The sequence below is a fragment of the Schistocerca nitens genome, chromosome 9 (genome assembly GCF_023898315.1).
Source record: "Schistocerca nitens isolate TAMUIC-IGC-003100 chromosome 9, iqSchNite1.1, whole genome shotgun sequence".
Taxonomy (NCBI): domain Eukaryota; kingdom Metazoa; phylum Arthropoda; class Insecta; order Orthoptera; family Acrididae; genus Schistocerca; species Schistocerca nitens.
In genome coordinates, this window is record NC_064622.1 from 302386507 (window position 1) to 302508402 (window position 121896).

At 40.4% G+C, this 121896-nt stretch overlaps 1 protein-coding gene across 1 annotated transcript; it reads left to right on the plus strand.

The window, feature by feature from the left end:
- The first annotated feature begins 69011 nt into the window (after positions 1-69011).
- LOC126203675 (protein odr-4 homolog) lies at positions 69012-121653 on the plus strand. The gene is made up of 9 exons (XM_049938041.1): positions 69012-69210; positions 69287-69454; positions 73981-74186; positions 85016-85193; positions 99622-99798; positions 101523-101642; positions 110511-110601; positions 113820-114002; positions 121380-121653. The coding sequence occupies exons 1-9, from the start codon at positions 69115-69117 to the stop codon at positions 121586-121588; spliced, it is 1428 nt and encodes a 475-aa protein (XP_049793998.1). The 5' UTR covers positions 69012-69114; the 3' UTR covers positions 121589-121653.
- Positions 121654-121896: the final 243 nt, after the last annotated feature.

Here is a 121896-nt window from a genome sequence, read left to right on the forward strand (position 1 = left end):
TTTATTATTGTCAAGAAAAAGTTTAACTATGAATTACCTAACTTCAGTCAAATTAATTAAAGAATAATGTCAGCTTTGTTATTAAAGAATAACGTCAGCGCCGGCCAGAGTGGCGGAGCGGTTCTAGGCGCTACAGTCTGGAACCGCGCGACCGCTACGGTCGCAGGTTTCGAATCCTGCCTCGGGTATGGATGTGTGTGATTCCTTAGGTTAGTTAGGTTTAAGTAGTTCTAAGTTCTAGGGGACTGATGACCACAGCAGTTAAGTCCCATAGTGCTCAGAGCCACTTGAACCAATAACGTCAGCATTGGTAATAAATACAGCCACTTATTAAGACAGCCCACCAGCAGCTAATAGAGTATAGTAAAACACAGTAAGTATATTCATGTCGCAGTTCGATGTAGCAGTCAGATGGCGATCCAGTAACAGTAAAAAAGGTAAGGAACAGTTTTGGGTTATTGCAGGTAACGACTCAGGGCCACGACGTCAACACATTCTATGTTTCGTCGAAATAATCAGAAAATCACTTTTAATAAGCAGCATTTAAATTTGTATACGAAGAATGAGAAAGAAAATTAATTTCAAAGGGAATATTTCATTTGTTATTATTAAGCAAGAGATAGAAATCCTAAGCGAAGGTTTCGTAGGTTATTGTAGAAGGGAAGGTTGCGTAACCAAAGAGACATAGAGGAGACGGGAAGGTTTCAAAGTGTACTACGGGTTTCTGCTGTTAAGCCTGAGGCGTCAGTTATTCCACACATCTTTAATCGCCAATATTTAAACTTTGTGCTATGCAGTTTTTCGATGTTTTCGTCTGTGGTTGAAGTTTGCTGACGTCTTTCACGAGTACCATCCACAACACATGCACAACTACGTTTGAATTTAGCTACCCATTTCTTAACTGTTGAAATCGAAGGCGCAGAGATCTTGTAATTCTTTACCAGCTTTCCGCTGACAATAAACGGAAAAAAGAAACATTTTGATGGAATTGCATTCTGTTTTATCTATTTGAACGAAAAACACGCGTCGTGATACCATGAACTCGTCTATAAAGAAAAGTATTCTACATATCACGCACCAAAATAACCAATACAAAATTTCTTGGATATCATCGTCATCTTTGCGCCATGTCGGGAAGTTGCCACCCGTTCTTATAGCTCAATCGAAACTTTTATACAGACACTCAGGGAAGTTCAAAGGTAATCGATTGAAAGAACAGAACTTATTGTTCTCCCATACCAGGAAGCCATTTCGCGAACCACCGTAGCAAAATTTATTAAAATACAGACTCGATAAGACGATCAAGCGCAATACAAAACATAAAAAAATAGCTGTGGCTGTCGCTTCTTTTGCTATAGCAGTATTAGCAGTATATGAACTGCTTTAAAATAAAAGAAAATCTGAGATCTTACACGGTGAACATCGAAACACAGAAACGCTGATAACGAATTCTACAATGAAAGACACCATGCTTGTACAGTTTGATTCGAATGGTAAGACTCTAAATTTACTCAAGAGATTTATTCCTTAGAAGCTTTAAGCGAGGTTCATTCCTGAAACCGAATGCAAATTATTAAGCTGCCTATGAAACACGTGTACTAAATCCACGATAATTTTACAGGGGATATATCTCTACTAGCGATGTAATAACATTCAAAATTCACAGAGTGGTAATGGACAAACCTCTACGCCGCTCCATATTCATGCGATTTTTGGAGCCGATACATGTTGACGACGAAACTTCAGTTGTGTGGATTTGAATGCTCATTCCATACGAATTTCTACTTTATGGAACTCCTAGGGATCATGCGAATAACGTAAGAGATATTAGAGTGCTTACGGAGTCATTTAATTCATTTTTAATTTGCTTAATGTCTAGGCGGAGTAGGCAGAGTTTGGCTATCAGCATTATAAAGCATCCTCATCCATACACTGCAAAGACGCTTACGGAATATGTGTGCACATATGAAGAGCAGAAACGGAAAACGTTACAAGCGCCACTTTTTTCACAAAGCAGGTTTTCCGTGCTATCGTGTTGTCGGTGTTTTGCTGCATATCCCTATACTTGTTCTAAGTGTTGAGTCATAGAGAAATTGTTGCAAACGTTCGTTACTAGCTGGTCCTTGGTATTTCCACCAGGCAAAGCGTTCCATGTTCAAGGTTAGGGTGACCATATTTACTTCGGACAAAAGTGGAACTTTCATACATTTTCTTGGCCAAAAAGTGGGACAATTTTTATTTCTCGTTAAATATCACTTTTAATGCTAACATTTCTTCTACCTCTGCAAATATAACCTTCACTGATATTTGTGTGTGTGTATGTGTGTGTGTGTACAAAACCAAACAAAGAATGGAAACATCCTGGCAGTTTTAATCTGCCATGAAGTTTCATATCAGCGCACACTCCGCTGCAGAGTGAAAATCTCATTCTGGAAAGAATGGAAAGACTGGAAAGAAGTTCATTTCAAGTTTTCAGAAATTTACTTATTAATAAATGTAACATTTATAACACAGAATGTAGAAAGATATACAGTGTTCTTAGTGAACACAAGGAATTTATGGTTTTGTGGATTCCACAATGCGATCATATTTCTTCGAAGATGAAATTTCATTCAGCAACTAAAGTTTGCCTAATAGGTATGGTTCAATTGGCTCTGAGCACTATGGGACTCAACATCTAAGGTCATCAGTCCCCTTGAACTTAGAACTACTTAAACCTAACTAACCTAAGGACAGCACACACATCCGTGCCCGAGGCAGGACTCGAACCTGCGACCGTAGCGGTCGCGCGGTTCCAGACTGAAGCGCCTAGAACCGCTCGGCCTAATAGGTATGAACAGAAGTCAGTGCATCTGTATTTACTGAAGTTTAAACAGGTCATTAAAATACACATAACGCTCCTCACCGTAAATCTATTCCTCTCATATATCCACTGTGACGATAGTAAGATGAAAACTCTTTCAACATTTGCATTGTGGGCAGGGAGTGAAAAGAAGTACTGCGCTATATTAAGCGATTCTCTGAACTGTTCATTACACTGGCAAGATCTGAAAAACCTACACCATTTTTCATGTGCCATCAACTGATTCCATTGTTCACTGTCTGTTTCCACTTGTTTTACAAATGACTGTATATGAACTATTTCATCAAATAAGAGGCTGTCATTTACTAGAATGCCCTTTTCATTTAGCCACAGTAAAGTATTTTCAACTACTGACCATTCTGGTGGTTCTGTGAGCATCATCCATGAGAATAGAGAAAACTCAGCTATTCCCTGTAACCATGAGGATAAATAGTCTACTGAAGCATCATAAAACGTTGATACTGCTGTGTCAAATTTCTTATCAGACTGGTCATCACAATCATTCAGCAGTTTTTTTACACTTAGTGGTACAAAATGTTCATGTTTCCTTGAATTTAGACTTGTCAAAGCTTTATTTAAGACTGCTAATACTTCACATATGGAAATATTCTGTTTCTCAACGCTCAGAATGGATTGTTGGAAAACACTCATTTGTGAATGTACAAAAAGTAAATAATATTCATTTATAGGATCACTGAAAAAACTCTTTAAGATTGCTGGGCACTTTGAATTAGACTGTGACAAAAAGTAAGATTTCAAAGGTTCATACATTTTCAAGATCCTTTCTATGGCTGGCAACAATGAAAGCCACCTTGTTTTGGAAAAGGAAAAGAAGTTTTTGCAAGTGACACCAAGAAATTCACAGAATTCAGTTTCTGCAACACGAATAGAAAAAATATGAAAACGGTTGAACAACTTCATGACAATGCAGTCAATGTCAACAGGTAAAACATCACAAGCACTTTGAAGTGTGTTATGAACAACATGTGCTGGACCCGCCCAAAGATGTAAACAACCATGCATGAGCAGCGCCTATTAGACGGAGGGGTCCGCCAGCCGATCAGTTCCAGTCGTTCCACCAGGAAGGAAGTACACGGCTCGTGTTTTCTGTAGTTCAACCATGCCTAGACGGTCAATACCGCGGCTCGATCGCGTCCGCATTGTTACTTTGTGCCAGGAAGGGCTCTCAACAAGGGAAGTGTCCAGGCGTCTAGGAGTGAACCAAAGCGACTTTGTGTGGACATGGAGGAAATACAGAGGAACTCTCGATGATATGGCTCGCTCAGGCCGCCCAAGGGCTACTACTGCAGTTGATGACCGCTACCTATGGATTATGGCTCGGAGGAACCCTGACAGCAACGTCACCATGTTGAATAATGCTTTTCGTGCAGCCACAGCACATCGTGTTACGACTCAAACTGTGCGCAATAGGCTGTATGATGCGCAACTTCACTCCCGACGTCCATGACGACGTCCATCTTTGCAACCACGACACCATGCAAAGCAGTACAGATGGGACCAACAACATGCCGAATGAACCGCTCAGGATTGGCATCACGTTCTCTTCACCGATGTGTGTCGCATATGCTTTCAACCAGACAATCGTCGGAGACGTGTTTGGAGGCAACCCGGTCAGGCTAAACACCTTAGACACACTGCCCAGCGAGTGCAGCAAGATGGAGGTTCCCTGCTGTTTTGGGGTGGCATTATGTGGGGCCGACGTACGCTGCTGGTGGTCATGGAAGGCGCCGTAACGGCTGTACAATACATGAATGCCATCATCCGACTTACAGTGCAACCATATCGGCAGCATATTGGCAAGGCATTCGTCTTCATGGACGACAATTCGCGTCCCCATTGTAAACATCTTGTGAATGACTTCCTTCAGGATAGCGACATCGCTCAACTAGAGGGTCCAGCATGTTCTCCAGGCATGAACCCTATCGAACATGGCTGGGATAGATTGAAAAGGGCTGTTTATGGACGATGTGATTCACCAAGCACTCTGAGGAATCTACGCCGAATCGCCGTTGCGGTGTGGATCAATCTGGACCAAGAATGCCGTGATGAACTTGTGGATAGTATGCCACGACGAATACAGGCATGCGTCAGTGCAAGAGGACGTGCTACTGGGTATTAGAAGTACCGATGTGTACAGCGGTCTGACCATCACCTCTGAATGTTTCGCTGTATCGTGGTACAACATGCAATGTGTGGTTTTCATTAGCAGTAAAAAGGACGGAAATTATGTTTATGTTGATCTCTATTCCAATTTCCTGTACAGATTGTGTAACTCTCGGAACCTAGGCGATGCAAAACTTTTTTTAATCTGTTTACATTAAATGTCTTCAACCTCGGAAACCATTTGGAACAGGCCGTATATCCACATGACGCTTAATGCTTCAAATGAGCGTTCCTGTAATATCCATTAATACTGACCATTCCTCTTGAAACACCCTGTGTAAAAATTCATACTCTGAAAGCGAAGAAAGGAAAAATGTTGAAGTATTTGGAAAGAGGGAAGATCATGGCAGATGTATGCCATGCAGCACTTTATCTTATAGAGTAACCTTGTTTTTCATTTGCAAAACAGGAAGACCTATCGACGATGTTGCGATTTCTTCCTCAACAGCACAGGGAATTTTGCGGTAAACTTTGCAACATATGATCCCAAGAACTGAGTTGTGTAAGAAACAGAAATCAATAGCGAGAGTTCTTGAAAGGTCTTTGTTGTATTCCTTTCATGTTAATTTCTTAAATCTGTTGTCATTTACGGCATAAATTCCTCTTCTAAATTTACTGTGGTGTTTCTGACTATCTGGGAGGAGACTGAGCAGTGGAACGTGTTACTTTTACACATAATCAAGAACGATCTGTCACACTACTACACTTTAAAACACAGTTTATATGTAATTCATGTCACACAGTATCATACCGAACCTACATCCGCTATATTTTATATACTGTATATGATAGGATACTGTCATCCCCCTTCCCTTCTGTGTGAAAGGATGAATGAGCAAATGTATTTCTAGTTGCATGCTTGATGGTAGCAGACAAGCCTGTCTGCTAGAGAACAGTACGACCAAAGTCGGAACAAAGTCTGAAGTGGTAAGATCTCCGGCTAAGCACGTCTCTGCTAAGTCTGTAGGACAATGGATTTCTTAAGTTCAGCCTAACTGAAAATTTAATCACCTTTATTTCAGGTATAGATCTAAAATATAATGTTATCTTAAATTGCAACGCTTTATAAAAGCATAGAGGTTTCTATTCTTAGTATGGTCCTGTCCGTCCCTTGTCATGTTGGTACAGGAAGCTGCCTCTCTGGTCACTTCCGTTTTGTATCTGGAAGCACCCTTGGTAGGGACCCACGGGCAGTCTCTCTGCGGCGAGCGTCTGAAGTGGTAAGATCTCCGGCTAAGCACGTCTCTGCTAAGTCTGTAGGACAATGGATTTCTTAAGTTCAGCCTAACTGAAAATTTAATCACCTTTATTTCAGGTATAGATCTAAAATATAATGTTATCTTAAATTGCAACGCAGTGTAATTCGAGTGTGAAGTTCAGAATATCTTCCAGTAGTTGCTTTGTCACTATTTTGTGAGTAAAGTTGAACCACGTGTGGATAATCCGTAACTCTAACTAAGCTCATCAATCTTAAATGCGAATGTGCGTGAGATTATAACGTCTCGTCATGACAATATTTTTCAATATAGCAACTTTTCTTTATGTTCAACCCACGTGGGGTGTACTTTGTGAGACCACTACCGCGTGCTTATACAATTATTTGACCCATCAGGTTAATAGTAAGACGATAGTAACAAGTTCGCGGTTTTTCTTTTGTAATTTGTGTTTCGATGTAATTTATTTTAATCATCAAAATTATTGTGGAGTTACACTCTCTGTGTAAACCAAGTTGACCACGTGAAGCATGTAGTGTAATGATCAAAGTAGCCCTCAGCTATTCTTTTCGGGAAGATTTTACAGAGAGTTAGTATGAATTTAGTATACCAGTGTGTGGTAATTTCATGACGGACAGTATTGCGCTACGAACGTAACTTCGTTGGGTGAAAATTGAATCGGTTGGTTGTGGTTAATTTCCTCTTGCATATGTTTCAACGTTCTTCGTGTGTTATTTTATGAATGCAGTGTCGTATGCAGTCTCCCAATCTTGGCTCCATATTTGATGTGTTCCGTAAGATTACAAACTCACATTTTCACAATCCTAAATAAGGCACCAGTTTAGTTATGAATCAAGTTTAATATGCCGAAAATTTAACGGAACAATGATCAATGTTAAAATAAATGTCCAAATATAAACTGATTTATTTCTTTTTATTTAAATTGTCTTTTTATATATATATATCACCGGTTATCGTAAGATGACTACTAAAAGATTATAATTAATGTTAGTCTGGTTGGGAATTTGGTAAGCTACACTGGATGCCTGGTGAAACAGTTGCTCAGTAATGCAAGGTTAACTTCCCAGATAGCTCACAGCTTTTAACCCACTATTATTGTCTTGAATATCAGCACCGCTTTCAGAACAAATTAATGCATCAACATTACGTTCTTTCTCTTGAATTTAGTTACGATATTGTCTTCAAATGTAAAAAAATAAGAAATGTTCTTTGTTGATCACAATTCTTCTATTTATATATTACTATGCTTATACTAGCACAAATAAAACATAGTGCTTCTGTATTAATAGACTTTGAAACGAAAACTTCCTTATTGACAATTAGAATCAATCAGTTTCCTAATACGCCACAGAGAACGTACATAGTAAAGGATTTATTTTCTCATTTCTTTCATTGTTTGCCAGCCAGGGTGGTCGAGCGGTTCGAGGCGCTACAGTCTGGAACCGCGCGACCTCTACGGTCGCAGGTTCGAATCCTGCCTCGGGCATGGATGTGTGTGATGTCCTTACATTAGTTAGGTTTAAGTAGTTCTAAGTTCTAGGGGACTGATGACCTCAGAAGTTAAGTCCCATAGTGCTCAGAGTCATTTGAGCCATTTTCCATTGTTTTTTCCAGTAATGAGATGGGCGCCGTAATTCTGTGGTATTAGAATGCGTCCTCAATATTTTGAATGCTAATAAGATATGTAGATAAGAGATACGAGGGCAATAAATAAAAAGAAAAAAAAAGATATACCAGAGCCTGCTGAAAAGTAATGCCTCCTAATTTTTCATATGAACACTGGTAAAGCTTTTCAATAAAACAGACGTTTTTAAAATTCTAGATCTTGATCCTTCGTCTCTACGTATTTGGAGCCCTCTGCCTCTGCTTCAGCATAATACCAGAACATATACGAGCGCTGCAACATCTGCAACAATCCGACAGTTTCGGTTCTCTGTCATCAATCATCCTCCACACAGTCCCGAGTTGGCCCCATTCGATTTTCATTTGTTTCCAAAACTTAAAGAACACTTTCGAGTACTTCACTTTGATAGTGATGAAGCGGTGCAAGTAGAGGTTGAGTTGTGGCTCGACATTCTACAGTGGCTTTGTCAATAAATTGGGGTTTCGTTCGGAGAAATTTGTTCGCCGCCAGGGTGACTATGTTGAGAAATAAATATGTAGACATGAAGAATAAAGACGCAGAATGTTAGTAATGTTGGTTTTCATATAAAGAATTCGGAATCTTTACTTTCTAGCATGCAACGTATATGTGTTGTGGTCTTCAGTCCAGAGACTGGTTTGATGCAGCTGTCCATGCTACTCTATCCTGTGCAAGCTTCAATATCTCCCAGTACCTACTGCAACCTACATTCTTTTGAATCTGCTTAGTGTATTCATCTCTTGGTCTTCCTCTACGATTTTTACCCTCCACGCTGCCCTCCAACACTAAATTGGTGATCCCTTGATCCCTCAGGACATGTCCTGCCAACCGATTCCTTCTTCTAGTCAAGGTGTGCCACAAATTTCTCTTCTCCCTAATTCTATTCAATACCTCCTCATTAGCTATGAGATACCCATCTAATCTTCAGCATTCTTCTGTAGCACCACATTTCGAAAGCTTCTATTCTCTTCTTGCCCAAACTATTTATCGTCCACGTTTCACTTCCATACATGGCCATACTCCGTATATTGCTTTTTTATTATTGTGGCCAACGTGAGCTTTAGCGCTTAGAACTTTTTTCATTTACATTCTTCAGCTATAGACATTCTCGTGTGACAATTTATTCCATCATCTTACGAACTGCATACTCCTCGCACTTCACCAGAGTGCTGTCGAGCTGTGGCAATCTTGGCCACGTTGCGAGTGAAAGCTGATCGATAACACATCAAACTAATTATCTTTTCACAGTCGCAGACGTCCAAGAAGTGGATGAAGGCGATAAGCGAATCTATATTAATTAGTGGGACGTAGTCACTGAGCTGCACTGAAGGCAGTACTTCTGACGGCTTGTCTACGAGAGGGCCGTTCTGCTACTGTGTTTCGAATTATTTCGTGTGAACCCAAGAATTAAGAGCAATTATTAAATACTTGTTGACGGATGTAAGTTGGTTCGTCTGCGCTATACACGCGAGTGGCCAATAGGTGATCTAGAGCGTGATGCTATCTGCTCACCAAGTGGTTAACGTTAAACATAAGGGACAGTCATGAACAATCACAGACTACACAAATTCGTGAGAAGCGCATACTCGCTGAACAGAATTTTTGGTCTTATGCCATTCCAACTTGACGTCGTCAGAGGTCGTCTACTACCGATTCCTGTCTATACAGTGCAGTCTGCAGTATGTGCAGTGTTACCATTTATTGTTCTTTTTACGTGCTTACTTACCACGAGTAGTAAAGCATCTGTTGCCTTTTCGGTTCTTTTCTCATCTAATTTCTATACATTTTTCTTTTATGTCGTTGCAAACGGAACTGCAGTCTCACTAGATCTGTTTGCTAACAAGCGGAGGTTTGAAAAAATGTTAGGAATAGCTTTGTATCACGAGGTTTCCTTCATGAACAGTGGTTTCCAGACCGACAAGACTGAACGTATACTGAAAATTTTTCTGCCATTTTGTCTGCTTTCGTCAGCGGTAGGTACAATAATATGGTGCAGTGCATTAGAAGAGAAATATATTCCATATCCATTGGGAATGTTTGCGATTTACAATGATTTCACAGTAATTGTAGTGTTTTTCCGATTTATAAGTATCGTAATGACATCTGGACATGGGTTTAACTACGTGAATATCCAGCTGTCAGCCATGAGAGTATGTGAGTGCAGATGTCCTAGCAGTAGCACGATTCCTCTGACGCGGGACGAGAGCAGCGGAAAGCTGCTGCAGCTGAGAAAGAAATACAGTGACATGTGCGATCTGGTGGACCTCGCAGTTTCGACACACGATGTGGTGATCGTCATGTGCATTGTGAACTACGTGTACCTGGCTGCTATAGCGTGTTTTGTACTAGTCTCCTTCTCGAGTAGTAGCGCTAAAGTGCTCGTGCCATTCGTTTTAGACCTTCTCCTGTACGGGATCAGTATAGTGGCGGTACTCGTGGCAGCTGAAGGAGTTAGGCGCGAAGCGGCGCGGACTGCGAAGCTTGTGTCCCGCCTTCAGCAGTACAGTCGAATACAGGACAGACAGCTTCGCAGATTCGCCAGCCAAGTGAAGATGCGACAGCCCTCGTTCCAGCCACTTGGAACCATCACTCTTAGCCCCAGGCTGCTACTGTCTCTCGTATCTGCTTGTACCACCTACACAGTGGTTTTCCTTACTTTTAAGGTTAGTGGAACATCGGTCTCGCCACTTCATTTATGGTTCTGATCTAACCACTGTAGTAGTGAGAATGCGATCTGTTTCTGGAGCTGCAACAGCCCATTTTCGAATTGTGTGCTTCCGAGCACGAGCAACCATGATATTGTAAAAATCTGAATGAGACAGGTTGGAAGACCAGAGGGGAAGCATCCCATAGTACGTTGACGCCACACTGAGCTGTTGTAGCTAGTTGGGGGGGGGGGGGGGGGGACAGTCTCCCATCGTTTGGTCGGTGAGTCAGCGACAGAACCGAACAACGAACGAGACAGAGGACAAGGAAATACTCGCAAACTAAGTATAACATAGAAATGCTTCTAAACGAAATACGTACGTTTGACAAATGTACTTTTTTAATACAGTAAAGGAAGAAGCTACACAAGAACAATGAAAGCTACTACAAATAATTCGATTAGTGGGGTGACTAAGCTGAACTGGACAATCAAACTTAACATAGACAGTGCGAATTTTGCAAACTACCTGGGGACAGAGGTGACTATTACTCTTGGACACTACGGCGAGAAGACTAATCTGAACCACTTCACCTTTTGATGGAAAGTCGCTCAAGAGTTTGGAAATCAACATCAGAGCCATCGCTACTAACACCTGAACTGTTCCCTCTGGGGTGCAGACACGGTGAGAATTGCGGTTGCCTGCCTGCTATCCCGTGTAAGCACTCTCGTCTCGTCTTTGCGCTCTCTGATGAAGGCATTAGCCACAGCATGCCAATAAATTTCTGCCTGTCATTGTTCCATTTCTCAAAGTAACAGGTAACAGCTTGTAAAATGACACTGTGATATTAATTAACGTATTGAGATATTATTATTTTGTTTTTTAACCTTACTGTGTCATGGACAATAGTTAACTTGTTCAGAATAAATTATTAAGTAGACCTAACTCTTGTGAACAGTAGCCACAATAAAAATATAAAAATATAAGAATGTTGAAAAAAAGTGATTTTAATGCGTTCTGTTTACATTTCTGCAGGTAGCACACCTATTGCATTTGTTGTTAACTGCAATTGCTGCACTCCAATGTATTTTTTATAAATTATCAGTGTAATTACTGTAGATTAGCTTATCAACTATGGAAAGCATAATAAATCCACTAACATACAAAAAGTTTCCCAATTTGGAGATAGTAAATTATGTGCACAAAATTTTACTCGTCAAAGATATTTGCAATCTGTTTTGATCTGCGTGAACAGTCACCAGGGGACCTTAAAATTAAATCCAATGTGTGTACATAAGCATAACCACCGAGACAAAGGCGTCAACTATATGTTTTATGCAGAACGTTTTTGACAACAGAACATCAGATTTTCAAAAAATGTTCAAAAGTGTGTGAATTCCTAAGGAACCAAACCGCTTAGGCCATCGGTCCCTGCACTTACACACTGCTTAAACTAACTTAAACTAACCTATGCTAAGAACAACATACACACATAATGCCCGAGAGTGGACTCGAACCTCTGCCAGTGACGTCACTGGATGCAGTATAAAGGGTTGGGATCAGCACAGCGCTTTCTCTACCGTTGTCGGCTTCTTTGGCATTGGAGCCGCTGCTTCTCATTCATGAAGCTGCTCAGTTGGCATCACGAGTCTGAGTACACCCCATTTCAACCCTCCCATCGATGAAAAATCCTTAACAGTACCAGAAAACGAATCCCCAGCAGCCAGGAACGCAGACCACTATGCTCCAGAGGCTCACTCAGATGTGTGGGACCCACACTAAATAGGCCTTGTGGTCTATATGGAACATATACACTACTGGCCATTATAATTGCTACACCAAGAAGAAATGCAGATGATACACGGGTATTCATTGGACAAATATATTATACTAGAATTTACATGTGATTACATTTTCACGCAATTTGGGTGCATAGATACTGAGAAATCAGTACTCAGAACAACCACCTCTGGCCGTAATAACGGCGTTGATACGCCTGGGCATTGAGTCAAACAGAGCTTGGATGGCGTGTACAGGTACAGCTGTCCATGCAGCTTCAACACGATACCACAATTCATCAAGAGTAGTGACTGGCGTATTGCGACGAGCCAGATGCTCGGCCACCACTGACTAGACGTTTTCAATAGGTGAGAGATCTGGAGAATGTGCTGGCCAGGGCAGCAGTCGAACATTTTCTGTATCCAGAAAGGCCCGTACAGGACCTGCAACATGCGGTCGTGCATTGTTGTTGTTGTTGTGGTCTTCAGTTCTGAGACTGGTTTGATGCAGCTCTCCATGCTACTCTATTCTGTGCAAGCTTCTTCATCTCCCAGTACCTACTGCAACCTACATCCTTCTGAATCTGCTTAGTGTATTCATCTCTTGGTCTCCCTCTACGATTTTTACCCTCCACGCTGCCCTCCAATGCTAAATTTGTGATCCCTTGATGCCTCAAAACATGTCCTACCAACCGATCCCTTCTTCTAGTCAAGTTGTGCCACAAACCTCTCTTCTCCCCAATCCTATTCAATACCTCCTCATTAGTTACGTGATCTACCCACCTTATCTTCAGCATTCTTCTGTAGCACCACATTTCGAAAGCTTCTATTCTCTTCTTGTCCAAACTGGTTATCGTCCATGTTTCACTTCCATACATGGCTACACTCCATACAAATACTTTCAGAAACGACTTCCTGACTCTTAAATCTATACTCGATGTTAACAAATTTCTCTTCTTCAGAAACGATTTCCTTGCCATTGCCAGTCTACATTTTATATCCTCTCTACTTCGACCATCATCAGTTATTTTGCTCCCTAAATAGCAAAACTCCTTTACTACTTTAAGTGTCTCATTTCCTAATCTAATCCCCTCAACATCACCTGATTTAATTTGACTACATTCCATTATCCTCGTTTTGCTTTTGTTGATGTTCATCTTATATCCTCCTTTCAAGACACTGTCCATTCCGTTGAACTGCTCTTCCAAGTCCTTTGCTGTCTCTGACAGAATTACAATGTCATTGGCGAACCTCAACGTTTTTACTTCTTCTCCATGAATTTTAATATCTTATCCTGCTGAAATGTAGGGTTTCGCAGGGATCGAATGAAGGGTAGAACCACGGGTCGTAACACATCTGAAATGTAACGTCCAGTGTTCAAAGTGCCGTCAATCCGAACAAGAGGTGACCGAGACGTGTAACCAATGGCACCCCATACCATCCCGCCGGGTGATATGCCAGTATGGCGATGACGAATACACGCTTCCAATGTGCGTTCACCGCGATGTTGCCAAACACAGTGGCGACCATCATGATGCTGTAAACAGTGCCTGGATTCATCCGAAAACTGACGTTTTGTCATTCGTGCACCCAGGTTCGTCGTTGAGTACACCATCGCAGGCGCTCCTGTCTGTGATGCAGCGTCAAGGGTAACCGCAGCCATGGTCTCCGAGCTGATTGTCCATGCTACTGCAAACGTCGTCGAACTGATCGTGCAGATGGTTGTTGTCGTGCAAACGTCCACATCTGTTGACTCAGGGATCGAGACGCGGCTGCACTATCCTTTATAGCCATGCGGATAAGATGCCTGTCATCTCGACTGCTAGTGATATGAGGCCGTTGGGATCCAGCACGGCGTTCCGTATTACCCTCCTGAACCCACCGATTCCATATCCTGCTAACGGTTATTGGATCTCGGCCAACGCGAGCAGCAATGTCGCGATACGATAAACCGCAATCGCGACAGGCTACAATCCGACCTTTATTAAAGTCGGAAACGTGATGGTACGCATTTCTCCTCCTTACACAAGGCATCACAACAACGTTTCACCAGGCAACGCCGGTCAACTGCTATTTGTGTATGAGAAATCGGTTGGAAACTTTCCTCATGTCAGCACGTTGTAGGTGTCGCCACCGGCGCCAACCTTGTATGAATGCTCTGAAAAGCTAATCATTTGCATATCACAGCATCTTCTTCCTGTCATTAAATTTCGCGTCTGCATCACGTCATCTTCGTGGTGTAGTAATTTTAATGGCCAGTAGTGTACAAAGAAGGGCAACACGAATGATCACAGGTTCGTCTGACTCACGGCAGAGCGCCACCGAAGTGCTAAAATACCTAAAGTAAGAAGCACTGCAAGATAGGTTGCCAACTACGCCGCGAAAGCCTGCTTACATAGTTTCAAGAACCAGTATGAAGTGAGGAACCAGGGATATACTGACTCATTATAATTAAAGTGCAGCTACTCACAGAAGTCCAGTGTGTGCTGTAAATTATCGTAAGGCAGCGAAACTTGAAAGATATTCTACTACATCGGTGCGGAACATATTTACGCTGCAAAAAAATTGGTTCCAATTTTGGCCTCCATGTGAAACTCTGGCACTGCGAACGCAAGAAAAACGTATAGTAATGTTTTAATACACTCCTGGAAATGGAAAAAAGAACACATTGACACCGGTGTGTCAGACCCACCATACTTGCTCCGGACACTGCGAGAGGGCTGTACAAGCAATGATTACATGCACGGCACAGCGGACACACCAGGAACCGCGGTGATGGCCGTCGAATGGCGCTAGCTGCGCAGCATTTGTGCACCGCCGCCGTCAGTGTCAGCCAGTTTGCCGTAGCATACGGAGCTCCATCGCAGTCTTTAACACTGGTAGCATGCCGCGACAGCGTGGACGTGAACCGTATGTGCAGTTGACGGACTTAGAGCGAGGGCACATAGTGGGCATGCGGGAGGCCGGGTGGACGTACCGCCGAATTGCTCAACACGTGGGGCGTGAGGTCTCCACAGTACATCGATGTTGTCGCCAGTGGTCGGCGGAAGGTGCACGTGCCCGTCGACCTGGGACCGGACCGCAGCGACGCACGGATGCACGCCAAGACCGTAGGATCCTACGCAGTGCCGTAGGGGACCGCACCGCCACTTCCCAGCAAATTAGGGACACTGTTGCTCCTGGGGTATCGGCGAGGACCATTCGCAACCGTCTCCATGAAGCTGGGCTACGGTCCCGCACACCGTTAGGCCGTCTTCCGCTCACGCCCCAACATCGTGCAGCCCGCCTCCAGTGGTGTCGCGACAGGCGTGAATGGAGGGACGAATGGAGACGTGTCGTCTTCAGCGATGAGAGTCGCTTCTGCCTTGGTGCCAATGATGGTCGTATGCGTGTTTGGCGCCGTGCAGGTGAGCGCCACAATCAGGACTGCATACGACCGAGGCACACAGGGCCAACACCCGGCATCATGGTGTGGGGAGCGATCTCCTACACTGGCCGTACACCACTGGTGATCGTCGAGGGGACACTGAATAGTGCACGGTACATCCAAACCGTCATCGAACCCATCGTTCTACCATTCCTAGACCGGCAAGGGAACTTGCTGTTCCAACAGGACAATGCACGTCCGCATGTATCCCGTGCCACCCAACGTGCTCTAGAAGGTGTAAGTCAACTACCCTGGCCAGCAAGATCTCCGGATCTGTCCCCCATTGAGCATGTTTGGGACTGGATGAAGCGTCGTCTCACGCGGTCTGCACGTCCAGCACGAACGCTGGTCCAACTGAGGCGCCAGGTGGAAATGGCATGGCAAGCCGTTCCACAGGACTACATCCAGCATCTCCACGATCGTCTCCATGGGAGAATAGCAGCCTGCATTGCTGCGAAAGGTGGATATACACTGTACTAGTGCCGACATTGTGCATGCTCTGTTGCCTGTGTCTATGTGCCTGTGGTTCTGTCAGTGTGATCATGTGATGTATCTGACCCCAGGAATGTGTCAATAAAGTTTCCCCTTCCTGGGACAATGAATTCACGGTGTTCTTATTTCAATTTCCAGGAGTGTATATAAAAAAACTATCAGCCTCGATTGCGGCAATGAAACCAACCTTTACCTAGGTTTCAGCCCAAATAATTGAGCCTTCTTCAGAAGATATACCTGAATCTATAATTTGTCTAAGAGGGCATGGTCAAGAAATAAAAACTAAAACAGCCTGAACAGGCGTAGTCACATTTTAAAAATGAGGTACATAAGTATTAAATCAACACCAAACTTATGTACCGCATTTTTAAAATGTGACTACGCCTATTCAGGCTGTTTTAGTTTTATTTCTGGACCATGCCCTCTTAGATCTAGGCAAGGTACTGATTGTAACTCGTGGAAATAAATAACTAATTCTGAACCTGAAAGGTTCCCAGGAGAGCGTCTGTGAAGTTTGGAAAGTAGGAGACGAGGTACTGGCGGAAGTAAAGCTGTGAGGACGGGGCGTGAGTCGTGCTTGGCTAGCTCAGTTGGTAGAGCACTTGCCCGCGAAAGGCAAAGGTCCCGAGTTCGAGTCTCGGTCGGGCACACAGTTTTAATGTGCCAGGAAGTTTCATATCAGCGCACACTCCACTGCAGAGTGAAAATCTCATTCATGTGTATCTTTGCACAAAAATACACTTTGTAAGTATTATTACAGTTCTTGCAGAATAACACTACGAGCCCCTGACTACCAATCCATTCTGTGAAAACCGCACATCGACAGCACTTTCCATTTCCGTAATATTTGCGGAACGAGTTTTAGGTGATTTACCCTGCAATCAGGTAGGGCTACGAAACAGTAAGATCTCGCCTTTCTCGAACATGCTCTGAATGAATGCTTTCGTATGATATTAAATGTGAATTTTTCCTTAGTGGAACTAAAAGCAGAAAAGTAACAGTACACGAAATTCTAGACGTTAGTAAACATCAGTCAAAGAACCCTGACCTGGTACATAATAACCAAACATAGTCCCATTACTCATCCTCACTAAAGTTGCACGAGCTAGTTAATACTTCTCTCGCCATTAGACAATACACTTGTTACAATTGTTTCACATCCGCATATCATAGACTCCTTTCTCCCTTATACCCCGGCCCCCCTTTTCACGGTCTGTTTGTCACCTTCACTAGTTTGTCCATATAACATAGTAGTATGTACCATCACTTTCTTGTACAACTTATTTGGCTTATACATTCCTATACTTCACACTTTCAATATATTATAAGATTTTTGGCACTAGATTATGCGTGATTTTTTTTTTTTTTTTGTATCGACATACTCGTAAAATGTCAAGTATCTTTGTAAAACTGTCTTTGTATAGCTATCAATTCTCACTGAAGTTGTGGGGATTATCCGTTTAGTGCCGAGGAAGACGAAGGCCGGTTCATAACGAACTATTAAATAAATATTATCGTGGAACAAGAGTACTGTATATTCAAGTTTTCAATATGTCTATGTTCCTTCAAGTGCCGACGGAATGTTCCATAAACTTTGTATTGTAATTAAAAAATTAAATAAAATCGTATATCTCTCGTCGTGGTGGGTGAAACTTCATAAGAAAAAAAAATTCTTTTGTGTACTTAGTCACAAAACATACACTTCAGCAGGACTGTATGGGCCATACAAAGGAGACTTCACAATTGATTGAAATGCGCTGTAATAGGAAGAGATCAGGCCAGTACGTTCTCTCATGCCCATCTCAAAATCGTTGAATAACAGTAAAACTGAATCTAGTGTTCGAATAAGAGATTCATATTCTCATTGCTTACCACACTGATTTGCACCAGTCGTAATAATGTTACGTTAATCAGTATTAGAATGAACCTGCCTGCAATAGCCAGCATTGGAGTTGAATTTCTTGTGGAACATAATTATTAATTCTTTCTCCTCTATAGGTACTACTGTGTACAGCCTCGGATAGTTTAATGAATGGTTTATTAATCTGTATTAATTCTGTATTAAATACTCAAAAAAACCTGAACTTTAGTAAAGTCAGGAAAGTCAGATCTTGTACCAAAAATATCCTTATTTTCTACGACAGATCTCCCAAAATCAGACCAATAAATGTTCTTCATCTTTGCTGTCTTCTTGTACCCCCACGTGATTCAGTACCTCACTGTCAAACAGTGCTTTACCTAAAATAACTGAAAACAATAAAACTATGAATATGCATATATATTGACTAAGAGCGTGGACATAAAATGTTTAACATTTTTTCATCCACACCATCCCAGAGTCTCCCTCCAAAAATCGCTGATATTTCGGTGTCATTCAATATCGTAGCCAACAACACCTTGACTCAACGAAGACATGCTTGCTAAGGTCACACCATAATCTTCACCAACAAAGAAAGAAAATATCATTTAAGTATTTAATAATGGCTATTCACTAAATTAATAGGCACACGCTCACACATTTACGAAAACTATTATTATCTGGCAAAACCGCCGACGCCTCAGCCGCAATGAGTGTTACTACACCACTTAACAGCCCCTAAGCATATCGACCATAGACACTGGTGGCATCCCAACATATGGTGAAGGTTCCGAGAATGTGAAGACCTCATCACGAGCCTGAGTGAACCGAATTTAAAACCTTATCCCAACAGAAAATCTGTTCAGTCATTGGGAATGGATCGTGGTATCTCCGCATCAGCAGCCAGCAATGCTACCTACTAAAGGGCTAACGTGGCCCAGGAGGAACACTGCGTGAGAACAAAAGAAAAATTAATTAATCATATATATCTTAAGTCGTCCGTTAACCTACATGTCCATAATTCTATATAATTTTCATGAATCTCCTGCTCCCAACATTAAAAGGTCGACAGCTCGTTTTCGATTAATATGTGACTGATACCTTCTTACTAAAAGGTCTTACGTTCCATAATCTGGATTATCAGATTTTAAAAGCTGGTTCTGATATAACGTAACGTTATTATAACACAAAATTTCTTCGAATTTTGCTGTTCCTTTTCATACCAATCATTTTACATTTATTTACACTTTGAGTTGTCATGTCGACCAAGTTTACACTTTTGCTTTCGTTTTTAGAACTTTTACCTAAGTTTGCTTATGTTAGTAATAATCATAACCACATTTCATTTGGAGTTAGATGGTAGTCTTTGTTGGATAGTTCCCATGAGTTAATTCCACCAAACCGGATGTGAAAACACTATACAAATTAATTTTGGACATTTTTTAGAAATAGCCTATTGAAGTAGCTGAAATACCTCAGTTGAAGCTTTCTGTCATCACTGTACCATTTAACAACAAATTACTTCCCCCGAAAACTAGAACATCAGTATCATTTTTGGTGTTGAAATCCATATATCCTAACTTATACCTAATGATGTGTACTATATTTAGGCTGAAATTAACAATGTCTTGAAGAATTTAGAAAATATTGAACGTAATGCTACAGAAACATCCATACTAAGTTAAATCCCAACTCTTGTTTTTCAGTGGTGTTGTGTCCGAAAGATCTTCAAAATTATCGTAAACATTTCTCAGCGTAGATAAGATTCGACGAGTTAATACTCTTCCGGACAACTTACACTCTTCATGTTTCGTTAATTTGTCATTTAGATCCACAAATGATTTTTGCAGCTTAGATACACGTGTACAAGTATCTTCAGTTTCGTCGCGCCTGGACCGAAAAAAGGATTCTATTGGCCTATTTACACGTTTTGTGCTGGCATGTTCAGTTCGCGCACACAGTTTGTCCTATACTTCTTTAGCATAAATGCACGTTAACAGAAATTCAGCAACTCGTTTACTTAGTGCACATGCTATGAGCCCAGCTGCTTTCATGTCATCCTTTTGCGGAACTGCCTACGCTGCCTCTCGTTTTGTCGGCTCCTGTGTAAACACATGTTTACGTGTACTGTTAATAATGTCTTCGAGTCCATACGAACGAAGCATCATAGAGATGACAGACATTTCCATTTTGCCCAGTCGTTAGGTCTTTCAGATTTATCAGTATCCCTTTTATAATCATAACTGGTATCGAATTTGTTGTGGAAGGTGCCCAGCAATGTACGACTTGTTTCAAGAACAAAATTTCTTCAATGAGCATGAATTGGGTCTAGTCATACTCCTTTAAAACAGTGTTTTGTTCATTCTGACATGTCTTGGTTCATAATATGTTGCAAAAGTATTAATTTCGACCAATAAAGTTTCATTTATGAACGATTTATTCATAGGGTACAAACTATTCAGTAACTGGACGAATTTCAAAGAGTTCTTTATAAAAATCAAGGGTATTTCAAAATACCGTGGAATAGCAGTTTCCAGTAAACTAGAACCTTCGATATCATCCGTCGGCTTTGACTAGTTTTCCCATATCTAGCTGGGACCTCGTTGGGACCCTCTGGGATGAGGGAGTAGAAATGAAGTAAAAAATTTGTTTATATAATAATCACTTTTTATTTTGTAGACAATTACATGGAACTTATTGCAGCAAAAGTAGTTGGTACACCACATTTTTCTGAAGCTTTCGTCTTTTTCAGCAAGTCTTTTTCCTTTTTATTTATTTATTCATAAAACTCCTGAATAGTCAGCTTGTAGATAAACTGGCAATTTAAAGTTGATTCCACAGTCCCTGGCAGCAGTCGATTTTTTTCATCAGTCCACTGGGCCGACGCCAGCGAAAATACTCTTTCCACAGTGGCGTTGTGTTCAGGAATAGAAAATAAATATTCGCATAATTTTAGCAGATGGCATTTGCAGTAATGAATTTCGGTTTCCTTAAGAAGGTAAATATATCTTTTTTCCAAGGAGTGTTTATACTTCCATTCTTCCGAGTCACACTTAGTTTCTAAAAAGTTCTTCAGATTCATATATTCCCGAAAACAATTGTCACCTGAAATCTTGACACCATTTTTAGTCAGGTATATAATAGTATTTTCAATCATCACCAAATCGGGGGCTTCAGGTATCGTCATGCAAACAAATATGTGATATTTATTAATAGAAATAGCTCATTTTTTTAGTAATCAAATGCTATGGTACAGAAAACCATTGCCTCTTCCTCACATTTCGAAATGAAATTAATAATTTCTTGGTTAGGGTTCTCATTCTTTAATTTTCTCAAATTCATCTTGGTTTGCATACCCTATGAAATTGACAGTCTTGCTCTCATTCAGACATCTTTGAGTGTCGATTAATATATTTCTTATTTCAGTATTCGAGACTTTATTCTTCGCCACGCCTTTTATATTTTTTTTTTCCAAACAGATCCAAGTCTGACTGCAGAAACACGAAGTAAATTTCACTGACAGAACTACTGAAAAAATCTGAAATTATCTTAGATGGCCTGTCTTCGGCATCAAAAAAATTGTTTTAACGGAATCCAAAGCTTAAGAATTCTCTCAGCTGCGGGCATTAACGACAGCCATCTTGTTTTTGAGTCAAATAGGTGTCCGATGATTGACATCAACGTATAAGCAGAAATCGTTCAATTCCTCTGTCCTTACAGCAAATATTGCAAAATAATTAAATATTTTCTTGACGATTATTTCAATGTCGACAGTTAAAACTCCAGCAGTGCTTGCTATAGTATTGTGGAGAATATGGGCAGGGCATCCGATGCCTTCTACAGTTTTTCCTAGTTCTCCTTTAGTTTAGTGAATCACATTCCGCTGGTCGCGTCGATGAAGCCGTCCGAAGTTGGTGTTGGTATTTTCTCCAAAAAAACGATTAATTTATCTAGTGGAATTTGCAGTTGTCTTAAAGTGTCTGGATAAAATTTTGCAATTCTCTCCAATGTTTCGTTATTCAGCGAATCAAACTTCAGCAGCTTTTGTTGGATTCCGTCAGTTTCAGTAAAGTATTGAACAACTAAAGGAAACGTCTTTTCAGCCTTGTGATGCGATGCGTCGGCACCTATGCCGTTAAATGAAACTTCTTGCAACTCTTTTCATGCGTTCGGTCACGGAGTGTGTTGCGAGGATATTTTTAACAATCGCTGTAGCTTTGTTCCTGTCTGTGGATTGCTTTGCGGCTACTCTGGAGTCAGGATACATTGCGGCATTCAGGTTTACGGAACATTCAAGACAACTGAAGAATTGATGATGCTTGACAGCTTTATAAGCTGTTAGTTCTGCAGCAGCAACGAGCAACTCGTACTAGGTATCTTCTTTAATCATAAATGTAGCAACAGACTTTGATGTCGATGCTAGCGCGAACCTATTTGTATAGCTCTTCGTAGAAATGTGATGCCTCACCTCTGTGATTTACTGAGATGAAACAGCTATAAATGTCACACATGCTTTCTGATCCATACGTCCTTTCTTGACAAAAGACCACTCTTCTGTGTAATCATCCGAAAACTGACACTTCCTCTTTCCATCCTTTGGCATTTTCGTAAGCTATGATAATTTAAGTTTATTAGACGGTAAATAGTCGACAATAACACTTTAGTCATCGAAGTACGAGTCACTATAGACTTCACACCCTATATACCCGCAGCACACAATTCAGACATTACTAACTTGCATTCATTGTTCGTTTTATCTCTAGAAACAATTGTCTTATCAGATCGCTATACAAATGGGAACTACCTGATTTTTCGGCGTGGCGTTGCTTACACAGTTCCAGCCCCCGTACTACTGGAGAAGTCTGGTATTTTCTCGAACGATGGCGCTAGATCTGGAAGGTGTTTGCATCGTCAATACAGGATACACAACATGGCACGCCATCTGTGAGACGACCTTATCAACATTAGCTTGTTGACATAAATAAAAGTAATTGAGGCTCTATTTACATGCTGCGCTAACAGATGGCGCTACTTCAGTACTTGAGCCCAGCTCGTAACAGTATTTTGCGAAAACGGAACAAAATTATGCGAGCTAACATCCCAAAGATGTTCGGGCTCACATGCGGTTCCTCTTCGTCGAAATTCTTGGCTCAAACTCGTCTAGGGGTTGAATCTCACGTATCGCATTACACGACCTAAATTAGACATTTGTGACCCTTTGGTTAAATTGTCTGGCTGATGGCTAATTTGCGAAAACCAAAGTGAGAATAACATATAATAATAGTAATAATAATTTCGGGAACTAAATTAACGACCCATAAAAGATGTAGGCCACACAGTTGCGACTTGTTTAGAATAATGTTTATTCAGAAAGCAAACTAATATTGAAAATGGTCGTATTTAGAGTTACTGTTACACCCGAGCGCATATCCATTTGACACAGTTCAATTATTCACAATCTCATCTCGAAATACAAGTTATCTACGCGAAAAGTTAGTTCACACCAGGCGCGAGGCTGCTCACCGCTCAGAGGCTAAGACTCGCGATACCACAAAACGGGAAATTTTCTGTCGTTTCACTTCCTAGATGCCTAAAGACCGACTTTCCGCTTTCGCGTCTCAATCGCAACTGTACCCTTTGCTGTCGCCAGCCGAACTGTTCACTTTCACGTCTCCACCAGCACTGCCCTCTACCCGTCCCCGGCCGGGTTTCCAGCGCGCCGAATATCTTCGCTCAACTGACTAGGGCAGTTCCCTTTCCTGAAGTAGTCCATCTGATTGGCTACAGCTTACTCTACATTATTTTACAGTGTAACAAATTTAAATAATCAAAGCTTGACCACTTTCACGTTCTAAATAAAGTTACAATAATATCCATTACATAATAAACGTTAAATTCTTTTACATAAAACCAATACAATTTCCTTCTTAGCTTTGAATGTCACGGCCAGTAGCCTTGCACCAATGTGCTTTCTGATAAATAAATAAAGAACAAAAGTAACTATTATGCACTAAATTTTACAATAAATATTCTATTACCTAATTATTCAATAAGGTGGCACGCTGCCATCGTTCAATGAGTTTTGTGTGGAGGAAATGATGATCTGATGCTTAACTATAAATACTGATAATTTAAATTTACTATATGTTAAAAAAAGTTACAGAGTTGATATTAATAACGTTTGTCATTTTAATTATGCGCTTCTATATGAAATTTCGATACTTAAGATCGACCTAAGCGTTCAGATTTTAGCATTCAGGTCTTTGTTACAAAACTTGTTAATTTCACTTTAACAGTAAATCCTAAACTATTATAGATATGATCAGTATTCAAGTTTTATAGAGATCACCATGAAATTTTATGAAGGATGGTAGATTAAAGTTACTGTGGCTTCATTTCCTGCGCTACTACGGAATTAAATAGTTTTCATAAATGTTCCTCTTTATGGCCGATCATAGGTCCACCATATTAACAGTGCCACGTCCCCTAGGCCACACATGGCTTCTGCTGGTTTTCCTTATGACGTAGGTTCTCGTCGGTCTCACTCGCACACTACAAGGCTTAGGCCTCAATAGACAATAGACGTCTGTGAGATTCCCCATCTTGTGGTGAATCTGCGCCCTTTGTGGCACGCGGTCCTGGGCGACAGGATTCGTTTCACAATTCCTGTAGGCCGACTCTTTCGGCCATATACGAGGTGTGGCTAGAAAAAAAACCGGACTAGTACTGGTGAAACAATAAAACGAATGCAATAAGGCTGAAAGTCGCGTGGCCTGTCACGTGACTCTCGCTCCGCCTACTGCTCGAGTTTCATCTGCCTCCTGCACTCAGTCTGCCCGTGGCGTCTGTTTTAAGTAGTTGACGTTTTGTCTGTGCGTCGGAAAATGTTGAGTGTACAGAAAGAACAGCGTGTTAACATCAAATTTTGTTTCAAACTAGGAAAATCTGCAAGTGAAACGTTTGTAATTTTACAACAAGTGTACGGCGATGATTGTTTACCGCGAACACAAATGTTTGAGTGGTTTAAACGATTTAAAGATGGCCGCGAAGACACCAGTGATGACACTCGCACTGGCAGACCATTGTCAGCAAAAACTGATGCAAACATTGAAAAAATCGGTAAACTTGTTCGACAAGATCGCCGTTTAACAATCAGAGCAGTGTCTGAGTTAACAGGAGTTGACAAGGAAAGTGTTAGGCAGATTCTTCATGAAAGTTTCAACATGAACAAAGTGTGTTCAAAAATGGTTCCAAAGTGTCTCACAATTGAACAGAAGGAACGCCGAAGAATGATTTGTTCTGACATCCTGGAAAACATTGAAAGTGATCCCACCTTCTTACAAAATGTTATTACTTGCGATGAATCGTGGTTTTTTACTTACGATCCCGAAACTAAACGCCAATCGATGCATTGGAAAACTCCTGGTTCTCCACGACAAAAAAAAGCACGAATGTCAAAATCGAAATTCAAGGCAATGATGATTGTTTTTTTTGACATCAAAGGGATTGTGCACATTGATTGGGTACCAGAGGGACAAACAGTGAATCAGCATTACTACATTAGCGTCCTGGCTACCCTACGTGAGCGAGTACGGAGAAAACGGAACGATTTGTGGAGAAAAAAGTCATGGATCCTTCACCAAGACAATGCCCCAGCTCACAGTGCGTTGTCAGTGAAGACGTTTTTGGCAAAACACAACATTCCCATCTTAGATCATCCACCCTACTCACCTGATTTGGCCCCCTGTGACTTTTTTCTTTTGCCTAAAGTCAAGTCAGCTTTGAAAGGAACTAGATTTGAGACTGTTGAAGCAGTAAAAGAAAAAGCGACGGAAGTAATGTATGGACTTACCGAAAATGATCTGCAGCATTGCTATGAACAGTGGAAAATTCGTATGGAGCGGTGTAGAGACCGAGGAGGAGAGTACATTGAAGGAGATAACATGAAATTGTAAATAATTGTAAATAAATGTTTTTTCCAGCATCAGTCCGGTTTTTTTCTAGCCGCATCTCGTACAGGGTGGTCCATTGATCGTTACCGTGCCAAATATCTCACGAAATAAGAGTCAAGCGAAAAAACTGCAAAGAACGAAACTTGTCTACCTTGAAGGGGGAAACCAGATGGCACTATGGTTGGCCCGCTAGATAGCACTGCCATAGGTCAAACGGATATCAACTGCGTTTTTTTTAAAAAATAGGAACCCCGTTGTTTATTACACATTCGTGTAGTACGTAAAGAAATATGAATGTTCTAGTTGGACCACTTTTTTCACTTTGTCATAGATGGAGCTGTAATAGTCACAAACATATAGCTCACAATTTTAGACGAACAGTTGGTAACAGGTAGGTTTTTTAAATTAAAATACAGTACATAGGTACGTTTGAACATTTTATTTCGGTTGTTCCAATGTGATACATGGATCTTTGTGAGATTATCATTTCTGAGAACGCATGCTGCTACAGAGTGATTACCTGTAAACACCACATTAATGCAATAAATGCTCAAAATGATGTCCGTCAACCTCAGTGCATTTGGCAATACGTGTAACGACATTCAACAGCGAGCAGTTCGCCTTCCGTAATGTTCGCACATGCATTGACAATGCGCTGACGCTTGTTGTCAGGCGTTGTCGGTGGATCACGATGGCAAATATCCTTCAACTTTCCCCACAGAAAGAAATCCGGGGACGTCAGATCCGATGAACGTGCGGGCCATGGGATGGTGCTTCGACGACCAATTCACCTGTCATGAAATATGCTATTCAATACCCCTTTAACCGCACGCGAGCTATGTGCCGGACATCCATCATGTTGGAAGTACAGCGCCATTCTGTCATGCAGTGAAACATCTTGTAGTAACATCGGTAGAACATTACGTAGGAAATCAGCATACATTGCACCATTTAGATTGCTATCGATAAAATGGGGGCCAATTATCCTTCCTCCCATAATGCCGCACCATATATTAACCCGCCAAGGTCGCTGATATTCCACTTGTCGCAGCCATCGTGCATTTTTCGTTGCCCAATAGTGCTTATTATGCCGGTTTACATTACCGCTGTTGGTGAATGACGCTTCGTCGCTAAATAGAACGCGTGCAAAAAATCTGTCATCGTTCCGTAATTTCTCTTATGCCTAGTGGCAGAACTGTAAACGACGTTCAAAGTCGTCGCCATGCAATTCCTGGTGCATAGAAATATAGTACGGGTGCAATCGATGTTGATGTAGCATTCTCAACACCGACGTTTTCGAGATTCCAGGTTCTCCCGCAATTTGTCTGCTACTGATGTGTGGATTAGCCGCGACAGCAGCTAAAACACCTACTTCGGCATCATCATTTGTTGCAGGTCGTGGCTGACGTTTCACATGTGGCTGAACACTTCCTGTTTCATTAAATAACGTAACTATCCGCCGAACGGTCCGGACACTTGGATGATGTCCAGGTTACCGAGCAGCATACACAGCACACGCCCGTTGGGCATTTTGATCACAATAGTCATACATCAACACGATATCGAACTTTTCCGCAATTGGTAAACGGTCCGTTTTAACACGGGTAATGTATCACGAAACAAATACCGTCCGCACTGGCGGAATGTTACGTGATACCACGTACTTATACGTTTGTGACTATTACAGCGCCATCTATCACAAAGCGAAAAAAGTGGCCCAACTAAAACATTCATATTTCTTTACGTACTACACGAATATGTAATAAAAAATGGGGGTTCCTATTTAAAAAAAAAACGCAGCTGATATCCGTTTGACCTATAGCAGTGCCATCTATCGGGCCAACCATAGCGCCATCTGGTTTCCCCCTTCAAGCTAGACGAGTTTTGTTCTTTGTAGTTTTTTCGTTTGATGCTTATTTCGTGAGATATTCAGCCCTGTCACTACCAATGGACCACCCTGTATTTAAATGAAAGCACAATTAGGCCTTGTCGGGATGTCGGTACAAGAAGGCTCATAACGGTGACGGTCCCGATGTATCGGGACGGATGGCATCCCCAGCTTTGACTAATAACATCATTACAAGTTCCAAGATGATACACAAATATGATTCCAAAATAACGACCAATAACATTACTGGAGAGGGTCTAATGATTAGAGCGATGAAGTTAGGTAAAGATAGTAGTTTCACAGTAAGGGAGTTAGTTAAAATGTGAAGGAATATTGGGAGCCATATGTCTTATGTGTGTTACATTCTGCTTCGCAGCTCAGTGGTATGGTACCGTGACGTAAGTGGGTCGGCGGAGCGCTGAGTTAAGCAACACACAGGAGAACACTGTGTCACCGAGCAGCGGAGGACGTGAGAAGAAGCAGCTCGTCACACGCCAGTGTCAACATTGAGGGCAGCAATAGAGTCATTTATGCCTGCCGAGCAATACCAGAATATTCCATCGACATACTGGGGAGGAAGAACTTCAAAATGGTTCAAATGGCTCTGAGCACTATGGGGCTCAACTGCTGTGGTTATCAGTCCCCTAGAACTTAGAACTACTTAAACCTAACTAACCTAAGGACATCACACACATCCATGCCCGAGGCAGGATTCGAACCTGCGACCGTAGCGGTCGCACGGTTCCGGACTGCGCGCCTAGAACCGCGAGACCACCGCGGCCGGCGGAGGAAGAACTGTGAACATCAATAACAGAAAGCCATATTACCGGATCGGCAGCCAGTTCCTCATCACCGACCGACGTGAGGCGTCGGCGATACACAGAGACTGTCACTCAGCGTCGACACCGGTTCACGTTCGTCACCCTCATCGCAGTCGCCGTAATAGTCGTCATAACAATGCAGGTCGTCGCCTAGGAGGCGCCGGAGTAACGCTGCCGCTGTAGTAATCGACACTATCGTCGGACGCTGCCAGCATGCAGTATGGGAGTCATAGCCTGTTAAATGCGGAGGAGAGAGCGGATAGCTGGTAAGTCATATTAGAATTAGAATTTAAAAGAGCTTTGGAGGAATTAAGATCAAACAAGGCAGACGGGACGGATAACATTCCATCAGAATTTCTAAAATCATTGGCGGAAGTGGCAACAAAACCAATATTCAGGTTAATGTGTGGAATGTGTGAGTCTAGCGACAGACCATCTGGCTTTCGGAAAAATACTATCCACACAATTCCAAAGACCGCAAGAGCTGACAAGTGCAAGAATTATCGCACGACCAGTTTAACAGCTCATGCATTCAAGTTGCTGACAAGAATAATATACAGAAGAATCGAAAAGAAAATTGAGGACGTGTTAGATGACGATCAGTTTGGCTTTATGAAAGGTAAAGGCCCCAGGCAAGCAATTCTGACGTTACGGTTGATAATGGAAGCAAGACTGAAGAAAAATCCAGACACTTTCGTAGGATTTGTCGACATGGAAAAAGCGTTCGACAACGTAAAATGGTGCAAGACGTTCGAAATTCTGAGAAAAACAGGGGTAAGCTATAGGAACAGACTGGTAATATACAATATGTACAAGAGCCAAGAGGGAATAATAAGAGTGGACGGCAAAGAAAGAAGTGCTCCGATTAAAAAGGGATTAAGACAGGGATGTAGTCTTACACCCGCATTGTTCAATCTGTATATCGAAGAAACAGTGATGGAAATAAAAGAAAAGGTTCGGATTGTGATTAAAATTCAAGGTGAAAGGGTATCAATGATACGATTCGCTGATGTCATTGCTGCCTTCAGAGAAAATGAGGAAGATTTACAGGATCTGCCGTATGGAATGAACAGTCTAATGAATACAGAATATGCACTGAGAGTAAATCGAAGAAAAACGAAAGTAATGAGAAGTAGCAGAAGTGAGAACAGCGAAAAACTTTACATCAAGATTGATAGTCACGAAATAGATGAAGTTAAGGAATTCTTCTACTACCTAGGCAGCAAAATAATCAGTGACGGACGCAGAAAAGAGGACATCATAAGCAGAATAGCATCGGCAAAAAGGGCATTCCTGACCAAGAGAAGTCTACTGGTATCAAACATAGGCCATAACTTGAGAAAGAAATTTCTGAGAATGTGCGTTTGAAGCACAGCATTGTATGGTAGCGAAACACTGACTGTGGGGAAACCTGAACAGAGGAGAATCGAAGCATTTGAGATGTGGTGCTACAGACGAATGTTGAAAATTAGTTGGACTGATAAGGTAAAGAATGAGGAGGTTCTGCGCAGAATCGGAGAGGAAAGGAATATGTGGAAAACACTAACAAGAAGATGGGACTGGATAACAGGACAAATGGTAAAACGCCAGGGAATGACTTCCATGGTACTAGAGGGAGCTGTAGAGGGCAAAAACTGTAGAGGAAGATAGAGATAGAAATACATCCAACAAATAACTGAGCATGTAGGTTGCAAGTGCTGCTTTGATGCCACTGTCATTACCTCCCTTTCCTGTTCCTCTCTCGTATGGTTCGCGGGAAGAGCGACTGCCGGAAAGCCTCCGTGCGCGCTCGAATATCTCTAATTTTACATTCGTGATCTCCTCGGGAGGTATAAGTAGGAGGAAGCAATATATTAGAAACGCACCCTCTCGAAACCTGGACAGCAAGCTACACCGCGATGCAGAGCGCCTCTCTTGAAGAGTCTGCCACTTGAGTTTGCTAAACATCTCCGTAACGCTATCACGCTTACCAAATAACCCTGTGACGAAACGCGCCCCTCTTCTTCGGATCTTCTCTATCTCCTCTGTCAACCCGACCTGGTACGGATCCCACACCGATGAGCAATACTCAAATATAGGCCGAACGAGTGTTTTGTAAGCCACCTCCTTTGTTGATGGACTACATTTTCTAAGGACTCTCCCAATGAATCTCAACCTGGCACCCACCTTACCAACAATTAATTAAATATGATCATTCCACTTCAAATCGTTCCGTACGCATACTCCCAGATATTTTACAGAAGTAACAGCTACCAGTGTTTGTTCCGCTGTCATATAATCATACAATAAAGGATCCCTCTTTCTGTGTATTCACAATACATTACATTTGTCTATGTTAAGGGACAGTTGCCACTCCCTGCACCAAGTGCTTATCCGCTGGAGATCTTCCTGCATTTCGCTGCAATTTTCTAATGCTGCAACTTCTCTGTATACTACAGCATCATCCGCGAAAAGCCGCATGGAACTTCCGACACTATCTACTAGGTCATTTATATATATTGTGAAAAGCAATGGTCCCATAACACTCCCCTGTGGCACGCCAGAGGTTACTTCAACGTCTGTAGACGTAGCAGTGGGAGCATGTGTGAGCCTCCGCCAGCCACCTTTGTCATCACCAACAATATTATGAGCAGAAGCAAACCTCGCCAAGGGTGCCAACAACAAATGTATTGCAGTTGATCCATAAATGTTGTTATTCTGTCATCAGGAGCCATCTGTGGACACCCACCCACCATCCTCTTCCTCACCCCCAGCGGAGAAATCACATTCGAATCCGGCGACGGGCAGTGGACTCCCATGTCTGTTTACAGGGGTGTCAGGAAGACTGCTGAGCAACATGGAGGACGGACCTCGTGGCATCTGCAGTATGGAGCACATACAGCAATGATGTGCCACACAGAAAAGGTCGTAAGTGCCGATTTCAGTTATTTTGGTGTCGAGCCTGTTGGGTTGCCCCTTTTCCTGTCTTTCGCCTGGATCATTTTTGTATTCTTTGCGTATACTTTTCTCTTGATTAAATTGTAGTCATAGCGCAGGAACTTTCAGCCACTAAGCTTATTGAGCAACTTAGAAATCAGTAGATAAATAGCAGATAGAGGTTAATGAGCTCAGGGCTGCCGGGAGGGAAAAGTGACCCCCCCACCCCCACCCACCCACCCTGGATGGCACTGCTGCAGGATTGGTTACCCCGTTTTCAGGGAAACAGGGAGAAGATGTTTTTATCTTTTTCGACAATTTGGCTATAGTCGCGAAATTGGGAGGATGGTGTAAGGAGTATTTATTGGGTGTTGCTAGACTGAAGTTAAGGGGAGATGCTAGAGCACAGGTTATGTGTAATGAGAATCTGAGATAGGCTGAAATATTTCAGGATTTCCAGGAAAGGTTAATAGAGAGATATCGGAAGAAGTACGTGAAAAGATAGTGTCGCGAACACAAATCACTACGGCTTTTTGTAAACAGGATGAATCGATTTCAAGTTTCGCCGACCGTATTCGTAAAATCAGTGTAGGTACCTAAAAGCTCACGACTGATGATAGAGTTAACTGGGTAATTTTGTGGAATGACGAGCAGAGGACTTTTCCCACATTTTTGAGGGGTTTATAGCCGCAGATGCCAAGAAAGGTTCGTTTGGAATTTCCTAAGTATTTGAGTGAAGCAATGGATATTGAATTATCATTAGAGGAAATTGAGTCATTGGCTAGGTCTCGTGAATGTTCAACAGTGTTTATTTAGTATGGACATAAACTGTTTTCGGTGTGGACGAAAGAGCATTGTACAAAGAGATTGCAGGAGCAACGTTGCAAGTATTGTAAGAAATTTGGTCACTCGGATCGGCAATGCCGTGACAGAAATCAGCAACAACGGAAGTTTTAACCACGGGGCAGGTCTTATAGGCAGCAGTTAAACGGCGCAAGAGGCGGGATGTCCACTGTGCCACGCTCCGAGTTAGCGCATGTAAGAAAGCAGTGGCAGGCTTTTTTCTGAGCGGATATGTGGTGGACAAATTATGAATAATGTTGTTGGATACCGGTTCTCAGGTATCGGTTGCAAGTAAGCGAGTATTTGGAGCAAATAGGTCAAGTGGGCCACGCTGGACGATAAGTGGCGTAGGTGGAGGGCGTGTAACTTCACTCGCGCCTGGAGTGCTGGAGTTCCGAGTGGGGGAGGTTAACTTCAAAAGCAGCGCGGGATTAGCCGAGTGGTCTTAGGCGCTGCAGTCCTGGAGTGTGCGGCTGATCCCAGCGGAGGTTCGAGTCCTCCCTCGGGCATGCGTGTGTGTGTTTGTCCTTAGGATAATTTAAGTTAAGTAGTGTGTAAGTTTAGGGACTGATGACCTTAGCAGTTAAATCCCATAAGATTTCACACATTTTTAACTTCAAAGTGAATGCAGAAGTTCTTCCCGTAGTTAGCGATAGGTACGGCGTTATTCTCGAACTCGATTTCCTAGTTGCACATCATGTCTTAATTAACCTGGAACAGCATACAGTAGAACTGGAGGGAACTTTGTTTTATCTACGCTCTGCAGCCGCGATACCTTCACTGTCGCAAGGTCCGCTCCATGGTCAGGGAAACCAATTAAACTGTGTACAACAGTCCTTAAGGTCGATTCGCGGGATCGCATGCCGAAAGATAAAGGAGAGGTAGTGTGGACTGAAGCAGGTACAGACCTGCCAGTGAACTCGTTGTGTGTCGTTGAACATTCCGCGGATGTCGAAGTAATAGATGTAGTTAGTTGTTTTATACGACACAGCGTGGCCGATGTTCGGGAGATAGACAGCATGAGATGCCTGTCACCATCGATATACTTGGCCTCAAGGTAGTAAACTTGTCGCAGGGTAGCCTGGTTGCAAATTTAAACGTGTTCGATGACGATGAACTAGACCGTGATTTCTCAGCAAGTTACACGATGCCAGAAGGGTTTGTCGATTGCTCAGCACTAAGGAGTAAGGTAGCACATCTTGAACCACTGGAGCATTAGTGGAAAAACTGTTGAGTGAATACTTAGACTTATTTAGTCCATCGGGTCCATTACCCGCAACACCGCTTGCTCAGCATTGAATTCCAAGCGGAAGTGAAGCACCGATCTAAAAATGACTGTATCGAGTTCCAAGGCATTTACAGCCGATTGTGGAAGATTTTATAGATCAGCAACTTAGAAATGGCATCCCTGGTCTGCTCCCATTGTAATTGTAAGCAAAAGATCACCAGATTGTGGCAAAGCATATCGTTTTGTTGTGACTACTGGTTTCTCAACAAGAAAACGGTGTAGGATATCTAGCCTGTGTCTAATATAATAGAGACACTGGACAACTTGGGTCAGTGTCGGTACTTCTCACCCCCGGATTTGCGTGGTGGTTAACACCAGTTGGAAGTGACGCCAGAGTATCGACCGAAAACTACATTCTCAACGCCGACTGGACACTTTCAGTTTCGCCGCATGCCTATTGGACTTAAAAACTAGCTGGCAGTCTTTCAGTGTTTGTTAGGTAGTGTTTTGCGTGGATTAAAACGCAAACAGTGTATGGTGTACCTGGTCGACATAATCGTATATTCCAAGTAAATTCCAGAACATTTGGAGCGGCTGTGCGAACTGTCTGATCGTCTGCGCATAGGAAGGTTAACGTTGAGATTAGGAAATGTCATTTTGCGTTACAAGAAGTTAGATATTTGGGTCACACTATAGGGCAGGATGGAATTCCTACCGATCCAAAGCTAGTTGAGGCCGTTAAAAATTTTCCGGCACCCACTAAGGTAAAGGACTTACAATCTAATTTGCGACTCGTGAATTTTTACCTTAAGTATGTTCCAAAATTTCCAGAAATTGAAGACCTCTCGCGCAATTCCTACGGAAAGCAGTGAAGTTTCATTGGACAGCAGAGAGTGAGGCTGTGTTCTAGAGTTAAAAGATCTGTTGATATCTACTCCCGTTTTGGTCTATCTGGATTTTCAAAACCTGTTTATTCTTTCTTGTCATTCAAGCGATTTTGCGCTAGAAGTTATTTTGAGTCAAGAAGTTCAAAAATGGTTCAAATGGCTCTGAGCACTATGGGACTCAACTGCTGTGGTCATAAGTCCCCTAGAACTTAGAACTACTTAAACCTAACTAACCTAAGGACAGCACACAACACCCAGCCATCACGAGGCAGAGAAAATCCCTGACCCCGCCGGGAATCGAACCCGGGAACCCGGGCGTGGGAAGTCAAGAAGTAGATGGACAGGAGCACCCTATTGCGTACACTTCACAGTAGCTCAATAATTCTGAACGAATTTTTTCCACTATGGAGAAGGAAATGCTTGCAGTAATTTTTGGAACTGGGTACTTTCGTTGTTACATGTATGGAGACGATTTAAAGTGGTGACTGATCACGCAGTGCTTAAGTGGCTTTTAGGACTTAAAAATACGAGTAGATTGACGAGATGAGTCATACGTTTAAGCAAGTTCGATTACGAGATAGTACATTGGCCGGAAAGGTCGCACGCTAACACAGACAGACTCAACCATAAGGTACGCACTATGGAATGCATAGGCACTGACGTAAGTGAATGAAGGACAGCACAAACTGCTGACTTGGTCTGTCAGCAGTTTGCTAAACAATGGGAGTACTGTATCGAATGAAACGAAATGGGTCGTGGTTAGTGGTGCCACAGAGCTTGATGAGATGAAGCGTTGAGGGAAAGCATTATTCGATTTTGGTGGGACATTCGGGTTAAAGAACAATGGAGAGAAGGGTAGTGCAGAATTGTTGGATGGCGTGTAAGTAGGGCGTAGACCGTTAAGTGAAAAGTTGTGTTCCATGTGCTCCAAGAGCGGAACCTAACCGGCGGAAAATTAAACTACAGAGGTTACCAGAAACAGATAAACATTTCCAAATTGTAGGCTTGGACATCATAGGACCCCTAGTACAAACACCAGCAGTTTCCATGATAGCTTTACCAGACCAGCAAGCCGCATTAGTGGCTCAGGCACTAGTCAGACAGTGGATACTTCGGTTTGGGACACCTGAAAACATAATCGTAGGAGTAAATTTTATGTCAGAATTAATGCAGCAGCTACGCGAGCTGTTGGGCATTAAGAAATTACGAGCGAGTGCTCGGCATCCTCATGCTAACGATCGCATGGAACGAGTCACCAGAACAACTACAAAAATGTTGAGTTTTTAGATAAACATAACAATTGGCACGTGCTACTGCCTACGTCGTCGCTATATACAACTCGAAAGTTCACCAGAGCACAGGGTTATCCCCGTATGAAGTAATTTTTGGGCGCAAGATACCGTCGCCCTTTGAGTTTTGCAAAGCCTCGGCGAAATAAGACATCTCGTCAGTGATGAATTTCGCTAAGAGAGTGAAACTTATCTGGAGGCAAGTACAAAAAATGAATACGAAGGCTTTAGATAAACAGGAAAGGGCACATGCCAAAAGCGCTGTTATCTAAGTACCATGTGAGTCAATGGGTTGTGTTAGCGAATCCTTAAGTGCCAAAGGGGAAAACGAAGAAGTTTGTGTCGCAGTATAATGGCCCTTACAGGTAATAGGTAATAATTACATTACAGGTCTAAGTAGATGGTCGAAGTACAGAGAATATAAAATGTAGACTGGCAATGGCAAGGAAAGGGTTTCTGAAGAAGAGAAATTTGTTAACATCGAGTATTGATTTAAGTGTCAGGAAGTCGTTTCTGAAAGTATTTGTATGGAGTGTAGCCATGTATGGAAGTGAAGCATGGACGGTAAATAGTTTAGACAAGAAGAGAATAGAAGCTTTCGAAATGTGGTGCTACAGAAGAATGCTGAAGATTAGATGGGTAGATCACATAACTAATGAGGAGGTATTGAATAGAGTTGGGGAGAAGAGGAGTTTGTGGCACAACTTGACTAGAAGAAGGGATCGGTTGGTAGTACATGTTCTGAGGCATCAAGGGATCACCAATTTGGTACTGGAGGGCAGCGTGGAGGGTAAAAATCGTAGAGGGAGACCAAGAGATGAATACACTAAGCAGATTCAGAAGGATGTAGGCTGCAGTAGGTACTGGGAGATGAAGAAACTTGCACAGGATAGAGTAGCATGTAGAGCTGCATCAAACCAGTCTCAGGACTGAAGACCACAACAACAACAACAGGTAATAGAGATGATGTTGCTGGTTAACATTAAATTGCAGCTCCCAACCCACCTTTCGATTGTCCACATAAGCCAAATTCAGCTGTTTAAGGGGGATATTGACAATTTATCTCGTGTGACACCAGTTTCCATAGAAATGGTGTGGGGGGGGGGGGGGGGAGAGAAAGGAAAAAGCAAAGAGAAGGAAACAGGATAATATGGCGAACCATCAGTATGCGATAAGACCTAGAGCAGGGATGCGGGACTGACATTAAGATTTTCTTTCCTGCAAGATGCACATTCCTAACCCAGGGCAGGAGAAGATTGAAGCAGCATCCAGTAGCACATTCGGTCCATCGAGGAGTGATGGTGCATGGAATCTTATCGTGTTAGGCCTAATATACTACGGGTGTTTCGCTGAAGCAGTTCAGGTACGTTCTGTGTCGGGAGGTATCGTGTTTTCCTAGCAGACGGGCGTGATTATATCAGGTCGCCAGTAGACGTTAAAGGTAAATTGCAGCATTTCGGCACTCGGGTACGAGATTCAGAGACTGGAAGAAACATTTGAGAAATTACGCAGAATGATGAGTAATCAGTAAGGATATAATGATACACAAGAAGAGTATCGTCTGTTACAGTCGGAGTTCACAAAGCTACAGGTGCAACTACAACAGACTACTGAGTTGATTCCGCAGGTTAGACGGAAAAGAGGATGGGTGGATGTTGGTGGTAGGATCCTAAACACAGTTTTTGGTACAGCTGATCCAGATGACATAGTTAACATCAGTAATATCAATTGAAGACAGTCGGAAAATGCGTCCGTGGTCATATTTTGGCACTTTATTTGACAGGTCCGTCTTGATCACACAAACTTTTACACTTCACTATCACCGGTTTCGGCTACTGCCATCTTCAGATCATAAAATATTCTGATGTAGTATCAACGTCATACCAAACATGTAGGTACATAGCAAGTGCTCAATAAAGCATTATAGGAAGTTCGGAAGAACGCAGAAAGCAACCAGGAGGCAATGAATTTGCACGCAACCCAGCTCACTAGTTTGGAAAGCGATGTGCTGAACAACACTCTGCAGCTTCGTGAGTTGGCCGCTACTTTAATGTCGCATATTAGGTCATCTGCCAAAATCACCAATCGGGAATTGTGTGTTATTTGTAATCACTTGGACATTATTGATGCACAGCTAATGATTGCCGCATTACTACGCAATCTTACTGACAGCTTGGCGGATGTTCATATTGAAAGTGCGGAGCTGCAAAAAAGTGCGGAGCTGCAAAAAAATGGTTCAAATGGCTCTGAGCACTATGGGACTCAACATCTGAGGTCATCAGTCCCCTAGAACTTAGAACTACTTAAACCTAACTAGACTAAGGACATCACACACATCCATGCCCTAGGCAGGATTCGAACCTGCGACCGCAGCAGTCACGCAGTTCCGGGCTGAAGTGCCTAGAACCGCACGGTCACCGCGGCCGGCCACAGAGCTGCAGGAAGCATTGTTGCACACCATGCACGGACATCTTACACCAGTTCTACTACCAATGGGGCGATTGCTGACGTGTTCGAAATAAATCCAGACTGTCGTGACCGAGCGGTTCTAGGCGCTTCAGTCTGGAACCGCGCGACCGTTACGGTCGCAGGTTCGAAACCTGCTTCGGGCATGGATGTGTGTGATGTCCTTAGGTTAGTTATGTTTAAGTAGTTCTAAGTTCTAGGGGACTGATGACCTCAGATGTTAAGCCCCATAGTGCTCAGAGCCAACTGTTGTGACAGCGCCTTTGGAACTTACTAAACCAGCAAATGAGGAGTACTTGGCTGTGTACTACCGCTTGGCTGCTGTTACAGCCCAGCAGAGAGGGACTCACCTGAAAGTTACCGTAAAAATACCATTGCTTTGTAGACACTGCTATTTGAAGCGCTATGCGGTACACGCATATCCAGTAACATGCGAATCTTGCGGAAGTACATCCGGCTACAGGTGCAGGACATCGTACTAGTGGTAACAGACAATCAAAATCGTGCATTAATGTCTACACAAGAGTTGTTATGCTGTCGCACTGGACTGGTTATCATCTGCCTGTTGTAGTTAGTGCATGCATTGCTAAAGTCTTGTGAGTTCACACTGTTTCATTCCGAGAAGGGAGTCACGGAAGGCCTTAAGGAAGTATTGTCGGAGAAGAGGGAAAGCTTCCAGTGGGGAGGACAGCACTGGTTATATTCAGTGGCAGAGCCAGCAGTCGTTATTTGTACTTGTTACAAAGAGGGCAAGTTAGATGGCACACAAAGGTTGGTTCGTCGGGGTCAAGGATTAATACTCAGTGGAACTCGTTGTGAGATGTCTGGACCCACTTCCTGCTTACCAGCTATGATAACATGAACCATGACCACCAGTACGGTCCATGCCTTAATGTATGTACCTGACCTACATTCCTTGGTTTTGCCCCCAGAACACCTTTCGTGTCTTAACTGTACGATTGACGAGTAGGCCTACCTGCTCATTCTCTGGATCAGATAATCGCCACGCAACATGGTCATATTACATGGAACATCTCTTAGAGCATGTGAAAAGCTACAGAAGTAAGCAGCAGCAGCAGCAACCGGTAGTCATTGGTTCATCAACATCTGCCACTTGTCTATTCCTTGTGGTGATCGGAGTCATACATTTCTTGTTCAGGAGAAGAGTTGCCCAAATTCCACCCCTAGCAATATCCAGCCTATGACTTTAAACCGACCAGAACAGCCCTCCCCCCCTGACAAGGCAGTGTAATGAGTGAACAATCACGAAGGCAAAGACCAAGTGTGCACAAGGACCATAATGAGCAATGGTGTATAGCAGGGAGAACTGTGGTGTAATTAGTAGTGACAAGCCATAATATATAGTTTCAAAGGAAGTGAACCGTGTAAATATACAGGGTGTTACAAAAAGGTACGGCCAAACTTTCAGGAAACATTCCTCACACACAAATAAAGGAAAGATGTTATGTGGACATGTGTCCGGAAACGCTTAATTTCCATGTTAGAGCTCATTTTAGTTTGTTCTTCCACCTACGCTCAATGGAGCACGTTATCATGATTTCATACGGGATACTCTACCTGTGCTGCTAGAACATGTGCCTTTACAAGTACGACACAACATGTGGTTCATGCACGATGGAGCTCCTGCACATTTCAGTCGAAGTGTTCGTACGCTTCTCAACAACAGATTCGGTGACCGATGGACTGGTAGAGGCGGAACAATTCCATGGCCTCCACGCTCTCCTGACCTCAACCGACTTTCATTTATGGGGGCATTTGAAAGCTCTTGTCTACGCAACCCCGGTACCAAATGTAGAGACTCTTCGTTCTCGTATTGTGGACGGCTGTGATACAATACGCCGTTCTCCAGGGCTGCATCAGCGCATCAGGGATTCCATGCGACGGTGGGTGGATGCATGTATCCTCGCTAACGGAGGACATTTTGAACATTTCCTGTAACAAAGTGTTTGAAGTCACGCTGGTACGTTCTGTTGCTGTGTGTTTCCATTCCATGATTAATGTGATTTGAAGAGAAGTAATAAAATGAGCTCTAACATGGAAAGTAAGCGTTTCCGGACACATGTCCACATAACATCTTTACTTTATTTGTGTGTGAGGAATGTTTCCTGAAAGTTTGGCCGTACCTTTTTGTAACACCCTGTAGTAGCAGTATTGTAGGGAGTTCAAAGCCATGTAAATAGAGTCAAGTGTAAATAGATAAAGAGGCACAGTGCGGGACGCATTCTTTCCGTGGAAGGGCGGAATGTAGCGGGTCGAATGATTAGAGCAATTAAGTTAGATAAAGGTAGGAGTTTTACAGTAATGAAGTTAGTTAAAATATGAAGGGATACTGGGAGCCAGAAGTCATATGTGTTTCACATTCTGTTGTGCAGTTCAGTGGTATGGTACGTCAGAAGCCGGCGGCGAGCAGCTGCCTGTAATGGGAGTTGTCGCCTGCGGTGTGTTGTGGTAAAGCGCTGTCGCCATGGCCCGGTATGCTGACTGAACGAACACCATGACGGGCCAGAGCCGTGGACCCTGGCCTGCCGACGCCAGGCAGCCGCCGACAGAGATGGACTCTCAGACAGAGCACGAACCTGTCCCACTGCGGCCGCCACCTCACTCCTCAGCCACGATCGCAACAGAGGCCCACAGCGTGTGATTCCAGCCGCGGCAGTATGACCCGGCAAGGCCGTAGCACCGCTGCTGAGACAGCGGATTCCAGTTAGGTCAGTTCAGCTTCAGTCGCAGCAGCGGGCGCTCGTGTGATCGTCTGCCAGTCACCTTCCACTCGCCGCTGAGAATATTACGAGCGGTAGCAAACCCCGCCCAGAGGGCCACCAACCAATGTATTGCAGCTGACCAGCGTTGTTAGTCTGTCATCAGGAGCCATCCGTTGACACACTCTCACGATCCTCCTCCTCACGCCCAGCAGAGAACCCACGTTCGAATCCAGTGACAGGCAGTGGAGTGCCATGCCTATTTACATTCTACGAGGTGCATTCAAGTTCTAAGGCCTCCGATTTTTTTTCTCCGGACTGGAAAGAGATAGAAACATGCGCATTGTTTTAAAATGAGGCCATGTTCATTGTCAATACGTCCCAGAGATGGCAGCACCGTACGGCAGATGGAATTTTACCGCCAGCGGCGAGAATGAGAACTGTTTTAAATACTTAAAATGGCGACGTTTTCCTTACTTGAACAGCGTGCAATCATTCGTTTTCTGAATTTGCGTGGTGTGAAACCATTTGAAATGCATCGACAGTTGAAGGAGACATGTGGTGATGGAGTTATGGATGTGTCGAAAGTGCGTTCGTGGGTGCGACAGTTTAATGAAGGCAGAACATCGTGTGACAACAAACCGAAACAACCTTGGGCTCGCACAAGCCGGTCTGACGACATGATCGAGAAAGTGGAGAGAATTGTTTTGGGGGATCGCTGAATGACTGTTGAACAGATCGCCTCCAGAATTGGTATTTCTGCGGGTTCTGTGCACACAATCCTGCATGACGACCTGAAAATGCGAAAAGTGTCATCCAGGTGGGTGCCACGAATGCTGACGGACGACCACACGGCTGCCCGTGTGGCATGTTGCCAAGCAATGTTGACGCGCAACGACAGCATGAATGGGACTTTCTTTTCGTCGGTTGTGACAATGGATGAGACGTGGATGCCATTTTCCAATCCAGAAACAAAGCGCCAGTCAGCTCAATGGAAGCACACAGATTCACCGCCACCAAAAAATTTTCGGGTAACCGCCAGTGCTGAAAAAATGATGGTGTCCATGTTCTGGGACAGCGAGGGCGTAATCCTTACCCATTGCGTTCCAAAGGGCACTACGGTAACAGGTGCATCCTACGAAGATGTTTTGAAGAACAAATTCCTTCCTGCACTGCAACAAAAACGTCCGGGAAGGGCTGCGCGTGTGCTGTTTCATCAAGACAACGCACCCGCATATCGAGCTAACGTTACGCAACAGTTTCTTCGTGATAACAACTTTGAAGTGATTCCTCATGCTCCCTGCTCACCTGACCTGGCTCCTAGTGACTTTTGGCTTTTTCCAACAATGAAAGACACTCTCCGTGGCCGCACATTCACCAGCCGTGCTGCTATTGCCTCAGCGATTTTCCAGTGGTCAAAACAGACTCCTAAAGAAGCCTTTGCCGCTGCCATGGAATCATGGCGTCAGCGTTGTGAAAAATGTGTACGTCTGCAGGGCGATTACGTCGAGAAGTAACGCCAGTTTCATCGATATCGGGTGAGTAGTTAATTAGAAAAAAAATCGGAGGCCTTAGAACTTGAATGCACGTCGTACATCCACATGTACATCCATACTCCGGAAGCCACCTGACGGTGTGTGGCGGAGGGTACTTTGAGTACCTCTATCGGTTCTTCCTTCTATTCCAGTCTCGTATTGTTCGTGGAAAGAAAGATTGTCGGTATGCCTCTGTGTGGGCTCTAATCTCTCTGATTTTATCCTCATGGCCTCTTCGCGAGATATACGTAGGAGGGAGCAATATACTGCTTTATTCCTCGGTGAAGGTATGTTCTCGAAACTTTAACAAAAGCCCGTACCGAGCTACTGAGCGTCTCTCCTGCAGAGTCTTTCACTGGAGCCTATCTATCATCTCCGTAACGCTTTCGCGATTACTACATGAACCTGTAACGAAGCGCGCTGCTCTCCGTTGGATCTTCTCTATCTCTTCTATCAACCCTATCTCGTACGGATCCCACACTGGTGAGCAATATTCAAGCAGTGGACGAACATGTGTACTTTAACCTTCTTCCTTTGTTTTCGGATTGCATTTCCTTAGGATTCTTTCAATGTATCTCAATCTGACATCCGCTTTACCGACGATCAACTTTATGTGTTCATTCCATTTTAAATCACTTTTAATGCCTACTGCTTCCAGTTGCTGACCTGCTATATCGTAGCTAAAGGATAAAGGATCTTTCTTTCTATGTATTCGCAGCACGTTACACTTGTCTATTCAATTGCCATTCCCTGCACCATGCGTCAATTCGTTGCAGATCCTCCTGCATTTCAGTAAAATTTTCCATTGTTACAACCTCTCGATATACCACAGCATCATCCGCAAAAAGCCTCAGTGAACTTCCGAGGTCATTTATGTATATTGTGAATAGTAACGGTCCTACGACACTCCCGTGCGGCACACCTGAAATCACTCTTACTTCGGAAGACTTCTCTCCATTGAGAATGACATGCTGCGTTCTGTTATCTAGGAACTCTTCAATCCAATCACACAATTGGTCTGATAGTCCATATGCTCTTACTTTGTTCATTAAACGACTGTGGGGAACTGTATCGAACGCCTTGCGGAAGTCAAGAAACACGGCATCTACCCGGGAACCCGTGTCTATGGCCCTCTGAGTCTCGTGGACGAATAGCGCAAGCTGGGTTTCACACGATCGTCTTTTTCAAAACCCATGCTGATTCCTACAGAGTAGATTTCTAGTCTCCAGGAAAGTCATTATACTCGAACATAATACGTGTTCCAAAATTCTACAACTGATCGACGTTAGAGATATAGGTCTATAGTTCTGCACATCTTTTCGACGTCCCTTCTTGAAACGGGGATGACCTGTGCCCTTTTCCAATCCTTTGGAACGCTACGCTCTTCTAGAGACCTACGGTACACCGCTGCAAGAAGGGGGGCAAGTTCCTTCACGTACATGGAAACATGGCACGAAAATATTAACACCAAATGCAAAATCATACAAATTCCTAATAATAAATATTGCTGCTAACGGGACAAGCGCCGGAAAATGGGAGCTTTCGGAGGGAGACAAACTAAAATCTAAAATAACAACCGTAATATCAGGGTAACAATAAAATATACGAAAAGAAGCAACCAGAGAAACATGAGACAATGGTTTGTTTCAGAGATGAAAAAACACAAAAATAGCCAAAACCAACTACAATTAGTAACAGAAACATCACTTTATCCATGTAGCTGAGTTTGAAACGCCGATACAAAAACAGATACCCAAAAACCAATAGGAATACAGAAAGCCAAAGGCGATACCAAAAGTCGCGAGAACTAATGAAACTAAAAGGAAGATACCATCAGAGAGGGTCAAAATCCAATAACAGTACATAAAGCAGAAAGGCGATATTAATACAATTGCCAAACATTGCGAGAGCTAACGAAACGCGGTATCAAAAACGGGGTCTAATGAAGCAGAGGATACAACCCGTCGCCTTTGACCAATGACGTCATACATCACTCAGATAATAATGTCTTCACTTTCGGCCATAGACAATAAAACAGTTCTGTGTTCCGGGTAAGCGCTATCATTGTACATTAAAATAATTGAATGTGATTTTAAAAGAGATCGCTACATATTGCTCAAAATATTCTTCGTGTGCATTTATTTAAATAATTGGTTGTTTGCAATTCATTCAGTACTTAATTTCATTCTTAGTGAAATTGAGGTAGTTCGGGATATTAGTTTCTTATTTTAGAACAATTTTTAGTATCTCAATTTCGTTTGTAGGTATGGATTTATCTGTTCCGATGAACATGGATGATTTGAGAGAGGCTATGGGCGTAGACATGCTGGCCACGATTTGTTTTTTAAAAATGTGTGGTCTCGTTGTCGAGTATGTTCGATGTCGTGAGTGCGGCGAACATATGCGCCTCACAAGTGTATATCGTCGCCGTACTCACGACTTATTCGTATGGCTCTGAAGCAAAGATCGGTTGTGGCGGTCCATTAGACGAGGGACGTGGTTCGAAAAATCTAAGCCTGCCTTGAGAGACATTATGAAAATCACGTACTGACGGTGTTTGAGATAACCTGTGTGGCTGACTGTGTGTCTATGAACGTCGTGTGAGTAAGCGTACAGTTGTGGATTGGTAGGCCTACTCTTTTTGCGGGGAAGTCTGTAGAAAAAACATGACATATAGGGAGCCATGAGGGGGGGGGGGGGGGAGGTGTTTTGGTCGAAAATGACAAGTCGCATTTTGGCAAAAGGAAGTACAACAGGAGGGAACCTCCGGTACGATTATGGGTTCGGGGTGCTGTAGTTTCAGTCAAGAGTGTGACGATGTAGTGTTTAAAGTAGTACCCAATAGAAGGAAGAAAGTTTTGGTCAGCTTAATTGAAGATCACATTGCAGAGGGTTCCACTGTAATTTCAGATGGTTTTTCTTCATATAGGCATTTAGGGGAAAGGGGTTATCAGCATCTCGTAGTTAATCACAATATTGAGTTCAGATCATTATCCACAGGGGCTTCCACAAATAGGGGGGGGGGGGGGGGATTATGGGTGCTCAACGTCGAGGTCTTCAGCTCCACAAATAGCATAGAGGGTTATTGGTCAGTTGTGAAATCTCTGGTAGGGAAGGGGAAACGCCGGATTTCCACACTTCAAAGTCACTTAGACGAATATTCATGGAGGCGTAGTATTCCCCAAACATATTGCCCGTTTAAATGTTTTCTTACACGTGATGGGCAAATTTACCGTCCGAAATATGTTAGCTAATTTTACATTAGGATGGGGGTGGGGGTGAATGGTGCGTCTGCGTGTATGCGTGTCAGTGTGTGTGTTTGCTTTCGAAATGTTTTGCTAGTTGTGTATGTGGGTATGTGTGTCAGTGTGTGTGTTTGCTTTCGAAATGTTTTGCTTGTTGTGTATGTGGGTATGTGGGTATGTGATTTTTGTTGACGTCTTTCTAGGCGAGCCGAGCTTCGGTTCTTTACAGTAGTTCCCGTGTGGTAAGTTCAGTTTCCCATTTTTTTTCTTTTACTGCATTTGACTATTTTTACGTATTTCATTGTTATATTACGTCATTACGTATGTTTTCGTGTACTCCAGTACATAATACAAATTTCGCAGCTGTCGTTCTTCTTTCCTTTCCCAGCAATAATATTAGTACGATTTTTTCGCATCTGTACTAGCAATATTAAAGACGAAACGCCCGACACAACTAAAATTTGTATCCCGTCCATCCGCTGACCTTTAAACTGACGTTACCTACTCGAAAAGAACGACATATGTAACATCGACGAGTCTTAGCTATGTATGTCAACTGGAGAGCAAGATAGAATTGTTGTGTATAGCTATATAGCTCAACTAAAGAATGGGATACTGTTGTCACCGCTGTGATGAAAACTATAACTTTCACTTGATACCATTAGCATCGAAGGTGAGAAAAAAAACTGTCCCCCATAGTGATGTACAGGATACAAATTGTGTATGTGTCGTCTTATTGCCTCTTCGCACAGTTTAACTGAGGTACAGGTTGCAAATGTAACGTACGTTCATTTCCACGTTTTCGTTAGCAGTGTGTCATACATATAGGTCAACGGAAATATGGGATACAAATATTAGGTACGTAGCTCCTTCTGCCATCGGCAGTACTACTATCTACGTAGGAACAGACTGTTAGTGGTAGCAGAGGCGAAAAACCAACACATGTAAAATTTGTATCCCATGCTTCAGTTGACCTATATAGTTCAACTGAACAACAGGATATTAATGCTAACGAAAACGAAGAAATCGCCGTACGCTAAACTTGTATTCCATACTGCAGTTAACCAATACAGTTCGAATGAGATTCGAGATACAACCCATATATATGTGACGTGAGGTATTCTGTGCTACCAATATTTCCATCCATTTTTCCCCTTCATTTTCCCCAGAAATAACACGATACAAACACGCGATATCCTTAACGTGAAAATACTGCTTGCCTTGATATATGTCAACTATATTTTTCGTCCGTCGCATTCCCTTGTTTCTGAACAGTCTTGTTAGCTCTTTCATCTGTGTAATAAAAGCTTTCTGGCCAATTCTAACATCATTGGTCAAAGCCGACGGGTTGTATCCCCTGCTTCACTAGACCCCAAAAACGTCACATAACTTATCTGCACATCTTAACAAGACCCACACCGGCAGAGAAATCGAGAAACCTATAGTGTGGTGGCACCGCCAGACACCACACCTGCTAGGTGGTAGCCTTTAAATCGGCCGCGGTCCGTTAGTATACGTCGGACCCGCGTGTCGCCACTATCAGTGATTGCAGACCGAGCGCCGCCACACGTCAGGTCTAGTCGAGACTCCCTAGCACTCGCCCCAGTTGTACAGCCGACTTTGCTAGCGATGGTTCACTGTCTACATACGCTCTCATTTGCAGAGCCGACAGTTTAGCATAGCCTTCAGCTACATCATTTGCTACGACCTAGCAATACGCCATATTCAGTTACTATAAGTATTCTGAACAGATAACATTGTGAATCATGTACCCTCAAGAGCAACGTTCATCATTAATGGATTAAAGTTAAGTATCAAAGTAATTACGTCCGCTTTCTGAATTCTAATTCCTTGTCATGTTCCAGACCTCACGTCAGGAAAGTCCTTCCCTCCTCACGTCAGCCTGGGTGAGCTAAAACGCGTGCATTTCGGCCTCCATTAGTAACACGGTGTTGGCTCTTCTGCCAACACAACATATAGCACTTCAGAAAGACAAAAAGCGATACCAATGAAAGCACCCAAAAGGCGATACAAATACAGATAGTCAAAAAACGCCATAACTAACGAAACATTGTGTTGAAAACATCAAAAAAATGGTTCAAATGGCTCTGAGCACTATGCGACTTAACTTCTGCGGTCATGAGTCGCCTAGAACTTAGAACTAATTAAACCTAACTAACCTAAGGACATCACACACATCCATGCCCGAGGCAGGATTCGAACCTGCGACCGTAGTGGCCGCGCGGTTCCAGACTGTAGCGCCTTTAACCGCTTGGCCACCACGGCCGGCTTGAAAACATCACATAATCTATATAGCACGAATGAAAACACAGTACAAAAAAACAAAATCTCCTAAATTAATGACACTTGGTATAACTTTCTCAAGAATTTGACATAGTACACACATCAAAAGAAGTTTTGCATCACCCCAGTTCTCAGAACTCCTGAAGATAGACGTTGACTGTGGATATTGTTTCACAGACACAATCCCTTTGACAGTTCACAGATATCACTAAACCCGTCCAAAGATGTAAACAACCATGCATGAGCAGCGCCTATTACACGGAGGGTGCCCGACAGCAGATCAGTTCCAGTCATTCCAATAGGAAGAAGGTACAAGATTCGTATTGTCTGTAGTTGAACCATGCCTAGACGGTCAATACCGCCGTTCTATCGCGTCCGCTATGTTTCTTTGTGCCAGGAAGAGCTCTCAACAAAGGAAGTGTCCAAGCATCTCTGACAAGGGAACCTCCCGATCGCACCCCCCTCAGATTTAGTTATAAGTTGGCACAGTGGATAGGCCATGAAAAACTGAACACAGATCAATCGAGAAAACAGGAAGAAGTTGTGTGGAACTATGAAAAAATTAGCAAAATATACAAACTGAGTAGTCCATGCGCAAGATAAACAACATCAAGGATAGTGCGAGCTCAGGAGCGCAGTGGTCCCGTGGTTAGCGTGAGCAGCTGCGGAACGAGAGGTCCTTGGTTCAATCTTTCCCTCGAGTGAAAAGTTTACTCTATTTATTTTCGCAAAGTTATGATCTGTCCGTTCGTTCATTGACGTCTCTGTTCACTGCAATAAGTTTAGTGTCTGCGTTTTGCGAACGCACCGCAAAACCGTGCGATTAGTAGACGAAAGGACGTGCCTCTCCAATGGGAACCGAAAACATTTGATAGCAAGGCCGTAGGTCAACCGATTCCTCCACAGGAAAACACGTCTGATATATTCTATACGACACTGGTGACGGCATGTGCGTCACATGGCAGGAATATGTTGTCGACCCACCTAACTTGTACACTTGGCGAATGGGTAAAAAGATTCTTCTACCTTGCCCGATTTAGGTTTTCTTGTGGATCCACACTAAGCGCAGTTACCTCGCATCGGACGGACGGACGGACAGATAATAATTGTCTGGAAATAAAAAATTAAACTTTTCAGTCGAAGGAAGACTTGAACCAAGGACCTCTCCTTCCGCAGCTGCTCACGCTAGCCACGAGACCACGGCGCTCCTGAGCTCACATTCTCTTTGATGTTGCCTATCTTGCTAATGGACTACTCAGTTTGTATATTTTGCTTATTTTTTCATAGTTCCACAAAACTTCTTCCTGTTTTCTCGATTGATCTGTGTTCAGTTTTTCAAGGCCTATCCACTGTGCCAACTTATAACTAAATCTGAGGTGAGTGCGATAGGGAGGTTCCCTTGTGAGTTAACCAAAGCGATGTTGTTCGGACATGGAGGAGATACAGAGAGACAGAAACTGTCGATAACATGCCTCGCTCAGGCCGCCCAAGGGCTACTACTGCAGTGAATGACCGCTACCTACGGATTATGGCTCGGAGGAACCCTGACAGCAACTCCACCATGATGAATAATGCTTTTCGTATAGCCACAGGATGTCGTGTTACGACTCAAACTGTGCGCAATAGTCTATATGATGCGCAACTTCACTCCCAACGTCCATTGCGAAGTCCATATTTGCAACCTGTAAAGAAACTGGTTCTCTACTTCTGAAAAAAAAACCTTTTAAATAATAAAACATGACCTATACAAGGAATCTGACTACCCATGTTAGTCATGGACGAAAAAAAAATTGGCATAGTCTTTGCCAGAACGTGCTGAATCTTATGTGGGGCCAATAAAACATCAATTTTATTCTAAATATGGTATGCCAATGTTCACGTAATAAAAAAATAAATTAGGTAATTCAGTACAATTATTATGTAGATGCGATAAATCACTTTAACGGGGTCAAATGAACAATTAAAGTCAATATAATTCCAGTAAAGACGCAAAAGTAAAAAAAAAAAAAATTATCGTAGGGGCCTACATAGACATCACGCATCTGCTAAATGCCCACGAAATACGTAATTTTGTTTTGAAGCTGACAGCCAATGAGAAAATAGGTGCCAAAATACTATTGGTCAGTTTTCAAGCAGTAATGGCGGACAGCATCAGCTGGTAATATACGTAAATTTATGGTAGCTAATTTTACTGCCAAAAAAAAAAAAAAAAATGTACTCCTTCCAAAAGAAGTTACACACAAACATTAAAATAAAATTATGATGAGCAGCAAAATGTCTGAGAAGAATTTTGAAAGAAAATTATTCATTGAATTTGAATTTGGCGGGTTTTCAACACTGTCAACAAGACGAAATAATGGAAAGAATATTTATTGGAACTAAGCAAAATTGAACCTTGATATTGTGACAGTATTTTCAAAACAGATAATTTAACTGCAATTGTCTTTAATTTTGAAATGAGAGAGAGCGTAATAATTTTCTTTTAATGTCATAACTGTTGCTGCAGGCAGTGCGATGACGTAAGCGGTGGTCCGTGCAGACGGCCTGTGAAGTTAATCCTGGTTCGTGGCGTGAAGATAATGATGGATCCCCCTGTTTCATTATTATTCCAGTTACGGTGGTGGTCCACGTCTCCGTTGTAGTCGAATCAGCTGGCAGCACTAGCGTGATAATAATAGCTCCAATGTGTGCGTTGTCGTTATGCTCGCTGCGTTTTATTATTAAAAGCTTATTAATCACGCGGTGCTGGTAGGTCGGAATTATGCAATGTCTTTAGTATTTACGATATATAGCCGGTTAATGCCAATACTTCGCACAGTTCTTTCACCGAGATGCCACAGAAAAACAGTCACATGTGTTTATCACTATAACAGTCCGTTAAACATCAGTTCAATTTACGTCGTCGTCTTTAAGACAGTTAGGATGATATAATAAATGTTTCTTTATCAAATCACGGCACTGTTCTTTTACTCAATATTTTGGTTTGTTCCACTTTCACGCAATTCTAACAGTGTCTCCACACGACAATGGTGTCCGGTTCGTACTATGACAAGGTAATGCACAAAAGAAAAAAAAATATTATCGACTTTCGGGGAAAGCAATGTCTTTACAAACCACGACACCATGCAGCACAGTACAGATGGGCCCAACAACATGTCGAATGGGCCGCTCAGGATTGGCATCACGTTCTCTTCACTGATGAGTGCCGCATATGCCTTCAAACAGACAATCGTCGGAGACGTGTTTGGAGGCAACCCGGTCTGCTGAACGCCTTAGACAAACTGTCCAGCGCGTGCAGCAAGGTGGAGGTTCCCTGCTGTTTTAGGGTGGCATTATGTGGGCCGACGTACGCCGCTGGTGGTCATGGAAGGCGCCATAACGCTGTACGACACGTGAATGCCATGCTGCGACCGATAGTGCAACCATATCGGCGGCATATTGGCTAGGCATTCGTTTTCATGGACGACAATTCGCGCCCCCTTCGTGCACATCTTGTGAATGACTTCCTTCAGGATAACGACATCGCTCGACTAGAGTGGCCAGCGTGTTCTCCAGACATGAACCCTATCGAACATGGCTGGGATAGATTGAAAAGGGCTGTTTATGGACGACGTGATCCACCAACCATTCTGAGGAATCCACGCCGAATTGCTATTGAGGAATGGGACAATCTGGACCAACAGTGCCTTGATGAACTTGTGGACAGCGTGTCACAACATGCAAGAGGACGTGCTACTGGGTGTTAGAGGGACCGGTGTGTACAGCAGTCTGGACCACCACCTCTGAAGGTATCGCTGTATGATGGTACAACATGCAACGTGTGTTTTTCATGACCAGTAAAAAGGGCGGAAATGATGTTTACATTGATCTATATTCCAATTTACTGTACAGGTTCCAGAACTCTCTGCACCAAGGTGATGCAAAACTTTTTTTGATGTATGTATGTAAACATCACAGAAATATAACACACATAACTAAAAAAAGCTCAATACTAACATCTCCAACTAAGGGATTTAAAAATTATTGCTTAAAGAGCAAAAACATACCGTAACGGAACAAAAAATCCAACTTATCAGTCACAAATTTTTCCATCGAAGAGAGACAAAGACTCATTAACCGATATAAAGTCAAATGATAAAGAAAAACTGTCCAATACAATAAAATAACACTATTTAAAAAACTGAAACAACAAGGAAAACAAATGTAAATAAAACATCAATGCATTGCACGAAACCAACTGAACTAAAGTGTACCCCTCACCACACGCCAAAAAGAAATGAACAGCCACTTCCATTTAACTAACAATCATTGGATTACACATCGTCCCTATCACCTGCATCAACATCTAAAAATATGGGAACCCTGAGGAAGCCTATTCTATCAACAGCATTTTAAAGATGAACCTGCAGGACAGAATAACGCATTTACCCCCCCCCCCCTCACAATATCCCTCAACTCCAGCTTGATGTTAACAACAAGGCAGTATTAGCCCTTTACGCCCAATACCCTATAAGAAGCCAACCCATCTGACATAATCACCCAACCTTCTGCAATATACAGGGTGGCGCACGAAATGTGTTACCAATTGTTTCTTTCACAATTTACGACGCACATTACATATCCCGCTGGGATCTCTACAACAGTACCAGCAGAGCTTGGAAAAACAAATGAGTTATGAAATGACGTGTAATTCACGATACTGCCGCTAGGAGACTAGTAAGCAGCAATGGCTGACAATGGAAGAGTGACGACACAGCAACGATCTGCAATTGTGTTACTTTTTCATAAAACGAAAAAAGCCTTGTTGCGACTCAGAGGCGTTTTCGACAACAGTTTAACACACGATGGGTCCCTTGCAAGAAGACAACCCACATGTTGTACGATAAATTTGTACAGGAAGGAACAGTATTGGAAGCGAAGCGACCTCGGCCGAAGCTTGTTTGTTCGCCGGAGAATATTGAAGCGGTACGAGATGCTGTACAGAGAAGTCCCCGGAAATCGTGTAGAAAGGCAGCAATGCAACTGGGAATATCCAGACGCTCCGTTCAACGCATTCTTAAAAGTGACCTCCATATGTACCCATACAAGATGACCTGTGCACAGAAGCTCACTGAAGAACACAAGCAGCAGAGACTACTGTTTGCTCAGTGGGTGGAGGGTAGGGAAGAAACTCTCAATAACGCTTGGTTTTCAGACGAGGCGCATTTTCATTTAGACAGTGTGGTTAACAAACAAAATGTACGCTTTTGGGCCACTGAAAACTCACAAGTGCTTCATGAACGACAACACTATGCTCCGAGGATTGGCCCCCCAATAGTCCAGACCTCAATCCATGTGACTTTTTTCTTTTGGGGTGCCTAAAGGAAAAAAAATTTCCCGAAACGTCCATGAGATTTAATGGAGCTCAGAAAACTTATTCTTCAAGCTTGCAGTGAAATTACAGAAGACATGTGCCGTAAGGTAATCACTAACTTCAGTGTTCGTTTGAAGGAAGTTAGGAAACGAAATGGTGGACATATTGAGCATGTGCTGAGTTAGAACAATTCTCCATGGACGGCTCTTCATTGTAGTATATGTTCCTTTCAGATTGTACTGACAATAAAGTTTAAATTCAAAAACAAAATGGTAACACATTTCGTGCGCCACCCTGTATTTTAAAAAGTGAAACCAAAACCCATTTAGCACTATTTTCCACTATCCAAAATACAACATACAAAGAATTCCTGTACTAAACAAAAGCCCCCCTCCAAATTCAAAGACTTGCAGCATCATGATTCCTCCTACACTAATTCATACCAAAATACGATTCGTCAGTTTCTGTTACCACACGGCGTACCTTGTAACCCCCCCAGATTTAATAAATTTACCGCATTTCAGTAGTATGGCTATGGCAAATCTGGCCCATTTGTTTACATTTACCACATCACTTATGCAGATCATTGCCCTACTGATGATACCACGAAACATGCACCTTCTCAGTTACCCCTAAATCAAGACATCACATGCAACGCCCCTTTTTCTGAGACGGCACCTTGGCGGGAAACTCAAACAATACTAACAAAACAGTCAATCAATATTTATCTTTCATATTTAATCGTAATAACGTAGTATTATCATCAAAAAACACGTAAGCTCACCTGAACTGCTTGGAATGGAGCCACATTAAAAAAAATAGTATTGCCAATGTTACAGTATTTCAACGCCAAAAAGAAAAAAAAAAAAAGAGCCACGTTCACAATTCGGGTCTGCAAAGTACATATTTCGCGGAAACATGAGGGTTTTGGTTCTGTTTTGCTTTATGGCGCAAAAGCCAACTGGGGTCATACGCTCCCAAGTCAAAACTATAGAACACAAAGATAGAGAGGAGTTAAACAACAACTATTCGACAGTCCAAATGGACATAATAGAAGGCAGCTAAAAACAGGCACGTGGAAAAAGGGCTACAAAAAGACACCATGCTGAAACAGAAGTCCAAAACTAAAAATTAAATGGCCTTCGCCATAAAAAAATAAAACGCGGTCGACAGCCCGCGCATCATTTGTTAAAACGGTCGATAACTCAGTTGGCAAACCAAAGTGGGAACGTTAATGGTTAAAAAATGGGCAGTCTGTAAGGAAGTGGCCGACTGTTAAAACTTGTGCACAATGTGTACAAAGTGGTTGAGTAGCGCCACTTAGCAAATGATGATGGCTAAAAGGGCAGTGCCCAATACGCAGCCTAGTTAAAACGACTTCCTCCCGGTGGGCCGAGAGGAGGTCGTCCAAGCCACTGGGAGAGGCTTAATAAGCCGGAGCTTATTCCCGTGAAGGGAGGACCACTGTCGATACCAAAGGGACACCGCCTCCTGACAGACGGCGACTCAGAGATCATTGGAGGGAATATAGGAAGTAGTGGGCTGAGGTACAAGGACTGCAGCCTTGGTAGCAGCGTCAGCAGCCTCGTTTCCTGGCAGACTGACATGACTAGGAACGCTCAGAAACATCACACTGGCTCCACCAAGAGTGAGCAAGTGACAGTTTTCCTGGACCCACTGCACTAAAAGATGGACGATGTACAGCACACATTGACTTTGGAGGGCTCTGAGTGAGTCTGAGCAGAGGACACAATCAAAACGGCTGTGTCGCCAGATGTACTCCGTGGCCTGATACAGGGCGAAGAGCTCGGCTGTAAATACTGAGCAGTGTGCCAGAAGCCGAAATCGAAAGACAAGGGTGCCAATGACGAAGGCACACCCGATCCCACGGTCAGTCCGAGAGCCATCAGTGTATACAGAGTACTATTGCGAAGTTCCATGCGAAGGTCGTGAAGCTGAAAACGATAGACCGAGGCTGAAAAATGTGAGAGTAAAATCATAACACGTGTTTCCCATTAATAGGTAATTTTACTATCAATCTCATTAACAAAATGGTTACATAAAGTAGTATAATCGTTACTGAATATATAGATCACAAGTTGGGCTGTCACTGCCTGCTGTACTCCTGATGGGTCAGCTATGTAATCACTTTACATTTTTTTTTTCATTTCCTTTTCGATGCTGCAATAGCTCTCACTTTCACTCGGCGATGCACTTTTTAGGCTTTTTGGATTCATTTCGATGCAAGCTTCCCTCCAACTTGCTTTTACCATAATTCCGAGCATATTTACGAGTCATATGGGATGGCATATTTCATTATTTCGTAATTTTCAATTTAATGCCGATTTTCACCTACATTTTTGAAACTATTTTTATTGTCTCTTCTTTGGTCCCAGTAGTGCTCTGCACGTACTTTACAATGACACCAGAATCTATGTGCTCTCTAACCACATTTCCGTGCTACAACAATTTATAGTTTTGCACATAACAAGACGTCCTGTGGTTGCACGAAAAGCATTATTCAACATGGTGGCGTTGCTGTCAGGGGTCCTCACAGCCATAGTCCGTAAGTAGCGGTCATCCACTGCAGTAGTAGCCCTTGGGCGGCCTGAGCAAGGCATGTCATCGACAGTTCCTGTCTCTCTGTATCTCCTCCATGTTCGAACAACATCGATTTGGTTCACTCGGAGATGCCTGGACACTTCCCTTGTTGAGAGCCCTTCCAGACACAAAGTAACAATGCGGACGCGATCGAACGGCGGTATTGACCATCTAGGCATGGTTGAACTACAGACAACACGAGCCGTGTATCTCCTTCAGGTAGAATGACTGGAACTGATCAGATGTCGGACTCCCTCCATCTAATAGGCGCTGCTCTTGCATGGTTGTTTCTTTGGGCGGGCTTAGTGACATCTCTGAACAGTCAAAGGGACTGTGTCTGTGATACAATATCCACAGTCAACGTCAACGTCTACCTTCAGGAGTTCTGGGAACTGGGGTGGTGCAAAACTTTTTGTGATGTGTGTGTATATTAATGCTAGAAAGTTTTGGTTACAGCACGTGATGCGACCTATTAAGTAATACAGTTATAACAAGTTTTAGGACTTTGATGTTAATAACAACCAATACAAGGTCTCTTAAATTTGTAGTTCAGAGATCATGTTCTACTGTCAGTTCCGTTCTAAAAATTCTAGAAGGCAAAGTTTTAATTCAAGTGAGCTAAAACTTTTTCTGTGATTTTAACCAACTTACCTACATGTATGCAAAAATTGTGAAGATTCTAATTTGATTCATAACATTGTAATTAAATATTGTGTGTCTGAGAAACCAGTCATTTAGAGACTGCTACCGTGTGCATAAGGTGGATGGCAGCAGGTGTTGCCTTGGCCGTCTGCTGTGCCACATATATAAATACAGCCTGAGAGGCAAGACAAGGCTTCACTTCACACCCAGCCACCGTAAGATCCGCGTCAGTCAAATGCCGGAGTGCGCGCTGCCTCCGATGATGTCAGAAACAGGCTGTTGCAAAACTCTTATTATTTTCAGTAATAATAGGAAGTAAACTTGCGAGGACTGTACACCTTCCTGGATCGCTTAGATTTCGTAAAAGTAACTGTTAGTGTGCCGCCTGTAATATTAACAAATCCGCATGGCAAGTGGTGACTATTATTTTCCACTTTTGTGGCGACCATTTACTTTTGACTATCAGTGGTCAGGGCGAGACAATTTAGTAGTAACTTAACGCAGTGGTCGCCTCTGAACTCCTGATAATGCTGTATATGATAGAGAGATTTACTGTCAGAATGAACATAATGAACATTACAGTGTTGTGCATGTGGAACTTTACCAAATATATGTATCAATTAGAATTCAAAATCTTCATTTACAATCATAGTCCTGATCCTTCTGAGCAAATAGAGAATAGAGACATTTATTTTAGTGGCCTGGACAAGAATGTGGACTTGCAGACTGGGAACTATGGTCAGTATGTTCTCCATCGCTTTCTGGCTGACCGCAGAAATAGTTACCAGGCCCTCGTAAAAGACGGCAAACAATATTTACTATAATTTCAATTTCCTCCAATGACTCACGATGATTATTATGATAACCAACCCGCCACCCCACAAGTGAACAAAGCACGACATATTCGTATTACTCATACCTTCATACAAAACCAATCTATTACCCTTCGTTCACGAGCACTAGTTTTGAGCATGGCATATATGTTACAGAGAACTCATAATAAAAGTAATATGTTACCATCACTACAAGAGGGAGACGGCATCCAACTCTCAAACCAACTGCTATGCCAGACTGAGTGCTAAAAATTATCAGGATAACGTCTCCATATGTAACTGCTGGATGATCACTCAGACGATACCTTCCTAAAATGCATATGAACACCACATACAAGGCATATAAAATATTCTCTGGTTACATCTAACTTTACACATATTTAATAGTCGACTCCTGAACTTCCATTTCCTGCCACAACATATAAATATTAAACATTACTGAATGCTCCTTGTTGCAAAAACTTGAGTGTTGGATCAGAAGCCAACAAAACAGAATAATAAAACAAGGAAATACAAAAATGGATTAAAATGTTATATCACTATAACATAGAAACTATGATTCAACCTGCCAGCAGAACTAGCACAATGGCCAGAGGTTTTATTTTCGAAAGGAAAATTTATTCATAATAATTCAAAATTCATGTAAATTGAAATCACTGTTTTTGATAGCTGCTAGGACAACCAAATATATGTTTAATGTCTGCACAATTAGGAGCATCAACTTGTTAATGAATGATGTCACTTAGGATATCAAGGCTAAAAACTTATGGGCAGTATCGAAGGCTCAAGTTGACGCAAAAATTTGTTCTATTAGCACATGCAGGATTTAGTCATTCTTCTTTAAAACTGTGTTTTGATCATTTTGACTTGGCCTGCACCGATGACTTGTTGCAAAAAAAAAAAGTTTGATCAACACAGATTACTTTGCAAATGATTTATTTTCAGGTTATTCAGTAACAATACGAGTTTTAAAGAGTTCTTTTCTCAGATGAAGAATATTTCAAAACACCATAAAATAGCAATTTACTGTGAATTCTTGAATTTTTTTTCTTTTATTAAAACATAGGCAAATACAGTAAACATGTTTAACTAAGACACTAAACCACTCATTGGGGTTTTTCTTTACTTTTTATCAAGTAAGTTATATTATGATTGTAAATTTGACAATGACAACTGATCTGAATAAAGACATGTTCATAATAAACTGGAATGTTTAGCGTAGTACCACATTATTATTATTATTACATTATTATCACTATTATTTTCACACATTGTTGAATCATGGAGTGGTTTTAGATTCGTTTTCCTGCTCTTCCATATGGCTTCCTATCTAAGCTCTCCTTATACCCTTCTTAACTTGTTGGGCCCATGGCATGTTTTTCCTCTGTCTTATGTGTAAGCCTCGTTATTGGGAGTCTTTGAACATGTCCGTAAAATTTTAATCTTTGTTTTTTAATTCGTGATAATTTCTCTATAGTTTTATGGAATTTTAGTCTCTGTCCATCCTCCATTTTTCTGACATGTCATTAGCAGCAGAAATATACCAACCGGAAGTGCCGTTGATTGTAACATATGAATTACCTGCCTCTTCATGATCTTTGTACAAGCTAGGAAATAAATATCCAAATATTTCAGACAAGGAAGAATATGAATGTCATTGCTCCTTGTTTCACTTGTTTTACTTGTAGCAATTAAAACTGTCTTGTTAGGGTTCTGACTAACCACACACTCGGAAATCGCCACATGTTTGGAAATAAGTAGCCAAATACTTATTTCAGTCCTCGTTTTCTAATCAGACGAAAGTGTAAATAACACCGAATTTTGCAGAATGTACTGATATTACATTCATAAAAAAAGTCGCACTACAACACTAAGATGAAAAAAATTTGCATATAATTCAACATGAACCTACAGTAGTTTCTTGGACTTTGCAATCCACAACACTATGCAGTCACTACGCTTACATGCGACACAACTCCTGGAAGTCGAAAAACGGATTTCGTCAACCGTTTTTCTCTGTCTTGTGTACATGTTAATCTTGAAGCAGATTTGCTAGTCCAGTGAAATATGGCTTTTGGAAAACAACTGTTCCAGTTTCTGTTTTAGCCAGCACAATCGCTATTTCTCTTCAGTAAGATATTATTGGTATAGATAGCTTTATGCTCAATCTAATGTTTTTGCTTCTCCGTCATTATATAAAAAGTCACTCCATCCACATTAGTGGAATTTTTTTTAGAACAAGACATAGCCTGGCAACCCAAGCACATCCCAAAAACGGCTGTACATTTACAGGGTGACATTTATTGAACTATATGAAATAAAATCGTCATAACTTCTGAATGGTTTGCGTTAGAACATTAAATCTACCCGGTTAGCCGCAGGGGATGATTGAAATTAGTACGTGCATGTGCTTGTGCCTTGTTGTTGTCAGCCACTTTCGTTTGGATAGGTTTGACAATAAAGAAAACTGGCACATTTGGGGGGCTGATATCCGCATTTCGCGATCAAGAAGTCTCTTCACCCTCAACAGGTGACTGTGTGGTGCACAATGTCCAGTCACGGAATAATCATTGTAATATTCCTTAATGTCATAATGACTACTGAAGTGCATGTGAAGGTTCTGGAAAATGATTTCAACCCCATTATACAAAGTGAGCCTGATTTCGACAATATGTGGTTCATGCAAAACGGAGCTCGACCCAGTCAAAGCAGGAGAGTGTTCGATGTCCTGGAGGAGCATTTTAGGGACCGCATTTTGTCTGTGGGGTGCCCAGAGGCCACTGGCGTGGGCCTCAATTGGCCGCCATATCCTCCAGTTATGAACACGTGCGACTCCATTTTGTGGGGCTATATTAAAGACAGAAATAACCCTAAAACAACTAATGAGCTGAAAATAGCCACTCAGAAGGTCATTGACAACACTGATATTCCGACACTTCAATTGGTCATGAATAATTTCGATATTCTTCTGCGCAACATCATTTCCAATGATGGTGGGCATATCGAACATGTCATAACCCAAATATGAATATCTATAGTGATGTTTACATGTTGAATAAAGTGTATGCACGCCATAGTTTGTAGCTAATTTACGTTTTTTTCATATAGTTTAATAAATGTCACTCTGTAAGTGTGAGCAAGAATCAGTTGTGGAAGTGGAATACTGGGAGCCAGAACTGAATTTCCAGAATCGATTTTAGAGTGCTTACATGATCATTCAGAAGCTCTACTCTTCTCCTGTCACCAAATATACCTTCACCCCTATTGTCTATCCCAACCATTCTTCCCTCTTAACCTGCCACACTTCCACTCCTTATGTTAGCTTATTCAAATTCATATGCTTTTCTGTTGTAGCTGACACTTAATCAGTATTTGATGCATTTCTATTACAAACATCACTTCAACAGTATTACTCAACAGCAACATCAGCTACTGCAACATAAATTTTATCTTCGCTGAAAATTAGGATTGTTGTTGTTGTTGTTGTGGTCTTCAGTCCTGAGACTGGTTTGATGCAGCTCTCCAAGCTACTCTATCCTGTGCAAGCTTCTTCATCTCCCAGTACCTACTGCAACCTACGTCCTTCTGAATTTGCTTATTGTATTCATATCTTGGTCTCCCTCTATGATTTTTACCCTCCACGCTGCCCTCCAATACTAAATTGGTGATCCCTTGATGCCTCAGAACATGTCCTGCCAACCGATCCCTTCTTCTAGTCAAGTTGTGCCACAAACTTCTCTTCTTCCCAATCCCATTCAATACTTCCTCATTAGTTATGTGATCTACCCATCTAATCTTCAGCATTCTTCTGCAACACCACATTTCGAAAGCTTCTATTCTCTTCTTGTCCAAAACATTTATCGTCCATGTTTCACTTCCATACATGACTACACTCCATACAAATACTTTCAGAAATGACTTCCTGACACTTAAATCTATACTCGATGTTAACAAATTTCTCTTCTTCAGAAACGCTTTCCTTGCCATTGCCAGTCTACATTTTATATCCTCTCTACTTCGACCATCATCAGTTATTTTGCTCCCCAAATAGCAAAACTCATTTACTACTTTAAGTGTCTCATTCCCTTATCTAATTTCCTCAGCATCACCCGAGTTAACTCGACTACATTCCATTATCCTCATTTTGCTTTTGTTGATGTTCATCTTATATCCTCCTTTCAAGACACTGTCCATTCCGTTCAACTGCTCTTCCAAGTCCTTTGCTGTCTCTGACAGAATTACAATGTCATCGGCGAACCTCAAAGTTTTTATTTTTCTCCAGGGATTTTAATACCTACTCCGAACTTTTCTTTTGATTCCTTCACTGCTTGCTCAATAGAGAGATTGAATAATATCGGGGAGAGGCTACAACCCTGTCTCACTCCCTTCCCAACCACTGCTTCCCTTTCATATCCTTCGACTCTTATAACTGCCATCTGGTTTCTGTACAAATTGTAAATAGCCTTTCACTCCCTGTGTTTTACCCCTGCCACCTTTAGAATTTGAAAGAGAGTATTCCAGTCAACATTGTCAAAAGCTTTCTCTAAGTCTACAAATGCTAGAAACGTAGGTTTGCCTTTCCTTAATCTTTCTTCTAAGATAAGTCGTAGGGTCAGTATTGCCTCACGTGTTCCAATATTTCTACGGAATCCAAACGGATCTTCCCCGAGGTCGGCTTCTACTAGTTTTTCCATTCGTCTGTGAAGAATTCGCGTTAGTATTTGGCAGCTATGACTTATTGAACTGATAGTTCGGTAATTTTCACATCTGTCAACACCTGCTTTCTTTGGGATTGGAATTATTATATTCTTCTTGAAGTCTGTGGGTATTTCGCCTGTCTCATACATCTTGCTCACCAGATGGTAGAGTTTTGTCAGGACTGGATCTCCCAAGGCTGTCAATTAGCCTAATTTGAAAAATGTCGTGGATAGGGCAGGCTCCTCTACACCTGCATAATCATGGTCAGCTTCATACTGTGTGCCAAACCATGCACCAGATGAAACATCTTGCTATCACATATTTCATTCCACTGATCAGTCAACACAGTAGAAAATTTTGTAGAAAAGAACCATGCAACTGTAAGCCATGCCTTACATAATCGAGAATGTAAGAAACACTGCATTTTAGAACAATACTTTGAGCTAAAAAACTCCTCCCATAAAATGTGAAGTGATCATTCCATCCAGTCTATCACCATACCACTATGCCCTAAGAACTTCCTGTAACACCACAGCTGAAATATCAACCTGCATCTTGGCCGGAGCAAAACAGCTGCCTCATCACAAGTAGCAACCTGATGCAACCAAACCCCTCTTATCCCATCTTATTCAACATGCACTGGTAATCACATAGGCAAATAAACGTATCAGGACCAGCCCAGTTTAAAACACAGTGCAAACTCATTATACCAGAATGGTTTGAGTTATAGCACTGCAAATTGCAATACGCTACAAGGATCACACTACCACTCTGAACTTTAACTGTAAATACCCTACTTCTTTGATTGATTACTGTTCCATTTACTCTGACTGTTCCATTTACTCCTGTACTGGTAGTTAGCTTTTTGCTCCAGTAAACTGAACTGTACAAGTATCTGATCGATGTTATTTGATGTATGCTAGTTTGCGGTAGCTGTAATAGAAGATAAATATATAATACATAAGTGATATTTTTGGATATTGCATGTTATCCACTTTCTTATCACTATCCCTAAACATATTGCACTGGGTGGACAACCATTCTTTTCAACTGAATCCAGCTGCCACATCCTCCTTAAACACTCTCATGAAGTCTCCATACAACTGGATATCCCTGTTTAATTCCACTTTCATCATACCCCACACACCATACTCTATCCCACTCTCCACAATCCCCAATTGAAAATACAGCCACATCCTATGGTTTATGCTGAACTTAAAGGCATGTTTCTATTGGCAAAACTGCTTGCAACTTGCTACACCAACACATTGGCAATGTATTCGTTGTTCATGACCCACCCCCACTTAACAAAAAACATTTGTACATAAGTAATCACATTGTCGGCTACACTGAACTAGCGGCAAACATTGCACGTTATGTATTCCCATCAAGATCTACGTTATGACAAGTGAAGATGAAAAATTAATGACATGTAGTGCCATGTTAATAATACTCAATGAAATGAACAGTCGAAGAAAAAGACAAAGACTTTGCTAGTGGGCAAAAACATATTGTAGAAGATGTACTGATAGGGATCAGGACTACAATATTGTGTGACCTGGAAAAATGGCATCTACAACGAACCATACCAATGCTGGCTTTGTTCCTGCTTTCTACATCTACATCTATATGACTACTCTGCAATTCACATTTAAGTGCTTGGCAGAGGGTTCATCGAACCACAATCATACTATCTTTCTACCATTCCACTCCCGAACAGCGCACGGGAAAAACGAACACCTAAACCTTTCTGTTCGAGCTCTGATTTCTCTTATTTTATTTTGATGATCATTCCTACCTATGTAGGTTGGGCTCAACAAAATATTTTCGCATTCGGAAGAGAAAGTTAGTGACTGAAATTTCGTAAATAGATCTCGCCGTGACGAAAAACGTCTTTGCTTTAATGACTTCCATCCCAACTCGCGTATCATATCTGCCACACTCTCTCCCCTATTACGTGATAATACAAAACGAGCTGCCCTCTTTTGCACCCTTTCGATGTCCTCCATCAATCCCACCTGGTAAGGATCCCACACCGCGCATCAATATTGTAACAGAGGACGAACGAGTGTAATGTAAGCTGTCTCTTTAGTGGACTTGTTGCATCCTCTAAGTGTCCTGCCAACGAAACGCAACCTTTGGCTCGCCTTCCCCACAATATTATCTATGTGGTCTTTCCAACTGAAGTTGTTCGTAATTTTAACACCCAGATACTGAGTGGAATTGACAACTTTGAGAATTGTACTATTTATCAAGTAATCGAATTCCAACGGATTTCTTTTGGAACTCATGTGGATCACCTCACACTTTTCGTTATTTAGCGTCAACTGCCACCTGCCACACCATACAGCAATCTTTTCTAAATCGCTTTGCAACTTATACTGGTCTTTGGATGACCTTACTAGACGGAAAATTACAGCATCATCTGCGAACAACCTAAGAGAACTGCTCAGATTGTCACCCAGGTCATTTATATAGATGAGGAACAGCAGAGGTCCTAGGACTCTTCCCTGGGGAACACCTGATATCACTTCAATTTTACTCGATGATTTGCCGTCTATTACTACGAACTGCGACCTTCCTGACAGGAAATCACGAATCCAGTCGCACAACTGAGACGATACCCAATAGGCTCGCAGCTTGATTAGAAGTCGCTTGTGAGGAATAGTGTCAAAAGCTTTCCGGAAATCCAGAAATACGGGATCAACCTGAGATCCCCTGTCGATAGTGGCCATTACTTCGTGCGAATAAAGAGCTAACTGCGTTGCACAAGAGCGATGTTTTCTGAAACCATGCTGATTACGTATCAATAGATCGTTCCCTTTGAGGTGATTCATAATGTTTGAATACAGTACATGCTCCAAAACCCTACTGCAAACCGACGTCAATGATATAGGCCTGTAGTTCGATGGATTACTCCTACTACCCTTCTTAAACACTGGTGCGACCTGCGCAATTTTCCAATCTGTAGGTACAGATCTATCGGTGAGCGAGCGGTTGTATATGATTACTAAGTAGGGAGCTATTGTATCAGCGTAATCTGAAAGGAACCTAATCGGTATACAATCTGGACCTGAAGACTTGCCCGTATCAAGCGATTTGAGTTGCTTCGCAACCCCTAAGGTATCTACTTCTAAGAAACTCATGCTAGCAGCTGTTCGTGTTTCAAATTCTGGAATATTCCATTCGTCTTCCCTGGTGAAGGAATTTCGGAAAACTGTGTTCAATAACTCCGCTTTAGCGGCACAGTCGTCGGTAACAGTACCATCGGCACTGCGCAGCGAAGGTATTGACTGCGTCTTGCCGCTTGTGTACTTTACATACGACCAGAATTTCTTCGGATTTTCCACCAAATTTCGAGACTATGTTTCGTTGTGGGACCTATTGAAGGCATCTCGCATTGAAGTCCGTGCCAAATTTCGCGCGTCTGTAAATTTTAGCCAATCTTCGGGATTTCGCGTTCTTCTGAACTTCGCATGCTTTTTCCGTTGCCTCTGCAACAGCGTTTGGACCTGTTTTTTGTGTACCATGGGGGATCAGTTCCATCTCTTACCAATTTATGAGGTATGGATCCCTCAATTGCTGTTGCTACTATATCTTTGAATTTGAGCCACATCTCGTCTACATTTGCATAGTCAGTTCGGAGGAATGGAGATTGTCTCTTAGGAAGGCTTCTAGTGACACTTTATCCGCTTTTTTTAAATAAAATTATTTTGCGTTTGTTTCTGGTGGATTTGGAAGAAACGGTATTGAGCCTAGCTACAACGACCTTGTGATCACTAATCCCTGTATCAGTCATGATACTCTCTATTAGCTCTGGATTGTTTGTGTCTAAGAGGTCAAGTGTGTTTTCGCAACGATTTACAATTCGCGTGGGTTCGTGGACTAACTGCTCGAAATAATTTTCGAAGAAAGCATTTAAGACAATCTTGAAAGATGTTTTCTGCCTACCACCGGTTTTGAACAAGTATTTTTGCCAACATATCGAGGGAAGATTGAAGTCCCCACCAACTATAACTGTATGAGTAGGGTATTTATTTGTTACGAGACTCAAATTTTCTCTGAACTGTTCAGCAACTATATCATCGGAGTCTGGGGGTCGGTAGAAGGAGCCAATTATTAACTTAGTTCGGCTGTTAAGTATAACCTCCACCCATACCAATTCGCATGGAGTATCTACTTCGACTTCACTACAAGATAAACCACTACTGACAGACACAAACACTCCACCACCAATTCTGCCTAATCTATCTTTCCTGAACACCGTCTGAGACTTCGTAAAAATTTCTGCAGAAATTATTTCAGGCATTAGCCAGCTTTCTGTACCTATAACGATTTCAGCTTCTGTGCTTTCTATTAGCGCTTGTAGCTCAGGGACTTTCCCAGCACAACTACAACAATTTACAACTACAATTCCGACTGTTCCTTGATCCAAGCACGTCCTGTATTTGCCATGCACCCTTTGATATTGCAGCCCACCCCGTACTTTCCCGAGGCCTTCTAACCTAAAAAAGCGCCCAGTCCACGCCACACAGCCTCCGCTACCAGTGTAGCCGCCAGCTGAGTGTAGTGAACTCCTGACCTATTCCGCGGAACCCGAAACCCCACCACCCTATGGCGCAGTATGATTGACCCCAACTGAACAGCACAGTCCGGAGGGTCAGTATCGAGCTAGCTCAGTTGCTTTGGGTGTCTACTTTGTAAAGCATAGGTTTGGTTCCTGTTGACACTACTGGTAGGTGGGACTTCACAAGGCATAATCTGCAACGCAATAGCAAAGTGAAGGGTAAACTGGCTAGGATAACAGCAAAATCTTTAATGGGGGACAATGAAACTCATGGGAGTACGTCTTTTTTAGACTAGGATCAGTGTCCCATGTTTCAGCATTGAATTAAATTAAGCCTAATGAGTAGCTCAGAGAGGCAGGTACTAGAGGTGTTAAAATATAACAAGATTTTCATAAAAATACGATGAAAAAAAAAAAAAAGTAGATGAGCTATTTGTTTGGTCACAAGATATACAAACTGAGGATGGAGTAGATGAACTATGCCTCTCTGAACACCATATAGTCACAGGTATGGAAAAAGATAAATGTAGGGGCAGCTTTTGCAGTTTGTTGACAACATATCTCCCCTGAAGTCGGTTAATGAACCCTATTGTCGTTGATTTCTTTGCTGCAGAGCATTCTGCGTTATTTTTGCGGCTATGTTAAAAGGCCAGTTCTTTCACCCTTGTTTTCCACAATTTTTGCGGAAGATGACGCGCGCTTACCGGTACACCTGGACTCACAACGTCTTTCACATCTTCTTCAGATATGTTTTGTGGAAACTGAACTCAAACTTACTTGTTTTAGTTGCCTGTGATTGAATTGAATGGTTGCAAAAGAAAGTATGTTCTGCCAGGTACAACACTCCCAAATAAACCACAGAGAACTTCAAACACATATAAAGAAATACGTAACAAATTCTCGGATTACTTTGTAAGCCCACAAGGCAAAATAATTACAGCTGAATATTGTAGCATAGTACTGAATAAAAAAAACATAAGCAATCATAATTTTGTTTACCTCTTTGTCCACTGTAGCCCTTGTTTCATTTGATTCCTGAAAACCCAGGAGCCGGAAATAATCGAAAAAAAAAAATCCACTTAGTTTCATACAGTGAGTCGGTCCCACTTCCAAATTTCCTTCTTTCTTCTATTTTTCTTTTCTCGCGTTTATCCTGTGATATGTGAGACACGATTTTTGTCCACACCATTGCTGCCGGTGCCAAGTGCCCCAGCAATTTTTCTGAGAGAGTCGCGCTTGAGCTTCCTATTTTTGTAATTGGAACTTCTAACGTTCCATAAGCACTCCTCAGTCTGATGGAGTGCGACAATTGCGTGAATTTTGTTTTTTGTCCACACCAGCCACAGGCTGGCGGAGTGGGGTAAGTTTGTGAATATTGCTTTTTTTCTCTATCCAGTTTAGAAAAAGAGAATCCAACCACACGGAAAACAGATGAACTATCCCGACACAGATGGTGGCAACATGTTGGCGAACATCGGTACTACAGAGCTGCATTAAACTGAGCTGGGAACATGTTGCAGAACATGTTTTGAGCTCAGTGCAAACGTGCCTTTTACTCTCTCACATCGCTCATATGATAATTTATTTTTTTACTCTCATGCCCCCAACATCAGCTCCCATACTATATTTCATTTCTACTTCTTTCATCGTGATACCATTCAGCCAACTGTTTAACCGCAGTTGGTCTTGAAACCCGCAGTGTCATCTCTATGCGATTCACTCGTTATCCAGCATTGCATTAACGACACAACGTTGCAGTGAAAAATCACCGTTAGCACGTCAGGTTCGCCTGTTTTTATAATATATTTTAATGTTTGTTTAAATTACACAGGCCTTACAACATTTACGTAGCTGAAGCGCAGTCACATTGTTGGTGTGAACGTATCCCTCATTAGGGAAATGAAAATAAAGAAATAAATGAAAACATTATTATCCGACTGAGGAATTCTTCTCTTAAGCCGTAAATATTTGTAGTCTCTAGGTGTTGGCAAATATTCACAATGTCTTCTTGCGGTCTCCATATTCAGCATAGCATTCTAGTTGTGTTTCTGTCAAACAGCAATTATTATATCGCTGCTATTAATGCCACAGATGCACATGAAGCTGTCTGCGGCAAAGACCACGTAGCCACGAGGTATGGAGTGCCGTATCCGTATGTCAATTTGAAACATAATGCAGACATCGAAATAGGTAACTTACAGAATGGGAAGACAAGTACTTGCCGAGGAAGGAATTTTGCCGAATCTTCAGGCACTTGCCAAACCAGATTGTTATGAAGTCGGTTTAATTATTGGCCAGGTGTGTGCGAATGAGATTTGGCTTGTAGTTTGTTGACATTTAATATTTGAGCAGTATAGGTTATGTTTATCCGTAGACATCTGGACAGCGAGATTATGTGATACACCTGGCGAGAACGCCAAGACCTGCTAATAAGGATGAAACTGAAGATACCCCAGATGAACGAAAGAGACCGAGCGATCATGTTGTGATAAAATCATTTAAAGATCTCCAAGAACATTGGATTGCAGAGCACGCAAAACATGTAAGTTCTAACAAAGCAGCTGTGTGCCGTATAGGGTAGGCAAAATGTCAATGTGACAACGGTATTATATTGTGGTAACCAACTAAAAAATGGGTGAACACTTGGTACTAACAGAATTCGCGTACTTTGTCTGGAAACATTATCACTGTTGCTTAAAACATTATTATTATATGGATAATTTCCTTAAAGACTATTCACAAAACAACGAGCAGTGGTTCAGAAAAAAATGTTCTTAAATATGTGCACTAATATGTTATTAACATATTGAGCTCCATAAACACACAATCATCATCTTATTCGTGATAATAAATACTAGTAGCAGGCTTCCCCTTAGTAAATTTTCTGATGACTACATATTTCATTGAACGTGTAAGAATAAGTGAAACAAAAACGTGTTAACTTATTACACTATTGCTGAAACATGTTTCATAACGTTAGGTTCAGAAATATATTGGTGTAAATTTTAGAGACGGTTGTATGTTAAAAACAGTAACTGTCGTGCAATAAATAAAAAAAATTCTGGTCCACATTGATGTTTGTGAGTCTAATTTTGTGTTGTCATTCTGCTCCGTCTGTAGAGCTGTATACTATTATTTAGGCTACAATTTTTAGGATGGTTTTCCAATCAGTCAATTCAGAGTCAGTCTATTTGTAAAAAATGAGCTAACTGTAGCCTGTATGTGTCCAACTATTATTATTATTATTATTGTTGTTGTTGTTGTTGACATGTGGAAGACATTTGAAGAAATTCACTGTTAAGGAAGTAAAACATAATTCCCACCATGTACAAACACACTGGCACAACACACAATTTCTATTTTGCCATAATTAGATCTGTTCAAATTTATGGTGGACTATTGTAACCAAATGTAGGAAATCAGAATATAACCCCAATATTTTAGGGAATAAAGGAAGTTATCAGCTGAGCCATGCTGCCTTTACAGTGTCATTATATTGGAGCAATCTGCAGTCACTGCTGGAAATACTGATTTTTCTTAATGCTGTTGTCACACCCTTATAAATAGTGTGGGACACAACATTAGAGTCATCTAAACCCATGAATAGTGGGTGTGGTTTTGTTCTGTAACATAATGGTGATGTGCCATGTGATACCATACATGTGCTAACAGAAGGAGAGCATGACACTGCTATTATTTCCTTGTCCATATACTATTTTTTAGAATATAGGTTGTGGTGACAGATTGATCTGTAGCATAGTCCAAAGTATAGGTTAGGTAGAAAGGGGACAGTTTGGTGAGAATTTGTGAAGCAGTATCAAAAGCTTCACATATTCCAAATATTGTGTCAAACTAATTGAATAATTCAATATTGAACAGTTAGCTGGTCACATTAAATCACATTCTAAACAATTTTTTGTATGTAATGAGAGTTAAAATATTTTTTTTTCCTTTATCCGCTCTGTGTTTGGAACACTGTGACTGTCTTGTTAAAGGTTTCAGGAATTACCGCAACCAATTGCCATTTTTTCTTCAATTTTTATTTATTCATGACCGTAATAAACAGTGATTGGTTGCAGTAATTCCTGAAATATTTTTTCTTGTCATTCAATCATTCATTCATCATATTACATAGATCCTATCAAGCTGGATAATTTTCAGTGCTGTAGCGTGAGTCAAGATATTCTTTAATGAAGACAGACAGCATAGTTAGTTAGTAGCATGTTCCATAGATTATAGATTCTCTTACCAAAACTATTGAATGAGTCAGTTTTCAGCATATGTTTGTATATTTAGTGTTAACATTAATTGAAAAACATTATTTTTGGGTCTGCTCATGCAACTACATTTATCTGTATTTCTGTAGTAATGGTAAACTAGTACTGCACTGATTAATGTTATTTATTCTTACACCATCACAATTTAAGTGGCTGCTTTAGTAAGGAAGGTGTTACTTTGGGGGAAAAATAGCTGTTATCTCCTTAGTTATAATACAGTTACTGTCAGTCTGCTATTAGACAGTGTATATTCCATTAATGTGGAGTCTGTCATGAGTCGACCGGCAGCCACAGCAGATCCTCACATGTAACACCATGGCCTGGCATGGAAGTAAAACATCCATCACTATGCATGCAGCAGTCATCATTTCCCACACCATGAGTGTGGTCTTTTGGCACACATCACAAAAAAAAAAGAAGATATCTCCCTGAACATGTGATGGCTCTCACGAAGGAAACACATTTAATGGTAAACAACAGCCTTTTGAGAACAGTATTAATGGTTACCCCCTTCGAGAGAGATCTGAATAGTTGTATCCATTAGCAGTTAAATTGTGACTTAGACATGGAATATACCTCACCTGCCCTGAAGAGGGAAGCTTAGCTGGACTGTTCATCATGTTTATGTGCTTGGCTACTGCTTAGTGTATCTGATACAGGGTGATTCAGGATGTACGTCACATAATTTGTGAGGTCATTCTATGTGTGACAATAAATATTAAAAGAAGTCCAATTTTCGATTGTTACTGAACTGGGGTGGGTTGAAAATGACACATCCATGGATGAATATTAGTGAAATGCTTTGTAGATGCTGTGGTGGACAGAATAATGGTGGGACAGATGACTGATCCATCCTTCAAAAGGTCTCCACAGTCCCATACCCACCTCATTGTACTTGTCCAAGGTGTGTTGTGTAGCAGACCAAACATCATTTCAAAGGGATTTAATGTGGGCTACAGCATTGGTGATACGAGCAACAAGTTCTTCATGTGTATCCACCTTCGTAGCGTACACCTGCCCTTCAATTAGCCCCATAAACAGAAGTGTAATGGGGTTAGGTTGGATGATCTGGCAAGCCAGTTGATAGGTCTGCCATGGCCAATCCACAGTTGAGGAAGTGTGTTATTCAGATACTGGGCTACAGGTCTGATCATTAAATTGGTGACCCATCACATTGCAGGTACACTTGCCATTGTTGCTGTAATGTTATGTCTTCCAGAAGTGGAGACAGGTCTCAGCAAATGTATGTATGCTGTGACTTTCCTGTGATTTGTCAGGAACACAAGCCCTACCACCAGGTTATCAATCATACCACACCAGTTGTTCTCTGGCAGCCTAACTTTGAATCTTGTTTCCTTAGTGTCAAGAGAGTTCTCCATCACCCATGAATGAGAATTGTCAGTGTTTTTAATACCATTGCATGCAAATGTAGCCTCATCTGTAAATAAAGTGTGTTGCATGACACCTCTGTGTACAGCAAACATTTCACAAAATTATAGTCTGCTTACCGAATTACCTGGATGTACAAAGATGTTGCATGGGCTGCACATGGAATGGGTGCAAGCCCTCGGAATGTAAAGTTCACCACACTTGCAGTTGTGGAATATCGAGTTGACTGCTTATGTGCCATGTATTGGTGATGGGACTGAGTTGTACCATTGCAATAATGTCTTCCTTTTCCTCAGCTGACTCGACAGCCTCACATTCTGATGTTACTTGTATACTGGGTAGTATTTTGGATTTGTTCAAAAACCCCTGGGAAATTCTCTGTCGCAGGGGGTTTGTTGATCAGGAAAATGTCTCTCATGTTCTGTCACAGCCACATGTGCACTACCATAACTACTGTAAACAAACAATACATCTTCATGGGTGAACATATGCTTCATGTTGATATTCACGGACATGATGGACTTGTTCAATTAAACTCTCATGCACAACACGCACACGGCCTCACAACTGCACACTGAGTCAACTCACAATTGCACACTGGATACGCATGCAGTTGTTGCCTCGGTGCAAGTGCTTCTATCTGTTGGAGAATCCCAACACTTCTTGTAGGAGTGATCAGTCATCTGTCCCTCCAGTATTCTGTCCACTATAGTACCTACACAGCATTTTAGTAAGTAATATTATAACTTGTTTTCACAGTCATTCATGGAAGTGCATAGTCTTCAACCCGCTCCACGTCCGTAATGATCAAAACTCAGGCACATGTTCACAGGATGTTTTTGGTTTATTTTCACAATTACAGCAACCTCACAAATTATGTGACATTTCTCCTGTATATGGTGAGTGGTTACATTGTAACCTGGACGTTGGGGTATGCTACAATAAGCAAAAAAAGGTGCAAATCTCCAAAAGCTAACATTTTTGTAGTCTTCCAGCACTTGTATCCAAAAATTTTTCTTTAACATGTCTGACTTTGGGACTGCCTCTAATAAGCATGGTGCATTGACACAAGGAATGGTTAACATTTTTCTTTATGTTGTGTGTTCTGGCAGAATTGTGTATTGTTCCTTTCTATGCTAATATGAGATGTGATGGATGTGCAGCAGGAAGAGAGGTAGTTGCAATAGTGGTTTCATGAAAGATAGCTGTGGGAAGTTCAGTAATGTAGGGCACACAAATAAGCAGTGAAAAATTAGTGAGAGGAGGTTAGTATTAGCATACCCATTTTATTGTTTCATAATATCATAAAGTAAGTTTTGTATTAATGTACTGTGGTGCCTTAAATGAAGATTTGAAGAAAATAGTGTTTAACTTGTTTACTTATGTGTTTGCTGTTTTACAGGTCACCCGGATGTTGCCAGGTGGTTTCTCCGTTATGGGAGTCTTTACAGTTGGCCCTGGTGATGTTTTTGCAGATTCTTTAGGGCTGAAACAGCTGCGGCAAGTTTTGGTCCGCATTAAAAAACATCTTTCCACTAATCATTTCCTTTTTGGTGATGGCTGCTCCGTTGACAAGTTATTACTTCATTTTGACAGCAAAACACACAAGTATGTTTCCTGACTTGAGTGCCTTCATTATGTTTTTGCACAACTTAGTTAAGAGATCTCGCGACATTAATGATTCAGAATTCTGTTGTTCCCGAAATTTAATGAGACTGGATAAGTTTTCTTGTGGATATTTGTCATGTAAAAACAAAAGTTTAGTTGTTTGAGAACAACCGTAAAGAGAGTGTTCCCATATTTGACACAGAATGATGAACTTTCCACTCTCTTTTCGGTCTTGCCCACGAAGGAGAATTGTATTTTTCTGTTTTGTAACCTACTATAGTACAGATTTAATTAACTGGTGTGTTTACAGTTTGATTAAAATTGTGAATGTGGCCCTATCGTGAATCTAACCAAGCTATATATTTGTTTTGTAGAATGCATGTGATTTCTGTTCCTACAAATCGTATCAAAATTTTAATATGGTGATAGAAAGTAATGAGTGGGATACAAACACCCTATATGAGGGTTGTCTGTAAAATAAGATTCACGGTTATTTTTCACAATGAAAAATGTGTTGATTGGCATTAAATAATACATGTATGGAAAGCTTAGATATTTACCTATTTTTGAGATCAATGCGTTTATGCATGCAGTGCACCATCTTCTGTATACTTTCATCATAGAGCTCTCTCACTGTGCCATGAAGGAGTCTTAAAACCTCTTCTTTCAGCTCCTTTCTGCTTGTGAAATGCGTCCCACCCAGGTGTTCCTTCAGTTCAAGGAAGAGATCAAAATAATTGGGGCTATGTCTGGACTGTAGAGCAGGTGTGTGACAGTATCCCATCCATATCTGTTGATGAGATTGGTTGCATTACAGTCGATGTGTGGACAAGTGTTGTCCTGATGGAAATGCACTCCCATCATGAACATACCATTCCTCTTGTTTTAGATGGTGCAGCGAAGGTTCTTAAATATTTCACAGTAATTATATGTATTGATTGTTGTACTGGCAGTTAGGAATTTGCAGAATTATAATCACTCCCAGTCCCAAAGCATTCTCACCATCACTTTGCTGGCAGATGGTGTTTGTTTAAACTTCTGCTGCTTCGGCGACACTGGATGTTTCCACTGACAGGATTGTTGTTTCATTTCTGGTGTTGTGTAGTAGACCCAGGTCTCGTCTCCAGTGACAATAGAGTTCCAGAATTCCTTGCCATCAGCTGTGTGGGCCTAAAGAAATTTGTGAGCTGCTTCCACACATTTCAGTTTGTGGTCTTCCAGAACCATTCTCAGGACTCACCTTTGCACAAACCGTGGCATAGCCTAAATGATCCATCAAAATTTTGTCAATTCTGATCTTGCTGATATCAGGGATAATCCTGCAGAACTCCCGAACCATCACCCTTCAATCTCTCAGTATTGCTTCTCCCACTTTTACAATTGTTTCATCCAAAACTCATGGCTGTTGAGAACAGTGTTCATCATGGACATCTGTACTTCAATCTTTGTATTCTCTATACCATTTGCCCACATTTTTTATGCTCATACAAGTTTCTCCGAAGATTTCACACAGTTGGGAATGAATGTCTACCACCACAATCTGTTTTGCACACAAAAAATGAATCTCAGAGCAAAATTCACATCTTGTGTGAGACACAAGTGGGATTTCCATCTTAAACGACTGCCAAGCCAGGACTGAGTGTTGCAGATAGCTCGCCAGTGCGGGAAATGAGAGAGGCAGAGCCAAGCTACACGCCAGTTTTGCTGGATCCTGCATAACAGCGTTGCTTGCAAGTGCAGGTTCTTGGGAACCTTATTTTGCAGACAACTCAGATACATACATGTTCTTTTGGCCTTGGCTACATTGATTTGGTGCTGCAACTTGACTGAGGAGATGGGTTGTTGGGTGGGATAGATTACAGGTGAAAGGTGAGGAAATGTTGAGGGGCTAGTGACCATGGGTTGGGGTGGAGGGGCAGCAACAGAATGATACAGGGTTGGAAGGGGGAAATAGAACATAGGAAGAGGGAGACTGGAGAGAGCTTGTGAGTGAAAGGGAGGGCAGGGGCTACCTTCCCACATCAAGTTCACAAATCACTTTTTGCAACCTTCCCCACGTTACTAGTATGTGGATCACTGTGGATGTCGCCTTTACAGGGTAGTCATAAATACTCTGAAAAAGCTTGTGAGGGTGTTGCAGGGCAGGTTGTGCTGAGAAATATTGTCAAGGAAAAAAACATACATTGTGCCATTTCAGAATTATTTAGCATTGGAGTTAGCCAATTAGGTCATTTTGCACACAAATTCAAGCAGCCTGCCAGAGGCAGTGTTTCGAGACCCATTCTATGCATTTGAGGGACTTTTGTTAGCGAGTAATCACAAAAAAGAAAATAATAATAATAATAATAATAATAAATCTGAACTTTTTATTTATAATATCATGTGATACCAATTCAGAATTTCATGTGATGCCCTAGTGCCGTAAGAATAGTACTATTATAATAGTGCACAGAGTGGTGGCATAATGTAGTGGTTAAGGATATCATTAACATGCAGAAAGTTGCAGGTTCAAATCTTGTCAGATGACTTCAAGTTTTTTGTTCATTATTTGTGTGCAGTTACTTGCTTTAAATGTAATGTTTTTTATTTCTGCTTCCTTGTAGCATAATGTTAATCATGATACTAACATTTCATGCATCTATTTTTCTTCCTATGATTGTTTCACCTATTGGTATCTTTGTGCATAATATTGAAAAATTTGAAATTGGCAATTTGTCAGAAACCCAAATATGAAGTAATTTAATTATAAATACTGTGCAATGGTATCAGAATTTTAGTTTTTGTTAAAAGGTGTAGAGGGTAATTGTCAGTCAAACATTTAAAACATAAATTCTTGTTGTACTATGGAAAAAATAATGCAGATGAGGTAATGGGAAGAAAGAATTATAAGAAAAATGAAATTCAGTAACAATAAAGGACAGAAATAATAAATGCAGTAAAATGGACAGAAACACAAGATGTTAAAACAGCTGAAATGAAATAGACAATATATAAAAATAATCAAAATCACTTGAACAGGGATCATGAATGAAAAAAGAATGTAAATAACATTTAGACAGGGCGGTGATTCTTCTGGAAAATCTGGAATTCTCAGGGAATTACATTTCATCTGGAAAATTTGGGGAAATCTCGGGGAAGTTCAAGAATTTCATAAAATGTCAGGATATTCTGCATTTGTAACTTAACACTGAAAATGAATTTTATAATGTATTATAAATCACAAATTTTAAAATAATTAATACTTAAACAATTATGAGTATTATTCCATATAAATTACTGATGTTTAAAAACTGAAGTTAGAATACAGCTTATGGCTGGTACAGTAGCTTAGCTGAGAGGAAAGTAAAGTCATTATGTTGTATGCTGCCCCCTCTCCCTTTCCCCCCACTCACCATTATTTTTTCATGAGCCTCTTGACAGTATCTTCCTCCTTACACCTGGAATTCTCAGGTATTCCCCTCCCCCATCTCCCCCCACCCCCAAGTTTGAGTAGCCACCATGTGAGAACAAATGAGAAAGTGCATGTCGTGATTACAATGATGTGACAAAGGAATATAAATAAAAAATTAAATTTAAGAACATAATTGAATAAACATGGTGATCAAAGTAATTTTGATGATGATTTAAAAATAAAAAAAGTTAAAGCAGCCGTTGAGATTCATACCCACAACCTTCTGTGCATAAACAATGAATTATCAACAATCTAGGCAGTACTATTATGCTTAAGGCACTAATGTATCATGCGAAATACTGGTGCTTTCAAAATAGAGATCTCAACCCTGGGGACCTCTCCTTGTTAGTAGACACTCAGAAATGTAATAAAAAACATGAAGCAATTTTCCCAAGTCGTTCATGTAACAACAAAATAATAAAGAATGAAAGTAACTAACTATTCACAACAGCTGCTAGTGTTCTCCTCCAACCCAAATGCACACATGGCACTGTTGTGTCAAGAAATCTGCAAGTTTTCTGAATTCAGAAGTTTCCCTGGTTTCATCAAAGCCTAAATTATTCTCACAAGACACTCTTTTACAATGTCTGCTGGTGTCGCTTTGACAAATCTCTGCATGTGGCCACACAGATAAAAATCTAAAAGGGCAAAATCTGGGGCTGGTCTGTATTTCCCAATCCACCTCTCCGGATACAATGCGTCTAAATGCTCCTGTACCCCATCAGCGAAGTACAGTGGTGTACCATCATGTTGGTACACTTTACCTAACAGACTACTAGAGGAATGTCTTCTAAATACAATGGAAGGATGTTTTTGTGCAATGCTAAATACATCTATCCATGGAAATGAGGAGGAAGTAGGACAGTACCCAACAAACAGTCTCTTATATCTGCCCAAATGTTCACACCTATTTTATGCTAATACGATTTCACATATATGCTATGCGCATTTTTGTCATTTGAAATGAGGCTGTTTCGAGGGCTGAATGGCCTTTCTCTGGTGAAACACACCTAATCTGTCCACAACACTATCCTTTTGAAATTTGGAATTTCGATGCATTATTTTAAGTGCCACAGGGAATACTGATTCCAAGAAAGATAGTCCTCTTTCATTAAGTTGTACACTTTCTTTATGTGATACAGACATAGGTTTTTGTCATGTAGCATGTCCAATACTGCAGCGTGCAAAACCTGTAGTGACAAACAGGTGGATACATTTTACCATGATTAATTTTCAGGCATAATTTATTTCTCAGCACAACCTCGCCACCAACACTCTTACAAGCTTTTTGCACTGTTTCTGAACACCCTGTAGACCATGGTCTACCACTGTCACACACTAAATATTCTGCTGTACTACTGACTCCAAACTTATCACCTCACTCATACATGCAGCTAAGTATATGCTAACCCATAACTACTTCATGTTAGAGGGGAACTGATAGTGGTATCAGATGTGCCCTCTGCCACACACTGTAAGGTAGCATGCAGGGTGTAGATGTAGATTTAAAAGATTTACAAATAAATTTGTGCATGGCCATGAGACCATCATATGCAAACCTGTTCAAGTGCAATATTCATAATTGGTTTGTCTCTAAAACATAATTGTGATAACCGATTTATATATCTCATATCTACCAATGAACCTGGCTCCAGCTGTTAATTTAACTGTAGAAACAACTACTACTCATGTCAGCTGTCAAATTTTTATGTTGTGTATATAATCAGATTTATTTATATGCTACTAAATGCTGGAAATATCCCATTGCTGTACTGCCAGGAGTAGCAATTGGTTTCATATCACCTGAGGTGAAATCCCTCTTCTCAAACACTAAGAATATTAACAGTAAATAAAAAATTTGTCAGTTTAGGAATGGAATCCTCCTCAGCACGTAAATAAATCAGTTTTCCTGACACTATTATTATTTTCATAATTCTAATTTCAAATATGTATAAGGCAGTCATCTATGAAAACCAGTGGAATTATTTAGATCAGTGCATACTTGAAAGATAGTTTCAGTTTGAGTATTTCTGTTGTGAAAACTTTTTTTATTCATTCATTCAGTTTGTCTTTCATGAATCCCGTCAAGATGGGGAGCATTCAGGGATGTAGAAAGAGTCGAGCTGTACATTAAAGGGGCAGAAGCTGCCAGGGAATGCTACTTCTGTAATATACTGATAAGGAATTATGATTAGCACTAATGTAACCACACTATGAATTATGGAAATTTTTGTGTGTATATTATGAGAAAATGAGCTACTGTTGTTTCTCTTATTCTACTCAACCTGTTTTATCTAATGTTTTAAACAAAGTGTGTAGGTAACTTTACACCGACAGCTGTCAGCAGTTTGCATATCAGTATAGTCAGGATCTGTTTGTATTAAAGATTAGAGTTCACATATCTCAGAACAGATATTTGAAACATTATAAGAGGAGGGGCTAATGCAGTATTCTTTTACTTTTTCTTGATATCTAGGTATTTTAAATTTCTTGTCTCCTTTCTGGTGGTTACATGTTGTCATAAGCTTCTGCACTAGAGTATAAAACACTCTTCTGAGCCATAGAAAGGGATGCATAGCCTATATTAATTTTTTTATGCCTTATGAAATATGGACCTGCACATCTAAAAAGCTTTAGATTATTTGCAATCATACATCCAGTTTTCTCAGATTACTATCATGGCACATACTCTTTTTTGTTAGACTACCAAGCAAATTACAGATGCCTACCCATCTTCCTGCTGCTTAGTAAGTGTTTTTGCTGCACACCTTTATGCAGTGATGACTTCCTTTCTGAAAGATGAGTTGCTTGAATGTAAAAACCTTGGATAGTATTAAATGATAATAAGCAGAAAAATTGAAGCCCAAAATTGGTCGTGCTGTATTACTTAAGATGGTCAGAAAAATGTTTTTTTTTTTCTCTCTTCTTTTCAAAATTGTTATAGTTAGTTGAGCCAGTTTATTTTTTAAGATGCTTCCTTACTTATTTATAAACTTAGACCAAGTACCAAATTTATTAAAGTCCATGTACCCTTTTGCATTCAGTAATGAAAATAGTGAGTGAGCTACCATTTGCAGAAAATGATTTGTTAATTATCTCAAAGATATGATAACTATTTCTTCCCATTACAAATATATTCCATCAGATAAAAAAAAAATCTTCTCATGTTTTATTAACTGGAATACCTTTAACTGTTGAGAAACAGTATTGGAATTGTAGTAATAATTTATTGATCAAAGATGTCTGTCATATCAGGAAGCAATATTTATTGCTTGTAAGCTTTTGTTATTGAAAGTTCAACTGGAACCAAGCAATGTTGGAATGCAACAAAACTATACAACTTTTATGCAGATTTGTGAGTTAACATATGTAGGTAAATAAAATAACAGAAAAAGTTAATTTTTACGTGGTTTTGAAAGATTTTCTCTTGAATGTTTTTTTTAATAACACAGTTTTAAATTTGTGTAATTAGGCCCAAGACTATATCTACCACAGCCGCAAAATAAGTGGGGTATTTTTCCCCTAAATGCCAGAACTTCAGTTTTTAAACATATTTGAACTGAGCACATTACTTGTGCCAAAAAAAATTTTTTGTGCATGTGGGTAATTAGTACCCTGCACAATGGATCTCTCTTGAACGTCAAGTAGTGGAAGGGGTATGTGTATCCAATCGCCATATTATTGAGACACTGAGCAGCACCTGGCACTGTCTCCCATGTGTGTTTATCTTTTTGACAATCTTTAATTCAATCATACATGTAAGCTTATGCATTTGGAAATATTTAACAGGCATTCTTTGTAAGACATAATACCATCAGTATTTCATTTTTTATAAGACATAATACCAACAGTATTAAATAGTCACCATACAATTACTGTAAACCAGGTCCTATATGTTTGTACATGTCTACCACAAGATGTGAGGGACAATAAATACATAAACAAGATGGAAATATTCACAAAGCTTTTGGACTGTGTTTTTGCTCAGAGCTGACGGACTAATAAGAACATATGGTTGCTCGACTAAATTGTCCTGGCCAGCTACACTATGCCAGCAAAGTGACGTTGGGTATCCAGTTGAAGTAACTGAGGGCAACAAGAGTAAAATAAGGGATACAGAATGGAGTAGGGAACAAAGGGGTAAGAACTGGGATGGAAAGAAAGCAACACAGTGGGGTAGGCATGGCACAGGTGAAGCCATCCTATCACAGGCCAGAGAAATTGCCTGTGGTACACAACGAAATGTTAATGGGCGAGACTACAGAAAGAATAGTGTTTGTGTACTCACAGTCCAAAATGTTCAGAGTTTGGGTTAATAAGAAGTAGAGAAAAGTTAATTTGATGATTTTAATATTTCAGGAGTACCACAAAGTCTCCCCCCTTTTGCATAGAACTTTCTGAACCATGTGAAACTGTAAGAAAATTCCTTCTTTGGGCTGCTGTTCAACTCTTGTCTCAGTGGTTTGGATGTCAATTATGTCATCAAACCATTGACCCTTCGTGAATTTCTGCATTTCAACATTTTGTGGTAGGTTTGTACTGCTAAAACTTCAACACACAACAGCTGAACATTTTCTACTTAACACTACCTGCTCAGAATGGACTGGTTGAATGCACATCCGTTCATTACAATTGTTAGTTCAAGCTGCCACCATAGTTAATATGCTAATTTCACTTATATGTCAGGAATAAAATCAGTCTCAGAACTTTTTGGATGGGCAGTGTAGGTTAATGGAGAGAAGTGGAAAGTGTGGGGACAGAGGCGGAAATAAGTGACAGGTAGGGGCTAGTGGATGTTGGGACCAGGAGGATTAAGAGATCAAAGAATATGTTGTAAGGACAGTTCTCATCTATATGAATTGGACAGTCTGGCATTGTAGGGGGGGGGGGGGGTCTATACATGACTTACATTGTGAAGCAGCCAGTGAAGTAGAGCATCTTGTGCCCATCATAATGTTACGTCATTGAATAATCATCTCTGCTCTTAGCCACAGTTTAGCCTTGGCTATTTGTTTAGGTGGACATTTACTTGGCAGTCCAGTCCACAGAAAAAGCTGTGCAAAAGTGCCGATTGAGCATAAGGTAACTTCTTTCACAGATGGCCCTGTCTCACTTAGTATAATATATGCCTTTGATATGCTGAGTTGTTGTACATGATATTTCTTGCATCTGGATATGTTAGGGGTAGACATGACATTAGGATGGACCAAATACTTTGTAGATAGGGTGGAAGCATGCCATACTGAAATGAAGGGGACGATGTTTCTCACTCCGAGGCCTGTTGAGGAATGATGATAGGATTTTGGTCCTGACTCCAAATTGTGAAGATACGAATGAACTTAAACCTCCTGGTAGTTAACTACCTGGTGTGGTTAGGGACATTTCTCTGGATTGGCCACAAGTGGCATGTCATTTGATGATTTAATATGGGTGCACATGGCCATGCCATGGATGTAACTAACTTTTATTTTTGTCATACTGTTCGAGAATTGTCACCCTGTACCTTCTGTCCAATATTCACAAAGGTGCTGGTGCCTGTGTGTCCAGTCAGCATGATCAAATTAATATGTTTTAAAATTATGGCTTATCTTACCACTGTAATACGCTTGTGGTCTTGTGAATGGACCTAGCAAAGGTTTATGAGGTTGTGTTGGAGACAAGGAGTTCCTGGAAAGTAACAAGAGAGTGGCTGAATGGCGGAGGGGGAAGGGTTATGGTTCAAACCTGATATGAACTGGGAGAGGCAACGTTTTTGATTTCAGAGGTATTATAGCAAAAGTGTTCCCTCTAGTTATCAGATGAATGAGAGCAAACTTTGACCAGTGCACGTGACTAGATTCATGTATAATGCTGAAATAGAGAACTCTGGAATAGACTGAAACTTCTGTCGTGATTGAACTTCTTGTTAGATAGGTTGATAGATGTACTGGACATGTTCGGGTTCTGGTTTTTGTGAAATTCTGGAGCCTGGGGACTGCAGCAGTAGAAAAGTTCGACAAGGCAGGATATAGTGCCAAAAGTATCTGGCGCAGTTGTTAGAGGGGAAGGGTTCCTGGGGCCAGTGATATTCAGAAGTGGGAAAAGAAAGCCAGTCGATTGGATGACTTCTGGAAATGGTGTTTGGAATGCTTTTGCAGTTATTGGAGATCAAGGATTTCAATTTGAGGAATAAGTTGTAGGAAACTGGGTTGCATATTAATAGTAACTTGAGAAGGAAGAGATGTAATTAAGGGATGCATGTGCATGGATATTTTTTGTAGTAGTGTGTTTATTTGTTGAGTTGACATGAGTAAATGCAGAACGGTTCCTTAGGAATGTTATGTAGCCATAGATATGAAGTAAATGACACTGGGTAGTTGTTACTGGTGGTAAAATGAAAAATGTGAAATAAGGATAGGAAATATGAAAACATATGAAATTGACTGTATATAGTTCACTGGAGAACTATTTCAGGGGATTGAGATATGATGCTGCAAAAAGAATTTATACTGTGAGCTGTAAGATAGTTCAGTAGAAAGAGAATATTTTGTTGCATGTCTTTGACTAGCATATGCAAACAAAACAATGCTTGGTTGGCCATATTAATCTAGTCATACGTAGAATGTGAATAATTATGAGAACAATGTGTGTTAGAGCTGGACAGGTTAAAGGATAAAAGGAAGCAGTTTAGTAATAAAATGACATTAACTGAGGTCCTTTAAAATAGGCACCTGACACTGTGCTGTGCAGGCAGTGGCTATTACTGATGCTACAGGGTGCCAAAAGGTTCAGTGTAATTCTGCTAGTGAGAGATGATAATACATATATGTAAAGAAAGGCAAGGAGAGAAAATACAGATGGGATAGAGAATAAGACAGAATGCAGGACAGCAGCAAAGGGCAGAAGGCACTAGGTAATTTGATGAAGGGAGCCACATAGTCATTTTAATATGATGATGGAAAATACTGGGAATAAAAATAATGTAAAGAGTAAGTTGACAACTCATTGTATGGCCAGTGTTATTGAACATACAATGTCACTTCTTATTTAAAGATACTGTGTATTTACCTTATTTGATTAGGACACAATAATTTCAAACATATTCAGTTCAAACTATGTTCTGTCACACTTCCCTACATTTGCTTGATGATTAATCTCAAAGACATCTGGAATTTAGGGTTATGCACACATTTTTATTATTGTGAATAATAATCTCAGAAGTGTACTGTTTTTATGAAACATTTGGAGCATTCTTAGCTGTTAATATTCAATCAGGGTGTGACAGTAATAGAAATGAAACCTAAGACTGTAACAGTTCATATTCGTATTCAGTATTTCGTGTGCATGTGTATTTTGTTACACATAAAAATGTAGCTATTTTGATCTTTCCCATCCTCAGGCATACATGCAGACTGTTTAGTGCCGACAGCACCACACCATCTTCTGGCACTTCAGTAGACTGGAAATTTCAAACAGCACCTGCTAGATGGCACCAAATTGAATGCCAGTATGAGTTAGATCAGTTTTTCCCAGTCACTGAAGGCAAAGTTGCACAACCTATCAAAAAATCATTGCAGGTTTGTATTTTGATGGTATTCTATGTTTTTTAGATTTGCTAGTTGCAAACCTCCAATTTTACTTTCTAAGATGCAAAAATTATATGTTACCATTTTCATCTGTGTTTTTAATACCATTCTTGTTCCTCTGGTTTATGGCTACAAGCTTTCAGTCTAGCCTGTACCCACTGTAAGATGATATAAATAATTCTGCTGGTAAGTGATCTATAATGAAGCTTACATGTATCTCCAAATTTGCTTAAAAATTTAGACAGTCAAACAGCATTTTCTCAATATCTGAAAATCCATCAAAAGTGGATGATAAAAATTTGATTAAAGATTTGAAGACGAAAAAAAGAAAAAGGTTCTGTTAGCAAAGGAAAAAAAAGGGTTATAGCAGGATCACCTTTAAATTGAGTTTCAGATGTAGATTTTAAAAAATGTCATGTTCAGCAACAAAGAATGAAAATAATGTTACAGACAGGAACATGGAATAATAATAATAATAATAATAATAATAATAATAATAATAATAGTTCAGAGTAAGTTAAAGACACTGAAGCACCAAAGAAACTGGTATTGGCATGCATATTCAAATACTGAGCTTTGTAAAAAGGCAGAATATGGCGCTGGGGTCGGCAATGTGTATATACGTGTAAGACAACAAGTATCTGGCGCAGTTGTTAGATCGGTTACTGCTGCTACAATGGCAGGTTATCAAGAGTTAAGTGAGTCTGAACTTTGTATTATAGTTGGTGCACGAGCAATGGGTCACAGCATCTTCGAGTAAGTGATGAAGTGGGGATTTTGCAGTACAGCCATTTCACAGGTGTACCGTGAATATCAGGAACCCGGTAAAACATCAAATCTCGGACATTGCTGCGGCCGGGAAAAGATCCTGCAAGAACAGGACCAACAATGAGTGAAGAGAATCACTCAACGTGACAGAAGTGCAGCCTTTTTGCAAATTACTGCACATTTCAATGCTGAGCCATCAACAAATGTCAATGTGAAAGCCATTCAACAAAACATCATTGATATGGGTTTTTGGAGCCAAAGGCCCCCTTGTGTACCCTCGATGACTGCACGACACAAAGCTTTATGCCTCACCTAGACCCGTCAACACTGAAATTGGACTGTTGATGGCTGGAAACATGTTGCCTGGTCGGATGAATCTCGTTCCTAATTGTGTCAAGCAGATGGACGTGTACGGGTATTCATGAATACATGGACCCTACATGTGGGGTGTGTGAAGTTGGAGTGATATGGGACCGCTGATACGTCTAGACAGGTGGCATGTGCGTAAGCATTCTGTCTGATCACCTATATCCATTCATGTCCATTGTGCATTCTGATGGACTTGGGCAATTCCAGCAGGACAATGTGACACCCCACACATCCAGAATTGCTACAGAGTGGCTCCAAGAACATTTCTGCTGGCCAGCAAACTTTCTAGACAAGAAAATTATTGAGCATATCTGGGGCACCTTGCAACATGCTGTTCAGAAGAGAACTGTGGTGTCATCTGCCAATATGATTGTTTTATGTACATCAACATTTAAGTTTTATATCATTTATGTACAGAAGGGGTCCCATTACTGATCCTTGGGGTACATCACATTTAATTTGTATATAGTCAGATTAGTGTTCGGATACAGTTTTTAGTTCAATATTCGTGTGCTTGATGCACACCGTCTACTTACAGTTAAACAGGAAGAAACTGATCCATTTGTTGGACAGACCTCGAATACCATATCTTTCAAGCTTTGATAGCAGACTTTTATGATCCACCATGTCAAAAGCTTTTGACAAGTCAATAGATACTCCTATTGATTCCTGTTTTTTGTCCATCAGGTTTAGGATGGAATTGATGCACTTGTAAATAGTAGTTGTTGACCTCATATTTCTGAATCCATGTTGTTCATTACATAGGATGCAGTTTTTGTTTATAAATTTCATAAGTTTGTCATAGATGTTGTGGCACTTTTGCACTCTCACAGGGGCCCTACACAATATCAGGCAGGTGCGCCAGTTTCTTTGGCTCTTCAGTGTAAGATACTCAAGACACGGTGGGGAACATAAAGTACTCAGCTCAGGCATGTTAGGTAATCAGATGCGAGAAATAATGTTCAGAATACTGTACACTGAGTAGCAGATTTGTGACAAATGACATGCTGAATAGACACCCAAGAAACTATGTATTTAGTTGTGTGCATGTTCAATTGTCATAATTGTTAAAGACACAGGGATTTGGGGGGGGGAGGGGTTAATGAGCAAGGAAATGCTATAATGATAATGTAAAATGATGCAGAGGAAAACAAAAAAATTGATTATGAACGAATTATTTAAAGTATGACATGGAATGATCATATTTATTTGCTTGCAGGCAAAGCAATGGCGTGTTACTGTTCATTGGTATGATACTGGGATACTGCAGTTTGCTTACAAGGGGGGCTGCATACAAAACACTTGTATAGTACATACCTGTATACTGTATATACAAGTGTGTGGGAATGTGGGGTAGTACTTTTTAAAATGTTCAGTAATATATAATCTATTTCCTCTCCCCCAGCAGTGTAAGTCAACAGTGTGTCCCTGGGGCTTCAGAAATGGAAAAATTTAAAGAAATGTAAAAATAAAACCACAAACTTAACAGGTTGCTACTTCTACACGAAAAATTCATTCAACACCTAATGTAGGCAGTTTGTTTATATCAATTTCCTAAACTCAATCTGTTTCCATTTTACATTTCACTTAGGCTAGAAGACATGAGGGATCAGTCACTTAGTCTAAACAAGCCTCTCACTTTCGAAGGATGGTAGCAGTCTTGGAAAGTACAAGTCCTTGTCTTCAGTTCGTTTATGAAAATTAATTTATTTGTTCTGGTATAACTTGCATGAAATAAGTACAAGTCAGTTGTCATCCATCAAATAAATGCTAAGGTTTCTTTTTTACTATTTGTGGGTTTGTAAATAAACCCACTCTACATCAAAGTAATGATTTATTGGGAAAAAGCATGAATTCTGACACAGTGACTGTAAAACTGCATGTCAAAATTAGTAGTGTTGTATCTATAATACAGGCCGCAACAAAACTATATTGGAAGATTGTCAGCTGTTCATATGGCAAAAGCAGCCTTTAGTTATGTCAAAGACTTGAGGACAGCATCTGTTATTGCTCTCAGTATTATTGAAGAAACTTTCTGGCAGATTAAAACTGTATGCTGGACTGAAACTTGAACCCTGTACCTACTGGTGGAAGTAAAGCTGTGAGGACAGGTTGTGAGTCTTTGTTGGATATCTATCAGTAGAGCACGTGCTCGTGAACAGGCAAATTTCCCAAGTCAGTCTCAGCCCGTCACATAGTTTTAACATTCCAGGAAGTCATATCAGTGCACACTCCATTGCAGAGTGAAAATTTCATTGTGGAATCACTGATGAAGATGGCAAACAAAGAGTTGAAAGGAGGGCCAAAGTTGTCATATATGCATGCAGTCACCATACAACAGTGTCCTATAATCTAACCTATTCAATTCTTTTCACATACAGAGAGTGTGGTTCTCTTCTCTCCAAGAGAGAAGAGAACCACTTGTATGAATATCAAGAGCTCAGATGGCAACCCAGTTCTAAGCAAAGAAGGGAAGGCAGAAAGGTGGAAGGAGTATATAGAGGGTTTATACAAGGGCGATATACTTGAGGACAATATTATGGAAATGGAAGAGGATGTAGATGAAGATGAAATGGGAGATAAGATACTGCGTGAAGAGTTTGACAGAGCACTGAAAGACCTGAGTCGAAACAAGGCCCCGGGAGTAGACAACATTCCATTAGAACTACTGATGGCCTTGGGAGGGCCAGTCCTGACAAAACTCTACATCTGGTGAGCAAGATGTATGAGACAGGCGAAATACCCACAGACTTCAAGAAGAATATAATAATTCCAATACCAAAGAAAGCAGGTGTTGACAGATGTGAAAATTACCGAACTATCAGTTTAATAAGTCACAGCTGCAAAATACTAACGCGAATTCTTTACAGACGAATGGAAAAACTGGTAGAAGCGGACCTCGGGGAAGATCAATTTGGATTCCGTAGAAATGTTGGAACACGTGAGGCAATACTAACCTTACGACTTATCTTAGAAGAAAGATTAAGAAAAGGCAAACCTACGTTTCTAGCATTTGTAGACTTAGAGAAAGCTTTTGACAACGTTAACTGGAATACTCTCTTTCAAATTCTGAAGGTGGCAGGGGTAAAATACAAGGAGCGAAAGGCTATTTACAATTTGTACAGAAACCAGATGGCAGTTAGGAGTCGAGGGGCATGAAAGGGAAGCAGTGGTTGGGAAAGGAGTGAGACAGGGTTGTAGCCTCTCCCCGATGTTATTCAATCTGTATATTGAGCAAGCAGTAAAGGAAACAAAAGAAAAATTCGGAGTAGGTATTAAAATTCATGGAGAAGAAGTAAAAACTTTGAGGTTTGCCGATGACATTGTAATTCTGTCAGAGACAGCAAAGGACTTGGAAGAGCAGTTGAATGGAATGGACAGTGTCTTGAAAGGAGGATATAAGATGAACATCAACAAAAGCAAAACGAGGATAATGGAATGTAGTCAAATTAAATCGGGTGATGCTGAGGGGATTAGATTAGGAAATGAGACACTTAAAGTAGTAAAGCAGTCTTGCTATTTAGGGAGTAAAATAACTGATGATGGTCGAAGTAGAGAGGATATAAAATGTAGACTGGCAATGGCTAGGAAATCGTTTCTGAAGAAGAGAAATTTGTTATCGAGTATAGATTTAAGTGTCAGGAAGTCGTTTCTGAAAGTATTTGTATGGAGTGTAGCCATGTATGGAAGTGAAACATGGACGATAAATAGTTTGGACAAGAAGAGAATAGAAGCTTTCGAAATGTGGTGCTACAGAAGAATGCTGAAGATAAGGTGGGTAGATCACATAACTAATGAGGAGGTATTGAACAGGATTGGGGAGAAGAGAAGTTTGTGGCACAACGTGACTAGAAGAAGGGTTCGGTTGGTAGGACATGTTTTGAGGCATCAAGGGATCACAAATTTAGCATTGGAGGGCAGCGTGGAGGGTAAAAATCATAGAGGGAGACCAAGAGATCAATACAGTAAGCAGATTCAGAAGGATGTAGGTTGCAGTAGGTACTGGGAGATGAAGAAGCTTGCACAGGATAGAGTAGCATGGAGAGCTGCATCAAACAAGTCTCAGGACTGAAGACCACAACAACAACAGAGAGTGTCAACCCGGGGGGTACCATTCTGGCAAAAACATTTGCTATTGGTTGGAACTGTCTGACAGCACAGCGAGACTGCGTAGTGCAACGTGGCATTGTGATAATGTGGCAGATGTGCTGCACTACAGAGACTGTGGCATGTTACACATTTATTTTGCTTTTGGCTTGGTTCAGTACACAGCTGGACAAATCAAATCAAGTGACATGACAGATGTATTACACATTAGGACTAAAGAAATGGTAGTTAAGACAAAAAATAACTTCCTCATTTGATGAAGCAGCAGATATATTAATATAGCCTGTTCCAGATTCCTATTGCTGTTTACCAGATGAAGATGCAATCGATAGCTGCTCCCTTCTTGTGGCACTTTTCTTCATGGCTTCCAGCTTTGGTTCTTTATTCAAATAAATGTGTAATTCTTATAAATGTTGTTCCGACATAAAGAGCAATAACTTTGTCACGAATCTCAGGACACTTTCATTTCAGAATAGAGCGACTTTGAAATCTCTCCCTCCCTCCCTCCCTCCCTTTCTTTCTTGGACTCCATTTCCATGAGAAGCAGAAAATTCTAATTCTTCTTCAAACTGTAACACTCTGTTTTCCATGCTAGCATTGCAGAGTGAAGAGCAGCACAAGATACAACTGATATCCAGTACTCATTAAGCTCTCCTACTTCAGTTTTTACTGCTGACAAACCTGATGATTTATCAATGCTTTGGTATTTAAATGCAATATAGTCTGCAATGTATTTCACCTCATCTGGTAGAATATCAGAGATTACAGAGTAATCACACACTGTTACCATATCTGTAAATAAGGTTTTGTAGACATTCACAGCTTCTGGTATTTCTTCTACTGGAGATTCAACATCATCATTTATACAGAGCTCACTGGTAATGAAACTTAAAGTACAGAATCTTATTCAATGTCACATTGAGAAGACTCTGCATTTAACACTTCAGTAACTGGTCTGTTTCCAGAGAAAGAAATGCCGCTCATTACCCGTCAGTATAAGGAGATGCACCCCTGTTCCTTACTTTATATGATGTAGGGTTATTATAAAATACACCTAATCCTCATACTCTGGGATAAAAAATTCCAAGCAATCTTGATTTAATCAGAAAGTTAATATGTAGCTGACTTTTATACTTTTTAGGCTTTTGAAAAGACCAAAGAGAGAGTTTATTGACATAATGAAACTGTTGTGGAAAGGCAGCAATCTATCTGCATCACTAACTCGTATTGCTGAGCAAATGTCTACGTATCTCTTTAGAGCTTTCTCCTGAATTGTGAGATTGATTAAAAATCCATTACACATCTTTTGGAACTCTTTAGAGTTTGAGATTCAGTCTCTTTGTGAAGAAAATACTTCAAAGTGTCTACTGTTTGTGTCATCCTTATAGTCTGCCTTGTTAGAGAAGTTACATTTAAGTGTGATTCAGTAATGTCGTGTGTTATTGTTAACTATTTTGTGTGTATCATGTGTTTTCCATGTTAAAAACACGCAAACTTTATAAACATAAAAAAAAACTCGCAAGAAGAAAGGGCAGGATGGTAGGAACAACTTCCTTGGTACTATAGGGAGCTGCAGAGGAAGACAGATTGGAATACACCCACCAAATAATTGAGGATGTAGTTTGCAAGTGCTACTCTCAGATGAATAGGTGGCAAAGGAGAGGAATTCATGGCAGACCCACATCAAACCAGTCACACCACTGAGGACTCAAAGTTCGTGTATTGGTGCCTTATTTCCTTTGGACACATCAAGTAGTGTAATGACCCTATTCTATGAAATGGATCTGCAACAATTTGTAACAGGTGTCGTACATCAAAGAAAACCATTAAATTCCTGGTATTGTTGCCTGGATTTACAAAAATGTTTAATCTATATTGACACACAATTCCTTCCAAACTTTTATATTTTTCTCACCTGTATCATGACACCGCTGCAGGGTATATTACCAATTTATCAGCTGCCTTAATGATCCTCTGAAGCAAACTGATAGTCATAATTGTGGAAATTATAAACCAGTTGCTTCCACTGCTAACCCATGGACCATGCAAGCTTAAACATTGGAATGTGGCTTGACGAAGATACGCTCCGACGAGATGTAACATCTACGACCATCGACATTCATTTCGTCAAATGTCGAAACTGCTGGTCTCATTGGGGTAGTAAACGTTCTACTTAGCTTTCAGTAAATATAGATATCTTCAAGAGTACCAGGTTAACATTTAAATTCTTTCATCTCTTTCTGAAGCGTTGCCCTGCACAGCAAAGGAACTTTGTGCTTTCCCAAGTAAGTGTATGCTTTTTTCGATGGAGCTCTCAAGTCATTGTATTGTCATCTGAATTCCACTTTACCCTTCTGTTTTTGTTCAACAGACATCATATTTGCACCAGGGTAAAACATTTTGACAACAGATTGTTTACGTTTTTGTGCAATTTGGCTTTTTCTTATGCTTCGGATAACTTTGTTTGCTTTAATGAAAGGTCATGGTGAAGGGCATTTGTTTTGTTTCTCAAGGCTACAGAAGATCTTTTTTAATGCTGCTTCTTTTTGTGCATTTAGTTTTTTAGAAGTTTAGTCACAGCAACCAGTCCCTTTAGCTTCCAAATCCTTATTCACTATTTCACTGATGGGATCTATAACTGTAGTCCGGTCAACTTTTTTATGTTGATTCAGTTTCCAAAGTTGTGGAAGTTTGTTTTTGCAAATTTCTTACTTAGCAGTGTTGTGCACGACTTCCGGATACTTAAGTCATTAATTTACTGTTATTTTTCATAGAATTATTTACTAAGCACTGTACAAATACATTAATTTCTCATTATTAATCAGATAAATAATATACAAAAGTGATAAAATATTAGTGGCATGAATTGCTACAGTAGCTTATTTTGATGAAGTTTCAAAGTAAAAATTCAAAAAGCAGCCAACAGGATTTGAACTCTCAACTTTTAGCATCTCAGGCATGGATCTTAACCACTATACTATGCAGTTGCTTGCAAGGGAAACTCACCATCACATCCCCTTCATATTTAGTGGCAAGAGGGCCCAGTGCACATTGAAAACCGAACACAATTCAAGTATGAAAACAGGAAGAAGTTGTACTGAATTGTGGAAAAAAGCAAAATAGAAACAGTGAACGGTCCAAGCACATGACGTGCAACATAGTGCAGTGTGGAACAGCCATGGCATCATGATTAAGTGGTCATTGTGTCGGATTGCAAAGCAGGCGAGCCGTGTTCAATACTTCTCCATGCCTTCCCCCCCCCCCCCCCCCTGCTGTATTCAAATTTCTCTCTTTGTCATGGTGCAATGTCTGTTTGCAACAGCAAGGTGTAAGGAAGAGCCCTATACTGAATGTTGATTCTACATGAATACTCTATTAGCAACCGAAAGGAAGTGGCTTTTGAAAGGGAACTGCATACATTTGAAGTAAAGGTGACAAGTCATCCAAATTTCCAACAGAAAATACGTCTTGAGTGTTATACATGGCATTAGTAACTACATTTGTCATATGGTAGGAATCTCTTATCAATGCATCTAATTTGTATGCCTAGTGAGTGAGGTATGCCTCCTTCCCTGATTTAGATGTTCGTGTGAGTGTGATCACTCCAAAGGAAATGAAAACATAATAGCTTGTCACATAAGCTGCATCAAATGAATGCAACAGTTTCACAATCACACAGTTTCTCTGTGCTGTGTCAAAACCTATGTTTTTGAAGTTGTTTTATTTTGGAAGTTTTGACTCTTAAATTCCTTTGTTGTAACATAATTCACACACATTTGTTGCTTTTCATTTCTGTGAGACGTCTAAGTGGTGTTTTGCCTGCTCTCACTATTCATCACATTCACTTGTGACAGTAATGTATTCTTACCACATGAGTCATATTTTATAACCAATGTACAGTATGACAACTGCCAATACTACAGAAAGAGAACAAACTTTTCGATGACTGGACGGGCAGTTTATAATGTGGGCAGTTCATAGTGTTGTGAAAATAAATAAATGGCTCGAAGGAGTTTCGTACCCGGCACGTCCGCTTAGCAGTCAGACACCATGATCACTTAACCACAATGCTGTAGCTCTTCCACGTTGCTCTAGTTTGCACTTCTTGTACTTGGACCTTTCATTGTTTCTATTTTGCTCTCTCTCTCTCTCTCTCTCTCTCTCTCTCTCTCTCTCTCTCTCTCTGTGTGTGTGTGTGTGTGTGTGTGTGTGTGTGTGTGTGTGTGTGTGCCCTACATGGTTCAGTACACCTTCTTCCTGCTTTCATGATTTATCTGTGCTCAATTTGTGATGAGCTATCCACTGGGCCATCTTATCACTAAACCTGGGGGGGGGGGGGGGGGGGGAATGGGCAGTTTGCCTTGTTAGACTATCATTGTTACTTGTAAAGCTCCAGAAAATCATGCAAAATGTGCAGGTATAAGAGTTAAGTCACAAGTTGTACTATTTTCTTACACTGAAATAGATAACACATCTTCAGAATACAAACAAAATAAAGGTTATTTCCCTAAGAAATGAAGCTATACTAACTGGGAGCAAAAACCTGAGCAACATAATTTCTGTATTTGCTACACAGTTTTGTGAATCATTCACTGTCGTAGAGTAATCCAGTAACATGTGAAAAAAAGCATTAAACTGATGCAAATTGATTTATGTTAAGGTAATTTTGGTGTTAAAATTATTCTGTAATTTCTTCCCCATGCCAGTTAGAATATTTATACTGGGGTTTGCTGTGAATAGTAGCTTCTTTCTTGAAGGTAACCATAGTAGTTTATTGATAAAATCTCATTCATAATCTTCAGGTCGAAAATGAACTGAAAACACACATGCACAGTTTTCACATTCATTTTGTTTGTGTGTTTGCATCAAACTTTTCATTCACAATGCAAGTGCTGATGTTTGGGAAAACCATGATAATTAAAATTTGTCATCTTGAGCAGTATTCATGCGTTGTGCTATGGTGCAATTGCAGTGACCCCTGCTCAAGATTGACACAAAACAACTGATTTTCCTTTGCTGCTCACCACGACTTCTGTGTTTTGCTCTATGCACAGCCACCACAGTCCTCAATGTGACTTCAAGGTGCGCAGGGATGTCTGGGAATTATTTTCTTGTCTGGGACCAGAATGGCCTACTTCCTTAGGCACACAGACACAATTTGGTATCAGCTCCCCCGAACTTGGTTGCATGTCCCAGTTGGAATGTGCATCAAGTCCCTTTTCTGGGACCATAATAGTGTGCTCCCTGTGTGTTTCTGTACACTCCTTCCTGGTTAGTATCCTGACCATAAATTAGGACCAATTTATTTCAAACACCTGAAGTTTGTTACCCCCCCTCCCTTCCCCCCTGAACTGATTGATGTTACTCTTGTCGTCTTCTGATATTTCTTATTCACAATCTACATCATTACTCTGCTACTCACAATAAAGTGCCTGGCAGAGGGTTCAGCGAACCACCTTCAAGCTGTGTCTCTACCGTTCCACTCTCGAACAGCATGCGGGAAAAACCTGCACTTAAATTTTTCTGTGCGAGCCCTGATTTCTCTTATTTTATCATGATGATCATTTCTCTCCTGGGTGCCAACAGAATGTTTCCACAATCAGAGGAGAAAACTGGTTATTGAAATTTCATAAGAAGATCCGATAGCAATGAAAAACGCTTTTGTTTTAATGATTGCCACTCCAATTGACATATCATGTCTGTGGCACTATCCCCCCTATTTTGCGATAATACAAAAGTAGCTGCCCTTCTTTGAATTTTTTCGATGTCATCCATCAGTCCCACCTGATGCGGATCCCACACCGCACAGCAATACTCCAGAATAGGGCGGACAAGCGTTGTGTAAGCAGGCTCTTTAGTAGACCTGTTGCACCTTCTAAGTGTTCTGCCAATGAATCGCAGTCTTTGGTTTGCTCTACCCACAATATTATCTATGTGATCATTCCAATTTAGGTTATTTGTAATTGTAATCCCTAAGTATTTAGTTGAATTTACAGCCTTCAGATTTGTGTGACTTATCGCATAATCGAAATTTATCTGATTTCTTTTAGTACTCATGTGAATAACTTCACACTTTTCCTTATTCAGGGTCAATTGCCACTTTTCGCACCATACAGATATCTTATCTAAACCATTTTTCAAGTCATTTTGATCATCTGATGACTTCACAAGACGGTAAATGACAGCATCATCTGCAAACAATCTAAGACGGCTACTCAGATTGTCTTCTGTGTCGTTAACATAGATCAGGAACAATAGAGGGCCTGTAACACTTCCTTGAGGAGCGCCTCTCTCTTACCTTAATCATACTACCAGCTCAGGTAATTTACTGTGGGTTTTCACTCATGTGGGTATCGAGCGACAGCTCATTTGGCTAAAGAAGTGATTACTCGCCCAACATTCACTTTGTCAATCCTAGGTGTGGATTTGCAGGTGCAAATAAGACCTCTACTCATTTGGAGTTGGAACATCTGGTGGACTGCTGCCTTCTTTAATAAACTGTGCTCTATCAAAGAGGCCACAGCTACGTGCCATTCTTCTGTGATGCATTCTGCATCCTCGACACTACCTCCTCTGACAGTTTCTATTATAATCTGTCTTTTACTAAGTTTTTAATTGCTTTCAATGCAGTTAGCTATTTTTTTCTGCTGCACTGTATTGTACTATTTTAGGACTCCCTTTGGTAAAGCACTCTGGTGAAGCAGACCTTTAAGATTCCTTTTCCTTGATACTAGCCAATGATGAAAGAACTGTTGAATAGGTTTTTTCTATTGCTGTTGTTAACAATTTGGCTGTATCAGATTAGGGGTGGGATGCCTGCCATGACATGCTCTGCCCAGGACACGCTAGAGTGCGCCTACACTCTAATCAATCTGTTAGTTCTCACATTTTCTTTCACTATAGTTGGACCTACTGCTGTGCTAATAGAGCTTGTCTCATAGGTACATGCCATTATTTGCAGACTGGCTTAAATTGGTCCCCCCCCCCCCTCCACCCCTCTCTGGTGGTTGTCATGTGAGTAGAAATCAGTAGTTGTAATTTCAAAACATTATGTTATTGGACTTTCAACTTCACACACACTCATTTTGGCATTCCTAGTGCTGAAACTGATTACACAGATGAAGCTTCAATTTAGTAACATTTATTGCAGAAAAAATTGAAAAAGTGCCCTAGTATTCAAATACGTAAGCAAACACGTGATATTTCTCCTTAAATTTAATTAGCCGTGTACATCACAAACAAATAAGCACACAGAACACATCATAAAAATAAAAGTTAGCTTCATAATGGAGTATGGTGTGATAAACTTGAAAAAATGAATATACATGGACTTTGCCGCACTCATATGAGGTGTCCTTTCCGCCTACCTTCCCTATTTTTTTCTTCTTTTCTCAGCATACCACACACATTCGTCCCCTTTTCCCATCTGCAATGGTTACATGATGATGGAAGTATTTTTCTGACAGTTGAGCCACTTTTCCTAATTCTTGAGGAAAGCTGTCCGTTGACTGCCGAGCAGCAGGTAACATGATGCTTGTACCAGAAGGGTCAGCTTCCTTAGACTGTTACAGCTTCTTTTGTGTAATAAATATTTTGGAATTTTTCTGTGTATTGAAGAGAGGTGTAACTTTAAAAAGTGAATCAAATCCTTGTTAACCTTTCATTTTTGCTGGTGTTATTCAACTGAAACTTGGATAATATGTTTATAAATCTGTCCTTTGACAAAAAACTGGGGCAAAAATTACAACTGACAAGGTGATTCTTCAGGTCAGGACTCTCACTTAATGCTGTATGCAGCAAAATAGTAAGGATATTTTTCTTACACGTCTGCTGCTGTTACAGTTTTCCATTGTTTGAACGTAGTAATAGGCATGATCGTATTTCACCTTCAAAGGTTTTGCATTATATAATGATTCTTTTGTTCATTCATGTCTGTTATTAGTGCACTGTCGAAGAAATATAAAGAACAAATTTGAAGGTTCGCTTAATTCATCAACTGCTCCATTCTGTTTCAATCAACAAAGGTCTGTGTATGCAGTTATGCCTAAAATTTGTCATTTTTATGCCTTTTTCCTACTTTGAATAGGCATAAGTGTAAAAGCTGAAGTATGCTTGGGTTCCTTTTGTAATGTTCCTATAGAAGAATCAGTGATAACACACAATCTGTGAAAGTAATACATTAAACATATGCAGCAGTTCAGTTTTAAAAAAAGTAGCCTATCACTTTTTTCAGATAAATTGTAAAATGAATTTTCATCAGATACTTCATTTTCATTATCTGTAGACTCCTCAAGGACTTCATAAATAATTTACTCTGAACACTTCTCATCTTCACCCTATATTCTGAACAAAAAATTAACAACACAAGAGCAAATAAAATGCACCTAACAGAGAGAACTTCCATGTCAGCTAATGCCTATGAAGCAAGTGACAATATCACGTTTCAAAAATGAATACTTACAATGACGCTGCTACTATCATCTAGCAGTCACAGCAGGAAATAATCGTAACTGTTGTGGCATAATATTACATCTGCTGCACATTCCTATTTCCCACAGTCACCTTAAGATTGCAGCAGCCACATGCCAAATATTAAGCACCTCCTTTCCACCTAATGAGAAGGAATTATTTACTCCATTACTGTCTTACTCCTGCATTGGGTCAATGGGGATTGAGATGGGGAGGTGCCTCTCACTATAGGTGAACCCTTGGGGTCCTTGCCTGCTCCCTAGTCTGCGCGCACGCATACACACACACACACACACACACACACACACACACACACACACACACACACACACACACCTGACCCATATAGTTTAATGTCTCATGCATTTATTTCTCATCTCTGGCATCAATGTTGCTTTCAGTACCACTGTTTTACCACTACCTTACACTATCACAAATCAATCATATTTCTGGCTGATGTCAGATGTCACTAAATCTAGATGGACTAGTCCATGAATGAATGAGGGATTGATGACCACACTGTTTTTTTCTCATATTACCACCCACCAACCAACATGTAATTTCTTGAATTAAAATTATTTTGTTAATTCTTATGTTGTATTGAGTAACACTGAGAAACTGTGTTATTGAAGTAGAGATGACAGTCAAATTATTCCATCCTGGATTGTCCATTGTTTGATCAAATTATTGTTTAATATTTTTGCAGGAAATTTTACTAACAGTGGAAGAATCCGTTCAGGCATCAGCCTGCATCATAGAAGGTCAGGCACCAGATCTGTGTGATGGTATTGAAGCTGTGGACTGGACTGGCACAGGCCACAAGGCAAAAGGAAAGAAAGAACCATTGACACTGTCTGCAGTTTTGTATCAACCATGCAAATTGGTAAGTTTCCAGATGTCAGATTGGTAAATTTCCAGATTTTTGTTATGAATGAGGTAGTACTAAGAACTGATCTCTTTCCTGTGGGTTGATGATGGTGGAAGTCTCTCTCTACTTTCTCTAGCTCACTCTCATTTGTGTGTGTGTGTGGGGGGGGGGGGGGGGGGAAGAGAGAACAATTTAGAGAACTTATCCAGCATATCTGTAATATTAGGGGCACCCAAAAGTGGTGAGAACTTTTTACTGTTGGTGTAGTGGTGATAATGATGTACGAGGGTCACTCCAAAAAAAATGCACACTACTTTTTTAAAAATACAGTTTTCATTCTGCATGTGTGAAAGTTTTACAGTGTGTAGATACATCCTTCCCGCTTGTTTTCAAACTTAGTTCAACCTGTTCCTGAGAGTGGCGCCATCACAGCATGCCTTCAAGATGGCTGCTACACTTAACATTCATCAGAAGCAACGTGCTGTCATAGAATTCCTGTGCTGTGAAAACGAGACAGTGGAAAACATCCACAAAAGGTTGAAAAAGGTGCATGGAGATGCTGCTGTCGATCGCAGTACAGTTAGTCGGTGGGCAAGCAGGTTACATGATGAAAGCAGGCACAGCAATATTGAGGATTGTCCTCGCAGCGGCAGGCCTCATACTGCACACACACTCCAAACAATATGCAGAGAGTTAACGAATTGGTGACTGCTGACAGACGCATCACAGTGAACGAATTGTCATGCTACGTTGGGATAGGGGAAGGAAGTGTTTGCAGAATACTGAAAGTATTGGCATTAAAAAAGGTTTGTGCCAGGTGGGTTCCCAGGATGTTGACAGTGGCGCACAAAGAAACAAGAAAAATGGTATGCAGCGAACTATTGGAATGGTACGAGAATGGTGGAGATGAATTTCTTGGAAGGATTGTGACAGGTGATGAAACATGGCTCCATCAATTTTCACCAGAGACAAAGAGGCAATCAGTGGAGTGGCATCATGCAAGTTCACCCAAGGAAAAAAAAAAAATTCAAATCACACCTTCTGCTGGAAAAGTTATGGCTATGGTGTTTTTCGATTCCAAAGGACTCTCGCTTGTGGACATCATGCCAAGTGGAACCACCATAAATTCTGATGCATATGTGATGACACTGAAGAAACTTCAAACTTGACTGAGTCGTGTTCGACCACATCAGCAAAGGCAGGATGTTTTGCTGTTGCACAACAATGCACGGTCACATGTCAGTCAAAAAACCATGAAAGTGATCACAAAACTCAGATGGACAACACTGAAACACCCGCCTTACAGTCCTGACCTGGATCCATGTGACTATCATCTCTTTGGGAAACTGAAAGACTCTCTTTGGCTGGTTTATATCTTGATATATCATATTAAATTTAAATCACAGATGTAATCCCATTGGATCCTGTAGCGGAAGAAAATTCTACCGGTAGCTTTGTGCCATTGAGGGCACAAAGATGCCTTTGGTATAACATATAGAATATCTGTAGTCCCCCATGTAATAAGACTAGAAGACACAGTTGATGAGTGTCCACTTTATGGGACACCTGAGTTTAGCAGACTCCTTGATGTTTTGTGAGAACAGTAGGCTATGAGACAGTACGTGCTTTTGACCCAGACTGAAGAAAGACTAACCTTGAATTGAGTATAGTGACAGGCTTATACTGTACAAAGTTTGGTAATTTTACTACTCCTGAATTTCTTTATTCTATCATTACAGGGAACTGGTGATGAAGAAGAAATGCAACTTTTGCCATGTGGAGCCAGTATGGAAGTTTACGGTACCTTGGCAAGTCGTGTTTTTGTTAATGAGAAGGCTACAGTTGGCGATGCAGTGCAGGTTGGTAGGACAGTTTTTCATACCTTTTAACTTTGTTGTGGTGCATTAAATTCCTATCAAAAGATGCTGTTAATAAATCTTCACCAGTGTCAAAAGTGAAATTGTATTGTGATTATACTTCAGTATAACCTGGTGTTCACATTCCTGGACTTAACATTTTTCTCATTGTTGATGACACTTTTTATTGGTCCCTTCAGAGTGTTAATTTGCAGACACTTTTGCATTATCATAATTATAAATTTCCCACAATGACACCTAATGAAACAATATTAAAGGAGAGAAACAAAAATAAATAAATAAATAAATAAAACAGAAACATGTAATTGAAATGTAATTTAAGTTTGCAAGGCATTGTCCTTCATGTAGTGTTTCCAGACATCCCACAGAAAACTTTTTGAGTTCTGGTCTCCATAGTTGTAAATTGGTAGAAGTTGGAACAGTCGGTGACACTAGAATTTTGTCTCTGAACACTGCCAACCTTAGAATACCTTTACTGTGTGTAGTGGGACTGGGCTGCAACTTCAGAATTAGTCCAATCAGTACAAAACTTGTCAACAATAAACAAGAGTTGTCAACAATAAACAAGAGCTGTGGTAGCACCTCTTTCATATAATATTCTGCCTACCTCCCAACTGTCCCAGATGTGACACATGATGTTAAAAAAGTACGTACTATGTGGAGATTTTGTTAATATACCAAGTTTGATCTTCAGGGAGACATCATCAAGTGCTCTACAGTATATGCTTCTCCCTCCCCCACCCCCTCCCCCACCACCAGTTCCCAGAGTTTGTAATGATTTTTGAAGTGTTAGGAATGAATATCAGCCACCCCTCCCCCTGCCCCACCCCCAAAAAAAGGAAAGAAAGAAAAAAATATATATAACGTAATTCTATTACTGGGTCCACCCTACTATGCCAAATCGCCAAATGTTATCCTTTATTTCATATAGCAAAGGCTACACAATATAAATACAACTTATAGAATGTAATTCTGTCATTGTATCCACCATATTTTATGCAAACCATCACCCATTACCAACTGCTATCATATATATATATATATATATATATATATATATATATATATATATATATATATATATATATATACTTTTTAACATATGATGTAGCAACTTTTATAATTTCCAGATTTTGTGCTTATGCTAAATATTTGCTGTTGATAGAAAAAATGCAGTAGAAGAAATTGAAGAAACTATAATTCTGGCTTTATTAATTAAAAAGTATAAACTATTGGTGTGCTCATGAAATGTAAAATGTATTATATGCTTGGAAAATTTGCCACTATTTACATTTTCCCACAATTTATACCATTTTCTCAAAGTCCCATGAAAAGTTTAAAAGAAGAATTTTACTGTATTAGATTATAATGCAGTGATGTACTACGTATAATGCAGTGAGTGGTGAATTCGCTGGTGCTGCTTGGTCTTGTAGCAATCAAAGCACATTATGTGCTTTTGCCGTTATTTCTGACAACCAAAAATTTTGAACACATGCTGTGTCACTACATTCCTTATTTCTAGCATTACATCATGTTGTGATCAATAACATTTGTGACAGATATTGAATTTTAAATAAGTGACTAAAAACATCTGCAACTTCCTGAAAATGAAATTCTGTTCAGTGTAGATCATGCAGTTCAGAAATCTTCTAATAAAGGTAATAACACTTTATTTACTTACTACTTTTTACAATTACTTACATCATTATTATCATTATCAAGCATTTATAAAATATCTTCATAGGCTCAGAAACAGTAATTTGACTCCTTGTAAATCATTGTATTTTCATTTTATAAATGCAATAAATATCAGTTGAGTGTATTAGTAATGAGCTAAAGACTCATAAGCCATTATATGCTAGATGTTACGTAAGCCAAATAACAACTAGGCATAGTGAGAGGAAAGAGAAATCTGTCACTGTTTTCCATCACTTGGATTTAAAGATAATAATATAATGGACCCCCCCCCCCCCATGAACCATAGACCTTGCCGTTGGTGGGGAGGCTTGCGGGCCTCAGCGATACAGATGGCCGTACCGTAGGTGCAACCACAACGGAGGGGTATCTGTTGAGAGGCCAGACAAACGTGTGGTTCCTGAAGAGGGGCAGCAGCCTTTTCAGTAGTTGCAGGGGCAACAGTCTGGATGATTGACTGTTCTGGCCTTGTAACACTAACCAAGACGGCCTTGCTGTGCTGGTACTGTGAACGGCTGAAAGCAAGGGGAAACTACGGCCGTAATTTTTCCCGAGGGCATGCAGCTTTACTGTATGATTAAATGATGATGGCGTCCTCTTGGGTAAAATATTCTGGAGGTAAAATAGTCCCCCATTCGGATCTCCGGGCGGGGACTACTCAAGAGGATGTCGTTATCAGGAGAAAGAAAACTGGCGTTCTACGGATCGGAGCGTGGAATGTCAGGTCCGTTAATCGGGCAGGTAGGTTAGAAATTTTGAAAAGGGAAATGGATAGGTTAAAGTTAGATATAGTGGGAATTAGTGAAGTTCGGTGGCAGGAGGAACAAGACTTTTGGTCAGGTGACTACAGGGTTATAAACACAAAGTCAAATAGGGGTAATGCAGGAGTAGGTTTAATAATCAATAGGAAAATACGAATGCGGGTAAGCTACTACAAACAGCATAGTGAACGCATTATTGTGGCCAAGATAGATACGAAGCCCACACCTACTACAGTAGTACATGTTTATATGCCAACTAGCTCTGCAGATGACGAAGAAATTGAAGAAATGTATGAGGAAATAAAAGAAATTATTCAGATAGTGAAGGGAGACGAAAATTTAATAGTCATGGGTGACTGGAATTCGTCAGTAGGAAAAGGGAGAGAAGGAAACATAGTAGGTGAATATGGATTGGGGCTAAGAAATGAAAGAGGAAGCCGCCTGGTAGAATTTTGCACAGAGCACAACTTAATCATAGCTAACACTTGGTTTAAGAATCATGATAGAAGGTTGTATACATGGAAGAACCCTGGAGATACTAAAAGGTATCAGATAGATTATATAATGGTAAGACAGAGATTTAGGAACCAGGTTTTAAATTGTAAGACATTTCCAGGGGCAGATGTGGACTCTGACCACAATCTATTGGTTATGACCTGTAGATTAAAACTGAAGAAACTGCAAAAAGGTGGGAATTTAAGGAGATGGGACCTGGATAAACTGACTAAACCAGAGGTTGTACAGAGTTTCAGGAAGAGCATAAGGGAACAATTGACAGCAGTGAGGGAAAGAAGTACAGTAGAAGAAGAATGGGTAGCTTTGAGGGATGAAGTAGTGAAGGCAGCAGAGGATCAAGTAGGTAAAAAGACGAGGGCTAGTAGAAATCCTTGGGTAACAGAAGAAATATTGAATTTAATTGATGAAAGGAGAAAATATAAAAATGCAGTAAATGAAGCAGGCAAAAAGGAATACAAATGTCTCAAAAATGAGATTGACAGGAAGTGCAAAATGGCTAAGCAGGGATGGCTAGAGGACAAATGTAAGGATGTAGAGGCTTATCTCACTAGGGGTAAGATAGATACTGCCTACAGGAAAATTAAAGAGACCTTTGGAGATAAGAGAACCACTTGTATGAACATCAAGACTTCAGATGGAAACCCAGTTCTAAGCAAAGAAGGGAAAGCAGAAAGGTGGAAGGAGTATATAGAGGGTCTATACAAGGGCGATGTACTTGAGGACAATATTATGGAAATGGAAGAGGATGTAGATGAAGATGAAATGGGAGATACGATATTGCGTGAAGAGTTTGACAGAGCACTGAAAGACCTGAGTCGAAACAAGGCCCCCGGAGTAGACAACATTCCATTAAAACTACTTAAAGCCTTGGGAGAGCCAGTCCTGACAAAACTCTACCATCTGGTGAGCAAGATGTATGAAACAGGCGAAATACCCACAGACTTCAAGAAGAATATAATAATTCCAATCCCAAAGAAAGCAGGTGTTGACAGATGTGAGAATTACCGAACAATCAGTTTAATAAGCCACAGCTGCAAAATACTAACACGAATTCTTTACAGACGAATGGAAAAACTAGTAGAAGCCGACCTCGGGGAAGATCAGTTTGTATTCCGTAGAAATACTGTAACACGTGAGGCAATACTGACCTTACGACTAATCTTAGAAGAAAGATTAAGGAAAGGCAAACCTACGTTTCTAGCATTTGTGGACTTAGAGAAAGCTTTTGACAATGTTGACTGGAATACTCTCTTTCAAATTCTAAAGGTGGCAGGGGTAAAATACAGGAAGCGAAAGGCTATTTACAATTTGTACAGAAACCAGATGGCAGTTATAAGAGTCGAGGGGCATGAAAGGGAAGCAGTGGTTGGGAAGGGAGTAAGACAGGGTTGTAGCCTCTCCCCGATGTTATTCAATCTGTATATTGACCAAGCAGTACAGGAAACAAAAGAAAAATTCGGAGTAGGTATTAAAATCCATGCAGAAGAAATAAAAACTTTGAGGTTCACCGATGACATTGTAATTCTGTCAGAGACAGCAAAGGACTTGGAAGAGCAGTTGAACGGAATGGATGGTGTCTTGAAGGGAGGATATAAGATGAACATCAACAAAAGCAAAACGGGGATAATGGAATGTAGTCGAATTAAGTCGGGTGATGTTGAGGGTATTAGATTAGGAAATGAGACACTTAAAGTAGTAAAGGAGTTTTGCTATTTGGGCAGCAAAATAACTGATGATGGTCGAAGTAGAGAGGATATAAAATGTAGACTGGCAATGGCAAGGAAAGCGTTTCTGAAGAAGAGAAATTTGTTAACATCGAGTATAGGTTTAAGTGTCAGGAAGTCATTTCTGAAAGTATTTGTATGGAGTGTAGCCATGTATGGAAGTGAAACATGGACGGTAAATAGTTTGGACAAGAAGAGAATAGAAGCTTTCGAAATGTGGTGCTACAGAAGAATGCTGAAGATTAGATGGGTAGATCACATAACTAATGAGGAGGTACTGAATAGGATTGGGGAGAAGAGGAGTTTGTGGCACAACTTGACCAGAAGAAGGGATCGGTTGGTAGGACATGCTCTGAGGCATCAAGGGATCACCAATTTAGTATTGGAGGGCAGCGTGGAGGGTAAAAATCGTAGGGGGAGACCAAGAGATGAATACACTAAGCAGATTCAGAAGGATGTAGGTTGCAGTAGGTAATGGGAGATGAAGAAGCTTGCACAGGATAGAGTAGCATGGAGAGCTGCATCAAACCAGTCTCAGAACTGAAGACAACAACAACAACAACAACAACAACAACAATATAATGGAATCATTATTGTCATATCAGCAGTTTTTAGTAGTCACATTGCTTAATTAAAACTGCTATGTGTTTGTTGTTGTGGTCTTCAGTCCTGAGACTGGTTTGATGCAGCTCTCCATGCTACTCTATCCTGTGCAAGCTTCTTCATCTCCCAGTACCTACTGCAACCTACATCCTTCTGAATCTGCTTAGTGTATTGATCTCTTGGTCTCCCTCTACGATTTTTACCCTCCACGCTGCCCTCCAATGCTAAATTTGTGATCCCTTGATGCCTCAAAACATGTCCTACCAACCGATCCCTTCTTCTAGTCAAGTTGTGCCACAAACGTCTCTTCTCTCCAATCCTATTCAATACCTCCTCATTAGTTACGTGATCTACCCACCTTATCTTCAGCATTCTTCTGTAGCACCACATTTCGAAAGCTTCTATTCTCTTCTTGTCCAAACTATTTACCATCCATGTTTCACGTCCATACATGGCTACACTCCATACAAATACTTTCAGAAACGACTTCCTGACACCTAAATCTATACTCGATGTTAACAAATTTCTCTTCTTGAGAAACGCTTTCCTTGCCATTGCCAGTCTACATTTTATATCCTCTCTACTTCGACCATCATCGGTTATTTTACTCCCTAAATAGCAAAACTCTTTTACTACTTTAAGTGTCTCATTTCCTAGTCTAATTCCCTCAGCATCACCCGACTTAATTTGACTACATTCCATTATCCTCGTTTTGCTTTTGTTGATGTTCATCTTATATCCTCCTTTCAAGACACTGTCCATTCCGTTCAACTGCTCTTCCAAGTCCTTTGCTGTCTCTGACAGAATTACAATGTCATCGGCGAACTTCAAAGTTTTTACTTCTTTTCCATGAATTTTAATACCTACTCCGAATTTTTCTTTTGTTTCCTTTACTGCTTGCTCAATATACAGATTGAATAACATCGGGGAGAGGCTACAACCCTGTCTCACTCCTTTCCCAACCACTGCTTCCCTTTCATGCCCCTCGACTCTTATAACTGCCATCTGGTTTCTGTACAAATTGTAAATAGCCTTTCGCTCCCTGTATTTTACCCCTGCCACCTTCAGAATTTGAAAGAGAGTATTCCAGTCAACATTGTCAAAAGCTTTCTCTAAGTCTACAAATGCTAGAAATGTAGGTTTGCCTTTTCTTAATCTTTCTTCCAAGATAAGTCGTAAGGTCAGTATTGCCTCACGTGTTCCAACATTCCTACGGAATCCAAACTGTTCTTCCCCGAGGTCAGCTTCTACCAGTTTTTCCATTCGTCTGTAAAGAATTCGCGTTAGTATTTTGCAGCTGTGACTTATTAAACTGATAGTTCGGTAATTTTCACATCTGTCAACACCTGCCTTCTTTGGGATTGGAATTATTATATTCTTCTTGAAGTCTGAGGGTATTTCGCCTGTCTCATACATCGTGCTCACCAGATGGTAGAGTTTTGTCATGACTGGCTCTCCCGAAGCCATCAGTAGTTCTAGTGGAATGTTGTCTACTCCCGGGGCCTTGTTTCGACTCGGGTCTTTCAGTGCTCTGTCAAACTCTTCACGCAGTATCTTATCTCCCATTTCGTCTTCATCTACATCCTCTTCCATTTCCATAATATTGTCCTCAAGTACATCACCCTTGTATAAACCCTCTATATACTCCTTCCACCTTTCTACCTTCCCTTCTTTGCTTAGAACTGGGTTTCCATCTGAGCTCTTGATATTCATACAAGTGGTTCTCTTCTCTCCAAAGGTCTCTTTAATTTTCCTGTAGGCAGTATCTATCTTACCCCTAGTGAGACAAGCCTCTACATCCTTACATTTGTCCTCTAGCCATCCCTGCTTAGCCATTTTGCACTTCCTGTCGATCTCATTTTTGAGACGTTTGTATTCCTTTTTGCCTGCTTCATTTACTGCATTTTTATATTTTCTCCTTTCATCAATTAAATTCAATATTTCTTCTGTTACCCAAGGATTTCTATTAGCCCTCGTCTTTTTACCTACTTGATCGTCTGCTGCCTTCACCACTTCATCCCTCAGAGCTACCCATTCTTCTTCTACTGTATTTCTTTCCCCCATTCCTGTCAATTGTTCCCTTATGCTCTCCCTGAAACTCTCTACAACCTCTGGTTCTTTCAGTTTATCCAGGTCCCATCTCCTTAAATTCCCACCTTTTTGCAGTTTCTTCAGTTTCAATCTGCAGTTCATAACCAATAGATTGTGGTCAGAATCCACATCTGCCCCAGGAAATGTCTTACAATTTAAAACCTGGTTCCTAAATCTCTGTCTTACCATTATATAATCTATCTGAAACCTGTCAGTATCTCCTGGCTTCTTCCATGTATACAGCCTCCTTTCATGATTCTTGAACCAAGTGTTACTGCTATGTGTATTAGACATTAAATTTCTCATATTTAAGGCTTCATATTATATGGACACTGGGCAATATTTACAGAGAATTGACTTCATTTTTGTGCTGAGTTCATTTCCACTTTAAACTGTTGCAATGAATTTCAGCACGTTTAAACATATATCAGGTAATATTCAGGCTGTCTGTGTATATTTAAGGAACATCCAAATGAAAAGATAAAAAATGTAACAACTAAACCATTTGAAATTTGCATATGCAGCTTTGGGATAACATAGTGAGACATCTAGAGACACGAATGTAGCATCGTCATCTCCCACTAAAAATCCAGGCTGTGCCCTCATCATGCAAGGTGATGCTTACCATCTTTTTTTATGTCAGAGGTCCGCTACTCATCGAATTCCTTAAGCACTGAAAAACGATTAACAGTGGTGTGGACTGTGAGTCACTCCATAGTCTATGCTAGTCCATCAAGAACAGACAGCATGGGCTGATCACAGTGTAATGGCCAAGTTGAAGTGGGAGTGGCTTGAGCATCAGCTCTACAGCCTGGACGTGCCAATCTGCAAATTCCATGTGTTTGGTTCATAAAAAAAAACCACCACATCTGAAAGGGAAGTGCTTCAACTTGGATAAAAACTGGCTCTTTCTGGAAACAGGGAATCCCTCAGTTCATGAAACACTGGGACATTTGTTGATTTCTTTTGAACATACTTCAGTTATACCCACAATGTTGTTTCATACCTTTGGTTTTGAACAGCCGTCATGATGTCGAGATGCATGTGCGGGGTGTCATCGTAAAATGCTTTTCGCCGCACTACTAGAATTGTAAAAAGTGAGTTGTGTATTGTTCTGTGTTCAGACGAAATATGTAGTTTATAATGGAACTGGCTGAAAGCATTTTTTAATGTATGGTTGAGTTGATTGTTATGTGCTATATTTTGGCAACTAACCTAGTTGTCTTTGTTAGGAGTTGAGTAGTAATCTGAATTACGCTGTCTATACCACAACTATCTACCACCCTGGAAAAACTTTGTAAATTGCTTGAAAGTGCTTTTTGTAATATTTGTGTATTTATGATGAAGATAACTCTTTGTTATCCAGCATAGCTCCACATCACATAGAATTTGAAAGTTTTAAAATATGGTACATATCTAAATGAATGAACAAATGTTGATTTTGATTTTAATACTTCTAGGCACTTAAAGAAGACATAATACGGTCACTGGCTGCTAGACTTGAACTGCATTGGGACAGCCTAATAGAAGAGGAGCAAGGGTCTCCTGAAGGTATAACATGTTCGTTAGATATCTCCAGCAATGGCTTATATGAATACCTGCAAAATAGAGGAGCGAGTAAAAATTGATTGTATTAAAGGATTGAAATAACACAACCCGGGTAAATGGGGGAGAGAATTGGCAAGAACAAGGACTTAATAAACAGTGGAAGACTAATTTAGTCTTTTTATAGCATTTCACTGTTGATTGGAATGTACTCCTTACAAATGTAGTGAGGAAAGTTTTGGCAGAATGTAAATAATTAAAAAGTAAAGGATACCACTCACCAAACAGCAGAAGTGTTGAGACATCAACGCATTCACGAAAAGAATCAAAACTTCACTAGCTTTTCAAATAAATCTTTTGATTAGATAATGGTGCTCATGCCTGCTCCTGCTCTCCCCCCCCCCCCCCAAAAAAAAAAAAAATCACCACACACACACACACACACACACACACACACACACACACACACACACACACACACACACCCCTAGGCACCTACATTGTGCTGACTGGAAACAATGTTGGAACTGCAATTCAGAAGGTTGACTGGGATGGAGGTTATCAGATGGGGTGGATAGAAGGGGGGGAAGGTGGGAATACAGAGGGGAGGTTGGGGTGGAGGGCTAGCAGTTTCGGAGGCAGCAGGTGTGCAGGATAGGAACGTGGGAGGGAGAATTGCCAGGTGCACATGCTAGGCATGCAATGTACAGCTGGTGAGATGATGATTTACATCTACACTTATACTCCACAAGCCACCTTTTGATGTGTGGCAGGGCAGGGGATACTTTGTGTCACTTCCTCCTGTCTTTGTTCCATTCACATATGGCTAGTGGGAAGAATAGTTGCTGGTAACTCTCCATGTAGGCTCAGATCTAATTTTATCTCCATGCTCTTTTCACAAGATACACGTTGGATTCTTTTCACAAGATACACGTTGGATGAAGCAGTAAGCTGGTTGACTTGTCAAGTAATGTACACTTTCATAACTTTTAACAGTAGACCACACTGTAATACAGAACACCTCTTGCAGTATTTACCCCTGGAGTTGGCTGAGCACCTCCATGGCACTTTCTGCTTACTAAATGAACCTGTAATGAAAGTTTGTGTTCTTTGGATCCTCGATCAATCCTATGTGGTAATAATCCCAGACTGAAGAGCAGTATTCAAGTATTGGTCAATTGATTGTTTTTTAAGAGACATGATTTGTTGAAAGACAACATTTCCTGAGGATTCTTCCAATGAATATCAGTCTGGTGTCTGCCTTATGCACAACTAATTTTATATGGTTGTTGCCCTTAGTCACTCCATGCGCATGCTCATGAATATTTTAAGGAAGTAACTGTTTGCATTGATGGTTCTACAATTGTGTAATAATTCAGTAAAGTTTCTCTCTGTCTGCATATTCATAATATGTTACATATATTTACTCGTACATTGATGATTGCCATAGCTTTTAATTCTGCCTTTTTAAATTAATCTGATAATGTCTTAAGAGTGCAGAATATGTTGTTATTTGATAAACATTACAACAGAGACTCTCTTTTATTTGGAAAAATAACAGAGAGAAAGTTAGATAAATATCATAAATTTCCTTAAGTTTTGTATAATCCAAGAAGCACAGATTGTTAATAATAAAAATGATATTTTGGAAGTACTGCCAGACTATGCTTATGAAGAAAGCAGAGGGGTAAATCTAGAAGCAAAGTAATATGAAAGGCAATTGCAAAATTAGTTGCAGAATGTCTGAAGAATCCAGAAAAAATTTGTAACGAGATAGACAAGGCAAAAAAAAAAAAAAAAAAAAAAAAAACCATAGGCCAATTAACTTCCTCTCTTGCGTACTGAAAAAGTAATGCTTACCAAGGCAAAGCAGTGAACTTTCTTTAGAAGTGGGTATAACACAGTGTAACATTTGCAACTAGTAAACAAAATTATAAACTGAAGCAATTTGTGTGAACTCTATTTGTAATACATTCATAGATTCTTTGGAAAGTGTTTGACTAAATTTCAGTGAAATGTGTAGTAACTGTTCTTATGAAACTTGGCAGTGACTTAATGTAACATGTTTCCAACAACCTTTGATTTGTTGATGACATTTTACTGTTTGCTTCTAGTGTAAATAAACATATACAAAGCACTGCTTACTAAAGAGCTAGTCTGAAGTTAGGCCTAAAAATGAATTGCAATAACAGTAAAAAAAAAAAATACACATTAGCAATGAAGTTACAAATGTACTAACAATACTTCATAATTAGGGCCACTGCAAGCAACAGTAAAAATAGCATAGTGCTTTTGGTACACTAAAAGGTTCTGATGGGTCATAAAATGAAAGTTCACAATAACTCATTGTGGGTTACAGCAGTGATATCAGAAATGTTCATGTGAAAGCCATTCAAAAACTGAGGATTGTTCAGCAGCAGTGGAGAGATGGATCCTGGCAAGTTCTGAGAAACATGAAAAGAAACAAGAGGATCAGGGAACTGACTGGAGTTGAAGACATAATTATAATGAAAATTATGTCAACCTTGGCATGTAGTAGCCTGGTTGGGTAATAGATGGACAAAGGAAGTTTTTCTGTTGGATTTAGAAAGATATGCAAAGGCTCAGACAATGATGTAATAGGAGGTGGGCAGATGAAATTAGAAAATATGCAGGAGCATGAAGCCAAAGATAACAAACAATCCCTTAAAATCCTAGAGGAGGACTTAAAATTGTAATGGATGTCAAATGCCTGGCAATGATTAAAGTCATTGTGTAGCTAGTTGAGGCAAAGTAATTTAGCTTTGAAACCAAAGTCATTTATATAGAAATGTTTCAAATACTTTTGTATACCTGTTATCTTGGTGTATTTGATCTGTATGTTTCCTACCAGAATTTGACAAAATAATTTAACTGAAAAGATAAAAAATCTACTCGCCAAGCTGTGCCAGAACGCACACAGAAGACGGTTGTAACAGGCAAGCTTCTGGAGCCAGTTGCTCCTCCTTCAGGCAGAAGGGTTGAAGGGGAAGGAAGAGGGGTAAGGAAAAGGATTGGAGAGGCAGAGGCATAGGAAAAGGGTAGATTTCGAGGAAGTCACCCAGAACCGCTGGTCAGTGGAGACTTACTGCATGGGATGAGAAGGAAAGACTTTTTGTTGCTTGTAAAACATGTCATCTTAGATCTCATAGCATCAGTGAGCATGTTAAAGTTCATCTACAGGTTTACTTTCCCATTGTTTACAGAAAGAGTCACCTTACATGAGCCTCCACGAAGAGTATTAGTGCCATTACCTCATTGTCGAGTGGCACTTTCTGACTATTTATTCCCTGGTGAAGGTCCTAGTGAGGCTCTTGTATCACTTCAGGAGCTGCTAGATCTTGATATGAGTGAGGATGATGTTCAGAAGGATTTGGAACTTCAAGCAGGTAATTTATTCCTTTGCTTAATGCTTTTATCTCCAAATGTACATGTATAAAAATTCAGTTTAAAAACTGTTAAGTGTGTATCATATGGGGCAAAAATAAGTGGCAATCTTTCTGAATGAGCTGATTACTTCATCTACTGATATGGGCCTACCTATTGAATATTGAATTATGTAAAAACTGCTAACAATAGTCTCTCAACACACACCTACCTTGTGTAGTACCTCAGTGGTCTTACTGCTATCAAACTCTTCCTACCAATGCATTATTTATTTCAAATTTACAATCTCATTCTTGATGACATGTTACGAAGTAACATGCAATGAGACAGTTATGTATGAGGACATACTATTTGCTAAGAATGAATCTGTTGCACTGGAGTGGTCCTCTGATGGCACTGTCCTGTGCCACCCTGTTGAGGGCCACATGGAATCTTAAGCCCCAGACCTGATGAAGATTCATTGACAAAATCCTTCTGATGTGGTCATAGGATGAAAACTCCGTACTAGATGCCTACCTTCACTTCACTGAATGTTCCTTAAAAATCAGTTCATGTAAAATTTACTTCAACAGTACTACCATTTCAACAACCACAGCACATTATACATGAAAAGAAGTCTATCCCATACAGTCTTTATTACTCAAGAACACCTCTTTTGCAGTGACTCATGAAGGTCAGTGAGACTGCAGTAGTAAAAAACCGTAGTAGACATGAAACAGGGCCTCCGAGACTGAAATTTTCCAATGCACTCAGCACATTTGCACTGTCTTTCTTGACCTCTCCACACTCTCATGTAGCTATCACCCACTGTATTCAAGATCCCTTAATCATAGCTGCAGTGTGTACCAACTGTTTAGTGTGTACATTCTGAAGTGAGTTTTGTCCAAAAGTTCAACATTTTATGTGCATGTCTAATTCTCAGTGCCTTTCCTATATGATGAGTAATAATCTACCATTATACATAATTGTATTCTGTCCAAGGTTTTCCATTGATTTATATAGTTCAAATGTTTAAAAAAAGGTAATTGTGATTCTACTAGAGTATCAAGCTTCTCGTGAAAAATTCTTGTGAGTTTGGAATCCTATGTCATTTTAGATATATTGTTAATTACGTTATTTGGAGATTTGATCAGACAAATTTCATTTATTTGTTGACTGTTTGTGAACATCTTGATCAACTGCTGTTCCTTTTCTATAACTGAATACATAAAGGTCGTAATTTTTTGTAACAACATATCTGAAAGATTCCCCCTGAATACTGGCAATTGCCATTTTGAACAGCTTTAAAGTTACTAATTCCTTGGCAGCTTTTTGATGTTTGTGCAAACCTCTATCACAGAAGATTGGAGGAACCGTATAGAAGTTTTGGCTTAGTCATAAAGTTCACTGTTTTTAAGCACCTTTTTAGGAAACAGAAAGTGTGGATACCTCCCTACTCATACCTGATAGTTACAGGTAGACTGAACAATAATCCCTTGGAAATTAAAATGATCCTTCTTAGGACCCTCTACACAATTAAATTTGACACAGAATGTCTTATAAAAAGTAAGAAAATACTGAAATAATAAATGGTCCCAACTGAAGAATATCATAATTAAAACAACCAATTAACTGATATCTCTCATAAGAAGGAAGCACTCATGTTGGACTTAGACTGTTAGTGCACAATAGTTCAGAGTAGATAACATCAGAGAGATAGGCTTCCATAAAACTGACAAAAATTGGGTAAAGTTCTTGGTGTAGTCAGACTAATCTGAGGAATCAAACAACAGACAGCTTTCATCAAAGTAACTATTAGAAGTTATACAGAATCTCATAAAGTGCCCTTGGCCCAAGGTTCCTCTTGCTGAAGAGAATCAGAACAAAATTGTTTAGAAGGGAAAAATATTCTCAACTAACAGGATACCTTTTCTTTAAAAAAACCACACACACACACACACACACACACACACACACACACACTTGAGTTCGACAAAGGTTCAGTGCTGCCTATAGTGGAAGTAAATAGATTTTCTTACAATTTTAGAACATATATATTAACTGAATACAAAGCGTACTAATAACCAAACAATTAATTGAAATTGCTCAGAACATCTGTAAAACAGAACTCACTATGTGATTGGATCTCACCCATAATCCACTTCCCAAACAAGAAAGGAGATAAAGTAAACTTGCTCAAAAAGGATCATCTGGAACTAAAATAATTTTCCGCATTGGACAAGTTTCTGGATTACACAAAACTCACTGGGCTACGTAAAATTTGTCAGATATCATTCACAAAAGTACAGAAAAATATTTTAATTGTGCATACACTGTATTTACATACCTTCACTCCAGCATAGTAGATGTTCATTTACCGTATATTGGACAATAGAACACTAGACTATTACTCTAATTGATAAATAACACGGCATTTCTATATTTTTACTCTTAACTTTAAATTCGTTTATTATTGTTTGTACATACATATTATTCCCATGTTTATTTGCTTTACATTTCACTGTTTTTGCCACATATCAAGGAGGGAAACTCGTTTTAATTTCCTGTTCAAAATTGTTTTTTTCTATGCAACTTTTTGCACCATACAATAGTTCCAACAAGTTGGGACAATTTGTGTGTGCTGCAAATTGCATAACATTGTTTATGCATGCAATGGCTTCTTCAGGCATATTAATTTTTCTAGGGACATCATTTTGCTCATCTTCTTCTTCCTTATCCTCTCTGTGTTGCAGATTTCTATTAAATCTGTTGCTGAAGTGAAAGTGGAGTGAGTTGTTGGAAAGACATTACTTCAAATATAATCATCTACACTAGGTGCAATGTTTCGGATTTTCAAACCCCGCTTTACTGAAGCATTTCGTGTCAGTTTCAGGTTTTATTTCCTTTACTGTCAAGCCTATCCAGTATACTGCATCCAGGACAGAAACTGACCATGCAAGAGCAAACACACTTTCGGCTTCTTCAACACTAAGAATAAGAGATTGCATCCGTAATCGTCTATAACGACACTTAAAGGTGTAAATAACCCCCAGTCTGTGGGTGTGTAAGGTTGGTTGAATCCGGAGGGAACCAAGTCAATTTCACATTTGATAATGTTACTTCTAGGTGGCAAGTTACATTGTCTAGGAAAAGGAGAACTTTGCGATTTCCTTTTTTCATTTTGTCATTGAGAGTCCAGCCATTCTTCCATAAGACCATTCACCATCCATGCCTTTTTATTGCTTCACCATGTGTCAGGAAGCTTACTGGTGTCTTGTTTGTGAAAAATGTGGTTTTTCTGCCTTCACACACAGCACTACAGTGGTTGTTTCCTTGGACATTTTTCCACCGGTGCACTTTTCACCTCGTGTTAGTGATTTTGAAGGTAACGTGCGATAAGAGTCCTGTTTCATCAGCACTGAACATGTCTTTCAGGTCATAATTCACAATAAAGTTGGACAATATTGTCTTCTATTCTGTTGCTACACTTTCCTGCATGTCCTTAGCTTCCCCACACACTTCATTCCACATGATGTTGTGCCTAGCTTTGAAACTGTCCAGCATCCTGTGGATGCCTTAAATACCATAATTCCAAGATCTTTAGGGACTATCAGAGCTTCACTCTGCAACATGGGTCCAGATAAAGGTAAGTTTTTTGCCCACGCACTTACGAACCATTCCCACACTATTTCTTTTATTTCTTCATTTCCAGTCTTCTCCGCCTTTCTGACCATTCCCTTTCACCCATTCATCCCGAATCTTATCGTCTTATAAATTTGTGTTTTACCACATTTACAATGCAACAATTTTGCACACAGAGTGTTTGTCTTTCTCATTAGGCTCGATTACATTACTCTTTTTGTTAAGTATTAACAACACATACCATTTGTTTGACATGTTACTGTATCTCTCAAAGTGCTACTAGTCAACTGTAACTGGCTAGAAGTAATGACCCTGCTGGGTAAAACCAGTTTAGGGGAACAATATCCACCTCTTTCACTGTGCATGATGGAGCAGTGGATTGGTAGATGTGCAACGGTGTTCCTGTGTGTACCGGCATGTGTCAGTAATGAGGGAAATGAGAAAGCTGATAAACAGTGCTGATGAACGAACCATTTCATTTGCTGTACTGTACCAACACTGAGATTAACTTATTCATTGTTGCACAGAGGGGCGCAGTTTTAGATCCACACCAACAGCACCGCACTGGACCTCTTTTCTTGATTTTGTGCCGCGTAGCAGCGTATTAACAGTAACATTCCTTGCAGAGTCATGAATAACTAATGAACTGTAATACAGTAGGACTGTATATGCTCTTTTCCATATTATACAGTCAATTATTAAGTATGTTTTAAGATTTGCTTTCCGTTTCCGTGTTAGGCATGTTCCGCTTTACACAAACAACCAGCATATAAAAGTGCACTGCATACGTCAGGACTTAAATATCTGTATGGTTTGGGCAGATTTCTGAATTATACACATGCTGAATTGAGTAAGTTTTACTGTATTACGAATAATGAGAAACCATAAGATGGTACACACATTTGTTCACTTTAAAAAGACTTCTTTGAATCTGTATATTCTGTTTAAGGTGTTTTGCTAAATATAAAATGTTTACTTGAACACAAAAAAAGTATGGGAATTCTTGAAAATATCTTTGACACAGTAATGGAAGATGGGGAGCACTTGTTATTTCGGACTTCTATTTCAAGATAGACTCTCCAGCTGTGACAGAAAAATGTGAAATGATTGCTAGGAGGTAAACTCACCATCAATATTCACTCCCTGCCAACAGAAAAGTCCATTCTCGAGACAAATATAAAGGAATGTTTTGAGGACTTTGAGACAAATCCTTGTAAAGGGTTTTCAGAATGAAAAATGAAGAAACAAGATTTAAAAAATTAATTTTTGAAAAATATGTTCATTCTGTAGCATATCTCTTTCTGAAGAGTTCGATATATATTTGAGGAAATGTAAGGCATGTTATTTGGTCTTAGTGTGCCAAAGTGCAGCGCCACAGCTTTTCACAAAGCATCACTGTATTTTGCTCTGTGGAATTCAAACACGTATATTTTGTAATGGAAGCCATCAAACCTATATTCGTGACAGTGGAGAGTAAAATGTCCTGTAGTGCCTCTCCTGCTCCCAGTCAGCCAGTGTGACATCCAACCACCCTTTAAAAAAAGACTCGTAATTAATACTGGGTGGGGTTATTTAGAATCAGAACTCTTCAGAAATTTGCACTCTTTATTGCCTGTTGTTAGCTAATAAGTTTCTCTCATGTATAGAAACCATAAAGACAAGAGACAAGCAAGACAGTACACATTTCTTCAGTCCTTAGGCTGCAGCATTTTTTTTTCTCTCTAATCTTACTACAGCTTTACAAGGCAAGCTTTCCTCTCTGTGAAAGAATCTATTAGCTCATCAAAGTTTGTCAGACATTTTGCTAGACGGAAAAAACAAACGTCTTTGTCCAATACTGGAAAATACAGATAGAACCCAAGCTGGTGTGGTTTCTAGATATGACTACATCTATATTGTCACTGTCTGGTGAATAAAATGAAATAAGCATTTCAGTAGTCGTAACACACGCCAAATAAACGAGATTGTTTAGGCACAAATGGTCATTTTTATCTACTTCATTTATATAAATAACACCACAGAATATAATTCACAAAGTACAAATATGAAATGCGCATTAGGTCTACTATAAGCAAAATGTTTTATGTTAGGAAATATTTTCACATTTCATTCATACACTAAAGTTTCTTGAGCACGAGGCTGAAAAATAGTATAGTATGAAATTTTTAGAAAACTTTGGAATAATCCTATTCTTCTATATAATTTGTGTGATGTACCCATTTCTTCTCCTTCCTCGTTCTAACAAACAATTATGTCCATCACTAACTCTGTAACTACAGCTGCCTTTGTCAAAAATTATTCTCTGGTTAACTTCAGAAAATAAGTTAACACTGCCAGAATCACCATTAGTTATCCAGCATTTATTCTTTGGTTAGGCATTACTGTGTGTCCATACAACGTGTTTCCCGTGCTGTTCAGAGAATAAAACTGAAGTGGCTGCTAACTGTGGACTGTACACCTGGCCCTTAGTAGTGTAGCAACCTGGCAAATAAAATGGTCAAAATTTAATTTTCATTGATAGACTGAAAAGATTGGTGCATAATCTTTCTTACCTGTTATTAGTGTTAGTAATTTATTTCCACTCTGGTAGTCCGATTGTATGGATTTTGCTAATAATTATAACAATGCTCATCATTTGCACACCCAATAAACCACATAAACAGCAATTGGCATTCGCCCTTGTGGGTTTATTCGGCACAGCTCATGTAGCCCCATTCCATTTTGTCTGCGGGAAAGGTTTTTATTTATAGATGCATCGGGGGATTCACCTGACAAGAGACATCATGTACACCATGCATGTATTCAAAAACCAACAGCGATGCATTTCAAAATCATATAAATAACTGATAGACCAACTTGCATTAGATGCTAAGCACTTTCTGAAACTATATATATATATATTAGAGGGAAACATAATAGAGGGAAACATTCCACGTGGGAAAAATATATCTAAAAACAAAGATGATGTGACTTACCAAACAAAAGTGCTGGCAGGTCGATAGACACACATACACACAAAATTCAAGCTTTCGCAACAAACGGTTGCTTCATAAGGAAAGAGGGAAAGGCGAAAGGATGTGGGTTTTAAGGGAGAGGGTAAGGAGTCATTCCAATCCCGGGAGCGGAAAGACTTACCTTAGGGGGAAAAAAGGACAGGTATACACTCGCGCACACACATTTGCTTGTGTCTGTGTATGTGCGGATGGAGATATGTGTGCATGTGCGAGTGTATACCTGTCCTTTTTCCCCCTAAGGTAAGTCTTTCCGCTCCCGGGATTGGAATGACTCCTTACCCTTACCCTCTCCCTTAAAACCCACATCCTTTTGTCTTTCCCTCTCCTTCCCTCTTTCCTGATGAAGCAACCGTTTGTTGCGATAGCTTGAATTTTTTGTGTGTGTTCGTGTGTCTATCGACCTGCCAGTGCTTTTGTTTGGTAAGCCTCATCATCTTTGTTTTTAGATATATTTTTCCCACGTGGAATGTTTCCCTCTATTAAATATATATATATATATATATATATATATATATATATATATATATATATATATATATATATATATATATATATATATATCGTAAATGCTCTCACCTGAGCTGGTGCAGTTTGTACCTTCCTATCCCTTAAGTCACTGATTATGTGCATGAGAAATTTATATTAATACCATGGCCTATAGTATCTCTCAAGTAAAATGTTCTATAAATTATATATAGGTCAACAGTTGAATCAAATAACTGCAAACCGTATATATGTGTTTAGATCCAGAGGATTTCTGTCCCCCAGAAGTGGAGCGAGAATCTTCAGATGTGGCCTCATCAGCACCTTTATCCAAAAATCGAGGAAAGGCTTCATCTTCACAACAACACCAACAGCATACAAACGTTCTTCTTGCTGGACTAATTGTAGCAGCAGTTGTTTTAATTCTATCTGTGACTGCACAGCTGACTGGATGGTTTGACAGAACATAAGAAAAGTCTGAAGATATATTTGTAGAAACTGACTAATAAAGTTTGTTATACCTTTCCAGTATTCATTGTGACTATTTCTTATTTAAGTGTAGCTCCTCAAATTCCTTCTCCTTTGTACAGTCCAGGCAAGATGTGGAACACCAATCTCAGATAAATATTTCTGTGCCATCCATAAATTTTCCAGGGAATGATTCAAAACTCCTATTGTCTTTTTGAAATTTCTCCTGTGTGTTCATGACTATTCAGGGAATAAACTAAAAAATTGGGTGAGTTTCTTACTAGACAGAATAAATAATCCAGCAGTATGC

Bases quoted from the DNA above. Each gene is read 5' to 3' on its own strand.
- LOC126203675 (XM_049938041.1), top strand. From the start codon at position 69,115: ATGGGAAGACAAGTACTTGCCGAGGAAGGAATTTTGCCGAATCTTCAG. The intron at 69,455-73,980 runs GTAAGTTCTAAC...GCTGTTTTACAG, and splicing joins TTGCAGAGCACGCAAAACAT to GTCACCCGGATGTTGCCAGG. The intron at 101,643-110,510 runs GTTGGTAGGACA...TAATACTTCTAG, and splicing joins CAGTTGGCGATGCAGTGCAG to GCACTTAAAGAAGACATAAT.